We start from the raw sequence: 121,896 nt of genomic DNA, 5'->3' as shown, positions 1-121,896 counted from the left end.
TTGCACAGGCACAGTCACTGAATTTGAGCTGTGGGGTGTTTTTACATTAATTATCTGTCGCCTACACTATGTTAGCATTCTTAAATGTTTATAGAATCAAAAATGGAAAGCTGTGTGTGTGTGGGCTGATGAGTGAGGCCTACTGATATGGCCATGCTCAGAGGGAGGAAGGTGCAGGATCAGAGAGAAAGGAAGAGAGAGAGAGAGGGGGTAGCTCGAGCCTTCTCTCCTCCATACCCACCCCTCCCATCCAGGCCCTCCTATGTGCTCCGGGCATTGACGTCACATTTGCTCCTTTCGGTTGCCATAGCAACTTATTTCCCTAAACCCCTTGTTTTTTTTCTTCTCCCTCCTCTTCTCTGGTAGGTCCACAATGGTTGTACAGCCAGCATCTTACAACACAATGGTTGCAATACGGTGAACGGGGAGTGATTCAGCATTACAATCTCGATTTCTAGGGTATTCTTCATCCATCGCTGGGTTTTTCTTTCTTTCTAGTTATCTCCATCTTCACGTTTATTATTCTGTGCGTGTAAAAGTCGTTAAATGTCTCCCGTCGGAATGTTTTGAACAGAACTGTCACCGGACTAGGATCGTCGTCAGCTGGCACGGAATGGTAGGTGTGCGCGGTGTGGTGCGGGAGCGATGCGGTGGAAGTGATATTAATGCAGCGGGAACGGCTGAAGGGTGGGGTGGTGAATATTGATCTGCTACGAAGGTTAACCAATGCTTTCCGCTTTGGAACGCGACAGCGACAATAACAAACTTTTTAATTTGACTCTGTTGTCCTGTGTAGCTATATTATACATCGGTGGGTAGTAGTGTGATGGAAGTGTTAAAAATGCGTTGATTTGATAGGATATCGTTTTGATGCAGGACAACATGTTGTTTTCCGCTAGTGCATATATGCTTGATATGGTTTCTTTATGTATCAGCAGTTGATAATATAATGGCAACAATGTTGCAACATCAATGAATATGGCCATACATGGGAATGAATGGTAGTCTATTATTTAGAGTTTATAAGGCTATTTCAGCTATATTTTCTACGTGGTTTGATCATATTCAATATTATTTTGACAACCTTGTTGGATAATACACCGTGCCTGATTGAAGTCACTTCACCTGTCCTAGTAATGTGTTGCAATTAATTACAGTACACAGATAGAATGCGTCATATCCAACTGTCATGCATGTACACGACAGAGGAACACTAGGTGCAAATAATTCTACTTATTGACATTGCTTCTTTAGATCTGATTAAGACCTACAATGAAGTTGAATTAGATGTTATCAACTTGAACGGTAGACCATTCACCCAGTGCTTTATACATGTCCGTGTATTCCAACCCATTCTCTCTGATGTCATTTGCACCTTGTGCAATAGCCTATGTGTGGACAATGGACTCCCATCTCCTATAGAATGCCTTTGCATCAAACCATCTCAATTATAAAGTGCACATTTACTAATTTGTGATGAAGAGTAAATTGATTCATCTAGAAAGATCATGAATGAATGGACTGCCTGACATATTATTGCACAGTGATGATGAGATGTGTCGAGGCAGTGCCTTACTGTATATGATAAGATTGGAGACTGTGGAAAAACAAAAAATTCCTCTATTTGGGGGAAGAGCTGTAGTCATCCTGATGCAGCAAAGACATTGAATACAATACATTATTGATACAAGACAACTGTAGTAGGTCACTAATGGAATGGTGCAATATGCTCACTCAGTGACAAAAATGAGAACACCTTTAAAAAAAAAAAAATGTATTTAAACAATGTGTTGTTTTTGTAAATTTGACACCTCAAGAGGCCTGAGAGATGGCTCGTACAGACTGAAAATTTGATAAGTCGTTTGGAAACATAATCAGAAAAGACATGGGATTGAAACAATGACTTCAAGGCGAATATAATCTAGTTTGGGGAATAGCATAGCTTCCTGTACTGGGATCAATGTCTGGACCGCATCCTTCAGTCATGTTCTGGAAATATAAGAGGATGCTGAGATGTAAAGGAAGCCTCAGGATTACCAGTACAGACAGCAGCCCGAAGAATATGAAACTTGAAGGAGATCATAGAATATCAGGAATAAAAGTGAGAACCAGAACCAAATAATCGATAGCTCTCCCACCAGTGTTACATATCTGAATGATATACACATTTATCAAAGCATCGCCATTCACCTAATCATCTATTATTCATTATTCCTGTCCTACAGTTTGTAGGTGCCTGTCTGTCTGTCTCTCTGTCTGTCTCTCCCTCTCTCTCTCTCTGTCTATCTGTCTGTCTCTCTGTTTGTGTTTCTGTCTCTGCCTGTTTCTCTCTGTCTCTCTCTCGCTGTCTGTCTGTCTGTCTGTCACTGTCTCTCTCTGTCTCTCTGCCTGTCTCTCTGCCTGTCTCTCTGTCTGTCTGTCTGTCTGTCTGTCTGTCTGTCTGTCTGTCTGTCTGTCTGTCTGTCTGTCTGTCTGTCTGTCTGTCTCTCTTCCCCGCCATATGATGGATGATGCCATTTGTCCTTCATTATGGCGACTAGGTACATCATGATATCCCTGGTAATGAGCATCTTGGGAGTAGTGGCATAGTGAAGCCTTCAGGCAGGAAGCCCAATGCCTAAACTATGTATGGCTGGCCTGGCAGGCTGGCATCGTAGTGAAGCCTGAGGCAGGAAGCCCAATGTCTAAACCAAGTATGGCTGGCCTGGCAGGCTGGCATCCTCCACTGAGTTCCAGTGAGTTAGATCGCATCATCAGAGATAATACTATTCACGGTCACCTCACTGAGGAATTAGAGATGGAGGGCAAACTCTTCAGCCAACGATGGTCCCATTCCAACAGAGAGAGAGAGAGGTTTCCTGCTAAACGTTATGTCTGAATCGATTCTGATTAGACATGTCTTTGCATTGATCGTCAATACTTGAATATCATGTCACATCATAGAGGAAGGAATTGTATATCAAGGTTACAGGGAGTAATGAAAAAAAATAAAAATTGCTGCGACAATTCAGCTAGTCAAATGTACCAGCATCAAATAAACAAGGCTGAACTGGAGAGGGATTTCACAGTTTGTGACATTTTTTCATTATGAAATAGGCCAGGTTGACACCCTGCTAGGTAACATCCAAGCTGTTGTTACTAGACAGGATGCCATCTTAGCTCTCAACACTATACTGGAGAGGGACTTTTCAGTGATGTGTTTTCTTTATGAAATAGGCCAGGTTGACACCCTGCTAGGTAACATCACAAGCTGTTGTTAGACAGGATGCCATCCCTTCCATCCCAGCTCTGCAGCTAGCTCCCTGGGTCTGGTCTGAATACTGCAGCTAGCTCCCTGGATCTGGTCTGAATACTACAGCTAGCTCTCTGGACCTGGCCTGAATACTACAGCTAGCTCCCTGGATCTGGTCTGAATACTGCAGCTAGCTCCCTGGATCTGGTATGAATACTGCAGCTAGCTCCCTGGATCTGGTCTGAATACTGCAGCTAGCTCCCTGGATCTGGTCTGAATACTGCAGCTAGCTCCCTGGATCTGGTCTGAATACTGCAGCTAGCTCCCTGGACCTGGTCTGAATACTGCAGCTAGCTCCCTGGGTCTGGTCTGAATACTGCAGCTAGCTCCCTGGATCTGGTCTGAATACTGCAGCTAGCTCTCTGGATCTGGTCTGAATACTGCAGCTAGCTCTCTGGATCTGGTCTGAATACTGCAGCTAGCTCTCTGGATCTGGTCTGAATACTGCAGCTAGCTCTCTGGATCTGGTCTGAATACTGCAGCTAGCTCTCTGGATCTGGTCTGAATACTGCAGCTAGCTCCCTGGATCTGGTCTGAATACTGCAGCTAGCTCTCTGGATCTGGTCTGAATACTGCAGCTAGCTCTCTGGATCTGGTCTGAATACTACAGCTAGCTCCCTGGGTCTGGTCTGAATACTACAGCTAGCTCCCTGGGTCTGGTCTGAATACTACAGCTAGCTCCCTGGGTCTGGTCTGAATACTACAGCTAGCTCCCTGGGTCTGGTCTGAATACTACAGCTAGCTCTCTGGATCTGGTCTGAATACTACAGCTAGCTCCCTGGGTCTGGTCTGAATACTACAGCTAGCTCTCTGGATCTGGTCTGAATACTGCAGCTAGCTCTCTGGATCTGGTCTGAATACTGCAGCTAGCTCCCTGGATCTGGTCTGAATACTGCAGCTAGCTCTCTGGATCTGGTCTGAATACTACAGCTAGCTCTCTGGATCTGGTCTGAATACTGCAGCTAGCTCCCTGGATCTGGTCTGAATACTACAGCTAGCTCTCTGGATCTGGTCTGAATACTACAGCTAGCTCTCTGGATCTGGTCTGAATACTGCAGCTAGCTCCCTGGATCTGGTCTGAATACTACAGCTAGCTCTCTGGGTCTGGTCTGAATACTACAGCTAGCTCCCTGGACCTGGTCTGAATACTGCAGCTTTCATAACACTGGCTCCTGATGTGGATGATGTCATACCACTTTATCCTGATGTTGGTAATGTCACACCATTGGCTGCTGATGTGGGTAATGTCATACCACTGGATCCTGATGTGGGTGAGGTAAAGTATTTGTGCCCTGGCTGGCACACTACTTTCATCTGTGTTATTGTGGCTATTTAATTTTAAAAAGTAACCTTTATTTAACTAGGCAAGTCAGTTAAGAACAAATCATTTTTTACAATGGCGGCCTACCCTGGCCAAACCCAGACGATGCTGGGCCAATTGTGCGCCGCCCTATGGGACTCCCAATCACGGCCGGATGTGATGCAGCCTGGATTCGAACCAGGGACTGCAGTGACGCCTCTTGCACTGAGATGCAGTGCCTTAGACCGCTGCGCCACTCGGGAGTCTATGAGATCTAAGTTTTCTCTTCTGCCGGCTGCGTCATCACCACGAAAGTTTGAGTTCAACTCCTAAACCTTGGTAATAACATTGTAATTACAGAAACAACATTGCTGTTACATAATCATTTGGTAATAGCTCTGTAATTGCATAGCAATAGAGTTCAGCGACAACCATGTCCTCGCCACAATACACTAAGGATAGCCACGGTATGTCGACAACCCTAGCAGTACGCCCTAGCCAGTAGACAGCTACAGTTAGTCGGTTACATAAATGAATTTGATGGAAATACTGCATGGGGTTTTTCAGTTGTCTCTATGCACCCTCCCTCCCAGCTGACTAAGGCTAAGCCAGTCAGCCATACGGTAGTAGTCTGCGTGCCAAATTACGCCATATTTCCTATATAGTGCACTACTTTTGACAAGGGCCTATAGTGCACTATGTAGGGAATAGAATGCCATTTGGGATGCAGAAGTAGTCTCTGCCCAGTCACTCCCATGATAAGCAGCAACATACAGTAGTATCTGTAATGGGAGCAAACTACTTCAGGGGTCAAACAGCAAAACGAATCCAAGGGTCAAACAGCAAAACTAATCTAAGGGTCAAACAGCAAGGCAGGGGCCATCAAAGGATTTAGCAGACAGCATTAATCCAGTCTGAAAGCTACAAAGACCTGATCTTAATGTGCACCACCACACGCATAATATAATGACATTATAGCAAGTTGCACATAAGAACAGAATGATCAGCGGTGAAAAGATAGTGTTATTGCTCAGGCTTTTTGATCACAGACTGTGTACAGAACTGTGTAGGGAGGGATCTGCTTGTTCAGTGAAGGGCTCAACATCCACAGTTAGGCCTCGGCGTCCAGCTTGATTATGTTTCAGGCTGATTAAGAACGTGCTAAAGGAGGGAAGAGAAAGAGAGGTTGGGAGAAAGAGAGAGACGGCGGTAGAGAGAGGAGGGAGAGAGAGCTGGAAGACAGAGAGAGAGAAGTGCGTGTGTCTGAATAAAATAACAGTTATTCAAGCTTGTGTTTTTGCAATGTTTACCTCTTCAAGGCCTTTGAATTGTGTCGTGCTTTTGTTTCAAACAATGGAGGATATTTGGCGAGCAGGGACAGCTGAAATGTACAGTAGAGTTCAGAACAGTAGCAGTAATATAATAGATCTCAACTGACTGTTTCCTGTGTTTCAATTAGGGTTTCATATTATCCTTGAGACTGCACCAATTTTCCTTCCCAAGAAAATTGCAAGAAATGACCAGGCCTCCTGGTATTCCCATTCAAACCAGAAGTGGTTTTTAAAATATTATAATACCAGCTAATAGTGCTGAGCGATTAGTACGTTTTGCGTCCGGTTCAGTTTCGGTTTAGATTATTACAAAATAATCACATTTTTTCCTTCTTTTTTTCGGTTTCAATTCTTTTTAAAACATTAAATGCACTATGCATTATGGGGTTGAATGCTGTAACAACACAGAATAAGACCCATGATGGTAGTGACTGACCATTACTGCTCAGCACTTATTAACCATCATTTATATACTTTACTTTAATACAATATTTCAGTTGTTGTGTATATTACATGTGTTTTATTTAATTACTTTATTATTTCAGAGAGATACCTTTCGGGAAGCAACAGCTGCTTTCTATATCCCCTCACGATCGCGCTCCTTAACACCCGCCTGCTTAACCCGGAAACCAGCTGCACCAATGTGTCGGAGGAAACACCGTTCAACTGACGACCGAAGTCAGCCTCCAGGCGCCCGGCCAGCCACAAGGGGTCACTAGAGCTCAGCCTGCAGGTTGTAACAAGGTGCCCGGCCCGCCATAGCGCGATGAGCCAAGTAAAGCCCCCTCAGCCAAACCCTCCCCTAACCCGACCGATGCTGGGCCAATTGTGCGCCGCCCTATGGGACTATCCTGATCACGTACAGTTTTGACACAGCCTGGGATCGAACCCAAGTCTGAAGTGACCTCTCAAGCACTGCGATGCAGTGCCTTAGACCGCTGTGCCACTCGAGAGGCCCAGAATAACATGTTAAACACAAACTTAGGCTATAGGCTACTTAAAACAACCTGGTAGGCCTATCCTGTAGCAAATGAACAAACAAAATAATTTGCATAGACCTGGTAGGCTGATCTGTTTAACTTAGATTTTTTTCTGCTGAAGTGGGCTCTCAAAAAGCACAGTGCGTCAATGCTTCCCAGACTCAGGCGGTTTCTGATCTTCGTCATACATTGGCCACAGACTGAGAAGGATCTATCGGCCTTCACGGAGGTGGCCTGGATTTTGGCGAGCGCCTCAAACAGGTGCTGCAGGTATTTTTACCTCTTTGTTTGTGGCTTCCTTAGACAGGATTTTGAGCAGGTTTGTTTTGCGTTCGGCTTTGTTGGCATTCATTTTAGTAAAGCTTTGCCACACAGACAACATTTTTGGAATTAATAAAAGCAGGTACAGTTGAAGTCGGAAGTTTACATACACCTTAGCCAAATACATTTAAACTCAGTTTTTCACAATTCCTGACATTTAATCCTATTAAGAATTCCCTGTCTTAGGTCAGTTAGGATAACAACTTCATTTTAAGAATGTAAAATGTCAGAATAATAGTGGAGAGAATGATTTATTTAAGCTTTTATTTATTTCATCACATTCCCAGTGGGTCAGAAATGTACATAAACTAATTTAGTATTTGGTAGCATTGCCTTTAAATTGTTTAACTTGGGTCAAACGTTTCGGATAGCCTTCCACAAGCTTCCCACAATAAGTTGGGTGAATTTTGGCCCATTCCTCCTGACAGAGCTGGTGTACCTGAGTCAGGTTTGTAGGCCTCCTTGCTTGCACACGCTTTTTCAGTTCTGCCCAAAAATGTTCTATAGGATTGAGGTCAGGGCTTTGTGATGGCCACTCCAATACCTTGACTTTGTTGTCCTTATGCCATTTTGACACATCTTTGGAAGTATTCTTGGGGTCATTGTTCATTTGGAAGACCCATTTGCGACCAAGCTTTAACTTCCTGACTGATGTCTTGAGATGTTGCTTCAATATATCCACATACTTTTCCTCCCTCATGATGCCATCTATTTTGTGAAGTGCACCAGTCCCTCCTGCAGCAAAGCACCCCCACAACATGATGCTGCCACCCCCATGCTTCACGGTTGGGATGGTGTTCTTCGGCTTGCAAGTCTCCCCCTTTTTCCTCTTAACATAACGATGGTCATTATGGCCAAACAATTCTATTTTTGTTTCATCAGACCAGAGGACATTTCTCCAAAAACTACGATCTTTGTCCCCATGTGCAGTTGCAAACCGTAGTCTGGCTTTTTTATGGCGGTTTTGGATCAGTCGCTTCTTCCTTGTTGAGCCGCCTTTCAGGTTATGTTGATATAGGACTTGTTTTACTGTGGATATATATACTTTTGTACCTGTTTCCTCCAGCATCTTCACAAGGTCCTTTGCTGTTGTTGATTTGCACTTTTCGCACCAAAGTACGTTAATCTCTAGGAAACAGAATGCGTCTCCTTCCTGAGCGGTATGACGGCTGCGTGGTCTCATAGTGTTTATACTTGCGTACTATTGTTTGTACAGATGAACGTGGTACCTTCAGGCGTTTGGAAATTGCTCCCAAGGATGAACCAGACTTGTGGAGTTCTACAATTTATTTTCTGAGGTCTTGGCTGATTTCTTTTGATTTTCCCATGATGTCAAGTAAAGAGGCACTGAGTTTGAAGGTAGGCCTTAAAATACATCGTCAGGTACACCTCCAATTGACTCAAATTATGTCAATTAGCCTATCAGAAGCTTCTAAAGCCATGACATTTTCTGGAATTTTCCAAGCTGTTTAAAGGCACAGTCAACTTAGTGTATGTAAACTTCAGACCCACCTGAATTGTGATCATTGAATTCTAGGTTAAATAATCTGTCTGTAAACAATTGTTGGAAAAATGTATTGTGTCATGCACAAAGTAGATGTCTTAACCGACTTGCCAAAACTGTAGTTTGTTAACAAGAAATTTGTGGAGTGGTTGAAAAATGAGTTTTAATAACTCCAACCTAAATGTATGTAAACTTCTGACTTCAACTGTACATATTGTGGCAAGGTGACGGTTGTGTACCTTTTTCTCTTTGTTTAGTCGGGAATGAAGTCTCTTATGCGGCTCCCCTTTCTGAAACATGGAGGGAATGAGAGCCCTTCTTTTCCATAACGTACACTATGCTCACAGGCAGTGTGTTTTTCTGGCCGGGCCTGCAAACCTCCCCAGAGTCCAGATGGAGGGAGAGGAGGCTGCGTTACACAGGGATGGAGAGAAGGAGGGATGGAGGGATGGAGAGAAGGAGGGATAGAGGGATGGGTGAATGCAGCAGGAGGAGCTGCTGAATGAAGCTGTCGCAATGGAACACAGAGGGAGGGGTGGGGAAAGGAGAGAGGAGAGGAAAGGAGTGAGGACTCAGAGGGAGGAGAGGAAAGAGGGATGAGGGAGGGTGGAAATGAGGAATCAAAGGCTCTCTGCTGCAGTATTGTAGATGGAGAGAGAGCGAAAGAGACAGAAAGGAAGAGAGCGAGGGAGCAAGGATGAAGGGAGAAAATCACTGACATATTCATGTGATGTGTGTAAGCTGCCTTAAAGGCTGTCTCCTGTGAGAAGTAGGAGAATATCAGGAGAATAACAGGAGAATATCAGGAGAATAACAGGAGAATATCAGGAGAATATCAGGAGAATATCAGGAGAATAACAGGAGAGTAACAGGAGAGTAACAGGAGAATATCAGGAGAATATCAGGAGAATATCACGAGAGTATCAGGAGAATAACAGGAGAATATCAGGAGAATAACAGGAGAATATCAGGAGAGTATCAGGAGAATATCAGGAGAGTATCAGGAGAATCTGTGAGAGGAGGGGAACAACATGTTATGTTACAGCTTATGCTGATTGTTTTGATTGTTGTGTACCAGGTTGTCATTTGTGGGGAAACAGACCGGTACATTAGGGCAATAGATTTACAATTACACTACAATAGTATCAACAGCGACTAAGAGGTGAATTACACTACAATAATATCAACATCGTCTAAGACCTGAATTACACTACAATAGTATCAACAGCGACTAAGACCTGAATTACATTATACAATATAAAAGAGAAGTTAGTAAAACATAATCAACAACAACAACAGCAACACATTCACATTCAGAAGTAGACTACTGCACCCGCTTTCTGCTCAATTAGAACAGGGAGACCAAGAGGAAGAATCTAAGCAGAGCTGGTCAGATCAGGTTTCGGGATGTTCAGGACAGGACACTTTAATGGGATATCCAGGACAGGACACTTTAATGGGATGTCCAGGACAGGACACTTTAATGGGATATCCAGGAAAAGAACAAGAAAGAAAATGGAACACTCAGTATCTCATCTGATCTGATCTCATCGGATCTGATCTCATCCGATCTCATCGGATCTGATCTCATCCGATCTCATCGGATCTGAGAATGTATTTTCAGGACATACAAACAGGCTTAGGTTTCGGCGTAGGATATCCTTCATAGGAGCCTTGGGTAGGAAACGTTTGTTTCTACTTATTTTCGGCAAAGGTGCTCATTATAAAATCCCTTTGTGGCCATAGGCGAGCTGCGGGGGTGTGTGCGAGCGTGACTCCCAAGATCAAATATGAAGCATATTAGTCACTCATAGAGGCAGTTGATGTAGACATTTCTACTGGTCGAAGGAGGATCTGTTAAGAGTACCAAATGGCACCCTATTCACTTTATAGTGCACTACTTTTGATCAGGGCCCTAGTTGAAAGTAGTGCACTATGTAGGGAATAGGGTGCCATTTGAGACTCAGCCATTGAGTCAGAGCCTGTGGAGGCATGATTATGAATTCACTGTTCTCTTTATGACTGTGAACCCTGATTGTTGCTCACGGGCAACACCACAGTCATTTAGCTCATATGTCTTCTCACGTATCTGGGATGTGCTACGGTCACTGCTTCTGTAAGTCTTATCACTCACACTCCTATCCTCCTTTGACGGTTGGATTTCATGGCAAGGATAAGATGGGGTGGACATAGAAATATCTCGAGTTGATTCAGGCCTTATAAAGAAGCCCTACAGTCATAGCTGTTTTGCCCAGTGCCCAGCCACTGTGAGAATGGACAGATAAATATCTCGAGTTGATTCAGGTCAATGAAAGAGCACAACTTAAGCCACTGTGAGTTGTGTCCAGAGGGGTTGTGTAACAAAGCGTTCGCGTTCCAAGTCGCTCCCCACCTGGTCCCGGTCTTTACTTCCTCTACCAGGACCTGCTCTGAATGTCAACCTCCTGAGCCACAACACTCTTACCTCTTAGTCCTCTATACCTTGTGTGTGTGTGTGTGTGTGTGTGTGTGTGTGTGTGTGTGTGTGTGTGTGTGTGTGTGTGTGTGTGTGTGTGTGTGTGTGTGTGTGTGTGTGTGTGTGTGTGTGTGTGTGTGTGTGTGTGTGTGTGTGTGTGAGAGAGAGAGAGTGCAGGCCTGCATTTATGCGTACGTCTGTGTGTGTGTGTCACTAGGAAATCGACTCGTATCCTCAGGGTAAAGGTTTGTAAAGGTATTTCAGGTCACCAGGTTCTCAGGGTAAAGGTTTGTAAAGGTATTTTAGGTCACCAGGTCCTCAGGGAAAAGGTTTGTAAAGGTATTTCAGGTCACCAGGTTCTCAGGGTAAAGGGTTGTAAAGGTATTTCAGGTCACCAGGTCCTCAGGGTAAAGGTTTGTAAAGGTATTTCAGGTCACCAGGTCCTCAGGGTAAAGGTTTGTAAAGGTATTTTAGGTCACCAGGTGCTCAGGGTAAAGGTTTGTAAAGGTATTTCAGGTCCTCAGGGTAAAGGTTTGTAAAGGTATTTCAGGTCACCAGGTCCTCAGGGTAAAGGTTTGTAAAGGTATTTCAGGTCACCAGGTCCTCAGGGTAAAGGTTTGTAAAGGTATTTTAGGTCACCAGGTGCTCAGGGTAAAGGTTTGTAAAGGTATTTCAGGTCCTCAGGTCCTCAGGGTAAAGGTTTGTAAAGGTATTTCAGGTCACCAGGTCCTCAGGGTAAAGGTTTGTAAAGGTATTTCAGGTCACCAGGTCCTCAGGGTAAAGGTTTGTAAAGGTATTTCAGGTCACCAGGTCCTCAGGGTTTAAGATAGGGTTTCTACTCATCTCATTTGTGCTGTCTCTCTGTGTAGAATAGATCAACCTAGAATTTGTAACAGTTTAGCTTCATAGTATTCTAAGGGCTGCGTGATCTGATGAGAGAATTAAAGATTACATAATGTGTGTGTGTGTGTGTGTGTGTGTGTGTGTGTGTGTGTGTGTGTGTGTGTGTGTGTGTGTGTGTGTGTGTGTGTGTGTGTGTGTGTGTGTGTGTGTGTGTGTGTGTGTGTGTGTGTGTGTGTGTGCATGTGTGTGGGTATGTGTGTGGGTATGTGTGAGTGGGTGAACCAAACGGTCACCTTGAACCCCCATCCACTGCTGTTCGGTTGGGAGGATTGGGAGGTTGTTGTGTAATGTAATGGTGTTTGTTAGATTGGAGGATTGGGACGTTGTGTAATGTAATTGTGTTTGTTAGATTGGAGGATTGGGATGTTGTTGTGTAATGTAATTGTGTTTGTTAGATTGGGGGATTGGGATGTTGTTGTGTAATGTAATTGTGTTTGTTAGATTGGGGGATTGGGATGTTGTTGTGTAATGTAATGGTGTTTGTTAGATTGAAGGATTGGGATGTTGTTGTGTAATGTAATGGTGTTTGTTACATGCATTACAGAGTAGCAATATGATCACATTAGATTAAGAGGAGGCTTTTTAATCATAGAATAAAACTGGTGGAAATGAAGGGTATTATATGTGCAGGTAACTGAGAAAATACACAGGTGTGGTTCCTGAGTTAATTCCTGAGACGTGGAAGATAAATAACTATTTTAGAGACAAGAGGATGTTCTAGAGAGATGTTGATGGTAAATAACTATTCTAGAGAGATGTTGATGGTAAATAACTATTCTAGAGAGATGTTGATGATAAATAACTATTTTAGAGAGATGTTGATGATAAATAACTATTCTAGAGAGATGTTGATGATAAATAACTATTTTAGAGAGATGTTGATGATAAATAACTATTTTAGAGAGATGTTGATGGTAAATAACTATTCTAGAGAGATGTTGATGATAAATAACTATTCTAGAGAGATGTTGATGGTAAATAACTATTTTAGAGAGATGTTGATGATAAATAACTATTTTAGAGAGATGTTGATGATAAATAACTATTTTAGAGAGATGTTGATGGTAAATAACTATTCTAGAGAGATGTTGATGATAAATAACTATTCTAGAGAGATGTTGATGGTAAATAACTATTTTAGAGAGATGTTGATGGTAAATAACTATTTTAGAGAGATGTTGATGATAAATAACTATTTTAGAGAGATGTTGATGGTAAATAACTATTTTAGAGAGATGTTGATGGTAAATAACTATTCTAGAGAGATGTTGATGATAAATAACTATTCTAGAGAGATGTTGATGGTAAATAACTATTTTAGAGAGATGTTGATGATAAATAACTATTTTAGAGAGATGTTGATGGTAAATAACTATTCTAGAGAGATGTTGATGGTAAATAACTATTTTAGAGAGATGTTGATGGTAAATAACTATTCTAGAGAGATGTTGATGGTAAATAACTATTCTAGAGAGATGTTGATGGTAAATAACTATTTTAGAGAGATGTTGATGGTAAATAACTATTCTAGAGAGATGTTGATGGTAAATAACTATTCTAGAGAGATGTTGATGATAAATAACTACTCTAGAGAGTTGTTGATGATAAATAACTATTCTAGAGAGATGTTGATGATAAATAACTATTTTAGAGAGATGTTGATGGTAAATAACTACTCTAGAGAGATTGTGTCTTCTGTCCGTTGTTTGTTTTTGATCATGTTATAGGGAGTTTCCCGTCATCCTTCAAGTGTAGTATCATTTTGGATATGGCTAGGTTCTATATGTAAAATATTATGTGTATAGAATAGGTTATATTATAGAAAAACTGTGCAGAATAGTCACTTTTAGATATATCTTATGTAGCAGATGTAACCGATGTGAAATGGCTAGCTAGTTAGCGGGGTGCGCGCTAATAACGTTTCAATCGGTAACGTCACTCGCTCTGAGACCTTGAAGTAGTTGTTCCCCTTGCTCTGCAAGGGCCGCGGCTTTTGTGGAGCGATGGGTAATGATGCTTCGTGGGAGGCAGTTGTTGACGTGTGCAGAGGGTCCCTGATTCGAGCCCAGGTTGGGGCGAGGAGAGGGACAGAAGCTATACTGTTACACTGGCAATACGGACAAATTTGCACATCTCATTGCACATTTTCCAGTAATTTTCCATTAGTAACTAACTGTTTTTTTGTATTATTCATGTAAAATTCAATTTGTAAAATATGAATGTGTTTTAAGGGTACATAAAGTCTGCCAAAATTCACTGAGTTTTATAAAGCTCTCTGAGTTACATCATTAGAAACAGCCTGGGAAGTGGGAACCTCTTCACATGAGCATGATTTAGGTGGTGTTGCTTCGTAATGGAGTATCCTTTTGTACTTTCTCTCTCTCCCAACCCTAAACTGCATCTCCCTCTTCATTAAACTTACCGTTCAGCTAGTTTCAGAGTAACATCTTCTTCTTCATGTGAAGAAGCATTGGTGAAACTCTTGATTAAACACAAGGTGAGTTGGCAGTGGGTAGCAGGACGATGAATGGGCGTTTTAAAGTCTGACCACCCGGTGCTGAGAAAGTATGCTACTAGCACAATCTCCTGAATTTATTCTACCTCTGTCAGGTGATTGTGAAGCGGACAAACAAGCCAAGTGGGTTTCTAAAGCAGTGTAATGAGCATTTGGGTTTGTCCGCGTCCCAAACGTCACCCTGTTCCCTATTCAGCCCTTAGGCCCTGATCAAAAGTAGAACACTACATTGGGAATGGGGTGCCGTTTGGGACGCGGTCTTAGACTCTAGACATGCTGAATTAGCTGCTGGAGAGGAGGAGATGAGGAGGAGGACAGGAGAGGAGGAGGAAGAGAGGAGGAGAGGAGAAGAGAGGAGGAGAGGAGGAGGACATGAGAGGAGAAGGAAGGGAGGAGGAGAGGAGAAGGAAGAAAGGAGGAGAGGAGAAGAGAGGAGAGGAGGAGGAGGAAGAGGAGAGGAGGAGGAGAGGAGAGAAATTAAATGGTAATGTAAATTGAATGGTAATGTCAATTGAATGGTAATGTCAATTGAATGGTAATGTCAATTGAATGGTAATGTATTTGAATGGTAAGGTAACATGAATGGTAACAGCAGTTAGCCTAAATGTGTTTTTACAAATTAACTCTTTAGTATTAGGTCAAGAGAAGAAAGTCTGCTTAGTTTAGCTTCACTTGAAGTTAATGTGTGTTGAGAGCCAGGAAGATTAGAGTCTGCTCTGCCCCTCTGCTTAACACAGGCTACAGGCTCTGCCCCTCTGCTTAACACAGGCTACAGGCTCTGCCCCTCTGCTTAACACAGGCTACAGGCTCTGCCCCTCTGCTTAACACAGGCTACAGGCTCTGCCCCTCTGCTTAACACAGGCTACAGGCTCTCCTCTGCTTAACACAGGCTACAGGCTCTCCCCTCTGCTTAACACAGGCTACAGGATCTCCCCTCTGCTTAACACAGGCTACAGGCTCTGCCCTCTGCTTAACATAGGCTACATGCTCTCCCCTCTGCTTAACACAGGCTACAGGCTCTCCTCCTCTGCTTAACACAGGCTACAGGCTCTCCCCTCTGCATAACACAGGCTACAGGCTCTCCCCTCTGCTTAACACAGGCTACAGGCTCTGCCCTCTGCTTAACATAGGCTACAGGCTCTGCCTTCTCCTTAACATAGGCTACAGTGCCACGACTAGCAGCAGCTGGTCACATGGGTTTTATTTGAGTTAGGGTCATGGGTCATGGGGGGGGGGGATAAAGCATCTGTGGACATGCTGTCATACAGGGTCACAGTGTCACGAGGTGGTCTGAGCCCTTTGTCTCAGACCTGGTGCACTGTGAGTGAGCACTGCAGCCCTACACTGCAGCCCTACCCATTGACCAGACAGAGCCCCTGCCTGCCCCTGGCCTGCCAGACGAGAGTGTTAAGATCAGCACTGGACAGCTACTTGGCATGACTGAGAGCTTTATGCTGAGGTGAATGGATGAAAAACTAGGCTACTGTATGTGTAAATGCAATAACTACTATAGAATATATACAGACCTGGGGAGAGTCTTAGCTAGTTTGTGTGTGTGTGTGTGTGTGTGTGTGTGTGTGTGTGTGTGTGTGTGTGTGTGTGTGTGTGTGTGTGTGTGTGTGTGTGTGTGTGTGTGTGTGTGTGTGTGTGTGTGTGTGTGTGTGTGTGTGTGCGTGTGTGCGTGTGTGTGTACGTTCTGCAGTGCATTGCAGTGTATTAAGTGTATTAATATAGCAGCTGTCAGTAGCTGTCAGGGCTAGAAAACATGACTGATCCCTTAGAGGGGACCAATCGGAGCGCTGTCATTGGGCCTGATGGCTCCCTACTCCCAGCGCCCTGACACACGGACCACAATGCTTTGCTTTGCGAGAACGAGGGGGGGGGTGAGAAGACATATATTATGAACATACAGAATGAAAGAGGCAACCTTGATTAAATGTACAGTACCAGTCAAAAGTTTAGACACACCTACTCATTCAAGGGTTTCTCTTAATTTTTTTAAAACTAATTTCTACATTGTAGAATAATAGTGAAGATATCAAAGCTATGAAATAACAGATATGGATTCATGTAGTAACCCAAAAAAGTGTAAAACATCAAAATATATTTTATATTTGAGATTCTTCAAAGTGGCATCCCTTTGCCTTGATGACAGCTTTTCATTCTCTTGGCATTCTCTCAACCAGCTTCAAGAACTTTGAAAGTTTCTTCAAGTGCAGTCGCAAAAACCATCAAGTGCTAAGATGAAACTGGCTCTCATGAGGACCACCCCAGGAAAGGAAGACCCAGAGTTACCTCTGCTGCAGAAGATAAGTTCATTAGAGTTACCAGCCTCAGAAATTGCAGCACAAAGTTCAAGTAACAGACACATCTCAACATCAACTGTTCAGAGGAGACTGCGTGAATCAGGCCTTCATGGTTGGATTGCTGCAAAGAAACCACTACTAAAGAACACCAACAATAAGAAGAGACTTGCCAAGAAAAATGAGCAATGGACATTAGACCGGTGGAAATCTGTCCTTTAGTCTGGTGAGTCCAAATTTGAAATGTTTGGTTCTGTCGTGTCCTTGAGAGTAGGTGAACGGATGATCTCCACATGTGTGGTTCCCACCGTGAAGCATGGAGGAGGAGGTGTGATGGTGTTTTGCTGGTTTTATGTGATTTATCAGTGACTGTCAGTGATTTATTTAGAATTCAAGACACACTTAACCAGCATGGCTACCACAGCATTCTACAGCGATACGCCATCCCATCTGGTTTGCGCTTAGTGGGATTATCATTTGTTTTTCAACAGGACAATGAGAGCTATTTGACCAAAAAGGTGAGTGATGGAGTGCTGCATCAGATGACCTGGCCTCCACAATCACCGACCTCAACCCAATTGAGATGGTTTGAGATGAATTGGGCCACAGAGTGAAAGAAAAGCAGCCAATAAGTGCTTAGCATATGTGGGAACTCCTTCAAGACGGTTGCAAAAGCATTCCAGGTGAAGCTGGTTGAGAGAATGCCAAGCGTGTGCAAAGCTGTCATCAAGGCAAAGCGTGGTTACTTTAAAAATAATATATATTTTGATTTGTTTAACACTTTTTTGGTTACTGCATGATTCCATATGTGTTATTTCATAGTTTTGATGTCTTCACTATTATTCTACAATGTAGAAAACAGTAAAAATAAAGAAAAACCCTTGAATGAGAGGTGTGTCCAAACTTTTGACTGGTACTGTATGTCTGTAATTGACACAATTACCCCTCTCTCTTTCTCTTTCTCTCTCTCTTTCTCTCTCCCTCTCTCTCTCTAATCTGTCTCTCTAATCTCTGTCTCTATCTAATCTCTCTCTTTTTATCTCTATCTCTCTCTCTAATCTCTGTCTCTCTAATCTCTCTCGAATCTCTGTCTCTCTAATCTCTCTCTCTAATCTCTGTCTCTCTTTATCTCTTTCTCTCTCTGTAATCTCTATAATCTCTCTCTATAATCTCTTTCTCTCTTTATCTAATCTCTGTCTCTCTTTATCGCTCTCTCTAATCTCTGTCTCTCTAATCTCTCTCTCTCTTTCATGGATGGTGGTGGTATTCCCCAGTCATTTACAGTCACATTTGTCCTGTATGGTGGAAGATGAATGGTTTTCCTCCATTGTATCTCTATCATAGTAAAACATATGCACAGTTGTGAGGACAGACATTATGAACATTTTGAGTACTAAATTAAAAGTGTTACATGTGTGACGACCCCCTCTATCCTCCGTCTTCGGCTAGTACTCTCCTGATCACATCTTCATCACACACTGAGGTGAGGTGTGTAATACTCATTATGACAGGTAGAAAGTCGTCTTTGATTAAAAACGGAAACCTCAAGAGAGAGAGAGTTATTATTCAAATTACCATTCCTTCATTTCATGCCATATTTTCCGATGTTTTTTGGAGGAGGAGGAGAAGGGGGAACGTCATGTCCAGAAGGCTTTGGATGATAAATGAGAGTTGGATGATAAATGAGAGTTGTTTGAGTTCCTCTAGCTAGGTGATATAGGAGAGCTCCTCTAGCTAGGTGATATAGGAGAGCTCCTCTAGCTAGGTGATATAGGAGAGCTCCTCTAGCTAGGTGATATAGGAGAGCTCCTCTAGCTAGGTGATGTAGGAGAGTTCCTCTAGCTAGGTGATATAGGATAGCTCCTCTAGCTAGGTGATGTAGGAGAGTTCCTCTAGCTAGGTGATGTAGGAGAGTTCCTCTAGCTAGGTGATATAGGAGAGCTCCTCTAGCTAGGTGATATAGGAGAGCTCCTCTAGCTAGGTGATATAGGAGAGCTCCTCTAGCTAGGTGATATAGGAGAGTTCCTCTAGCTAGGTGATATAGGAGAGCTCCTCTAGCTAGGTGATATAGGAGAGTTCCTCTAGCTAGGTGATATAGGATAGCTCCTCTAGCTAGGTGATATAGGAGAGCTCCTCTAGCTAGGTGATGTAGGAGAGTTCCTCTAGCTAGGTGATATAGGAGAGTTCCTCTAGCTAGGTGATATAGGATAGCTCCTCTAGCTAGGTGATATAGGAGAGCTCCTCTAGCTAGGTGATGTAGGAGAGTTCCTCTAGCTAGGTGATATAGGAGAGTTCCTCTAGCTAGGTGATATAGGAGAGTTCCTCTAGCTAGGTGATATAGGAGAGCTCCTCTAGATATTTTTCATGGAGGAGTCAGGGAACATCTTTATCTCCAACTCCAGATAACTCATTGAAATCTGATTGGTATAAGTTGTTATTTTTTGCTAAAGCAACTCTTCTTCGTATAAAAAATCATATTGATGCTGGAATGAATGAATGAATGGATGGATGAATGAATGGATGGATGGATGGATGGATGGATGAAGGATGGATGGATGAATAGATAGAATGATAGATAGATGGATAGATGAATGGATGGATGGATAGATAGATGGATGGATGGATAGATGGATGGATAGAGCACATTCACATTTCTAGAAGTGTTTATTCCCTCACATCAAAGCATCCCCAAGATCCCCAAGATAATATTTGAGCTTCCTTCTCTTACGTCTGAGTAATATCAGGATCGTCATGATCAAAGAATGTTTAAATAACACTGAAGTAATATTATTCTGTCGTCATTAAACATCGATAAAGACTTTGGATTCCTCATCTCGTCATGCCCTTAATATAATACTGCCGAGCCGCAGCCTCACCTATTATAGTCGACTATTCCAAGAAAAGGTCCCCGATTGGAGAAAATCAGTTAAATGTCTTTATCTACTATAATCATTATCTCTAATGTGATAGCAAATTGCTGCTAAGTAATCGGACCATTGCCACTCTCACAGAGTGGTGTTGTAATCTCAGGCTACTGTACCTCACTGTTGCTATGCCAATGTGTTAGTACCTCACTGTTGCTATGCCAATGTGTTAGTACCTCACTGTTGCTATGCCAATGTGTTAGTACCTCACTGTTGCTGTGCCAATGTGTTAGTACCTCACTGTTGCTATACCAATGTGTTAGTACCTCACTGTTGCTATGCCAATGTGTTAGTACCTCACTGTTGCTATGCCAATGTGTTAGTACCTCACTGTTGCTATGCCAATGTGTTAGTACCTCACTGTTGCTATGCCAATGTGTTAGTACCTCACTGTTGCTATGCCAATGTGTTAGTACCTCACTGTTGCTATGCCAATGTGTTAGGTCGTTTAGTGGACCTCCAGATTCTTCAGTCCTCTTTTCTTTTTGTCTTTCTTTCTAGCCAGAATACTAACCAATACTGACCACTACCTGACAATGTCTCTATTCATTTGTAGCGTACACACAGGTGCTTTATGTCAGTGTCAGTATAATGTGACCTGCTGCAGAGACTATTAGTGATGGACATTGGAACGTAGCCAGTATATGGCCTTACATTAAGTGGAATGCTAGTGTCTAATGTGAATATATGAACAGAGACCTAGTAACCAGAAGAGGAGGGTGTCCGTCCTTTATTAGCAGAGACCTAGTAACCAGAAGAGGAGGGTGTCCGTCCTTTATTAACAGAAGCCTAGTAACCAGAAGAGGAGGGTGTCCGTTCTTTATTAACAGAGACCGAGTAACCAGAAGAGGAGGGTGTCCGTCCTTTATTAACAGAAGTCTAGTAACCAGAAGAGGAGGGTGTCCGTCCTTTATTAACAGAGACCTAGTAACCAGAAGAGGAGGGTGTCCATCCTTTATTAACAGAAACCTAGTAACCAGAAGAGGAGGGTGTCCGTCCTTTATTAACAGAGACCTAGTAACCAGAAGAGGAGGGTGTCCGTCCTTTATTAACAGAGACCTAGTAACCAGAAGAGGAGGGTGTCCGTCCTTTATTAACAGAGACCTAGTAACCAGAAGAGGAGGGTGTCCGTCCTTTATTAACAGAGACCTAGTAACCAGAAGAGGAGGGTGTCCGTCCTTTATTAACAGAAGCCTAGTAACCAGAAGAAGAGGGTGTCCCTCCTTTATTAACAGAGACCGAGTAACCAGAAGAGGAGGGTGTCCATCCTTTATTAACAGAGACCGAGTAACCAGAAGAGGAGGGTGTCCATCCTTTATTAACAGAGACCGAGTAACCAGAAGAGGAGGGTGTCCGTCCTTTATTAACAGAAACCTAGTAACCAGAAGAGGAGGGTGTCCGTCCTTTATTAACAGAGACCTAGTAACCAGAAGAGGAGGGTGTCCGTCCTTTATTAACAGAGACCTAGTAACCAGAAGAAGAGGGTGTCCGTCCTTTATTAACAGAGACCTAGTAACCAGAAGAAGAGGGTGTCCGTCCTTTATTAACAGAGACCTAGTAACCAGAAGAGGAGGGTGTCCGTCCTTTATTAACAGAAGCCTAGTAACCAGAAGAAGAGGGTGTCCCTCCTTTATTAACAGAGACCGAGTAACCAGAAGAGGAGGGTGTCCATCCTTTATTAACAGAGACCGAGTAACCAGAAGAGGAGGGTGTCCATCCTTTATTAACAGAGACCGAGTAACCAGAAGAGGAGGGTGTCCGTCCTTTATTAACAGAAACCTAGTAACCAGAAGAGGAGGGTGTCCGTCCTTTATTAACAGAGACCTAGTAACCAGAAGAGGAGGGTGTCCGTCCTTTATTAACAGAGACCTAGTAACCAGAAGAAGAGGGTGTCCGTCCTTTATTAACAGAGACCTAGTAACCAGAAGAAGAGGGTGTCCGTCCTTTATTAACAGAGACCTAGTAACCAGAAGAGGAGGGTGTCCATCCTTTATTAACAGAGACCTAGTAACCAGAAGAGGAGGGTGTCCGTCCTTTATTAACAGAGACCGAGTAACCAGAAGAGGAGGGTGTCCGTCCTTTATTAACAGAGACCGAGTAACCAGAAGAGGAGGGTGTCCGTCCTTTATTAACAGAGACCTAGTAACCAGAAGAGGAGGGTGTCCATCCTTTATTAACAGAAGCCTAGTAACCAGAAGAAGAGGGTGTCCGTCCTTTATTAACAGAGACCAAGTAACCAGAAGAGGAGGGTGTCCATCTTTTATTAAGGACGATTTGTCTCCAGGGGCATCGACGACACCTCTGTCAATATAGGACTGAGCCACAGTCAAGGCTCAAGATTCTGTACGCCACACCACTATTACAGAAACATTCATTCTGGATCCTGTCTCTGCTTCAGAGCGAGACTGTGGTGTGTTATGACCTGGGTTCAAATACTATCTAAAATCTTTCAAATGTTTTTAGTGTTTACTTAAGTCTACCTGGAGTGGCACATGGGAGGGGTTTGTGAATATTCTATATGTTCCATTGCGCCAGGCAAGCTTAGTCAAGCCCAGATTAAGTACAGTATCTGAAATGTTTTCAAATAGTATTTGAACCCAGGTCTGAGTGTGTTATCATCTTTGCTGAGGCGGCAGGCGAACAGCTTGTCATCCATCTTACTCAGTGATATCTGTCCCCTCCATCTACCCTTCTCTTCAGTCTTCCCTTGCTCGTCTTCTCCGCAGCCACAGTTCCTGCTTTTGTGTCTATTCTACCTCTTTGTGTATGTTCTGTTTACACCATACATTCACTACTTCACATATCATGTTGGCTATCAATACCTTGTATCTCTGACTGCAGATACATTTAGCAATGCTTTGTCATAACCTATGATGCCACAGTTTTATCCAGTTCAGTGAGTGCTCTAGCCGTGTCCAGGGAGGCCCAGTGGCCTAGCTACCGTTTCCAGGAAGGCCCAGTGGCTTAGCTACCGTTTCCAGGAAGGCCCAGTGGCCTAGCTACCATTTCCAGGAAGGCCCAGTGGCCTAGCTACCGTTTCCAGGAAGGCCCAGTGGCCTAGCTACCATTTCCAGGAAGGCCCAGTAACCTAGCTACCGTTTCCAGGAAGGCCCAGTAACCTAGCTACCGTTTCCAGGAAGGCCCAGTGGCCTAGCTACCGTTTCCAGGAAGGCCCAGTGGCCTAGCTACCGTTTCCAGGAAGGCCCAGTGACCTAGCTCCCATTTCCAGGAAGGCCCAGTGGCCTAACTACCGTTTCCAGGAAGTCCCAGTGGCCTAGCTACCGTTTCCAGGAAGGCCCAGTGGCCTAGCTACCGTTTCCAGGAAGGCCCAGTGGCCTAGCTACCGTTTCCAGGAAGGCCCAGTGACCTAGCTCCCATTTCCAGGAAGGCCCAGTGGCCTAACTACCGTTTCCAGGAAGTCCCAGTGGCCTAGCTACCGTTTCCAGGAAGGCCCAGTGGCCTAGCTACCGTTTCCAGGAAGGCCCAGTGGCCTAGCTACCGTTTCCAGGAAGGCCCAGTGGCCTAGCTACCGTTTCCAGGAAGGCCCAGTGGCCTAGCTACCGTTTCCAGGAAGGCCCAGTGGCCTAGCTACCGTTTCCAGGAAGGCCCAGTGGCCTAGCTACCGTTTCCAGGATGGCCCAGTGGCCTAGCTACCGTTTCCAGGAAGGCCCAGTGGCCTAGCTACCGTTTCCAGGAAGGCCCAGTGGCCTAGCTACCATTTCCAGGAAGGCCCAGTGGCTTAGCTACCGTTTCCAGGAAGGCCCAGTGGCCTAGCTACCGTTTCCAGGAAGGCCCAGTGGCCTAGCTACCGTTTCCAGGAAGGCCCAGTGGCCTAGCTACCGTTTCCAGGAAGGCCCAGTAACCTAGCTACCGTTTCCAGGAAGGCCCAGTGGCCTAGCTACCGTTTCCAGGAAGGCCCAGTAACCTAGCTACCGTTTCCAGGAAGGCCCAGTGGCCTAGCTACCGTTTCCAGGAAGGCCCAGTAACCTAGCTACCGTTTCCAGGCAGGCCCAGTGGCCTAGCTACCGTTTCCAGGAAGGCCCAGTGGCTTAGCTACCGTTTCCAGGAAGGCCCAGTGGCCTAGCTACCGTTTCCAGGAAGGCCCAGTGGCCTAGCTACCGTTTCCAGGAAGGCCCAGTAACCTAGCTACCGTTTCCAGGGAGGCCCAGTGGCTTAGCTACCGTTTCCAGGAAGGCCCAGTGGCCTAGCTACCGTTTCCAGGAAGGCCCAGTGGCCTAGCTACCGTTTCCAGGAAGGCCCAGTAACCTAGCTACCGTTTCCAGGAAGGCCCAGTGGCCTGTATGAAATCTGAGAAATGGATAAGTATTGTTTACAGTGCCATAGTCTGTACACTATGTCGGTGGCCACTGTAGTTAGTGTAACAGGAACACATATTTTTCATTGCTTCAGGCTACCTTTATTCAAGGTATATACAGTAGATAGGTTCAAGTATCCTGTCTGAATAACTGTCAATGATGAGAAATAGCACATTCGCAAGGTGGGACTCTCGATGAGAAATTCTCAATCGGTTTAGCTTTTATCAGAACTGTGGGTGATAAGAGCCCCCCCCTATCTCTCTCTCTCTCTCTCTGTCTCTGTCTCTCTGTCTCTCTCTCTCTCTCTCTCTCTCTCTCTCTCTCTCTCTCTCTCTGTCTCTGTCTCTGTCTCTGTCTCTCTCTCTGTCTCTGTCTCTCTGTCTCTCTGTCGCTCTCTCTCTCTCTCTATGTCTCTGTCTCTGTCTCTGTCTCTGTCTCTGTCTCTGTCTCTGTCTCTCTGTCTCTGTCTCTCTGTCGCTCTCTGTCTCTCTCTATGTCTCTGTCTCTCTCTCTCTCTCTCTCTCTGTTGCTCTCTCTCTCTCTGTCTCTGTCTCTCTGTCTCTCTGTCTCTCTGTTTCTGTCTCTCTGTCTCTCTCTCTCTGTTGCTCTCTCTCTCTGTTGCTCTCTCTATCTCTCTCTCTCTCTCTGTTGCTCTCTCTCTCTCTCTGTCTCTCTCTCTCTCTCTCGCTCTCTCTCTGTCTCTGTCGCGCTCTGTCTCTGTCTCTCTGTCGCGCTCTGTCTCTGTCTCTCTGTCGCGCTCTGTCTCGCTCTCTCTCTCTTTCGCTGCCTCTGTCTCTGTCTCTCTCAATCTCAGTATTTGTTTTGTGTCTGTCTATGTGATTCTGGTACCAGTGAATGTCTCCCTAGACTACCCTGTACAGCATTAGTGTGAACATGATTCAGACAGAGGTGGTTGTTTGAGCTGTTTGAATTATTCCAGTTACAGTTTTTCCTCAATTGTTTACACGCTAAAACTTGCCCATGAGGCACAATGACCCAAACCTGTAACTCATTTAGTAGAACTATACACCCTTGGACCAACACTGCCCATCTCCTTCATTTCCTCAACACCTTACTTGACAATATTTTTCAGTCAGAGCAGAGAGGACCAGATGATACCGAGCAGCAAATGTATGTTCTAATTTGGGACAACGTGTGTTTCCATTGAAGCTGTTCAGGTCCACAACTGGTTCCGTGACCATCCCAGCTTTACAATCCTCTATCTCCCACCATATTCCTCATTTCTCAACCTCCATTGAGGAGCTGTTTTTCAGCATGGTGGTGGAAGGTGTATGATCGCAAACCCCATGAACATATGGCCGTTCCCCAGGCAATGGAGGAGGCTGTCGTGACATTCCCGTCCTGTCAGGGGTGAATGCGTCATGCCAGAAGATATTTCCCCAGCTGTCTGGTCAAGGAGAATATCGCCTGTGATGTTGATTCAAATCTGTGGCCGGAACAAAACAACAGATATGACTGATTTTTGTTTATTCGCAAATGGAGTATTTGTTTCTTGACTGTATTTTCACAGTTTCTTTATCTATTCTGTACAATTGATGTAACATGTAGTACAAATACGCCTATTTTTCTTCCTTTGCATATGCAAAATATATTTACTGTATGTTTGCGTTTTTACTGTGTGTGTGCTTACAGTATGCTGTTTGACATGTATTGAGTCATGTTGAAATATAAAACGAACATTTTTGCATTTGTGTTCATGCTCCTTTCTTGTTTGAGTGTAACAACACCATCTTAGTCTTTACACTGAAATAGGTTCTGAGTGTTTTGAATATGTCACATTAGTGTGTTCTCGGTTGTCACTAAGTTAGATTCATTTGATGTGTGTCTCATGTGTGTTTCATTTTGAGCAGGGAGTACATGATTTTGACTGCTGTGTTTCATTTTGAGCAGGGAGTACATGATTTTGACTGCTGTGTTTCATTTTGAGCAGGGAGTACATGATTTTGACTGCTGTGTTTCATTTTGAGCAGGGAGTACATGATTTTGACTGCTGTGTTTCATTTTGCAAGATGTCTGGGGTTTGGGGAAATTGGCTAACTGTTTTGTGTTTAGAGTTTTGAATACCTTCAAATCAAATTGTATTGGTCACACACACGTGTTTAGCAGATGTTATTACGGGTGTAGCGAAATTCTTGTGTTTCTAGCTCCAACTGTAATATCTAACAAGTAATATCTAACTATTTCATTCACAACAATACACACAAATCTAAGTAAAGCAATGGAATTAAGAAGATATAAATATTTGGTCGAGCAATGTCCGAGTGGCATAGACTAAGATACTGTAGAATAGTATAGAATACAGTGTATACAGTATATACTAATGAGATGAGTTTCAGCAAACGTGTGTAACAATTGGGGAAAACTCTAATAATCCAGTGGGGAAAACACTAGCTATCGTAAGTGACTGTCATTGTGACTGTCATTGTGATTGTCATTGTGATTGTCATTGTGATTGTCATTGTGATTGTCATTGTGACTGTCATTGTGACTGTCATTGTGATTGTCATTGTGATTGTCATTGTGACTGCCATTGTGATTGTCATTGTGACTACACTTGTGATTGTCATTGTGACTGCCATTGTGACTGTCATTGTGACTGTCGTTGTGACTGCCATTGTGACTGTCATTGTGACTGTCATTGCGACTACCATTGTGACTGTCATTGTGACAGTCATTGCGACTAACATTGTGACTGTCATTGTGACTGTCATTGCGACTGTCGTTGTGACGGCCATTGTGACTGTCATTGTGACTGTCATTGCGACTGTCGTTGTGACTGTCATTGTGACAGTCGTTGTGACTACCATTGTGACAGTCATTGCCATCAGAGTTTTAATTTCCTATGTCTACAGATGGCTGTGATTTAGCATCTGGAGATCTACCTGCGCTGCGGTGTATCAATGTCAATGTTGACCTAGATTAAAGCAAATACTGTTCGGTGATAATAGGATGCCAGGTTAAATACACTGTTTGGACATTTTAATTCCTCTCATTCAGGCAATGTACAATTTATAACCCACTGCACGTTGTGAAATGGCTTGTGTGCTCTGTGTCACATCTACAACAACAATAGTAAAGTCCTCCTCCTCACACCTGAACACAGATATCCAGTGTCCAAAGCACAGGAATTCAGAGCATTGTATTGTATTCTATTGTATTATGTTGTGTTGTATTGTATTGTATTATATTGTGTTGTGTTGTATTGTATTATATTGTGTTGTATTGTGGTGTAGTGTATTATATTGTATTGTATTGTGTTGTAGTGTATTATATTGTATTGTATTATATTGTGTTGTATTGTGTTGTGTTGTATTGTATTATATTGTGTTGTATTGTATTATATTGTGTTGTAATGTATTATATTGTGTTGTATTGTATTATATTGTGTTGTAATGTATTATATTGTGTTGGTGTATTATATTGTGTTGTATTGTGTTGTAATGTATTATATTGTGTTGGTGTATTATATTGTGTTGTATTGTGTTGTAATGTATTATATTGTGTTGTATTGTATTATATTGTGTTGTAATGTATTATATTGTGTTGGTGTATTATATTGTGTTGTATTGTATTATATTGTGTGTATTGTATTATATTGTATTATATTGTGTTGTATTGTGTTGTGTTGTATTGTGTTGGTGTATTATATTGTGTTGTAGTGTATTATATTGTGTTGTAGTGTATTATATAGTATTGTATTGTATTATATTGTGTTGTATTGTGTTGTATTCTATTATATTGTGTTGTATTGTATTATACTGTGGTGTGTTATATTGTGTTGTAGTGTATTATATAGTATTGTGTTGTATTGTGTTGTGAAGCACTTCATGGAACAATACTTGCCCAGGAAAACTGTCTCATTACTTGTGATTCATAGACATAGAATGACTCTCTTTGCGTAATCTATTCATTCATAAATGTCCTCCCATTTCCATGGTGTGACACCTGCTGAAAGAACCTGGCGTTCAGGAGCTGACCCAGACACACTGTATAAGAGAGACAGAGTCATGGGAGAGTCATCCCTTTCTCATCCCTTAATTCTTACCTCGCCTCCCTTCTCCTATCCCTCCCACTCCCCCCTCTCTCTTCCCCTCCCACTATCCCAAATCCCCCTCTCTCTTCCCCTCCCCCTCCGACTCCCCCCTCTACGGCAATGCGTGCATCTCAGATGGCATCCTGTTCCCTATATAGTGGTCGAAAGTAGTGCACTTTAAAGGGAATAGGGTTTCATATAGGACGCAGCCTATGTCAAGGCTCCATTCCAGATTCCTGAGATGGCTGCCCTTCAAAACACATCCTAGTGACAGAGACAATGAGGCTGTCAGGGAGAGGGGGAGTGGGGAGGGGAGAAGGACGGTAGAGGGGGAGTGAGAGGGTGGAGGAAGTGATAGTAGAAAGGGAAGAGAGAGGGGAGGTCGGGATAGTGGGAGGGGAAGAGAGAGGTGGAGTTAGGTTGTATAGGATTTGATGGCAGTGGTTATTGCTGTAAGTAATGTGATTATGCAGCCAATTGTGGACTACTGAGAATGACAACCCTCACTATTGAGAATGACAACCCTCACTACAGAGAATGACAACCCTCACTATTGAGAATGACAACCCTCACTAATGAGAAAGACAACCCTCACTAATGAGAAAGACAACCCTCACTAATGAGAATGACAACCCTCAGTACAAAGAATGACAACCCTCACTAATGAGAATGACAACCCTCACTACTGAGAATGACAACCCTACAACCCTCACTACTGAGAATGACAACCCTCACTAATGAGAATGACAACCCTCAGTACAGAGAATGACAACCCTCACTACTGAGAATGACAACCCTACAACCCTCACTACTGAGAATGACAACCCTACAACCCTCACTATTGAGAATGACAACCCTCACTACTGAGAATGACAACCCTCACTACTGAGAATGACAACCCTCACTAATGAGAATGACAACCCTCACTACTGAGAATGACAACCCTCACTACTGAGAATGACAACCCTCACTACTGAGAATGACAACCCTACAACCCTCACTACTGAGAATGACAACCCTCACTAATGAGAATGACAACCCTCACTACTGAGAATGACAACCCTCACTACTGAGAATGACAACCCTCACTACTGAGAATGACAACCCTACAACCCTCACTACTGAGAATGACAACCCTCACCATTGAGAATGACAACCCTACAACCCTCACTATTGAGAATGACAACCCTCACTATTGAGAATGACAACCCTACAACCCTCACTACTGAGAATGACAACCCTCACTATTGAGAATGACAACCCTACAACCCTCACTACTGAGAATGACAACCCTCACTATTGAGAATGACACCCCTACAACCCTCACTAATGAGAATGACAACACTCACTATTGAGGGTTGTCATTAAGCCACTAAGTAATATTCGAGCATCTTCCATTTTGGTAATTGGTTGGTTCTGTCTGAATGTTTCATAATGTCTGAAATATAAAGCACTTTTTCTGGAATAGTTAAGTCTTGCGCTGTCTCTCTGTGTTCCAAATGGTACCCTTTTCCCTATCTGGTGCACTACTTTTGACTAGGGCCCATAGGACTCTGGTCAAAAGTAGTGCACTACTGTATGTAGTGAATAGGGTGCCATTTGGGACTTCGTTCTTGGTTTCCCCACAGGGGGTGAGGTGGGGGAGACAAATATGCCTACAGCATATACCAGGAAGTAATCAACATATTAGCATATTGTCTGACTCCTGAACGACACCAGCTAGCTATTCTTAGAAGGCTTTTTCTTCCGAAGAGGAACCCTTTGTATTAAATGAAATACATTTGAATCCCACTGCACTCCACTGTGGATCAAAAAACTATACCCATCAAACTATATTTCATCAGGCCCTCAAACTGTATTTCATCAGGCCCTCAAACTGTATTTCATCAGGCCTTCAAACTGTATTTCATCAGGCCCTCAAACTGTATTTCATCAGGCCCTCAAACTGTATTTCATCAGGCCCTCAAACTGTATTTCATCAGGCCCTCAAACTGTATTTCATCAGGCCTTCAAACTGTATTTCATCAGGCCCTCAAACTGTATTTCATCAGGCCCTCAAACTGTATTTCATCAGGCCTTCAAACTGTATTTCATCAGGCCTTCAAACTGTATTTCATCAGGCCCTCAAACTGTATTTCATCAGGCCTTCAAACTGTATTTCATCAGGCCTTCAAACTGTATTTCATCAGGCCTTCAAACTGTATTTCATCAGGCCTTCAAACTGTATTTCATCAGGCCCTCAAACTGTATTTCATCAGGCCTTCAAACTGTATTTCATCAGGCCCTCAAACTGTATTTCATCAGGCCCTCAAACTGTATTTCATCAGGCCTTCAAACTGTATTTCATCAGGCCCTCAAACTGTATTTCATCAGGCCCTCAAACTGTATTTCATCAGGCCTTCAAACTGTATTTCATCAGGCCTTCAAACTGTATTTCATCAGGCCTTCAAACTGTATTTCATCAGGCCTTCAAACTGTATTTCATCAGGCCCTCAAACTGTATTTCATCAGGCCTTCAAACTGTATTTCATCAGGCCCTCAAACTGTATTTCATCAGGCCCTCAAACTGTATTTCATCAGGCCTTCAAACTGTATTTCATCAGGCCCTCAAACTGTATTTCATCAGGCCCTCAAACTGTATTTCATCAGGCCTTCAAACTGTATTTCATCAGGCCTTCAAACTGTATTTCATCAGGCCCTCAAACTGTATTTCATCAGGCCTTCAAACTGTATTTCATCAGGCCTTCAAACTGTATTTCATCAGGCCTTCAAACTGTATTTCATCAGGCCTTCAAACTGTATTTCATCAGGCCTTCAAACTGTATTTCATCAGGCCCTCAAACTGTATTTCATCAGGCCTTCAAACTGTATTTCATCAGGCCCTCAAACTGTATTTCATCAGGCCCTCAAACTGTATTTCATCAGGCCCTCAAACTGTATTTCATCAGGCCTTCAAACTGTATTTCATCAGTCCATCTCAGATCGTTTTCTGACGGCTCATGTCTCCTGTACAGTAGTCATGATCCATTATGCTAGATCAAGGTATAGGAGTAATCCAGACATTTCTTTATTTTTTTTTGTCTTGCTGCCAGACATGAAAATGTACCCTTGAGAACCCTAGAACTGCTGGGGCCAAGTCTTTCTGTCTGAATATTTTTATACTGTGCATTGTCTTTATTTCTGAAAAGAGTTCCTACAATATGTTTCAGTACTCGTCATCTGAGCCGCAGCTCATCTCATATGTATTCAGATCTTAAGTTATTTATTTACCACAGTGTGAAATATTGAACCTGCCTGTTTATGAGTGTAGTACTGCTGCACTTTATTTTCATTGCTATATGGCCCGTTGGTGGAGGTGGTGTAGTAGTGGGTTGGGAACAGGGACAGGTCTGGAGCTGCTTGGCTTTCTTGGGGGTCTGATGGTCTGTTAAATGGTTCATTGTGGTGATCAATCAATGAATGTTCACAAACCTCAGGGACTGAGCTGTAAGCTACGTCAGTCAGTCAATATAGTCAACAGTCAGTCGATAGGTTGTTGAGGTCATCTTGGGTGTAGCTGTAGTCTTTACTTTTTGGAAGGCTCAGTATCTACCGGACACCCTAGACCCACTCCAATTTGCTTACCGACCCAATAGGTCCACAGACGACGCAATCGCAACCACACTGCACACTGCCCTAACCCATCTGGACAAGAGGAATACCCATGTGAGAATGCTGTTCATCGATTACAGCTCAGCATTTAACACCATAGTACCCTCCAAACTCGTCATCAAGCTCGAGACCCTGGGTCTCGACCCCGCCCTGTGCAACTGGGTCCTGGACTTCCTGACGGGCCGCCCCCAGGTGGTGAGGGTAGGTAACAACATCTCCACCCCGCTGATCCTCAACACTGGGGCCCCACAAGGGTGCGTTCTGAGCCCTCTCCTGTACTCCCTGTTCACCCACGACTGCGTGGCCATGCACGCCTCCAACTCAATCATCAAGTTTGCGGATGACACTACAGTGGTAGGCTTGATCACCAACAACGACGAGACGGCCTACAGGGAGGAGGTGAGGGCCCTCGGAGTGTGGTGTCAGGAAAATAACCTCATACTCAACGTCAACAAAACAAAGGAGATGATTGTGGACTTCAGGAAACAGCAGAGGGAGCACCCCCCTATCCACATCGACGGGTCAGTAGTGGAGAAGGTGGAAAGTTTTAAGTTCCTCGGTGTACACATCACGGACAAACTGAACTGGTCCACCCACACAGACAGCGTGGTGAAGAAGGCGCAGCAGCGCCTCTTCAACCTTAGGAGGCTGAAGAAATTCGGCTTGTCACCAAAAGCACTCACAAACTTCTACAGATGCACAATCGAGAGCATCCTGTCGGGCTGTATCACCGCCTGGTACGGCAACTGCTCCGCCCACAACCGTAAGGCTCTCCAGAGGGTAGTGAGGTCTGCAGAACGCATCACCAGGGGCAAACTACCTGCCCTCCAGGACACCTACACCACCCGATGTCACAGGAAGGCCACAAAGATCATCAAGGACAACAACCACCCAAGCCACTGCCTGTTCACCCCGCTATCATCCAGAAGGCGAGGTCAGTACAGGTGCATCAAAGCAGGGACCGAGAGACTGAAAAACAGCTTCTATCTCAAGGCCATCAGACTGTTAAACAGCCACCACTAACATTTAGCGGCCGCTGCCAACATACTGACTCAACTCCAGCCACTTTAAAAATGGGAATTGATGGAAATTATGTAAAAATGTACCACTAGCCACTTTAAGCAATGCCACTTAATACAATGTTTACATACCCTACATTACCCATCTCATATGTATATATACTGTACTCTATATCATCTACTGCATCTTGCCATCTTTATGCAATACATGTACCACTAGCCACTTTAAACTATGCCACTTTATGTTTACATACCCTACAGTACTCATCTCATATGTATATACCGTACTCTATACCATCTACTGCATCTGCCATGCCGTTCTGTACCACCACTCATCCATATATCTTTATGTACATATTCTTTATCCCTTTACACTTGTGTGTGTGTGTAAGGTAGTAGTGTGGAATTGTTAGGTTAGATTACTGTTGGTTATTACTGCATTGTCGGAACTAGAAGCACAAGCATTTCGCTACACTCGCATTAACATCTGCTAACCATGTGTATGTGACTAATAAAATTTGATTTGATTTGATTTGATTTGATTTGATTTGTATCTACAATACGACCCAGACAAGCTCCACCACATTCCCATAGAAACCTTAGGTAGCAACCACTCTCTGATCTCTGATCTCTAGCCTCTAAACTCTAACCTCTAGCCTATCTATAGTAGATGGCTGTACAGCTAAAAACAGATCTGTGACCAGCTGTCTAAATATTCAGACTCTAGAAAGTCCCTCCTCTCCCTTGCAACCTCTGTTCCAGGTTCTTGCTGTAAGAATGTGTTCTCAGACAACCTACCCAGTAGTGAATAAAATAGTGAATAAAGAAATAAACCTCTAATCTCTAAACTCTAATTTCTGATCTCTAGCCTCTAATCTCTAGCCTCTAATCTCTAGCCTCTAATCTCTAGCCTCTAATCTCTAGACTCTAATCTCTAGCCTCTCCCCTCTCTCTGTTTGTGTCTTGCAGGTATTTATGAGGAGGGATTTCTTCTATTACTGCAGTGAACCTGTCCTGGATGTGAAAATAGCCTTTTGTCAGGTGTGTGTTCCTTACAGGTAAAATAAGGTACAGTATTCATACACTTCCATTTCCTCTTCATTAGCTCTGTCTGTTCTGTGTCTAAGATGAAGACCGTTCTGGTAGCCTGTCCCTGGCCTATACTTTATGTGTTGTAGCTTGTACGGCTTGGGCTCAATTCCATTTAAATTTAATCAATTCAGGAAGTAAACTGCCATTCCAATTCCAAATGTCTTCTTAAATTGACTAAATTTAAATGGAAATGACCCCAACCCTGAGTTGGGTACAGCATTTACAGAATGGAACAAGGCTTCCTCAATGATGCTAGTGAATATGAACGACAGAAACAAAAATGCACATGATTGAAACTGATTACCGGATTAACTATGTATACTTGTGATTCTAACCTGTGGCTTCATAACGTAAATTGCTTCCAGCAGTGTGAAATACTAATCATACTGACCCTTTGGTAAACATAATACACTTCACAGTTCTTTAGTTTTTTTTGGCCTAATTGTTTACTGCATCACTCCCTGATCAAGAAAATATAATGGAAATATAAATTAGATCATCTATAATTAGAGCTAAGATGCTCCAGTCTATTATAGGGAAGGATGGATGGCAGGATGGAAGGAAGGATGGATGGATAGATGATGGAAGGAAGGATGGATGGATAGATGATTGAAGTAAGGATGGATAGTTGGATGGATGGATGGATGGATGGATGGATGGATGGATGGATGATGGAAGGAAAAATGGATAGTTGGATGGCAGGATGGAAGGAAGGATGGATGGAAGGAAAGAAGGATTGATGGAGGGAAGGAAGGAAGGAAGGACGAATGGATAGTTGGATGACAGGATGGAAGGAAGGATGGATGGAAGGAAGGAAGGAAGGAAGGAAGGAAGGAAGGAAGGAAGGAAGGGAAGGATGGATGGATGGATGGATGGATAGTTGGAAGGAAGGAAGGATGAAGGAAGGAAGGATGAAGGAAGGAAGGATGAAGGAAGGAAGGAAGGAAGGAAGGAAGGAAGGAAGGAAGGAAGGAAGGAAGGAAGGAAGGAAGGAAGGAAGGAAGGAAGGAAGGAAGGAAGGAAGGAAGGAAGGAAGGATGGATGGATGGATGGATGGATGGATGGATGGATGGATGGATGGTTGGAAGGAAGGAAGGAAGGATGAAGGATGGAAGGATGAAGGAAGGATGGAAGGAAGGAAGGATCAAATCAAATCAAATGTATTTATATAGCCCTTCTTACATCAGCTGATATCTCAAAGTGCTGTACAGAAACCCAGCCTAAAACCCCAAACAGCAAGCAATGCAGGTGTAGAAGCACAGTGGCTAGGAAAAACTCCCATGAAAGGCCAGAACCTAGGAAAAAACCTAGAGAGGAACCAGGCTATGAGGGGTGGCCAGTCCTCTTCTGGCTGTGCCGGGTGGAGATCATAACAGAACATGGCCAAGATGTTCAAATGTTCATAGATGACCAGCAGGGTCAAATAATAATAATCACAGTGGTTGTCGAGGGTGCAACAGGTCAGCACCTCAGGAGTAAATGTCAGTTGGTTTTTCATAGCCGATCATTAAGAGTATCTCTACCGCTCCTGCTGTCTTTAGAGAGTTGAAAACAGCAGGTCTGGGACAGGTAGCACGTCCGGTGAACAGGTCAGGGTTCCATAGCCGCAGTCAGAACAGTTGAAACTGGAGCAGCAGCATGGCCAGGTGGACTGGGGACAGCAAGGAGTCATCAGGCCAGGTAGTCCTGAGGCATGGTCCTCCAAGAGAAAGAAAGAAAGAAAGAAAATAAAGAAAGAAAGAAAGAAAGAGAAAAATAGAGAGAGAATTAGAGAGAGCATACTTAAATTCACACAGGACACCGGATAAGACAGGAGAAGTACTCCAGATATAACAGACTGATCCCAGCCCCCCGACACATAAACTACTGCAGCATAAATACCGGAGGCTGAGACAGGAGGGGTCGGGAGACACTGTGGCCCCGTCCGACAGGGCCAAACAGGCAGGATATAACCCCAGGATATAACCATAAGGATGGATGGAAGGATGGATGGAAGGGTGGATGGATGGATGGAAGGGTGGATGGATGGATGGATGGATGGATGGATGGATGGAAGGAAGGAAGGAAGGAAGGAAGGAAGGAAGGAAGGAAGGAAGGAAGGAAGGAAGGAAGGAAGGAAGGAAGGATGGATGGATGGATGGATGGATGGATGGATGGAAGGAAGGAAGGAAGGAAGGAAGGAAGGAAGGAAGGAAGGAAGGAAGGAAGGAAGGAAGGAAGGAAGGAAGGAAGGAAGGAAGGATGGATGGATGGATGGATGGATGGATGGATGGAAGGAAGGAAGCATGGATGGATGGATGGATGGATAAATCTTTGGGATGTACAGAGCCTTCATAAAGTATTCATTCCCCTTAACCTATGTTGTTACGTTACAGCCTGAATTCAAAATGCATTCAATTTATTTTATTTTCTCACCCATCTACACACAATACCCCATAATGACAAAGTGAAAACATGTTTTTAGAAATATTTGCAAATGTATTGAAAATGAAATACAGAAATTCCACATTGACATAAGTGTTCACACCCCTCCGTCAGTGCATGTTAAAATCACCTTTGGCATCAATTACAACTGTGAGTCTTTCTGAGTAAGTCTCTTAGAGCTTTGCACACCCACATTGTACAATATTTGCTAATTATTAAAACAAAAAATTCAAGCTCTGTCAAGTTGGTTGTTGATCATTGACAGCCATTTTTCAAGTCTAGCCATAGATTTTCAAGCCGATTTAAGTCGAAACTGTAACTACGCCACTCAGGAACATTCAATGTCATCTTGGTAAGCGACTCCAGTGTAGATTTGGCCTTGTGTTTTAGGTTATTATCCTGCTGAAAGGTGAATTCATCTCCCAGTGACTGGTAGAAAGCAGACTGGACCATGTCTTCCTCTAGGGTATTGCCTGTGCTTTGCTCCATTCCGTTTATTTTTTATCTAGAAAAACTCCCCAGTCCATAACAAATACAAGCTTACCCATAACATGATGCAGCCACCAGTATGCTTGAAAATATGAAGAGTGGTACTCAGAAATGTGTTGCATTTGCCCCAAAAATAACACTTTGTATTCAGGACAAAATGTGAATTGCTTTGCCAAATGTTTTGCAGTTTTACTTTAGTGCCTTGTTGCTCTGTCAATTAGGTTAGTATTGTGGAGTAACTAAAATGTTGTTGATCCATCCTCAGTTTTCTCCTTTCACAACCATTAAACTCTGGAACTGTTTTAAAGACACAATTGGCCTTATGGTGAAATCCCTGAATGGTTTCCTTCCTCTCCGGCTACTGAGTTAGAAAGGACACCTGTATATTTGTAGTGACGGGGGGTATTGATACACCATCCAAAGTGTAATTAATAACTTCACCATGCTCAAAGGGATATTTAATGTCTGCTTTTTTATTTTACCCTTCTAACAATAGGTGTCCTTCTTTGCGAGGCATTGGAAACCTCCCTGGTCTTTCTGGTTGATTCTGTGCTTGAAATTCACTGCTCGACTGAAGGACCTTACAATTATTTGTATGTATTGGGTATAGAGATGAGGTAGTCAATTAAGATCATGTTAAACACTATTATTGCACACAGAGAGAGTCCATGCAACTTATGATGTGACTTGTTAAGCAAATATTTACTCCGGAACATATTTAGGCTTGCCATAACAAAGAGGTTGAATACTTATTCACTCAAGACATTTCCACTTTTAATTTGATTAATTCCAAAACATTTCTAAAAACATAATTCCACTTTGACATTAAGGGGTATTGTGTGGAGGCCAGTGACACACCATCTTAATGTAATCCATTTTAAATTCAGGCTGTAACACAGAAAATGTGGAAAAAGTCAAGAGGTGTGAATACTTTCTGAAGGCGCTGTTATCTGTCTTTAATAAAAGCTGTCTAGAACCACCCCACTAAATTCAATAAACGATTGCAATTACTGCAAATCTTTGTTAATTATGATCTGTTTAATTGTCAGTCGGCTGTTGAAAAGCATACCTCTTGATAGAACTGGACAGTCTAGAGCAGGGCTCTTCAACCTCTCCAGGAACAGGCTCTGGTCTGGACTGACTGCAGATAGCAGGGCTCTTCAACCTCTCCAGGAACAGGTTCTGGTCTGGACTTACTACAGATAGCAGGGCTCTTCAACCTCTCCAGGAACAGGCTCTGGTCTGGACTTACTACAGATAGCAGGGCTCTTCAACCTCTCCAGGAACAGGCTCTGGTCTGGACTTACTACAGATAGCAGGGCTCTTCAACCTCTCCAGGAACAGGCTCTGGTCTGGACTGACTGCAGATAGCAGGGCTCTTCAACCTCTCCAGGAACAGGCTCTGGTCTGGACTTACTACAGATAGCAGGGCTCTTCAACCTCTCCAGGAACAGGCTCTGGTCTGGACTGACTGCAGATAGCAGGGCTCTTCAACCTCTCCAGGAACAGTTTCTGGTCTGGACTGACTGCAGATAGCAGGGCTCTTCAACCTCTCCAGGAACAGGCTCTGGTCTGGACTGACTGCAGATAGCAGGGCTCTTCAACCTCTCCAGGAGGAACAGGCTCTGGTCTGGACTGACTGCAGATCTCTCCAGGAGGAACAGACTCTGGTCTGGACTTACTGCAGATCTCTCCAGGAGGAACAGGCTCTGGTCTGGACTTACTGCAGATCTCTACAGGAGGAACAGGCTCTGGTCTGGACTGACTGCACATCTCTCCAGGAGGAACAGGCTCTGGTCTGGACTTACTACAGATCTCTCCAGGAGGAACAGGCTCTGGTCTGGACTTACTGCAGATCTCTACAGGAGAAACAGGCTGTGGTCTGGACTGACTGTAGATCTCTACAGGAGGAACAGGCTCTGGTCTGGACTGACTGCAGATCTCTACAGGAGGAACAGGCTCTGGTCTGGACTTACTGCAGATCTCTACAGGAGGAACAGGCTCTGGTCTGGACTGACTGTAGATCTCTACAGGAGGAACAGGCTCTGGTCTGGACTGACTGCAGATCTCTACAGGAGGAACAGGCTCTGGTCTGGACTAACTGCAGATCTCTCCAGGAGGAACAGGCTCTGGTCTGTACTTACTGCAGATCTCTACAGGAGGAACAGGCTCTGGTCTGGACTGACTGCACATCTCTCCAGGAGGAACAGGCTCTGGTCTGGACTTACTACAGATCTCTCCAGGAGGAACAGGCTCTGGTCTGGACTTACTGCAGATCTCCCCAGGAGGAACAGGCTCTGGTCTGGACTTACTGCAGATCTCTACAGGAGGAATAGTCTCTGGTCTGGACTGACTGCAGATCTCCCCAGGAGGAACGGGCTCTGGTCTGGACTTACTGCAGATCTCCCCAGAAGGAACAGGCTCTGGTCTGGACTGACTCCAGATCTCCCCAGGAGGAACAGGCTCTGGTCTGGACTGACTGCAGATCTCTCCAGGAGGAACAGGCTCTGGTCTGGACTGACTGCAGATCTCCCCAGGAGGAACAGTCTCTGGTCTGGACTGACTGCAGATCTTCTTGCTATCGTCTTACTCTCTTCAGACAATGCATCCAAATGGCAGCCTTTATCCTATATAGTGTTCTACTTCTGTTCATAGGTCTCTGTTCAAAAGTAGTGCACTATATAGGGAATAGGGTTCCATAGGTCTCTGTTCAAAAGTAGTGCACTATATAGGGAATAGGGTTCCATAGGTCTCTGTTCAAAAGTAGTGCACTATATAGTGATTAGGGTGCTATTTGGGATGCATGTATAATTTGCATAGAAATAGAATGAATGCACTATATCTCTGTGGTGCTGTACTATACTAGTCTCTTATTCAACATGGAATATATTTGGCTTATGTATGCATGTTTGGACAGTCAGTTACTAGACTGGGCTGTACATGTACATGGAGTAATGTGTGTGTCCTGTGTGGGTCAGTTGGTAAGACTGTGTGGCACTGGCAATTTTTATTTAACCTTTTTTTAACTAGGTAAATGACGGCCTAGGAACAGTGGGTTAACTGCCTTGTTCAGGGGCAGAACAACAGATTTTTACCTTGTCAGCTCGGGGATTTGTTGTAGCAACCTTTTGGTTACTGGCCCAACGCTCTAACCACGAGGCTACCTGCTGGTTACTGGCCCAACGCTCTAACCACTAGGCTACCTGCTGGTTACTGGCCCAACGCTCTAACCACTAAGCTACCTGCTGGTTACTGGCCCAACGCTCTAACCACTAGGCTACCTGCTGGTTACTGGCCCAACGCTCTAACCACTAGGCTACCTGCTGGTTACTGGCCCAACGCTCTAACCACTAGGCTACCTGCTGGTTACTGGCCCAACGCTCTAACCACGAGGCTACCTGCTGGTTACTGGCCCAACGCTCTAACCACTAGGCTACCTGCTGGTTACTGGCCCAACGCTCTAACCACTAGGCTACCTGCTCTAACCACTAGGCTACCTGCTCTAACCACTAGGCTACCTGCTCTAACCACTAGGCTACCTGCTCTAACCACGAGGCTACCTGCTCTAACCACTAGGCTACCTGCTCTAACCACGAGGCTACCTGCTCTAACCACTAGGCTACCTGCTCTAACCACTAGGCTACCTGCTCTAACCACGAGGCTACCTGCTCTAACCACTAGGTTACCTGCTCTAACCACTAGGCTACCTGCTCTAACCACGAGGCTACCTGCTCTAACCACGAGGCTACCTGCTCTAACCACGAGGCTACCTGCTGCCCCTTGGCAATGCCAAGGTTGTGGGTTCAATTCTCTCAGGGATCACATGGAGGTTTAATCCAGGCCTACACGGTAGTGTGATAGTCTACTTACCAAATGGCACCCCACTCCCTATATTATACACTACATGCCGTAGGTAATAGGGGGCAATTTGAGACACTACCATGTTGCATCCCTGTCCTGCCCGGTTTATGTCTCCCTGTTAGTTCTGGATAGCCGATACGTCCCCACTCTCATGCAAACCCTTTGTCCACAGAATACCGAACAGGCATGTTTTGTTTCTATAGTTTTCTGTAAACTGTCGTTTAAGGAAACTCAAGAGTGAAGGAAGTGGAATGAATAAGAATATCTTATTATGAAGTTTGGAAATTAGACATGCCAATAACAGCGGACACAGAATATGTGATGTATGCTTTAATGTTGCAGGTATATTGTACTGTAGTCAACATGCATTGTTAATGGGATTAGTTCTAAATATGATTTTGAATGAATAAAATGAATAAAATAACTTTAGCAATGCAATGTTTTAGAGCCAGTCCCAGAGGTGAAAGTGACATCACTGACCTTTTTGTTTTGTCTGTCTACTGCAGGGTTTTGGTAAACAATTGGATGTGTCATATATCGGCAAACACTACAACATGTCTAAAAGCAAAGTGGACAACCAGTTCTACAGCGTGGAAGTAGGAGATTCCACCTTCACAGTTCTCAAACGCTACCAGAATCTAAAACCCATCGGTTCTGGAGCTCAGGGAATTGTCTGGTGAGTACTGGAACACTGCTTTTTACACTCGTTATATTGTTGTGAAGGAAAATAAATGAACTGTTGAATGTAGTATTATTATTGGGTTTCAGTAGGATGACAGTGTGCAGATATGGATTGTTTATAGTGAAATGAATGAAATGTTAAAGAGAGTATTCCACTGCATAACATCATATTTGGTTTCTGTATAATGTACTGGCAGATATTGACTGGTTTGATTGACTTGTGTGGTCTTAGCATAAAAAAGACAAATAAACAAAATATTTCACTGGGCGGTATCAGTGATTGACACTTTGTGGAAATCCTGGCAGTTTTTAAGAATACCAAATTGGGTGCTTAGTCTAGAAAGAACCTGAGCTGTCTGATACATTCTGAAGCTCAGTAGGAACCAGGAAATCATTAACATTCACCTCACGGCAGCTCTGTCAGCAGCTCAGGAATGAAAAGACTGTGCTCTACCCTTGGAAAAAGGGAGATCAATGGAGATTTCCATTCCAACACTTTGTCAACGTCATTCTGCCTTGGTCCGTCTGTCTTTCCCCTGGAATCAGGCAAGAGCACCCCCCCCCCCCCCTGGATGTAACCTCCTGTTCTCTCCCGTGGCCTCCTTCCCATAGCGATTGTGTACACTTCCAAAAGGGAAATGGGTGAGTTGTAGGAATGCTGTAACCGTAGAAATAAAACTAATAGAACGGTTGGAAATAGAACTACTAGACCGGGCATCCCCCTTTTTTTTTAATGTCAATCCTGCTCTAGTAATTCTGTTTCTTTGGATGGTAAACAGGAAATTCTAATTCATCTGGTTCATTCACAGAGTAACACGATTTGGTGTTTCAAGTTGTGTTCCACGGCAACAGTATTAACACCACAAAAAGATAAATCCTCCTGAGAGAAAATAAAGGTTGTCATAGGGCTCTGGTCAAAAGTAGTGCACTATATAGGGAATAGGGTGCCATGGTCATACACCTCTGGTCAAAAGTAGTGCACTATATAGGGTACCATTTGGGAAGCAGGCATAGGCTACAATAATACAGGCTTTTAAAACCTTTTCTCAATATAGGGGGTGCTGTTTCCACTTTGGAAAATATCGTCTCCAAATTAAACTGCCTCATACTCAATTCTTGCTCGTACAATATGCATATTATCTCTAGTTTCTAAAACCGTTTGAATTATGTCTGTGGGTGAACCAGAACTCTTTCTGCAGCGAAATCCATGACAGGAACTGCGAAGGTCTGAAAACGAGGCTCTGTTCTCAGATCAGTTTAAAGCTCTGTATGTATCCTATGGGTCGACATGAACTGCACCTGCCTTCCCCTGGATGTCAGTAACCAATGAGAATTGGAATGGAGTTTCTACGTAGATCTCAGACTTTATAAAAGGCCAAGGAACGAAGGGAGCTCTCTTTTCGACGTTCGTCATTGCGCAAAGCAAGACCTCAGGATGGCATTTTGAAACGCTCAGTTATCGACCTTAGATATATCCGTCTGTAATTTAATTCGATATAGGTGTTAGAAACATCATAACGAAGTTATTTTAAACCGAGTTATATCAGTTTATGCGAGTATATTGCTATTTTCGGAATTTCCTTAGTATTGCGTTTTGAGGATTTGGTCATGTTGTGGCCACATAGCTATTGTTAGCTGCTAATTCCGAAGTTGAAGACGTTTTACAACCAAGCAACGATTCTTTTGGACAAAGGACCACTTGCCCAAGATTCTGATGGAAGCTCGTCCAAAAGTAAGAGCTATTTATGATGTTATTCCGTATTTATGTGGAAAAATGTAAACGGATTTGTCCGCCATTATTGCGGCACTAGTCTGGCTGTAACGCACACTGTATGTCTAGTAACGTTAATTTAAAAAATCTAACTCAGCGGTTGCATTAATAACTAATGCATCTTTCATTTGCTGTCCAACCTGTATTTTTTAGTCAAGTTTACGATTATTTATTGATTAGATTAGGTGCCTTTCCAAGATGGCGCCGGCCAGAATGCATGACCTGTTGCCACTGATCACATTGTATAACCACGATTTGTGCTGCTAAATATGCACATTTTCGAACAAAACCTATATGCATTGTGTAATATGATGTTACAGGACTGTCATCTGATGAAGTTTATCAAGGTTAGTCCAATTATATATATTTTGCTGTATTGTTACGATCGCTAACCTGTGCTGCTGGTAAATTGCTTTTGTTTCTGGCTATTGTGCTAAGCTAATATAATGCTATATTGTGTTTTCGCTGTAAAACACTTACAAAAATCTGACATATTGGCTGGATTCACAAGATGTTGGGCTTTCATTTGCTGTACGCTGTGTATTTTTCAGAAATGTTTTAAGATGAGTAATTAGGTATTTGACGTTGGTCTCTGTAATTATTCTGGCAGCTTCGGCACTATTTCAGATTGCAGCTGCAATGTAGAACTGTGATTTATACCTGAAATATGCACATTTTTCTAAAAAAAACATATGCTATACAATAAATATGTTATCAGACTGTCATCTTATGAAGTTGTTTCTTGGTTAGTGGCTATATATATCTTTATTTGGTCGAAATTGTGATAGCTACCCATGCAGGAAAAAAATGGTGGAGAAAAAAAAGTTGTGTCTTTTGCTATCGTGGTTAGCTAATAGATTTACATATTGTGTCTTCCCTGTAAAACATTTTAAAAATCAGAAATGATGGCTGGATTCACAAGATGTGTATCTTTCATCTGGTGTCTTGGACTTGTGATTTAATGATATTTAGATGCTAGTATTTACTTGTGACGCTATGCTAGGCTATGCTAGTCAGCTTTTTTACTGTGGGGGGTGCTCCCGGATCCGGGATGCGTAGCAAGTAGAAGTTAAATAAATACTGTTGAATATAGGGTATACTGTTGTTGTCCTGCCTCCAGTCAGACTGCAAATAACAGAGAGAAAGACGTATCATGAAATCAACATCATTATGCATTCTGTTATATAAATCAGATTCAGGAGATGTTCCCCTGTACACTGAGACAATGTTCTCGCTGTGAGAGAGAGACCTGGGCTTGTATTCAAAGAGCGTCTCAGAGTTGGGATAGTAATCTAGCATCAGCTCCCCCTTGTCAATGTAATTGTATTCATTGTGCTCTAAAAGGAATCCTAACTGATCCTAAATCAGTACCTCTGAGATGCTTTGTGAATACGAGCCCTGGTCTTGTATTCAAAGATCTAGTATCAGCTCCCCCTTGTCAATGTAATTGTATTTCTTCTGATCTAAAAGGCAAACTGATCCTAGATCAGCAGACAGAGACACCATGGTCAGAGAGCTTTCAGACAGAGACACCATGGTCAGAGAGCTTTCAGACAGAGACACCGTGGTCAGAGAGCTTTCAGACAGAGACACCATGGTCAGAGAGCTTTCAGACAGAGACACCATGGTCAGAGAGCTTTCAGACAGAGACACCATGGTCAGAGAGCTTTCAGACAGAGACACCATGGTCAGAGACTCCATGGTCAGAGAGCTTTCAGACAGAGACATCATGGTCAGAGAGCTTTCAGACAGAGATACCATGGTCAGATAGCTTTCAGACAGAGACACCGTGGTCAGAGAGCTTTCAGACAGAGACACCATGGTCAGATAGCTTTCAGACAGAGACACCGTGGTCAGAGAGCTTTCAGACAGAGACACCGTGGTCAGAGAGCTTTCAGACAGAGACACCATGGTCAGATAGCTTTCAGACAGAGACACCGTGGTCAGATAGCTTTCAGACAGAGACACCGTGGTCAGAGAGCTTTCAGACAGAGACACCATGGTCAGATAGCTTTCAGACAGAGACACCATGGTCAGAGAGCTTTCAGACAGAGACACCATGGTCAGATAGCTTTCAGACAGAGACACCGTGGTCAGAGACACCATGGTCAGAGAGCTTTCAGACAGAGACACCATGGTCAGATAGCTTTCAGACAGAGACACCGTGGTCAGAGACACCATGGTCAGATAGCTTTCAGACAGAGACACCATGGTCAGAGAGCTTTCAGACAAAGACACCATGGTCAGAGACTCCATGGTCAGAGAGCTTTCAGACAGAGACACCATGGTCAGAGAGCTTTCAGACAGAGACACCATGGTCAGAGAGCTTTCAGACAGAGACACCATGGTCAGAGAGCTTTCAGACAGAGACACCATGGTCAGAGAGCTTTCAGACAGAGACACCATGGTCAGATAGCTTTCAGACAGAGACAACATGGTCAGAGAGCTTTCAGACAGAGACACCGTGGTCAGAGAGCTTTCAGACAGAGACACCGTGGTCAGAGAGCTTTCAGACAGAGACACCGTGGTCAGATAGCTTTCAGACAGAGACTCCATGGTCAGAGAGCTTTCAGACAGAGACACCATGGTCAGAGAGCTTTCAGACAGAGACACTGTGGTCAGAGAGCTTTCAGACAGAGACACCGTGGTCAGAGAGCTTTCAGACAGAGACACCGTGGTCAGAGAGCTTTCAGACAGAGACACCGTGGTCAGAGAGCTTTCAGACAGAGACACCGTGGTCAGAGAGCTTTCAGACAGAGACACCATGGTCAGAGAGCTTTCAGACAGAGACTCCATGGTCAGATAGCTTTCAGACAGAGACTCCATGGTCAGAGAGCTTTCAGACAGAGACACCATGGTCAGAGAGCTTTCAGACAGAGACTCCATGGTCAGAGAGCTTTCAGACAGAGACACCATGGTCAGAGAGCTTTCAGACAGAGACACCATGGTCAGAGAGCTTTCAGACAGAGACACCGTGGTCAGAGAGCTTTCAGACAGAGACACCGTGGTCAGAGAGCTTTCAGACAGAGACACCATGGTCAGAGAGCTTTCAGACAGAGACACCATGGTCAGAGAGCTTTCAGACAGAGACACCATGGTCAGAGAGCTTTCAGACAGAGACACCATGGTCAGAGAGCTTTCAGACAGAGACTCCATGGTCAGAGAGCTTTCAGACAGAGACACCATGGTCAGAGAGCTTTCAGACAGAGACTCCATGGTCAGAGAGCTTTCAGACAGAGACTCCATGGTCAGAGAGCTTTCAGACAGAGACACCATGGTCAGAGAGCTTTCAGACAGAGACTCCATGGTCAGAGAGCTTTCAGACAGAGACTCCATGGTCAGAGAGCTTTCAGACAGAGACACCATGGTCAGAGACACCGTGGTCAGAGAGCTTTCAGACAGAGACACCACCTTAGGATGCATCAGCAGGTTGGGCTAGTGGTGATGACATCACACAGCCCTCATAGTGATGGTTTTCTAAGGTCCCTATTGGCTCCAAGCTTTCCATTAACATTCTACTGCTGTTTCTATGGCTACACCGCCCACCTTCTGTCTTCATAGAAAGACACAGTGCATTCGGAAAGTATTCAGACCCTTTGACTTTTTCCACGTTTTGTTACGTTACAGCCTTATTCTAAAATGTATACAAAAAATGTTTTTGCCTCATCAATCTACACAATACCCCATAATGACAAAGCATAAACAGGTTTTTATAAATTTGTGCACATTTATTAAAAATAAAAAAACAGAAATACCTTATTTACATACAGTACCAGTTAAAAGTTTGGACGCACCTACTCATTCAAGGCTTTTTCTTATTTAAAAAAAACTATTTTCTACATTGTAGAATAATAGTGAAGACATCACAACTATGAAGTAACACATGGAATCATGTAGTAACCCCAAAAAATACCTCCCCAGTTCAAACGCTAGTCTTTATATTGTAGACTCTTTTCTTTACAACACAAGGTTTGTAGATATTGTTTTGAATGTCAATATAGAAATGATGAAGGAAAGCTCTCTCGGCCGACTACAATGTATTCCAAGATATTGATTATTCTGAGATGTGCTGTAGCTGAATATTCTTGTTAGTCTGTCGGTTCCCCTGTCTGTTCATCTGTCGGTTCCTCTGTCGGTTCCCCTGTCGGTTCCCATGTCGGTTCCCCTGTCGGTTCCCATGTCGGTTCCCATGTCGGTTCCCCTGTCGGTTCATCTGTCGGTTCCCATGTCGGTTCCCCTGTCGGGTTCATCTGTCGGTTCCCCTGTCGGTTCATCTGTCGGTTCCCCTGTCGGTTCATCTGTCGGTTCCCATGTCGGTTCCCCTGTCGGTTCCCATGTCGGTTCCCATGTCGGTTCCCCTGTCGGTTCATCTGTCGGTTCCCATGTCGGTTCCCCTGTCGGTTCCCCTGTCGGTTCCCCTGTCGGTTCCCCTGTCGGTTCCCATGTCGGTTCCCATGTCGGTTCATCTGTCGGTTCCCATGTCGGTTCCCATGTCGGTTCCCCTGTCGGTTCCCCTGTCGGTTCACCTGTCGGTTCCCCTGTCGGTTCCCCTGTCGGTTCATCTGTCGGTTCCCCTGTCGGTTCCCCTGTCGGTTCCTTTGTCGGTTCCCCTGTCGGTTCCCATGTCGGTTCCCATGTCGGTTCCCATGTCGGTTCCCTTGTCGGTTCACCGACAGATGAACCGACAGGGGAACCGACAGATGAACCCGACAGATGAACCCGACAGGGGAACCGACATGGGAACCGACAGATGAACCGACAGGGGAACCGACATGGGAACCGACATGGGAACCGACAGGGGAACCGACATGGGAACCGACAGGGGAACCGACAGAGGAACCGACAGATGAACAGACAGGGGAACCGACAGACTAACAGGAATATTAGGCCGTTACATTACTATTCAGACACCAGGCCCCCAGACGTACAAATCCTCTACAATGTTAGTGTCCGTCATACGAACTCAAAGAGGAACCGACAGGGGAACCGACAAGGGAACCGACAGGGGAACCGACAGGGGAACCGACCGAGGAACCGACCGAGGAACCGACAGATGAACCGACAGAGGAACCGACAGGGGAACCGACCGGGGAACCGACAGGGGAACCGACCGAGGAACCGACAGGGGAACCGACCGAGGAACCGACAGGGGAACCGACTGGGGAACCGACAGAAGAACCGACAGAGGAACCGACAAGGGAACCGACAAGGGAACCGACATGGGAACCGACCGGGGAACCGACCGGGGAACCGACAGGGGAACCGACAGGGGAACCGACATGGGAACCGACAGGGGAACCGACAGGGGAACCGACAGAGGAACCGACAGTGGAACCGACAGGGGAACCGACTGGGGAACCGACAGGGGAACCGACAGAGGAACCGACAAAGGAACCGACAAGGGACCGACATGGGAACCGACAGATGAACCGACAGGGGAACCGACAAAGGAACCGACAGAGGAACCGACAGGGGAACTGACAGGGGAACCGACATGGGAACCGACAGATGAACCGACAGGGGAACCGACATGGTAACCGACAGATGAACCGACATGGGAACCGACATGGGAACCGACATGGGAACCGACAGGGGAACCGACAGGGGGCATTTCATGGAGGATTGTAGGTAAATTCCTTGTAATCCTGAATGAGTTTTTAACAGATGTTGTTAAAGCACTATTGTATTTTTCAAGTGCCCAGATGACAGATTATGAGATGTTTTCATGAACATCATGAAACATAATCATGTGAATCATTGTGTTGTTTTAGCATAGCATTGTGTTGTTTTAGCATAGCATTGTGTTGTTTTAGCATAGCATTGTGTTGTTTTAGCATAGCATTGTGTTGTTTTAGCATAGCATTGTGTTGTTTTAGCATAGCATTGTGTTGTTTTAGCATAGCATTGTGTTGTTTTAGCATAGCATTGTGTTGTTTTAGCATAGCATTGTGTTGTTTTAGCATAGCATTGTGTTGTTTTAGCATAGCATTGTGTTGTTTTAGCATAGCATTGTGTTGTTTTAGCATAGCATTGTGTTCTATTAGCTAAGGATTGTGTTGTATTAGCTAAGCATTGTGTGGTATTAATCAAATCAAATGTATTTATATAGCCCTTCTTACATCAGCTGATATCTCAAAGTGCTGTACAGAAACCCAGCCTAAAACCCCAAACAGCAAGCAATGCAGGTGTAGAAGCACGGTGGCTAGGAAAAACTCCCTAGAAAGGCCAAAACCTAGGAAGAAACCAGGCTAGGAGGGGTGGACAGTCCTCTTCCCTCTTCTGGCTGTGCCGGGTGGAGATTATAACAGAACATGGCCAAGATGTTCAAATGTTCATAAATTACCAGCATGGTCAAATAATAATAATCACAGTAGTTGACGAGGGTGCAGCAAGTCAGCACCTCAGGAGTAAATGTCAGTTGGCTTTTCATAGCCGATCATTAAGAGTATCTCTACCGCTCCTGCGGTCTCTAGAGAGTTGAAAACAGCAGGTCTGGGACAGGTAGCACGTCCGGTGAACAGGTCAGGGTTCCATAGCCACAGGCAGAACAGTTGAAACTGGAGCAGCAGCACGGCCAGGTGGACTGGGGACAGCAAGGAGTCATCATGCCAGGTAGTCCTGAGGCTTGGTCCGAGGGCTCAGGTCCTCCGAGAGAGAGAAAGAAAGAGAGAAAGAGAGAATTAGAGAGAGCATACTTAAATTCACACAGGACACCGGATAAGACAGGAGAAGTACTCCAGATATAACAAACTGACCCTAGCCCCCCGACACATAAACTACTGCAGCATAAATACTGGAGGCTGAGACAGGAGGGGTCAGGAGACACTGTGGCCCCATCCGATGATACCCCCGGACAGAGCCAAACAGGAAGGATATAACCCCACCCACTTTGCCAAAGCACAGCCCCCACACCACTAGAGGGATATCTTCAACCACCAACTTACCATCCTGAGACAAGGCCGAGTATAGCCCACAAAGATCTCCGCCACGGCACAAACCAAGGGGGGGCGCCAACCCAGACAGGAAGATCACGTCAGTGACTCAACCCACTCAAGTATCGCACCCCTCCTAGGGACGGCATGAAAGAGCACCAGTAAGCCAGTGACTCAGCCCCTGTAATAGGGTCAGAGGCAGAGAATCCCAGTGGAGAGAGGGGAACCGGCCAGGCAGAGACAGCAAGGGCGTTTTATTGCTCCAGAGCCTTTCCGTTCACCTTCACACTCCTGGGCCAGACTACACTCAATCATATGACCTACTGAAGAGATGAGTCTTCAGTAAAGACTTAAAAGTTGAGACCGAGTCTGCGTCTCTCACATGGGTAGGCAGACCAATCCACAAAAATGGAGATCTATAGGACGACCCCTATAGATGAGAGTGAGAAAGCCCTGCCTCTGTAACGATTGTCGTCGGGAGAAGGAGAGGAGGACCAAAGTGCAGCGTGGTACGTATCCATAATACTTTTAATCAAGAATGAATACACGAACAAAAACAACAAAACGACCAACGAACAGTTCTGACAGGTGCAACAAACACTAACCAGAAAATAACCACCCACACCCAAAAGTGGGAAAACAGGCTACCTAAGTATGGCTCTCAATCAGAGACAACGATAGACAGCTGCCTCTGATTGAGAACCATACCAGGCCAAACACATAGAAATAGAAAACCTAGACCTACAACATAGAATACCCACCCACATCACACCCTGACCAAACTAAAAATAGAAACATACAAAGCAATCTATGGTCAGGGCGTGACAGCCTCCAGCTGTTTGCTTAGAAATTCTAGGGACAATTAGGAGGCCTGCGTCTTGTGACCGTAGCGTACGTGTAGGTATGTACGGCAGGACCAAATCGGAAAGATAGGTAGGAGCAAGCCCATGTAATGCTTTGTAGGTTAGCAGTAAAACCTTGAAATCAGCCCTTGCCTTAACAGGAAGCCAGTGTAGGGAGGCTAGCACTGGAGAAATATGATCAATTTTTTTGGTTCTAGTCAGGATTCTAGCATCCGTATTTAGCTCTAACTGAAGTTTATTTAGTGCTTTATCTGGGTAGCCGGAAAGTAGAGCATTGCAGTAGTCTAACCTAGAAGTAACAAAAGCATGGATCAATTTTTCTGCATCATTTTTGTACAGAAAGTTATTAGCATAGCATTGCATTGCTATTAGCATAGCATTGTGTCATATTAGATAACCATTGTGTTGTGTCAGCTAAGCATTGTGTGGCATTAGCATAGCATTGTGTCATATTAGATAACCATTGTGTTGTATTAGCTAAGGATTGTGTGGTATTAGCATAGCATTGTATCATATTAGATAATCATTATGTTGTATTAGCTAAGGATTGTGTGGTATTAGCATAGCATTGTATCATATTAGATAATCATTATGTTGTATTAGCTAAGGATTGTGTGGTATTAGCATAGCATTGTATCATATTAGATAATCATTATGTTTTATTAGCTAAGCATTGTTTTCATTTTACGGTCAGACAGCATAGCATCTGTCCCAGTAGCCTTTCCAATCCTGTATTTCAGGAGGCTGCCTGCTGCTGTTGCATTGTTAATGAGCACAAACATGTTTTCCTGAGCTGAGCCAGAGACAGGAGAGAGAGACAGGAGAGAGAGACAGGAGAGAGAGAGAGAGAGAGAGAGAGAAGGGTGGGGATATAGGGATAGAGAGGGGGCGGTATAGGGAGGGGAGAGGGAGAAGGAGAGAGGGAGAAGGAGATGGAGAAAAAGAGAGAGAGGGGGTATAGAGAGAGAGAGAGAGAGAGAGAGAGAGAGAGAGAGAGAGAGAGAGAGAGAGAGAGAGAGAGAGAGAGGGAGAGCGAGAGGGGGGGGTATCGGGAGAGAGAGAGAGGGAGAGGGCGAGAGGGGCTAGAGAGAGAGAGATGGGTGTATAGGGATAGAGAGGGGGGTTTAGGGAGGAGAGAGAGGGAGAAGGAGAGAGAGAGAGAGAGAGAGAGGGAGGGGGTTATAGGGAGAGAGAGAGACAGAGAGAGAGGGAGAGTTATAGAGAGAGAGAGAGAGAGAGAGAGAGAGAGAGAGAGGGAGTATCGTGAGAGAGAGTAGAGAGGGAGAGAGGGGGTAGAGAGAGAGAGAGAGAGGGGGGTATAGGGATAGAGAGGAGGGTTTAGGGAGGAGAGAGAGAGGGAGAAGGAGAGAGGGTGAGGGAGAAGGAGAGAGAGAGGGGGGATAGAGAGAGAGAGAGAGAGAGAGAGAGAGAGAGAGAGAGAGAGAGAGAGAGAGAGAGGGGGGGGGGGGTTATAGGGAGAGTGAGAAAGAAAGAGAGAGGGGGGGTTATAGGGAGAGGGAGAGAGAGAGACAGAGAGGGGGGGTTATAGAGAGAGGGAGAGAGGGGGTATCGAGAAAGGGAGAGAGAGAGAGAGAGAGAGAGAGAGAGAGAGAGAGAGAAATGTATGGTGGTTCTTTCTTTAAAAGTTACATCTTATGCCGTGACCGTTAGTGGTAGATGGTGTCATTCTGTCATTGCACAACACTATCACAAAGGGGGAGTTAGAACGCTGATCTATCTCTATCGGTAGTCTAAACTATGGCAATTAATTCAGTCTGAGAGTCTCTCTTCTCTGGCACTAGAGTCCTGCATCAGGCAACAATACAAAAACATGTCAGTGGTCCTGGAGTTAAGAGAGAACTTGGGTAAATACAAAGGGGGAATTTCACTTGACATTTTCAAAAAATAGGCACGGTGGGCTTTTGGTTTCTCTCCCTCTAAAAACAGGAATAAATAATTGTAAATAACAAACTGTCTTTATTTACAAATTAGTAAGAATGTCTCACCCCATGTTCAAGAATGGCCTTTTTCCCTTTATTCAGATTACAACCGCTCACTTTCGGGTTATTTGAAAAAAATGATCTACAGAAAATCATTATTTTTTAAACAAGCCATAGAAAGTTGGTTGCAATTTCAGTTTACTCAACCAGAAAAGACAGAAGTAAGGAACTTATCTGTCGGCCCTACGTTAAAGACCAAAATTGGTTAAAGAAAATTGTGATAAATAAAAATATATACCAGTTTCATTTAAAGACAAAAAAATTGACAACTGTGCCATATAGATTGCAAAATAGTTGGGAAGAGATTTTCGATGTACCGATTCCATAGCACATGCTTTATGAATTGACACACATTTTTCTGTTTATTATAACCTACTGCAGGCCTAAAACCTATGGGTTTAACCTTCTGAATTAATGATTATATTGAAGATAGAAGCCACCTCTTCATGAGTTCCAAGAGCCGATCTGTTATCCAACGATTATTATTATTATTACTATTACTGAATTACAGAGCATGGGGACTGGTCTTGATAAATCAATCAGATTTTTATTTACAGTTCTCCCGACCGGTCCCGTTGTACAGCGCCATATTTTCCTAACTGAAACTCTTAATTAAATCGCTTTAGCCGTGATTGTAAAATGGATCACCCGATGCATTGGTCCAGAGCCAGGTGGTATTGGCGGAGAGTCACGTCATTGGCTGAGAGTCAGACGGCATTGGCGGAGAGTCAGGCGAAGAATGAGGCGTTGAAGAGGGGGCGAGGAATGAGGCGTTGAAGAGGGGGCGAGGAATGAGACGTTGAAGAGGGGGCGAGGAATGAGATGCAGTCACATTCCATGCCAGGCTCAACCTGTGAGCTCTGGAACTCCACCTTCTGTTTGTGGACTCTGAAAACAACATGTCCTTGATGAAAATATGGCACATGGTTTATGAATTGACACCCAATTTTCCGTTCCTCCTGAAAGCGCTAATATTAAAAACAGTCAAATGCATTCTCTCCGTCGCCCACACGCACTTTAAACATTTGGATAATAAAGCATTTAAAGGCTGACATTGGTTGATTTTAATACTTCTGACAGCCAAAATTCTAACTCCACCCATAACTTTTGGACTTTTAAACATTCCCAGGAGGCATGGATTATTATAACCTACTGCAGGCCTAACACCTATGGGTGCAAACAATGTTTCTGTGATGGGCTCTTAGCCTGACAATAGACTCTTCCACCTTTACAAAAGGATAGTCTAATAGCTCGGGCTAGGTGTGAAAAAAATCCCCCCAATTTGCAATGTATTAAGTACTCTAAAGTTTTACATTTCTAACTACAAACATCATGCAACCGCATAATGTCGGATAAAGCATATACTGATCAGTATTTCTTCCTCAACATCTTTATGCTTTCATGAATAAAAGAATGATAAAAAATACTCTTCAAAATGCAGATGTTTAATTTCAACTATCAGCAGGACAATAGACTCTGTTTTGACCAAGTTAATCTGCTCATGTTATGTGTGTTAGATTATTTGTGACATTGTGGCATTTTAAGCATATCGAAGATAGAAGCCACTTCTTAATGAGTTCCGAGAGCCGATCTGTTATCCAACAATTAGTTTAATTGCCCGGCTGCTGTAGGTGTGAAAATCCCCCCAACTTGCAATGTATTCGATGCTATGGTACTAAAGTAGTTTTACACAGTATCTATTCATCAACATCTTTCTGCTTTCGTTCATAAAATAACAATAAAAAAGACTTTAAAAATGCAGATGTTTATTTCAAGTACTGTACAGTACATCTCAGCTACATTTTATTTGCACCTACCCCCAGCTCCATGACCACGGGTAAAACCTTGCTGAGATGATCAATGTATTTGTCCGTTTCTCAAGCCAAAATGTCTTGATGGCCTTCACCTGTTCATCTTTGCTTGTAGGCTTGGCAGAGTTACGGATTCATTTTTCAGAATAAAGTAGGCTAATGAAGGCAACAAATTGTTGCCTAACGGAACACCCAAAGTCATTAAATTGTTATAATATGATTTTAAGCAATAGCCTACCCGCGTGTGGTCAACTATTTCAGCACCATTTCGCGCTGCTCTGAGACAAGCATGGGGACTGGTCTTGATTTTTTATTTTCACTGAATCTCCGTTTGGGTATTGGTTAGCCTACAATTAGGGTGTGGAAATGTTAAGATTATTTTCCTCTTCACCGGTCACGTTGTACAGCGCCATATTTTCCTAACGGAAACCCTGAGGGTTTTGTTTTTCTTGGATAGAAACACCATAATATTAATCAAATTAATTAAGCTAAATTTCTTAAAATCAATCCCACATACTATGTTCTTACAAAAAAAGGGTTTAAAATTCTCGAGTACAGCCACTATTAAAAACTGTCAAGTGCTTCTCAAAGATGCCCTCTGGTGGTCAAACTAGCACTAACTAGCATTAATGGCAACAATGGCTGACACTTAAATAACGTGCCATAGAATTCTGCGGCAACCCACAAGGTGTGCTGCAGTACGACACAACTTTTAAAGGAAGAACCACTGTAAGGAGAGACACAGACAGGGAGGATAATAGACAGGCAGGATAATAGACAGGGAGGATAATAGACAGGGAGGATAATAGACAGGGAGGATAATAGACAGGGAGGATAGCAGTGCAGTCTTCTTGCCCCTGGACAGATGCTTTTAAAACCAGAGCTCTGATTTGATATCAGATCCTCTCTGTCCACACATAGATGCTCCGTCACTCTCTCTAACTCCTCTTTGCTTGTCATCACCTAGACAATAGCTGTCTGTGAATGATGACTAGGAAGTAATGGATGATATAACACTCATAGGATTAAATATCGAACGCAATGTATTATTGTATATCTATGAGAATAGCCCGTCTTTTGTATGACGTATCAGTGATATAACCTGACTGTTGACACCAGATGAGAGTTCACACTGTGACTGTGAATCATTCATCATTCATCATTCATCATTCATCATTCATCATTCATCATTCAATTGATCATCATTCAATTGATCATCATTCAATTGATCATCATTCAATTGTTTACTATATGTGCAGGCTACACGCGACCTCTCAACGCAGTTATGGTAGACAATGTCCAACCTCAATCTCACATCCAAATCTCCACTAACATGTGACACTGGCAGAGGCTGAAATCTGACCAGTAGCTCACCATGCGCCCGCTTTGTTAGAGTAACATCCTGAAATCTGACCAGTAGCTCACCATGCGCCCGCTTTGTTAGAGTAACATCCTGAAATCTGACCAGTAGCTCACCATGCGCCCGCTTTGTTAGAGTAACATCCTGAAATCTGACCAGTAGCTCACCATGCGCCCGCTTTGTTAGAGTAACATCCTGAAATCTGACCAGTAGCTCACCATGCGCCCGCTTTGTTAGAGTAACATCCTGAAACAATGTTGTTCATCTCTATTTCTTTGAGCGCTTTTGTGAACACGGTGTATCAGCCATTTTGTGAACACAGTGTATCAGCCATTTTGTGAACACAGTGTATCAGCCATTTTGTGAACACAGTGTATCAGCCATTTTGTGAACACAGTGTATCAGCCATTTTGTGAACACAGTGTATCAGCCATTTTGTGATTAGCAGCAGTGATTAGCAGCAGTTTGTATTTGAGCCAGGATCTTTAGAGTCACAGCGAGCACTGCAATGCAGTGCCTTAGACCGCTGTGCCTCTTGGGAGGCCCTCTTGCTGTAGATTACCTGTTTTCTCACTGTAGATGACCTGTTTTCTTACTGTAGATGACCTGTTTTCTTACTGTAGATGACCTGTTTTCTCACTGTAGATGACCTGTTTTCTCACTGTAGATTACCTGTTTTCTCACTGTAGATTACCTGTTTTCTTACTGTAGATTACCTGTTTTCTTACTGTAGATGACCTGTTTTCTTACTGTAGATGACCTGTTTTCTCACTGTAGATTACCTGTTTTCTCACTGTAGATGACCTGTTTTCTCACTGTAGATTACCTGTTTTCTTGCTGTAAATGACCTGTTTTCTCACTGTAGATGACCTGTTTTCTTACTGTAGATGACCTGTTTTCTCACTGTAGATTACCTGTTTTCTTACTGTAGATTACCTGTTTTCTCACTGTAGATGACCTGTTTTCTCACTGTAGATTACCTGTTTTCTTGCTGTAAATGACCTGTTTTCTCACTGTAGATGACCTGTTTTCTTACTGTAGATGACCTGTTTTCTCACTGTAGATTACCTGTTTTCTTACTGTAGATTACCTGTTTTCTCACTGTAGATGACCTGTTTTCTCACTGTAGATTACCTGTTTTCTTACTGTAGATGACCTGTTTTCTTACTGTAAATGACCTGTTTTCTCACTGTAGATTACCTGTTTTCTTGCTGTAAATGACCTGTTTTCTTACTGTAGATGACCTGTTTTCTTACTGTAGATGACCTGTTTTCTTACTGTAGATGACCTGTTTTCTTACTGTAGATGACCTGTTTTCTTACTGTAGATGACCTGTTTTCTTACTGTAGATGACCTGTTTTCTCACTGTAGATTACCTGTTTTCTCACTGTAGATTACCTGTTTTCTCACTGTAGATGACCTGTTTTCTCACTGTAGATTACCTGTTTTCTTGCTGTAAATGACCTGTTTTCTCACTGTAGATGACCTGTTTTCTTACTGTAGATGACCTGTTTTCTCACTGTAGATTACCTGTTTTCTTACTGTAGATTACCTGTTTTCTCACTGTAGATGACCTGTTTTCTCACTGTAGATGACCTGTTTTCTTACTGTAGATGACCTGTTTTCTTACTGTAAATGACCTGTTTTCTCACTGTAGATTACCAGTTTTTTACCTGTTTTCTCACTGTAGATGACCTGTTTTCTTACTGTAGATGACCTGTTTTCTCACTGTAGATGACCTGTTTTCTCACTGTAGATTACCTGTTTTCTCACTGTAGATTACCTGTTTTCTCACTGTAGATTACCTGTTTTCTTACTGTAGATGACCTGTTTTCTTACTGTAGATGACCTGTTTTCTCACTGTAGATTACCTGTTTTCTCACTGTAGATTACCTGTTTTCTCACTGTAGATTACCTGTTTTCTCACTGTAAATGACCTGTTTTCTTACTGTAGATGACTTGTTTTCTTACTGTAGATGACCTGTTTTCTCACTGTAGATTACCTGTTTTCTCACTGTAAATGACCTGTTTTCTTACTGTAGATGACTTGTTTTCTTACTGTAGATGACCTGTTTTCTCACTGGAGATTACCTGTTTTCTCACATACAAATAGAACAAATAGCTACTGTAGAACAAACAAAGCCCCTTGGAGCATGGCAATTTGACTGGTACAATGACATAGTTCTAATTCTCTGTTTTCTGCTGTGCCCTCTGCAGTGCCGGGTACGATGCGGTCCTCGACAGGAACGTGGCCATCAAGAAGCTCAGCAGACCCTTTCAGAACCAGACCCATGCCAAGAGGGCATACAGGGAACTGGTGCTCATGAAATGTGTCAATCACAAAAACGTGAGTTACAATGTTATGTCTCGTTTAAGCAAATGACAAGATGTGTGTGTGTGTGTGCGCGTGCGTGCGTGCTTGATTGTGTCTGTGTGTGTGTGTGTGGTTGTATTATTCAAATCAAATCAAAGTTTATTTGTTACATGCGCCGAATACAACAGGTGTAGTAGACCTTACAGTGAAATGCTTACTTACAGGCTCTAACCAATAGTGCAAAAAAAGTATTAGGTGAACAATGGCTAAGTAAAGAAATAAAACAACAGTAAAAAGACAGTGAAAAATAACAGTAGCGAGGCTATTTACAGTAGCGAGGCTATAACAGTAGCGAGGCTATATACAGTAGCGAGGCTATTTACAGTAGCGAGGCTATTTACAGTAGCGAGGCTATATACAGTAGAGAGGCTATTTACAGTAGCGAGGCTATAACAGTAGCGAGGCTATATACAGTAGCGAGGCTATATACAGTAGCGAGGCTATTAAGGTAGCGAGGCTATATACAGGCACCGGTTACTCAGGCTTATTGAGGTAGTATGTACATGTAGATATGGTTAAAGTGACTATGCATATATGATGAACAGAGAGTAGCAGTACCGTAAACGAGGGGTTGGCGGGACACAATGCAGATAGCCCGGTTAGCCAATGTGCGGGGGCACTGGTTGGTCGGGCCTATTGAGGTAGTATGTACATGAATGTATAGTTAAAGTGACTATGCATATATGATAAACAGAGAGTAGCAGCAGCGTAAAAGAGGGGTTGGGGGGGGAAGGGGGGGGCACACAATGCAAATAGTCCAGGTAGCCATTTGATTACCTGTTCAGGAGTCTTATGGCTTGGGGGTAAAAACTGTTGAGAAGCCTTTTTGTCCTAGACTTGGCACTCCGGTACCGCTTGCCATGCGGTAGTAGAGAGAACAGTCTATGACTGGGGTGGCTGGGGTCTTTGACAATTTTTTAGGGCCTTCCTCTGACACCGCCTAGTGTAGAGGTCCTGGATGGCAGGCAGCTTAGCCCCAATGATGTACTGGGGCCGTACGCACTACCCTTTGTAGTGCCCTGTTGCGGTGGGAGGCCGAGCAATTTCCATACCAGGAAGTGATGCAACCAGTCAGGATTTTTGCCTTTGTTTTTTATTTTGCCTTTGTCCATAGAAATGCCCTTTTTACTTTAACCTCCCAGTCACTGCAGTGTGGTGCTGCATCATTATGGAGCTATTAAAAAAAATATGTAATGTAAATAGCTGTTAATGTTGTAGCTTACTTACTGTACATAGACTGGAACATTAACCTGAGACTGAATGTTGCCCCAGTTTGTCCCTCTCTTTCAGATCATCAGTTTATTAAATGTTTTGTTTCTATCCATCTCTTTCAGATCATCAGTTTATTAAATGTTTTCACACCACAGAAATCATTAGAAGACTTCCAGGATGTGTAAGTACCAATAAACTTTCAGAGGAAAAATGAACAATTGTGAGATCACTCAGAGAGCATGCAGGGAAAACCGTATTTTCATTTAATCGGACTTTTAATGTGACGTATTAGTCTGATTTAACAACAAAATTGAACACATCAACAACTGCCTCCCAAGAAACATCGTTACCTATCGCATCACAAAAGCTTGGAGATCAGAGGAAGGGAAACAACTACTTCAAGGTCTCCGAGCGAGTGACGTCACCGTTTGAAACGCTACAAGCGCGCACCGCTAACTAGCTAGCCATTTCACACTGGTTACATCAGGACATTGAGATGAGATGAATAGATGGTAACGAACACGATGACGGCCATGAATCAACGGAGTGGCTGCGGTTCTGGATTCTCCGGAAACCGGATTTTTCGTGTCTAAATATACGGTTGTTTGTGCTCGTGTGTCAGATTTTTTTTTTATGTAGCTGCTGCCCCCTCCTTGATCAGCGATGAACGCCATTGTCTGGTGTAGCCTACAAAACTTCCTGTTGTACACAGAAGAACTGATCAACATGTTCGTACAAACTCCCAATGCAAAACTCAATGAGGAGTTACACGCTAGTATCTCGGCAGCATATCAGACGCAAGCAAGACACAGACACGCAACGTAGCCTAATTAGCGATTTAATGGTGTTTTTTTAATTATCATTGCAAACATTGGCTAAGCAGGAGGCAGACAGTCAAAGTAGTAGTGTTATTTTTTCAGCAACTCTGGCTAGGATATGGCAGCAACTATAAAGATTAGCCGTCATCATCACAAAAAAAATATGATTGTTTTTTTGCTCCAATGCAACGTGTAGGGACTGCATTCTGCTTGTGCCACTGCAATATCCATTACGACAAGACAGAGAAGGTACTGGCCTTCATAATGGCCTTGAATGTTTTTTATTTCAGCTGTTCAGAAATATGAGGCTGAGACACAGGCTACATCATCATGGTTCAGAAGGGTCTCCCGAGTGGCGCAGCGGTCTAAGGCACCGCATTGCAGTGCTAGAGGCATCACGACAGATCCTGGTTCGTTCCCAGGCTGTGTCACAACTGGCCTCGATCGGGACCACCCATAGGGTGGGGCACAATTGGCCCAGTGTCGTCTGAGTTAGGGGAGGGTTTGGCCGGGGGGGGAAGTAGGCCATCATTGTAAAGAAGAATTTGTTCTTAACTGACTTGTCTAGTTAAATAAAGGGTCAATTAAATAAGAGGCTGAGTAAAGACACGCGTGTGCAGGAAAGGGATTCAGATGCTTATCTTTGAGAAAAAGGTTTCCAGAAGGGAACTCTGTATTCGCAGCCCCGGCCTTAATACAAAGACTATGTAGAATCCCATTGATGCTCTGGCACTGCACAGTGGTGTCCATTGTGTTGAGAAGAGATGAGACGGAGGACAGAGAGGAGTAGAAGAGAAAGGAGTGAGAGGCAGAATGATAGATTAAACTAGAGCCTCTTGTGTTTAAAGGATCTCACTTCAGGTCATGTAGGCCTATTTCTTCTTCTTCATTCTGGATATTATTTCACTACTTTCCCGCCATATTCAGATGCCGACTCAGGGTGATTACTACTAGTTGTGAAAACATGTCTATCTGTTTTGGAGCTCTAACTTTTAGATCTGTCTGGCCCGAAGTAGATCCATCACCACGGTACCCCACGTCTCTTCTTACTAACAGTGTCACTCTGTCAGGTACCTGTGTATGGAGCTGATGGATGCCAACCTGTGCCAGGTGATCCAGATGGAGCTGGACCATGAGAGAATGTCTTACCTGCTCTACCAGATGCTGTGTGGAATCAAACACCTGCACTCCGCTGGCATCATTCACAGGGTGAGATGGCGTGTGTGTGTGTGTGTGTGTGTGTGTGTGTGTGTGTGTGTGTGTGTGTGTGTGTGTGTGTGTGTGTGTGTGTGTGTGTGTGTGTGTGTGTGTGTGTGTGTGTGTGTGTGTGTGTGTGTGTGTGTGTGTGTGTGTGCGTGTGTGTGTGTGGCATCAAACACGTGCACTCCGCGGGCATCATTCACAGAGTGAGATGGCCTCTCTCTGTGTGTGTGTGTGTCTGTGTATGTGTGTGGCATCAAACACCTGCACTCCGCGGGCATCATTCACAGGGTGAGATGACCTCAGTTGTAGAAATATAATAAATAGAATGTAATTCTATGACTCCCAAATGGTGCAGGGGTCTAAGGCTAACTGTGGCACTAGAGATCTTGGTTAGAGTCCAGGCTCTGTCGCAGCCGGCAGCGACCTGTAGACCCATGGCGCACAATTGGCCCAGGGTCGTCTGGGTTAGGGGAGGGTTTGGCTCAGCGTCGTCCGGGTTAGGAGAGGGTTTGGCAGGGTGAGATTTCCTTGTCCCATTGTGCTCTAGCTACTCCTGTGGCGGGCCGGGCACATGCCCGCTGACGCGGTCGCCAGGTGTACGTTGTTTCCTCCGACACATTAGTGTGGCTGGCTTCCGGGTTAAGCGAGCAGTGTGTCAAGAAGCAGTGTGGCTTGGCTGGGTTGTGTTTCAGAGGACGGATGGCTCTCAACCTTCGCCTCTCCCGAGTCCATAGGGGAGTTGCAGCGATGGGACAAGACTGTAACTACCAATTGGATATCACAAAATTGTGGAGAAAAATGAATGTAATTCTATTTCTATGTCCTTTTTCACATATGAAACAGGACTTTAATCATGCTGAACATTACACTGCTTATAGCCCAGTGGGCAAAGCTGATGGAAATGACATCATTGCAACTGCCTCTGCCTGCTGGGATATGCCATCTGTGGACATTTAAACATACTCTAGTAGCTAGCACCACCTATTAAAGTTTTACCTCAGTAACCCTCATGTCTTGTTGTTGCTTTCCCCAAAGGACCTGAAACCTAGCAATATAGTGGTGAAATCTGATTGTACGCTGAAAATCCTGGACTTTGGCTTGGCTAGGACTGCAGGCACCAGCTTCATGATGACCCCGTACGTGGTGACGCGGTACTACAGAGCCCCAGAGGTCATCCTGGGCATGGGGTACAAAGAGAACGGTAAGACAGGTTCTAGAAGGGGTTCTGGTGTTCTGACACTGTAACATGCTACTGCTGGGATGTGTTCTAATACTTTAAGATGTGTTCTAATACTTTAAGATGTGTTCTAATACTTTAAGATGTGTTCTAATAGTTTAAAATGTGTTCTAATACTTTAAGATGTGTTCTAATACTTTAAGATGTGTTCTAATACTTTAAGATGTGTTCTAATACTTTAAGATGTGTTCTAATACTTTAAGATGTGTTCTAATAGTTTAAGATGTGTTCTAATACTTTAAGATGTGTTCTAATACTTTAAGATGTGTTCTAATAGTTTAAAATGTGTTCTAATACTTTAAGATGTGTTCTAATACTTTAAGATGTGTTCTAATACTTTAAGATGTGTTCTAATAGTTTAAGATGTGTTCTAATAGTTTAAGATGTGTTCTAATACTTTAACTAACCCACGGACTCCTCAGGTGTGGTAGTGTAACGTCTTCTTTATGACCCTAAGTTAGAATAAGTCTACAGTCAGTGGTCTGTAGACAGCAGGGGCCTCTGACAGCCTCTCCACATCATAGAGTAAATACGTGCTTAAATAAACCACAAGCAGTGGTGAGTGGGTAACCTTGGCTCTACGCTCATGAATACACTACTAGACGGAGGCCTGTAGGGTGAGAGGCCGGGAGGTGAGGCCATGTATTTCCTGCCACCAGCCAAGCCCCAGGAGACTGGCTTCTTCTCTCTCTCTCTTCATTAATGGAATAGTAATTTGTCTGCGTGCTACGTCTCTGACTAATTATAGTCTGAATAACCAACCGCCTCTTTCCCACGCTCTCTGTCAACAACATCTCTTCCTCAATTCCTCTTTCCTTGATTTCTCACATATTTGATGTATCCTATCCTTGCCACCTTCTCAAAACGCATTGGAGGAGAACTTGAGGGTTCCGAGGGGAGTGACCGAGGGGAGGGTTCCGAGGGGAGGGACCTAGGGGAGGGTTCCGAGGGGAGGGTTCCGAGGGGAGGGACCTAGGGGAGGGTTCCGAGGGGAGGGTTCCGAGGGGAGGGACCTAGGGGAGGGTTCCGAGGGGAGGGTTCCGAGGGGAGGATACCGAGGGGAGGGTTCCGAGGGGAGGGACCGAGGGGAGGGTTCCGAGGGGAGGGACCGAGGGGAGGGTTCCGAGGGGAGGGACCTAGGGGAGGGTTCCGACCGAGGGGAGGGTTCCGAGGGGAGGATACCGAGGGGAGGGTTCAGAGGGGAGGGACCGAGGGGAGGGTTCCGAGGGGAGGATACCGAGGGGAGGGTTCCGAGGGGAGGGACCTAGGGGAGGGTTCCGAGGGGAGGATACCGAGGGGAGGGTTCCGAGGGGAGGGACCTAGGGGAGGGTTCAGAGGGGAGGGACCTAGGGGAGGGTTCCGAGGGGAGGGACCTAGGGGAGGGTTCCCGAGGGGAGGGATCTAGGGGAGGGTTCCGAGGGGAGGGACCTAGGGGAGGGTTCTGAGAGGGCGACCTAAGGGAGGATTCCGAGGGGAGGGACCTAGGGGATGGTGTGAGGGGAGGGAGCTAGGCGAGGGTTTCCCGAGGGGAGGGACCTAGGGGAGGGTTCCGAGGGGAGGGACCTAGGGGAGGATTCCGAGGGGAGGGACCTAGGGGATGGTCCGAGGGGAGGGACCTAGGGGAGGATTCCGAGGGGAGGGACCTAGGGGATGGTCCGAGGGGAGGGACCTAGGGGAGGATTCCGAGGGGAGGGTTCCGAGGGGAGGGACCTAGGGGAGGGTTCCGAGGGGAGGGACTTAGGGACCTTCACGTCTAATACGTTTTGATAAAGAGGCGAGGAGAAAGGATGCGGGGAAAGAGGAACTGAGAAAGAGCCTACGGTTTTCTTTTCTAATGCTAACCTCTGACTTATCTCTCACTCTCTGTCTCTGTACCTGCAGTGGATATATGGTCGGTGGGGTGCATTATGGGAGAAATGGTGCGTCACAAAATTCTGTTCCCTGGCCGGGACTGTATCCTTACTTACTAAGATAATATACGTAATGTCAGTTGATCTTGATCAAAGAATAAGGTCAGCATTCAATCCAATCTGCTATAGCGCAGGGCACTATGCTGCTGACAATACATATTTTAAAGGCTATTTCCCCCAACATTCGCAGCGATCGCTTTCGTGGTAAACGCTGCGCAAGCGTAAATTACCCATAATAGTCTGTTACTGTGCTTTAATATGCCATTCTTTGAATCCCGGTCTAAGATTTGTGCCTGTAAAATGTGGATGAACAGGTATTTAATAAGTGATTTGTATCACAATAAAGGAAGTAGAGTACATACATCAAATCCTACCATCGGCCCAATTCTTTATACATGTATTTTTAGATGATTCTTCTCAGACTCTCTGAAGGTGAATCGATACCTGTCCTGTCCCCATCTGTTAGGTACTGACCTGTTCTCCTCTGTTAGGTACTGTCCTGTCCTCCTCTGTTAGGTACTGACCTGTTCTCCTCTGTTAGGTACTGTCCTGTCCCCATCTGTTAGGTACTGACCTGTTCTCCTCTGTTAGGTACTGGCCTGTCCTCCTCTGTTAGGTACTGGCCTGTTCTCCTCTGTTAGGTACTGTCCTGTCCTCCTCTGTTAGGTACTGACCTGTTCTCCTCTGTTAGGTACTGTCCTGTCATCCTCTGTTAGGTACTGGCCTGTTCTCCTCTGTTAGGTACTGTCCTGTCCTCCTCTGTTAGGTACTGACCTGTTCTCCTCTGTTAGGTACTGTCCTGTCCTCCTCTGTTAGGTACTGACCTGTTCTCCTCTGTTAGGTACTGACCTGTTCTCCTCTGTTAGGTACTGACCTGTTCTCCTCTGTTAGGTACTGACCTGTTCTCCTCTGTTAGGTACTGACCTGTTCTCCTCTGTTAGGTACTGACCTGTTCTCCTCTGTTAGGTACTGACCTGTTCTCCTCTGTTAGGTACTGACCTGTTCTCCTCTGTACCTTCTGTTAGGTACTGACCTGTTCTCCTCTGTTAGGTACTGACGTGTCCTCCTCTGTTAGGTACTGACCTGTCCTCCTCTGTTAGGTACTGGCCTGTCCTCCTCGTTAGGTACTGACCTGTTCTCCTCTGTTAGGTACTGACCTGTTCTCCTCTGTTAGGTACTGACCTGTTCTCCTCTGTTAGGTACTGACCTGTTCTCCTCTGTTAGGTACTGACCTGTTCTCCTCTGTTAGGTACTGACCTGTTCTCCTCTGTACCTTCTGTTAGGTACTGACCTGTTCTCCTCTGTTAGGTACTGACGTGTCCTCCTCTGTTAGGTACTGACCTGTCCTCCTCTGTTAGGTACTGGCCTGTCCTCCTCGTTAGGTACTGACCTGTTCTCCTCTGTTAGGTACTGTCCTGTCCCCATCTGTTAGGTACTGGCCTGTTAGGTACTGGCCTGTCCTCCTCGTTAGGTACTGACCTGTCCTCCTCTGTTAGGTACTGACCTGTCCTCCTCTGTTAGGTACTGGCCTGTCCTCCTCTGTTAGGTACTGGCCTGTTCTCCTCTGTTGGGTACTGGCCTGTCCTCCTCTGTTAGGTACTGGCCTGTCCCCATCTGTTAGGTTCTGGCCTGTCCTCCTCTGTTAGGTACTGGCCTGTTCTCCTCTGTTAGGTACTGGCCTGTTCTCCTCTGTTAGGTTCTGGCCTGTCCTCGTTAGGTACTGGCCTGTCCTCCTCTGTTAGGTACTGGCCTGTCCTCGTTAGGTACTGGCCTGTTCTCCTCTGTTAGGTTCTGGCCTGTCCTCCTCTGTTAGGTACTTGGCTGTTCTCCTCTGTTAGGTACTGACCTGTCCTCCTCTGTTAGGTACTGACCTGTCCTCCTCTGTTAGGTACTGACCTGTCCTCCTCTGTTAGGTACTGGGCTGTTCTCTCTGAAGGTGAATTGATACCTGGCCTGTCCTCCTCTGTTAGGTACTGGGCTGTTGTAGGTCTAGTGACTCTAACTAACTTGGCTGACTTCATAATAACTCTAATATTTCCATACTTTTATTATTAATTCACCATCTAATACATGAATTAACCTCTCTGAAAAGTTCTGTGTGTAATATTAACAAATTGCTTAATGTACGTTCTTACCAAGAAAGAAATGATCCATCCTGTTTTCAACCTCTTTATTCTGGTACCTCTTTATTCTGGTAGCTCTTTATTCTGGTACCTCTTTATTCTGGTACCTCTTTCGCAGAATGAGACATTCCTCACTCAGAATATTTATGCTTTTCTTAATTGATATATTTCTGGTGGCGAGTGTGTCTGCCTGGTGCGTGTTGTTTTACACTGTGAGAATCCAGAATATATTCTAAAGGCACTGTGGTCATTACTTTAAGGTAGTCAATGCCAATCAAAATGCCAGCAGAGTGAAATCTGTAAATTGGTTTTACAGTGGATTTTTACCAAGCTAGCACATATGAAAAGTTTCATTCCAAAATGATATATATTCATTTTCAGAAATGTTGGTAAATTAGCTTTTATTGTTTAAAGAACTTATGAAAGAGATTGCTGTGTTTTTTTCACTACCTAATCATGGCATGGGGTTGTTCAATGACAGATAAGTATTTGTTTGATGTCTGTCACTTTTAATTTCAGAGAGACAAATAATCATGTTTTGTTTCGAAACTCTACAGTATATCCACCTCACTCTCAGATAAATAAATAGTACTGCTAGGTTTTACACAGTCAAATGTGACAAAAAACTACATTTTTAATAAAGAACTGTATAAAATGATGCATTTGTGACATCAATATAAAAAACAATAATTAAAATGTATCAGTACGATTTGACATTTTAGTCATTTTGCAGATGCTTTTATCCAGAGCGACGTACAGTTAGTCCATTCATCTTAAGATCACTAGGTGAGACCACCACATATCACAGTCACAGGATAGTCCGGAGTTGATATTCACTTAATAATAAGGAATACCCTCGACCACGGCCACAAATTGGGCAAAACAAACATTCTTTCCTATTGACCCCCATTGTAAAAGAGCCCACTTCGTTGTCGATTTGTTTTTTGTTATAGAGAAATAACAAAACATGCCGAAAAGCTGCTGTGTTTTTCAATGTACATGTAACCAGGTCAAAGATCCCGACCTACGGTTCTCAATTGACCCACACAGGGAAATAGAGCCTGTGAGAAGAGCCCTGTGGATCAGGATATTCAACATGGGAGATTGGGACACATGGGGACCCAGTGTCCTAGTAGACAACACGTAGATATGTGTGTAGAAAACATTTAATCACAGGTAAGACATTTAACATGTTTAGTACAGTCTGTTTATAACTCACTACTTGTAGCTGTATAGTCCGTTTGTTTGTGTTGTTGGTCTTGGCTAGCTTAATGTTCTGGTTGGTAGCTAGCTAGCACTCACTCACATGGAGCAAAAACTTGACCTTTGTCAATCACAATTTTCTTGTTGTCTGCCTGTTTTAGTCAATTACATAACTACACGTAACAAAAGTACGACAGGTCTAAAGATGACTTTACAACATTGCCTGCTCCCTAGCGTTCTCACTACTTAGAAACACTTAATTGTAGGGCTTACCTCATGCCCATTTTCATAACCGTTGACCGTTACAAAGGTACAACTTTTGGTGTGAGCCAATGGGGTAACCTAGGTAACCACAGGTTGTTTTCCCCACAGGCAGCCAGGTCCTCGACGTTCTATCTAATACCGACTGGGACTATACGAACATTCAGGTCCTCGACGTTCTATCTAATACCGACTGGGACTATACGAACATTCAGGTCCTCGACGTTCTATCTAATACCGACTGGGACTATACGAACATTCAGGTCCTCGACGTTCTCTCTAATACCGACTGGGACTATACGAACATTCAGATCCTCGACGTTCTATCTAATACCGACTGGGACTATACGAACATTCAGGTCCTCGACGTTCTATCTAATACCGACTGGGACTATACGAACATTCAGGTCCTCGACGTTCTATCTAATACCGACTGGGACTATACGAACATTCAGGTCCTCGACGTTCTGTCTAATACCGACTGGGACTATACGAACATTCCATTCCAGCTAAACAATGGAAATATAGCACTTCGCAACAAAAAAAAACCATTTTAACACACATCTATAATCTATTCATTAAAAATCTGAGAAAAGTAATATTTTACACACACATGAATCTAACCATAAGCATTCATTTCTGATGAAAAAACACAAATGTGAAAAATTACTGGATATAGCATTTTGGAACGAAGCTATTCATATCCACTAGAGAGTGGCTTTACCCTGCTTTAGAAAAGCCCTGTTAGAACAGGTACAGTGGGGAGAACAAGTATTTGATACACTGCCGATTTTGCAGGTTTTCCTACTTACAAAGCATGTAGAGGTCTGTAATTTTTATCATAGGTACACTTCAACTGTGAGAGACGGAATCTAAAACAAAAATCCAGAAAATCACATTGTATGATTTTTAAGTAATTAATTTGCATTTTATTGCATGACATAAGTATTTGATCACCTACCAACCAGTAAGAATTCCGGCTCTCACAGACCTGTTAGTTTTTCTTTAAGAAGCCCTCCTGTTCTCCACTCATTACCTGTATTAACTGCACCTGTTTGAACTCGTTACCTGTATAAAAGACACCTGTCCACACGCTCAATCAAACAGACTCCAACCTCTCCACAATGGCCAAGACCAGAGAGCTGTGTAAGGACATCAGGGATAAAATTGTAGACCTGCACAAGGCTGGGATGGGCTACAGGACAATAGGCAAGCAGCTTGGTGAGAAGGCAACAACTGTTGGCGCAATTATTAGAAAATGGAAGAAGTTCAGATGACGGTCAATCACCCTCGGTCTGGGGCTCCATGCAAGATATCACCTCGTGGGGCATCAATGATCATGAGGAAGGTGAGGGATCAGCCCAGAACTACACGGCAGGACCTGGTCAATGACCTGAAGAGAGCTGGGACCACAGTCTCAAAGAAAACCATTAGTAACACACTACGCCGTCATGGATTAAAATCCTGCAGCGCACGCAAGGTCCCCCTGCTCAAGCCAGCGCATGTCCAGGCCCGTCTGAAGTTTGCCAATGACCATCTGGATGATCCAGAGGAGGAATGGGAGAAGGTCATGTGGTCTGATGAGACAAAAATATAACTTTTTGGTCTAAACTCCACTCGCTGTGTTTGGAGGAAGAAGAAGGATGAGTACAACCCCAAGAACCCATCCCAAACGTGAAGCATGGAGGTGGAAACATCATTCTTTGGGGCTGCTTTTCTGCAAAGGGGACAGGACGACTGCACCGTATTGAGGGGAGGATGGATGGGGCCATGTATCGCGAGATCTTGGCCAACAACCTCCTTCCCTCAGTAAGAGCATTGAAGATGGGTCGTGGCTGGGTCTTCCAGCATGACAACGACCCGAAACACACAGCCAGGGCAACTAAGGAGTGGCTCCGTAAGAAGCATCTCAAGTTCCTGGAGTGGTCTAGCCAGTCTCCAGACCTGAATCCAATAGAAAATCTTTGGAGGGAGCTGAAATTCCGTATTGCCCAGCGACAGCCCCGAAACCTGAAGGATCTGGAGAAGGTCTGTATGGAGGAGTGGGCCAAAATCCCTGCTGCAGTGTGTGCAAACCTGGTCAAGAACTAGAGGAAACGTATGATCTCTGTAATTGCAAACAAAGGTTTCTGTACCAAATATTAAGTTCTGCTTTTCTGATGTATCAAATACTTATGTCATGCAATAAAATGCAAATTAATTACTTAAAAATCATACAATGTGATTTTCTGGATTTTTGTTTTAGATTCCGTCTCTCACAGTTGAAGTGTACCTATGATAAAAATTACAGACCTCTACATGCTTTGTAAGTAGGAAAACCTGCAAAATCGGCAGTGTATCAAATACTTGTTCTCCCCACTGTATGTGTCATGTTGTATGTCTGGGCGCAGTGTGTGGTTGATGGAGTTAGTATCACAGGAGGTTGGTGGCACCTTAATTGGGGAGGACGGACTCGTGGTAATGGCTGAAGCAGAATCGGTGGAATGGTATCAAATACATCAAACACATGGTTTGATGCCATTCCATTTGCTCCCTTCCAGCCATTATTACGAGCCGTCCTCCCCTCAGCAGCCTCCACTGGGTTTGTATGTCATGTGTCATACATGCTGAGTGACTGGTATGGGACTGTGTCTGGCTGCAGTGGACATGTGGTCTGTGGGCTGCATCTTTGGAGAGGTGATAAGAGGGACAGTGCTGTTCCCAGGCACCGACCGTATCCTTGCCTCACTTCTGGAACTGTCATCAACACTATACTGCACACTGCTAGAAGAAATGGCGCTGTGAAGAACCAAATAGGGTTCAATGGCTAGCGACATACAGTATATGCCCTATAGAACCTTTAGATAAAAGGGACAGTTCTGTTGTTAGGCACCGACCGTATCCTTGCCTCCTTCTATACACTATAACTAGTATTAACACAATAGCCTCCTTTTTCCTGATTGTGTCCACATCCTGATTGTGTCCACATTTGTAGACGGGTGTAGATGATCAAAAGGCACATTGGGATCTGATTGTGATCAGATCTTCCTGACCACCTCTGGTGATAGTCAGGCACGCATTATGTCTGGATTTCTCACAAGTGTAGACGGATCTGGTCAGTAAAAGCATATAAAATCATCATTATTCTGCCTTTTAAAATCATTGACTGCTGGCGCCATTGACTTTTGACATCAATATGTGTTTTAAAAGAAATCAATAATATTTTAGAAGAATATCTGTCAAATAATTTGCATACAGGGAGGGACAGGGACATTTGGTCACAATGCAGACACAGTGGAGGGATAATAAACGCATTTTAATACCACGTGTAGACATATATCTGAAAATCTGGGCACAATCAGAATGTGGTTCAGATCAGGACCAAGGATGCATGTTAGCGCCAGGTATAAACGGGGCCAATGATACAACAAGCTCCATAGATCTGCTACTAGCGCACCACAGCTAACTAGCTAGCGATTTCACACCTACGTCATTCTGGCTTTGTTCCAGTCTTTACAGGCTACAACATACAGTATCAGGGCTGTCATTGAGACGAGCAGTTTGAACACCATCATAAAAGCGGAAAATGTTGAAAATAGTGTAAATTCAAGATGATGGGGATACTGATAATATTTAAGGGGGATTGTCAGTATAAAAAAGTAAATGCTTTCTTTTAAAACACAAATTAAGATATGTAGCTATATGGAAAGGTTTTAGAATACATTTCAGCAAATTCTTTTAATCAAATTAGACGAGCTAAACATCCGTGTAGAATAATTTTAGGGAATGAATGAAAAGGTCCCCAAGCTTCTCATCTCACAGCATGGTGTAGATGTGAATCCCAAAGTGTGATGTAGACAAAGAGGGAATGAAGCCGACGTTCCAGCAGGATGAGCTCATGTGCTTCTGGATGTCCTGGCTGGCTGGCAGGCATCCTCTACCACCCCCCTCTGAGAACGTTGGGAGATGGAGAGAACAAAGACTCAGCCATCTCCACCATCACCCCCCCGCCTTCCTCAGCTTGGCCACCTCCTATTCACCTACATACAAATATACACACACACACACACACACACACACACACACACACACACACACACACACACACACACACACACACACACACACACACACACACACACACACACACACACCATCCTTACCCCTCTGTTCCTATCCTAAAATAGTGCTGATCATTCAAATCAATTCAAGTTTATTTGCCATTTTGTAATAAATTAAATGGAAATCTTACCAGAACTCTCATAATAATAAAATAAAACAGCAATCTTAACACAAAATCACACCAACCAGCCTCTGGAACATTCTACAGTACCCCTTCTTCTGCCTTCATATTGATAAAATATATTTTATACAGTCCAGAGAGAACTTTGGGATGTTCCAATCTGCTATCTGCTACTTTTAAAACCCACCTTAAGCGCACATGTACAGGCATCTTATCTTAACCCAGGACTGGGGAACAGTTTATTAAATGATAGGAAGCCAAGGAGAAAAGCATTGACTCTGTTCTATACCACTGTGTCCCAAATGGCATCTTACTGTATTCCTTATAGTGCACTACTTTTGACCAGGGCCCAAAGTGGGAAGTAGTGCACTATATAGGGAAAAGGGTTCCATTTTGGAATGCACTCTGGAATGCACACTGCTTCACTGAGAGATTAAGGGCTCGATTCAATCTGTTTCGCTGAAGTTCAGCATTACAGCGTGATTGAAATTTCAAAGGCAATTTTCCCGCATTAGCGGAGACTGCATTCACGATAAACGCTACATACGTTGGCTAAATTACCTTTACATTTATATCGCTCAATTGGTAACGCTTCAGCCAAACAGATTGAATAGAGCCCTAGGTAGCTCTTTAATTAAGGATATGGGAGAATGGGGAGTGCTGATGCAATAATAACAAAAGCTTTAGTATTAATAGGGTCTTTCTTATAGCAGATTAAAGGAGTGGAATTACCATTGTAGATGAGATGAGGAGAGGGGAGGAATGAACTCCTCACCCCGGCCCAGATCACTCTGACCAATAGAACACTCAGACAGAACTCTCTATGCATCGTCCTGACACATGCATGTCTTGCGTCAGTATAGAAGAGGTACTGTAGTACTAGTTTTAATAATCCACAAAGTGCCAGAAAATATCTATTTTATGACCCCTTTTATTTGTTTATTTGTCAGGGACCATGCACAACAAGTATTGCTGCAGATTTAGCTACAGTACTTGACTCCATTCTATCGGTAGTCCCTAGTACAGGGTTTCCCAAACCAGGTCCCGGGGACCCCAGGGGGGGCACGTTATGGGTTTTTGCTCTAGCACTACACAGCTGATTCAAATAATCAAAGCTTAATGATGAGTTGATTATTTGAATCGGCTGTGTAGTCCTATAGCAAAGGGTCCTCAGGACTGAGTTTGGAAAACGCTGCCCTAGTACCAAGTTAACACTGTTTTGTGTTAATCCATAGATAGGTGTACAAGGCCTTGTTTGTTGGTGAACCAACTTAATGTCCATACGGGCCACTGACTGCACAATATCGTACAATGTTGATCAACATTTGTTTGGACTGTCAGACTAGGAAGAGATCTGTTTGTTTACCGTGATTGAACTGATTAAATGGTCAATCTGCAATTCAAGCAATAACAAAGCAGCCACCATGGCACTGTTATGGTAAACAGCTGAGGGATGGGGCTGGAGAAATGTAATCACCCTCAAATTCATAGACAGAGCTATGGATGCACAACTGACGATCCATGATATCAACATGATAGCTTGTACCATGTTTTGAGGCTACATTATACAGTGTTTGATTACAAACGAAGGAGTTAAACAAGATTCTATTCTGGGTTCTAGTAGTAGCAGCAGCAGCAGTAGTAGTAGTAGGAGTAGTAGCAGCAGCAGCAGTAGTATTAGTACTACTAGTAGTAACAGTAGTAGTAGGAGCAGTAGTAGCAGCAGCAGCAGTAGTAGTAGTAGGAGTAGTAGTAGCAGCAGCAGCAGCAGTAGTAGTAGTAGTAGCAGCAGTAGTAGTAGTAGTAGTAGCAGCAGTAGTAGTAGTAGTAGTAGCAGTAGTAGTAGGAGCAGTAGTAGTAGTAGTAGTAGTAGTAGCAGTAGTAGTAGTAGCAGTAGTAGTAGTAGTAGCAGCAGCAGCAGGAGTAATAGTAGCAGCAGCGGTAGTAGTAGTAGTAGTAGTAGTAGTACTAGTAGTAGCAGTAGTAGCAGTGGCAGCAGCAGCAGCAGCAGTAGTTGGAGTAGTAGCAGCAGCAGCAGTAGTATTAGTACTACTAGTAGTAACAGTAGTAGTAGGAGCAGTAGTAGCAGCAGCAGCAGTAGTAGTAGTAGGAGTAGTAGTAGTAGTAGCAGCAGTAGTAGTAGTAGCAGCAGTAGTAGTAGTAGTAGCAGCAGTAGTAGTAGGAGCAGTAGTAGTAGTAGTAGTAGTAGTAGCAGTAGTAGTAGTAGCAGTAGTAGTAGTAGTAGCAGCAGCAGCAGGAGTAATAGTAGCAGCAGCGGTAGTAGTAGTAGTAGTAGTAGTAGTAGTAGCAGCAGTAGTAGTAGTACTAGTAGTAGCAGTAGTAGCAGTGGCAGCAGCAGCAGCAGCAGTAGTAGGAGTACTAGCAGCAGCAGCAGTAGTATTAGTACTACTAGTAGTAACAGTAGTAGTAGGAGCAGTAGTAGCAGCAGTAATTGCAGTAGTAGTAGTAGTAGTAGTAGTAGTAGCAGCAGTAGTAATAGTAGTAGTAGCAGCAGCAGTAGTAGTAGTAGTAGGAGTAATAGTAGCAGCAGCGGTAGTAGTAGTAGTAGTAGTAGTAGCAGCAGCAGTAGTAGTAGTACTAGTAGTAGTAGTAGTAGCAGTAGTAGCAGTGGCAGCAGCAGCAGTAGTAGGAGTACTAGTAGCAGCAGCAGTAGTATTAGTACTACTAGTAGTAGTAGTAGAAGTGGCAGCAGCAGCAGTAGTAGTAGTAGGAACAGTAGTCGCAGTAGTAGTAGTAGCAGTAGTAGTAGGAGCAGTAGGAGTAGCAGCAGCAGTAGTAGTACTAGTAGTACTAGTAGCAGTAGTAGCAGTGACAGCAGCAGTAGTAGTACTACTAGTAGTAGTAGCATCAGCAGGAGTAGTAGTATTTGTAGTAGTAGTAGTAGTAGCAATATGATAAGTAGTAGTACCAGTAGTAGTAGTTGCAGCAGTAGTAATAGAAGTAGTAGTAGTAGTAGTATCAGTAGTTGCAGTAGGAGTAGTAGTAGCAGTAGTAGTAGGAGTGGTAGTAGCAGCAGTAGGATAAGTAGTAGTAGTAGCAGTAGTAGTAATAGCAGTAGTAGTAGCAGTAGGTGTAGTAGCAGTAGTAGTAGCAGTAGTAGTAGCAGTAGTAATATCGGTAGTAGTAGTAGTAGCAGTAGTAGTAGTAGTAGCATCAGTGGTAGTAGTATCAGTAGTAGTAGTAGCAGTAGTAGGAGTAGTAATAGCAGTAGGAGTAGTAGTCGCAGCAGTAGTAGTAGTAGTGGTGGTAGCAGCAGTAGTAGTAGTGGTAGCAACAGCAGCAGTAGTAGTAGTAGTAGGAGTAGTAGTATTAGGAGTAGTAATAGCAGTAGGAGTAGTAGTAGCAGTAGTAGTAGGAGTGGTAGTAGCAGAGGCAGTAGCAGTAGCAGTAGAAGTAGTAGTAGTAGCAGCAGTAGTAGTAGTAGTGGTGGTAGCAGTAGTAGTAGTAGCAGTAGTAGCAGTAGGATAAGTAGTAGTAGGAGTAGTAGTAGTAGCAGTAGTAGTAGAAGTAGTAGCAGTATAAGTAGTTGTAGGAACATTAGTAGTAGTAGTAGCAGTAGAAGTAGTAGCAGTAGAAGTAGTAGCAGTAGAAGTAGTAGTAGCAGTAGTAGTAGTAGCAGCAGTAGTAGTAGTAGTGGTGGTAGCAGCAGTAGTAGTAGTGGTAGCAACAGCAGCAGTAGTAGTAGTAGTAGGAGTAGTAGTAGCAGCAGCAGTAGTAGTAGAACTATTAGTAGTAGTAGCAGTGGCAGCAGCAGCAGTAATAGCAGTAGGAGTAGGAGTAGGAGTAGCAGTAGGATAAGTAGTAGTAGCAGTAGTAGTAGTAGTAGCAGTAGTAGTAGCAGTAGAAGTAGTAGCAGTAGTAGTAATGGTAGTAGTAGCAGTAGCAGCAGCAGCAGTAATAGCAGTAGGAGTGGTAGTAGTAGCAGTAGTAGCAGCAGTAGTAGTACTATTAGTAGTAGTAGCAGTAGTAGTAGTACTATTAGTAGTAGTAGCAGTAGGAATAGTAGTAGTAGTAGTAGCAGTAGTAGCAGTAGGATAAGTAGTAGTAGCAGTAGTAGTAGAAGTAGTAGCAGTAGAAGTAGTAGTAGGAACATTAGTAGTAGTAGTAGCAGTAGAAGTAGTAGTAGTCCACTTGTCATTCCAATCTCCTTTGCATTAGCGTATCCTCTTCTGTAGCCTGTCAACTATGTGTCTGTCTATCCCTGTTCTCTCCTCTCTGCACAGACCATACAAACGCTTCACACCGCGTGGCCGCTGCTACTCTAACCTGGTGGTCCCAGCGCGCACGACCCACGTGGAGTTCCAGGTCTCAGGCAGCCTCTGGAACTGCCGATCTGCGGCCAACAAGGCAGAGTTCATCTCAGCCTATGCTTCCCTCCAGTCCCTCGACTTCTTGGCACTGACGGAAACATGGATTACCACTGATAACACTGCTACTCCTACTGCTCTCTCCTCGTCTGCCCACGTGTTCTCGCACACCCCGAGAGCTTCTGGTCAGCGGGGTGGTGGCACTGGGATCCTCATCTCTCCCAAGTGGACATTCTCTCTTTCTCCCCTGACCCATCTGTCTATCGCCTCCTTTGAATTCCATGCTGTCACAGTTACCAGCCCTTTCAAGCTTAACATCCTTATCATTTATCGCCCTCCAGGTTCCCTTGGAGAGTTCATCAATGAGCTTGACGCCCTGATAAGTTCCTTTCCTGAGGATGGCTCACCTCTCACAGTTCTGGGTGACTTTAACCTCCCCACGTCTACCTTTGACTCATTCCTCTCTGCCTCCTTCTTTCCACTCCTCTCCTCTTTTGACCTCACCCTCTCACCTTCCCCCCCTACTCACAAGGCAGGCAATACGCTTGACCTCATCTTTACTAGATGCTGTTCTTCCACTAATCTCATTGCAACTCCCCTCCAAGTCTCCGACCACTACCTTGTATCCTTTTCCCTCTCGCTCTCATCCAACACTTCCTACACTGCCCCTACTCGGATGGTATCGCGCCGTCCCAACCTTCGCTCTCTCTCCCCCGCTACTCTCTCCGCTTCCATCCTATCATCTCTTCCCTCTGCTCAAACCTTCTCCAACCTATCTCCTGATTCTGCCTCCTCAACCCTCCTCTCCTCCCTTTCTGCATCCTTTGACTCTCTATGTCCCCTATCCTCCAAGCCGGCTCGGTCCTCCCCTCCTGCTCCGTGGCTCGACGACTCATTGCGAGCTCACAGAACAGGGCTCCGGGCAGCCGAGCGGAAATGGAGGAAAACTCGCCTCCCTGCGGACCTGGCATCCTTTCACTCCCTCCTCTCTACATTCTCCTCTTCTGTCTCTGCTGCTAAAGCCAATTTCTACCACTCTAAATTCCAAGCATCTGCCTCTAACCCTAGGAAGCTCTTTGCCACCTTCTCCTCCCTCCTGAATCCTCCTCCCCCTCCTCCCCCCTCCTCCCTCTCTGCTGATGACTTCGTCAACCATTTTGAAAAGAAGGTCGACGACATCCGATCCTCGTTTGCTAAGTCAAACGACACCGCTGGTTCTGCTCACACTGCCCTACCCTGTGCTTTGTCCTCTTTCTCCCCTCTCTCTCCAGATGAAATCTCGCGTCTTGTGACGGCCGGCCGCCCAACAACCTGCCCGCTTGACCCTATCCCCTCCTCTCTTCTCCAGACCATTTCCGGAGACCTTCTCCCTTACCTCACCTCGCTCATCAACTCATCCTTGACCGCTGGCTACGTCCCTTCCGTCTTCAAGAGAGCGAGAGTTGCACCCCTTCTGAAAAAACCTACACTCGATCCCTCCGATGTCAACAACTACAGACCAGTATCCCTTCTTTCTTTTCTCTCCAAAACTCTTGAACGTGCCGTCCTTGGCCAGCTCTCCTGCTATCTCTCTCAGAATGACCTTCTTGATCCAAATCAGTCAGGTTTCAAGACTAGTCATTCAACTGAGACTGCTCTTCTCTGTGTCACGGAGGCGCTCCGCACTGCTAAAGCTAACTCTCTCTCCTCTGCTCTCATCCTTCTAGACCTATCGGCTGCCTTTGATACTGTGAACCATCAGATCCTCCTCTCCACCCTCTCCGAGCTGGGCATCTCCGGCGCGGCCCACGCTTGGATTGCGTCCTACCTGACAGGTCGCTCCTACCAGGTGGCGTGGCGAGAATCTGTCTCCGCACCACGTGCTCTCACCACTGGTGTCCCCCAGGGCTCTGTTCTAGGCCCTCTCCTATTCTCGCTATACACCAAGTCACTTGGCTCTGTCATATCCTCACATGGTCTCTCCTATCATTGCTATGCAGACGACACACAATTAATCTTCTCCTTTCCCCCCTCTGATAACCAGGTGGTGAATCGCATCTCTGCATGTCTGGCAGACATATCAGTGTGGATGACGGATCACCACCTCAAGCTGAACCTCGGCAAGACGGAGCTGCTCTTCCTCCCGGGGAAGGACTGCCCGTTCCATGATCTCGCCATCACGGTTGACAACTCCATTGTGTCCTCCTCCCAGAGTGCTAAGAACCTTGGCGTGATCCTGGACAACACCCTGTCGTTCTCAACTAACATCAAGGCGGTGACCCGTTCCTGTAGGTTCATGCTCTACAACATTCGCAGAGTACGACCCTGCCTCACGCAGGAAGCGGCGCAGGTCCTAATCCAGGCACTTGTCATCTCCCGTCTGGATTACTGCAACTCGCTGTTGGCTGGGCTCCCTGCCTGTGCCATTAAACCCCTACAACTCATCCAGAACGCCGCAGCCCGTCTGGTGTTCAACTTTCCCAAGTTCGCTCACGTCACCCCGCTCCTCCGCTCTCTCCACTGGCTTCCAGTTGAAGCTCGCATCCGCTACAAGACCATGGTGCTTGCCTACGGAGCTGTGAGGGGAACGGCACCTCCGTACCTTCAGGCTCTGATCAGGCCCTACACCCAAACAAGGGCACTGCGTTCATCCACCTCTGGCCTGCTCGCCTCCCTACCTCTGAGGAAGTACAGTTCCCGCTCAGCCCAGTCAAAACTGTTCGCTGCTCTGGCACCCCAATGGTGGAACAAACTCCCTCACGACGCCAGGTCAGCAGAGTCAATCACCACCTTCCGGAGACACCTGAAACCCCACCTCTTTAAGGAATACCTAGGATAGGATAAAGTAATCCTTCTAACCCCCCCCTTAAAAGAGTTAGATGCACTATTGTAAAGTGGTTGTTCCACTGGATATCATAAGGTGAATGCACCAATTTGTAAGTCGCTCTGGATAAGAGCGTCTGCTAAATGACTTAAATGTAAATGTAAATGTAGTAGTAGCATTAGAAGTAGTATTAGTAGCAGTGGTAGTAGTAGTAGTAGTAGTAGTAGTAGTAGCAGTAGCAGTAGGATATGTAGTAGTAGTAGCAGTAGTAGTAGTGACAGTAGTAGTAGCATTAGTAGTAGTAGCAGTAGAAGTAGTAGCAGTAGAAGTAGTAGTAGTAGTAGTAGTAGCAGCAGCAGTAGTAGTAGTAGTAGCAGTAGCAGTAGGATAAGTAGCAGTAGCAGTAGTAGTAGCAGTAGTAGTAGTAGCAGTAGTAGTAGCATTAGTAGTAGCAGTAGCAGTAGAAGTAGTAGCAGTAGAAGTAGTAGAAGTAGTAGCAGTAGAAGTAGTAGTAGCAGCAGTAGTAGCAGTAGAAGTAGTAGCAGTAGGATACGTAGTAGTAGCAGTAGTAGTAGTAGCATTAGTAGTAGCAGTAGAAGTAGTAGCAGTAGAAGTAGTAGTAGTAGCATTAGTAGTAGTAGTAGCAGTAGAATTAGTAGTAGTAGCAGTAGAAATTGTCGTAGTAGTAGTGGTATTGGCTGTATAAGTAGTCGTAGTAGCAGTATTAGCAGTATCGGTAGTAGTAGCAGTAGACGTAGTAGTAGTAGAAGTAGTAGTAGTAGCAGTAGTAGTAGTAGTAGCAGTAGCAGTAGTTGTAGTATCAGTAGTATCAGTAGTAATAGTGGCAGTAGTAGTAGTAGCAGTAGCAGTAGTTGTAGTAGCATCAGTGGTAGTACAATCAGTAGTTGTAGCAGTAGTAGTAGTAGGAGTAGCAGTAGTAGTAGTATCAGTAGTATTAGGAGTAGGAGTAGTAGTAGTAGTAGTAGTAGTAGTAGTAGTAGTAGTAGTAGTAGTATCAGTAGTAGTAGTAGTAGTAGTAGTAGTATCAGTCGTAGTAGGAGTAGTATCAGTAGCATTAGGAGTAGTAGTAGTAGCAGTAGTGTCAGTAGTAGTAGAAGGAGGAGGAGTATTAGCGTTAGTAGGAGTAGTGGTAGTAGTAGTATCAGTAGTAGTTGTAGTAGCAGTGGTAGTAGTATCAGTAGTAGTAGTAGTATCAGTAGTAGTAGTATCAGTAGTAGTAGTAGTTTCAGTAGTAGTAGTAGCAGTAGTAGCAGTAGTAGTAGTTGTAGTATTATCAGTAGTAGTAGTAGTAGTAGTTTCAGTAGTAACAGTAGTAGTAGTAGTAGGAGTAGTATCTGTCGTAGTAGTATCAGTAGTAGTAGTAGTAGTAGCATCAGCAGTATCAGTAGTAGTAGTTGTATCAGCATTAGGAGTAGTAGTAGTAGTATCAGTAGTAGTCGTAGTAGTATCAGTAGTAGTAGTAGCAGTGGTAGTTGTAGTAGTAGTATCAGTAGTAGACGTATCTTTAGCAGTAGCAGTAGTAGTAGGATTAGTAGTAATAGCAGTTGTAGTAGTAGCAGCAGTAGTAGTAATAGTAGTAGTAGTAGTAGTGTCAGTAGTAGTAGTGTCAGTAGTAGTAGTAGTAGTAGTAGTAGTAGTTGTAGTAGTAGTAGCATCAGTAGTAGTAGTAGTAGTAGCAGTAGGAGTAGTAGTAGTAGCAGTAGTAGTAGTAGTAGTAGCAGTTTTAGTAGTAGTAGTAGTAGCAGTAGTAGTAGTGTCAGTAGTAGTGGTGTCAGTAGTGTCAGTAGTAGTAGTAGCAGTAGTAGTAGTAGTAGTAGTAGCAGTTGTAGGAGTAGCAGTAGTAGTAGTATCAGTAGTAGTAGTGTCAGTAGTAGTAGTAGTAATACTAGTAGTATCAGTAGTAGTGGTGTCAGTAGTGTCAGTAGTAGTAGTAGCAGCAATAGTAGTAGAAGTGTCAGTAGTAGTAGTGTCAGTAGTGTCAGTAGTAGTAGTAGAAACAGTAGTAGTAGTAGTAGCAGTAGTAGTAGTGTCAGTAGTGTCAGTAGTAGTAGCAGCAGCAGCAGTAGTAGTAGTAGTAGTAGTAGTGCCAGTAGTGTCAGTAGTAGTAGTAGTAGTAGCAGTAGTAGTAGTAGTGTCAGTAGTGTCAGTAGTAGTAGTAGTAGTAGTAGTAGTAGTAGCAGCAGTAGTAGTAGTAGTAGTGGTGTCAGTAGTGTCAGTAGTAGCAGGGTCAGTAGTGTCAGTAGTATCGGCAGTAGTGGCAGTAGTATCGGCAGTAGTGGTGTCAGTAGTATCGGCAGTAGTGGTGGCAGTAGTATCGGCAGTAGTGGTGTCAGTAGTATCGGCAGTAGTGGTGTCAGTAGTATCGGCAGTAGTGGTGGCAGTAGTGGCAGTAGTAGTGGTGTAAGTGGTGTCAGTAGTAGTAGTAGTACCAGTAGTAGTAGTAGTAGTATCAGTAGTAGTAGTAGCAGCAGTAGTAGTAGTAGTAGCAGTAGTAGTAGTAGTGTCAGTAGTAGTAGTAGTAGTAGCAGTAGTAGTAGTAGTAGCAGTAGTAGTAGCAGTAGTAGTAGTAGTAGTATCAGTAGTAGTAGTAGTGTCAGTGGTTTCAATTGGATCAGTAGCAGTAGTAGTAGTTTCAGTAGTAGTAGTAGTATTAGTAGTAGTAGTAGTATCAGTAGTAGTATCAGTAGTAGTAGTAGTAGTAGGAGCAGTAGGAGCAGTAGGAGTAGTAGTAGTAGTAGTATCAGTAGTAGTAGTAGTGTCAGTGGTGTCAATTGGATCAGTAGCAGTAGTAGTTTCAGTAGTAGTAGTAGTAGTAGTAGTAGTAGTAGTAGTAGTAGCAGCAGTAGCAGTAGTAGTAGTAGTAGTAGTAGTAGTAGTAGCAGCAGTAGTAGTAGTAGTAGTAGTAGTAGTAGTAGTAGTAGTAGTAGTAGTAGTAGTTGTAGCAGCAGCAGTAGTAGTAGTAGTAGTAGTAGTAGTAGTAGTAGTAGTAGTAGTAGTAGTAGTAGTAGTAGTAGTAGTAGTAGTAGTAGTAGTAGTAGCAGCAGTAGTAGTAGTAGTAGTAGTAGTAGTAGTAGTAGTAGTAGTAGTAGTAGTTGCAGCAGTAGTAGTAGTAGTAGTAGTAGTAGTAGTAGTAGTAGTAGTAGTAGTAGTAGTAGTAGTAGTAGTAGTAGCAGCAGCAGTAGTAGTAGTAGTAGTAGTAGTAGTAGTAGTAGTAGTAGTAGTAGTAGTAGTAGTAGTAGTAGTAGTAGTAGTAGTAGTAGCAGCAGCAGCAGTAGCAGTAGTAGCAGTAGTAGTAGTAGCAGTAGTAGTAGTAGCAGCAGTAGTAGCAGTAGCAGCAGTAGTAGTAGTAGCAGCAACAGTAGCAGTTTAAAGCCTATGTACAGTGTAACAGTTTGGGGACATAGTCAGGCCAGGGTGCTTTGCTGTCCAGGTTTGTTGTGTTTCTTCCTTAACCCCTCCTTCTCAGATATTGACCAATGGAATAAGGTGATTGAGCAGCTGGGCACGCCTGCTCCAGAGTTTATGAAGAAGCTGCAGCCCACCGTCCGTAACTATGTAGAGAACAGGCCCAAATACGCAGGCCTCACCTTCCCCAAGCTCTTCCCCGACTGCCTCTTCCCCGCAGACTCAGAGCACAACAAACTCAAAGGTGAGTCAATGAAGTGGCGGTTCTATTCTATTCAATTCTATTCGGTTCTGTTCTGTTCTATTTTGTTCTTTTCAAGAAGGCATTGTGCAGCATGTGTGTGGAGACTAGAGATTGTTTGTGTCTGTGAGTGTTGTACAGTGTGTCAATGTGTCTGTGTGTGTTGTACACAGAGTCAATGTGTCTGTGTGATAAAGGCATATATATTTTATGTGTTTGTAATCTCATCAAACTGAACTGGCTTTTGGCTCACGAGGGGCAGAATAAGTGAAGTGATATACTGTAACTGAAATTGACTAGGGTGACAGTCACTCCCTTCAGTGAAATTCATTTAGAGGAAGAGGGTTTATAAGACGTCATCCACTACCTTTCCATCTACATTTCCAGAGAAATCATATTCATCATATCATGGTATTCCCAGGAAGTATTTCTACAGGAGGCTTCCAGAGAAAATAGTTTACAAAATCCCAGGAGGATAACAGGCTATATTGGAAGAAGACAGATTTCTCCTAAATATAATGACATCTGCCTGGTACCGCGGCTACATCAAAGCCATGCAGTATGTCTGGGAAGGAAATTCACATGAATGACTCAGGAGCCCTCCTGCTGCCTCCTGTCTCCTGCCTCTTGCCTGCCTCCTCCTGCCTCCTGTCTCCTGCCGTCTCCCGCCTGCCACCTCCTGCCTGCCGCCTCCTGTCTCCTGCCTTCTGTCTCCTGCCGCCTCCTGCCTGCCGCCCTCTGCCTCCTGTCTCCTGCCGCCTCCTGTCTCCTGCCACCTTCTGCCTCCTGTCTCTTGTCTCCTGCTACCTCCTGCCTGCTGTCTCTTGTCTCCTGCTACCTCCTGCCTGCTGTCTCCTGTCTCCTGCCTCTTGCTGCTACCTGCCTCCTACCTCCTGTCTCCTGTCTCCTGCTGGCTCATGTGTCCTGTCTGTTGCCTCCTGTCTCTTGTCTCCTGTCTCCCGCCTCCTGCGGCCTGCCTGCTACCTCCCAGCTCCTGCCTGCTGACTGCCTGATCCCTGCAGAAAACAGACTGAAGGAGAAGAGAGGGGCTGCTAGAGGAATACACCCACTGAGTTAGAGCTGTGTTATAGCGGCTGTGTCAGATATACTAGAGGAATACACCCACTGAGTTAGAGAGGACATAATGGTTACAGTCACAGCCAGAGACGGAAGGAAAGGTGTAGTGTTAAAGTGACTGTGTTAGAGAGGGAGTGTGTTAGAGAGGGAGTGTGTTAGAGAGAAACTGCATTAGATTGATTCACTACTGAGCTGAGCTGAGCCAAACCGACCAGAGATGTACTGGGCTAGCCTGGCTAATGCATCCACCATAGTTACTGGAACTGTACTGGAAAGAACAATGTCAAAATAAAATATTTCAGCTGGAACAGTATATGCTTGGGGTCGGCACGATAGTGTGATAAAAGGGTATGAGAGCACTGTTTACGTAGCTGTACTGGAGGCTAGGTAGGAGCCTGGGAAATCCTGTTAGGACTAAAGCTAGTGGAGCCGGGGTCTTTGGTTACAGTGCATGCTGAGAGAGCTGCTATGCTAGAGATAAGGAGTGACTCAGAGGAGGGAGCGTCTGAGCCGCCATTTTGGAGATTGCTATGGCTTGCCTATAGCTACTGGCATGGTGATGCAGCACAGTGTGGGGATGGTTATGAGGGGAGGTACAGTGCAGCTCGTCTGACTGCTGCTAATGGACTATTTATAGTGAGTCAGACTGTCAGGGCCACACGAGGGGTGGAGGGAGGGATGAAGGGATGGGGGGAAGGATGAAGGGAAGGGGGAAGGATGAAGGAATGGGGTGAGGGATGGATGGAGGGAGGGGGTGAAGGATGAAGGGATGGTGGGAGGGATGGATAGAGGGGCTGTGGGAGGGATGGTGGGTGGGATGGAGGGAGGGAAGGGCTGTGGGACGGATGGAGGGAGGGATGAAGGGGCTGTGGGAGGGATGGTGGGGCTGTGGGAGGGATGGAGGGGCTGTGGGAGGGATGGTGGGAGGGATGGAGGGGCTGTGGGAGGGATGGAGGGGCTGTGGGAGGGATGAAGGGGCTGTGGGAGGGATGGTGGGAGGGATGGGATGGGCTGTGGGATGATGGAGGGATAGATGATGGAAGGGATGGAGGGATGGATGGAAGGATGGTGGAAGGGATGGGTGGTTGTGGGAGGGATGGAGGGGCTGTGGGAGGGATGGAGGGGCTGTGGGAGGGATGAAGGGGCTGTGGGAGGGATGGTGGGATGGATAGAAGGATGGTGGGAGGGATGGAGGGATGGATAGAAGGATGGTGGGAGGGATGGAGGGGCTGTGGGAGGGATGGAGGGATTGGGGTGTTGTGGGAGGGATGGTGGGAGGGATTGGGGGGATTGGGGTGTTGTGGGAGGGATGGTGGGAGGGATTGGGGGGCTGTGGGAGGGATGGAGGGATTGGGGTGTTGTGGGAGGGATGGTGGGAGGGATTGGGGGGCTGTGGGAGGGATGGTGGGAGGGATAGAAGGATGGTGGGAGGGATGGAGGGATGGATAGAAGGATGGTGGGAGGGATGGAGGGATGGATAGAAGGATGGTGGGGGGATGGAGGGATGGATAGAAGGATGGTGGGAGTGATGGAGGGATGGATAGAAGGATGGTGGGAGGGATGGAGGGATGGATAGAAGGATGGTGGGAGGGATGGAGGGATGGATAGAAGGATGGTGGGAGGGATGGAGGGATGGTGGGAGGGATGGAGGGATGGAGGGGTTGTGGGAGGGATGGTGGGTTAAGAGTTTGGTATTGCAGAACTGAACAGTTCATATTAGTACAAGAGCAGGAAGCACAGATGGATTCATCATGATCATGTTTTTTTATTTTGTGAATTTGCATCTAAAGAAATATTAAATTTGTAATTTAAGGCTAATACAAATAGTTGTAAGAGTATTGTAATTCATAACCTTGAGAAACAAGTAGGTTACTAGCAAAGCTCTCTTCTCTCTTCTGACATGAGATTGAATGTCTGAGTGTTGAACCATAATATTCCCTGAGTGTTAAGCCTTGACTGTGGTGCTATGGAAACAGAAGAGGGAAAATCTTAAAGGAACAGTAAACTATTGTCTCACATGGAGACAATATGAGACAAAGTAGTGCACTACAGATGGGAGAGAGTGCCGTTTTGGATGCACTTAATGTTTGATAGACAGTGTTTTATTGCTGATTGAGTTTCTCCCTTCTCCTATTCTATCCATTTACTCTGACCCCACTCTCTCTGTCTCCTCTCTCCTTCCTTGACTCTGACCCCACTCTCTCTGTCTCCTCTCTCCTTCTTTGACTCTGACCCCACTCTCTCTGTCTCCTCTCTCCTTCCTTGACTCTGACCCCACTCTCTCTGTCTCCTCTCTCCTTCCTTGACTCTGACCCCACTCTCTCTGTCTCCTCTCTCCTTCCTTGACTCTGACCCCACTCTCTCTGTCTCCTCTCTCCTTCCTTGACTCTGACCCCACTCTCTCTGTCTACTCTCTCCTTCCTTGACTCTGACCCCACTCTCTCTGTCTCCTCTCTCCTTCCTTGACTCTGACCCCACTCTCTCTGTCTCCTCTCTCCTTCCTTGACTCTGACCCCACTCTCTCTGTCTCCTCTCTCCTTCCTTGACTCTGACCCCACTCTCTCTGTTTCCTCTCTCCTTCCTTGACTCTGACCCCACTCTCTCTGTCTCCTCTCTCCTTCCTTGACTCTGACCCCACTCTCTCTGTTTCCTCTCTCCTTCCTTGACTCTGACCCCACTCTCTCTGTCTCCTCTCTCCTTCCTTGACTCTGACCCCACTCTCTCTGTCTCCTCTCTCCTTCCTTGACTCTGACCCCACTCTCTCTGTCTCCTCTCTCCTTCCTTGACTCTGACCCCACTCTCTCTGTTTCCTCTCTCCTTCCTTGACTCTGACCCCACTCTCTCTGTCTCCTCTCTCCTTCCTTGACTCTGACCCCACTCTCTCTGTCTCCTCTCTCCTTCCTTGACTCTGATGCTTCTCTCTCTCTCTGCTTCTCTCTGTCTCCACAGCCAGCCAGGCCAGAGACCTGTTGTGTAAGATGTTGATTATTGATCCAGCCAAGCGGATACAAGTGGACGAAGCCTTACAGCACCCCTACATCAACGTTTGGTACGACCCAGCCGAGGTGGAGGCGGTGAGTAGGAGGAGTCTGTAGCCAGAACTCTCTGGCAGCCTTATCAGTTAGTTAGTAGCCCTAGGTCAATCCTATAGCTTGGTACTTGTTTAGTTTGGGCTGTTTTCATCTGCCTTGTGTTTGTATTAGTGGTGTGTAGATATATTATTTTTCATGTTAAATTCCCCTCTCATATGGTTACTATAGGAACCATCCAGAGAAACATTTCTGTTGTTGTCGTTGTTGTTTAGTTTGCATCCCCTGCTTGCTCTTCATGGTTTGACCTTTTATGGCTATCCCTTTACCCACCGCATTTTATCTGGCATTAGGTAGTCATGGAAACATGTACGCATGTTACTGACTGTCGTGGTACTGTAAAGACATCTCAGTGGGCTCAACTGGTTGTTTTACCTATAGAAATATAATATATACTATGGTTTCTTTTTCTACGGTTTTACCTACTGGAATGTGCTTGATTTCCTCAAATAGAGCACAGATACAAAACACAGTCTCACTGCTCACTGCTTTGGGAGAATACAGTATAGTTCATTCTCATCCAGGAGCTGTGTGATAAGGATAGTTAATACCGGATAGTTAATACTGGATCATAAAGCAGGCGTTTCTTCAGGTGCGCTGGTTATGTACTGAAGTATAGTCATTCCCTTTCAAAGACCTTCGTCACTGTGGGATAATAGTGAGTTTGTGAAAAAAGCCATGTGCAGCCTGTCTCTTACTTGATGAAGACTTTAGATGCATTTCACACCAAGTAGGCCTATCTGCCTATCTGCATAATGCAATACAGTGTGACATGGTCTTCTCTGAACCCAGTGAAGCAGACAGAACTGGGGTGCTGAATGAAAAGGGAACCTCTCTGTTTAGCCTGGAACCCAAACTGATACAATCTCTTCCCAATAGTGAAACGTAGTATATTAGTAAATTAGTTTGGATTTCAGCAGACGACTTTATGTGAAAGAGGTATACAAATATAGAGTATCAATGACTCTCATCAAGATCAATTAAGTAGATTTTAATCAAGTTTATTTTATTTTGTTATTTGCAATAAATCGCACACCTTCATTATAATATCTATGTTTGACAGTTGGAATATGCATTTTAAAGTATATTATTGTATGATATTGTGTCATATGTACATTTCATTTGTAGCATGTCTCATTCTTCTGTGAAAACATACATTTTACTTCATCAAAGCAAAAATGACCAAAAACTGTTTGTAAAACTTACTGTTTTATGATGGGATATTCTATATTGTTGTATTGGATGTGATATATAGATTATATTGGCCATCAATGGCATTACATTCTCCCTGAAACCAATGTACTGTTTTCTCCCCTCTTTATTGTTCATTTCATGCTGATGAAGGCCAGGGATCTCGTCCAAATATCAATGGTAAATAAAAAATGACTTACATCAAGAGAAATATATCTCCTATACATCATATATACAGCATTGCAAACACGATATGACCAGATATGACCACATATGGCTTTACGAAACTGTATTTGGGGGTAGGTAGTCAAAACCCCATCTTCAGAACTTTTTCACTGACCAAAATTGAGAAATGTGTCATATATACTCTTAGAAATATAGGTGTAACCTAGAACCATAAAGTGGTTCTTCGGCTGTACCTGTAGGAGAATAACACGTTTGGTTCTAGTAGTGTACAGAATGGAGAGCATTACAAACATGATATGACCAAAATTGCACTATCCTAAGGAACCGTCATACCTCAGACAAAAAAAATATATAATGTTGTCAATCAACAATGACAAGCCACCTGGGTCTGACAACTTGGATGGAAAATTACTGAGGATGATAGTGGACGATATTGCCCCTCCTATTTGCTATATCTTCAATCTAAGCCTACAGAAAAGCGTGTGCCCTGGAGGGAAGCCAAAGTCATTCCACTACACAAGAATAACAAAGCACCCTTTACTGGCTCAAAACAGCCGACCGATCAGCCTGTTACCAACCCTTAGTAAACTTTTTGAAAAAATGGTGTTTGCAAGATACACTGCTATTTCACAGTAAACAAATTCACAACATACTTTAGCATGCTTTTAGGGAAGGGCACTCAACATGTACGGCACTTACACAAATGACTGATGATTGGCTGAGAGAAATTGATAATAAGAAGATTGTGAAAGCTGTTTTGTTAGACTTCAGTGCAGCTTCTGACATTATCGATCGTAATCTGCTGCTGGAAAAACAAATGTGTTATGACTTTACATCCCCTGCTATATTGTGGATCGAGAGTTACCTGTCTAACAGAACACAGAGGGTGTTCTTTAATGGAAGCCTCTCCAACATAATCCAGGTAGAGTCAGCCATTCCCCAGGGTAGCTGGCTAGGCCCCTTACTTCTTTTCAATCTTTACTAATCACACTGCCACTGGCTTTGAGTAAAGCCAGCGTGTCTATGTATGCTGATAACTCAACACTATACATGTCGGCTACCACAGCGACTGAAATGACTGCAACACTCAACAAAGAGCTGCAGTTAGTTTCAGAATGGGTGGCAATAAATAAACTAGTCCTCAATATTTCAAAAACGAAAAGCATTATATTTGCAACAAATCATTCACTAAACCCTAAACCTCAACTAAATCTTGTAATGTATAATGTGGGAATTCAGCAAGTTGAGGAGACTAAACTGCTTGGAGTAACCCTGGATTGTAAACTGTCGTGGTCAAAACAAATTTATGTAGTGGTAGCTAAAATGGGTAGAAGTCTGTCTGTAATAAAGTTCTGCTCTGCTTTCTTGACATTGCTATCAACAGAACAAGTTCTACAGGCCCTCGTTTTGTCACACATGGACTACTGCCCTGGTATATGGTCAAGTGCCACAAAGAGGGACATAGGCAAATTCCAGTTGGCCCAGAACAGAGCAGCACGGCTTGCCCTTAAATTTACACAGAGAACTAACATCAATGACATGCATGTCCATCTCTCCTGGCTCAAAGTAGTGGAGCGATTGATTGCGTCAGTACTTGTCTTTGTGGAAGGTATTTACATGTTGAAAGCACCAAGCTGTCTGTTTAAATGACTAGCACACAGCTTGGACACCCACGCATACCCAACAAGACATGCCACCCAGAGGTCTCTTCACAGTCCCCAAGTCCAGAACAGAATATGGGAGGCGCACAGTACTACATAGAGCCATGGAACTTTATGGAACTTTATTCCACATCAAGTAACTCATGCAAGCAGTAAAATCCGATTAAAATATAAACAGATAAAACTACACCTTATGGAATGGATTGTGGGGAGACAGACACAAACACGTATACGCACACACATGCTAACACACCCTCTACACCCTCTACACACATGTACATTAATATTGTTATATTGCTGTATTATGGATTTTGTATTGGAGATATGTTGTGGTAGATAGTGTGTAGTAATGTGTGATGTACTGTTTTATTTTGTATGTAATTTCCTTAGTCCTGTATGGACCCCAGGAAGTGTAGCAGCAGCTAATGGTGATCCGTAATAAACAGAAACATACAGAATACTAACTCAATGCAGAGACGATGTGGCAGGATGTCTGTGTGCTGTAAATGTCTGTGTGGCTTTCTCCTCACTAACAGGAAGCAATATACCGTCTGGCTGCATCTACAGTGGGGAGAACAAGTATTTGATACACTGCCGATTTTGCAGGTTTTCCTACTTACAAAGCATGTAGAGGTCTGTAATTTTTATCACAGGTACACTTCAACTGTGAGAGACGGAATCTAAAACAAAAATCCAGAAAATCACATTGTATGATTTTTAAGTAATTAATTTGCATTTTATTGCATGACATAAGTATTTGATCACCTACCAACCAGTAAGATTTCCGGCTCTCACAGACCTGTTAGTTTTTCTTTAAGACGCCCTCCTGTTCTCCACTCATTACCTGTATTAACTGCACCTGTTTGAACTCGATACCTATATAAAAGACACCTGTCCACACACTCAATCAAACAGACTCCAACCTCTCCACAATGGCCAAGACCAGAGAGCTGTGTAAGGACATCAGGGATAAAATTGTAGACCTGCACAAGGCTAGGATGGACTACAGGACAATAGGCAAGCAGCTTGGTGAGAAGGCAACAACTGTTGGCGCAATTATTAGAAAATGGAAGAAGTTCAAGATGACGGTCAATCACCCTTGGTCTGGGGCTCCATGCAAGATCTCACCTCGTGGGGCATCAATGATCATGAGGAAGGTGAGGGATCAGCCCAGAACTACACGGCAGGACCTGGTCAATGACCTGAAGAGAGCTGGGACCACAGTCTCAAAGAAAACCATTAGTAACACACTACGCCGTCATGGATTAAAATCCTGCAGCGCACGCAAGGTCCCTCTGCTCAAGCCAGCGCATGTCCAGGACCGTCTGAAGTTTGCCAATGACCATCTGGATGATCCAGAGGAGGAATGGGAGAAGGTCATGTGGTCTGATGAGACAAAAATATAGCTTTTTGGTCTAAACTCCACTCGCCGTGTTTGGAGGAAGAAGAAGGATGAGTACAACCCCAAGAACACCATCTCAACCGTGAAGCATGGAGGTGGAAACATCATTCTTTGGGGATGCTTTTCTGCAAAGGGGACAGGACGACTGCACCGTATTGAGGGGAGGATGGATGGGGCCATTTATCGCGAGATCTTGGCCAACAACCTCCTTCCCTCAGTAAGAGCATTGAAGATGGGTCGTGGCTGGGTCTTCCAGCATGACAACGACCCGAAACACACAGCCAGGGCAACTAAGGAGTGGCTCCGTAAGAAGCATCTCAAGGTCCTGGAGTGGCCTAGCCAGTCTCCAGACCTGAACCCAATATAAAATCTTTGGAGTTAGCTGAAAGTCCGTATTGCCCAGCGACAGCCCCCAAACCTGAAGGATCTGGAGAAGGTCTGTATGGAGGAGTGGGCCAAAATCCCTGCTGCAGTGTGTGCAAACCTGGTCAAGAACTACAGGAAATGTATGATCTCTGTAATTGCAAACAAAGGTTTCTGTACCAAATATTAAGTTCTGCTTTTCTGATGTATCAAATACTTATTTCATGCAATAAAATGCAAATTAATTACTTAAAAATCATACAATGTGATTTTCTGGATATTTGTTTTAGATTCTGTCTCTCACAGTTGACGTGTACCTATGATAAAAATTACAGACCTCTACATGCTTTGTAAGTAGGAAAACCTGCAAAATCGGCAGTGTATCAAATACTTGTTCTCCCCACTGTATGAATACGGGAGCCATTTTTCACTGTAGAAGTAGTCGTTAATGTGTTGATGAAATTTCAAGAAAACCATGCTGTAGCCTACTGTACTCTGTCATATCTAGACAGAACGTCTATGCTATCTTATTGCAATCTTAAAATGTATGAAAAAACCTATAGATTTGATAAATGGGTTCGTAATACCACCTAAATATCCTCTGTGTTGTAGACATATGATAACATCTGGACAGTAGTCCTGTACAGTACACATGCAGCATGTATAGTACCTCGAGATTCGGCTGAACTTTTTCTCAGGCTCACCCTTTCACTTTGATTGATTGATACTCTGCTGAACAACTACCTACCAGTCTCGTGACAAATACTGAGTCCTTGGAAGCAGCCTGTAATGTTGTAGTCCAGTAGTGTACGTATGCATTGACCCGGACAGGACAGGAAGACCACGTCAGTGACTCAACCCACTCAAGTGACGCACCCCTCCTAGGGATGGCATTGAAGAGCACCCGTAATAGGGTCAGAGGCAGAGAATCCCAGTGGAGAGAGGGGAACCGGCCAGGCAGAAACAGCAAGGGCAGTTCGTTGCTACAGAGCCTTTCCGTTCACCTTCACACTCCTGGGTCAGACTACACTCAATCATAGGACCTACTGAAGAGATGAGTCTTCAATAAAGACTTAAAGGTTGAGACTGAGTCTGCGTCTCTCACATGGATAGGCAAACCATTCCATAAAAATGGAGCTCTATAGGAGAAAGCCCTGCCTCCAGATGTTTGCTTAGAAATTCTAGGGACAATAAGGAGGCCTGCGTCTTGTGACCGTAGCGTACGTGTCGGTATGTACGGCAGGACCAAATCGGAAAGATAGGTAGGAGCAAGCCCATGTAATGCTTTGTAGCAGTAAAACCTTGAAATCAGCCCTTGCCTTAACAGGAAGCCAGTGTAGAGAGACTAGCACTGGTGTAATATGATAAAAATGTTTGGTTCTAGTCAAGATTCTATCAGCCGTGTTTACCATTAACTGAAGTTTATTTATTGCTTTATCCAGGTAGCCGGAAAGTAGAGCATTGCAGTAGTCTAACCTAGAAGTGACAAAAGCATGGATGAATTTTTCTGCATCATTTTTGCCCAGAAAATTTCGGAATTTTGCAATGTAACGTAGATGGAAAAAAGCTGTCCTTGAAACAGTCTTGATATGTTCGTCAACAGAGAGATCAGGGTCCAGAGTACCACTGAGGTCCTTCACAGTTTTATTTGAGACGACTTTACAACCATCAAGATTAATTGTCAGATTCAACAGAAGATCTCTTTGTTTCTTGGGACCTAGAACTAGCATCTCTGTTTTGTCCGAGTTTAAACATAGAAAGTTTGCCGCCATCCACTTCCTTATGTCTGAAACACAGGCTTCCAGGTAGGGCAATTTTGGGGCTTCACCATGTTTCATCGAAATGTACAGCTGTGTGTCGCATAGCAGTGTCAGTTAACATTATGTTTCCAAATGACATCACCAAGAGGTAAAATATATAGTGAAAACATTAGTGGTCATAAAACGGAGCCTTGAGGAACACCAAAATTTACAGTTGATTTGTCAGAGGACAAACCATCCACAGAGACAAACGGATATCTTTCCGACAGATAAGATCTAAACCAGGCCAGAACTTGTCCATGTAGACCAATTTGGGTTTCCAATCTCTCCAAAAGAATGTGGTGATCGATGGTATCAAAAGCAGCACAAAGGTCTAGGAGCATGAGGACAGATGCAGAGCCTCGGTCTGACGCCATTAAAAGGTCATTTACAACCTTCACAAGTGCAGTCTCAGTGCTATGATGGGGTCTAAAACCAGACTGAAACGTTTTGTATACATTGTTTGTCTTCAGGAAGGCAGTGAGTTTCTGCGCAACAGCTTTTTTAAAATAAATTGAGACGAATGGGAGATTTGATATAGGCCGATAGTTTTTTATATTTTCTGGGTCAAGGTTTGGCTTTTTCAAGAGAGGCTTTATTACTGCCAATTTTAGTGAGTTTGGTACACATCCGGTGGATAGAGTGTTAGGATTGTGTATTGGAGGCGAAGTCAGGTGCAAGAGAGCAGAGTGTAGTGAACAGGCACACCTTTTATTCCGGTCCAAAATGACAGCACAAAGTAACATAAAATGTGCCCAAACATGGAACATAGACAGAAAGTAATGCGCGTAACAATATCCACAATATCAAAATACACGTAACACAAACAATCTTACACAAAGACATAATGGGGAACAGAGGAATAAATACATATGGATACATGAAAAATGGAGCGGCGATGGCTAGAAAGCCGGTGACGTCGACCGCCGAACGCCGCCCGAACAAGGAGAGGAGCCGACTCTGGAGGAAGTCGTGACATAGAGAGCCGTTTATTATGTTCAACATAGGAGGGCCAAGCACAGGAAGCAGCTCTTTCAGCACAGGAAGCAGCTCTTTCAGTAGTTTAGTTGGAATAGGTATGCAGCTTGACGTTTTAGAGGCGATGATTATTTTCATCAATGTGTCAAGAGACATAGGATTAAAAAACTTTAGTGTCTCCCTTGATCCTAGGTCCTGGCAGAGTTGTGCAGACTCAAGACAACTGAGCTTTGTAGGAAGACGCAGATTTTAAAGAGGAGTCCGTAATTTTCTAATGATCATGATCTTTTCCTCAAAGAAGTTAATGAATTTACAAGTGAAAGTCATCCTCTCTTGGGGAATGCTGCTTTTTAGTTAGCTTTGCGACAGTATCAAAAATACATTTTGGATTGTTCTTATTTTCCTCAATTAAGTTGGAAAAATAGGATGATTGAGCAGCAGTGAGGGCTCTTCGATACTGTACTGTCTTTCCAAGCTAATCGGAAGACTTCCAGTTTGGTGTGGCCCCATTTACGTTCCAATTTTCTGGAAGCTTGCTTCAGGGCTCGGGTATTTTCTGTATACCAGGGAGCTAGTTTGTTATGACAAATGTTTTTTGGTTTTTAGGGGTGCGACTGCATCTAGGGTATTGTGCAAGGTTAAATTGAGTTCCTCAGTTAGGTGGTTAACTGATTTTTGTACTCGTCCTTGGGTAGGTGGAGGGAGTCTGGAAGGGCATCTAGGAATCTTTGGGTTGTCCGAGAATTTATAGCACGGCTTTTGATGATCCTTGGTTGGGGTCTGAGGAGATTATTTGTTGCTATTGCAAACGTAATAAAATGGTGGTCCGATAGTCCAGGATTATGAGGAAAAACATTAAGATCCACAACATTTATTCCACGGGACAAAATTAGGTCCAGAGTATGACTGTGGCAGTGAGTAGGTCCGGAGACATGTTGGACAAAACCCACTGAGTCGATGATGGCTCCGAAAGCCCTTTGGAGTGGGTCTGTGGACTTTTCCATGTGAATATTAAAATCACCAAAAATGTGAATATTATTTGCCATGACTACAAGGTCCGATAGGAATTCAGGGAACTCAGTGAGCAACGCTGTATATGGCCCAGGAGGCCTGTAAACAGTAGCTATAAAAAGTGATTGAGTAGGCTGCATAAATTTCATGACTAGAATCTCCTGTCCTATGCTATACTTATGGCCTATACTTATGGCCTATACTCCTGTCCTATACTATACTCCTGTCCTATACTCCTGTCCTATACTATACTCCTGTCCTATACTATACTCCTGTCCTATAATCCTGTCCTATACTATACTCCTGTCCTATACTCCTGTCCTATACTATACTCCTGTCCTATACTCCTGTCCTATACTATAATCCTGTCCTATGCTATATTCTCCTGTTCTATGCAATACTCCTGTTCTATACTATACTCCTGTCCTATACTATACTCCTGTCCTATGCTATATTCTCCTGTTCTATGCTATACTCCGATTCTATACTATACTCCTGTCCTATGCTATACTCCTGTCCTATACTATACTCCTGTCCTATACTCCTGTCCTATACTATACTCATGTCCTATACTATACTCCTGTCCTATACTATACTCCTGTCCTATACTATACTCCTATTCTATACTATACTCCTGTCCTATTCTATACTCCTGTCCTATACTATTCTCCTGTCCTTTGCTATACTCCTATTCTATACTATACTCCTGTCCTATACTATACTCCTGTCCTATACTATACTCCTGTCCTATACTATTCTCCTGTCCTATGCTATACTCCTGTCCTATACTATACTCCTGTCCTATACTATACTCCTGTCCTATACTATTCTCCTGTCCTATGCTATACTCCTGTCCTATACTATACTCCTGTCCTATGCTATACTCCTGTCCTATACCCCAGACAAACACACCTGATTCAACTTGTCAACTAATCATCAGGCCCTCAATGAGTTGAATGCGGTGTTGTTTGTCTGGGGCTACAACAACAATGTGTACTGTTGGGGGTCCTAGAGGGATGGAGTTGAGACCACTGGTATAGAGGGTATATCAATGGTCTGTACTCTAGCTGCTGATTCGCTGAACTCATATTTAAGGTCTCACGTGTGGCGCAGCGGTCTAAAGGCACTGCATGTCAGTGCTAGAGGCGTCACTACAGACCCTGGTTTGACCCCGGGCTGTATCACAACCGGCCCTGATTGTGATTCCCATAGGGATTGGCCGGCACAATTGGCCCAGCGTCGTCCGGGTTAGGGGAGGGTTTGGCCGGGGTAGGCCATCATTGTAAATAAGAATTTGTTCTTAACTGACTTGCCTAGTTAAATAAAGGTTAAAATATAAATAGAAATATGTCTGTGTGACTGTGTGTACCACTACATATTTTGGAGTGTGAGTGACCCCTAAGATGAGTATGTTTAGAGCTTGTGCCATTTAATGTATAGTGGAAACTTCAAAGTGTTTTTAAGATATTATTTTCATGTTACTGGCAGTGCTTAGGGGTCACTCATCTCTTAGCCGTAGCTAAAACCGGCTTCAGCAGACACAATCAATCATCCTTGTATTTCTCCCTCCAGCCGCCTCCTGCTATCTACGACAAGCAGCTGGATGAGAGAGAACACTCCATCGATGAATGGAAAGGTAAACATATCACATCTTTAGAGTATATACAGTTGAAGTCGGAAGTTTACATACACTTAGGTTGGAGTCATTAAAACTCGTTTTTTAACCACTCCACAAATGTCTTGTTAACAAACTATAGTTTTGGCAAATCGGTTAGGACATCTACTTTGTGCATGACACAAGTAATTTTTCCAACAATTGTTTACATACAGATTATTTCACTTATAATTCACTGTATCACAATTTCAGTTGGTCAGAAGTTTACATACACTAAGTTGACTGTGCCTTTAAACAGCTTGGAAAATTCCAGAAAATGATGTCACGGCTTTAGAAGCTTCTAATAGGCTAATTGACATCATTTGAGTCAATTGGAGGTGTACCTGGGGATGTATTTCAAGGCCTACCTTCAAACTCAGTGCCTCTTTGCTTGACATCATGGGAAAATCAAACGAAATCAGCCAAGACCTCAGAAAAATATTGTAGACCTCCACAAGTCTGGTTCATCCTTGGGAGCAATTTCCAAACGCCTGAAGGTACCACGTTCATCTGTACAAAGAATAGTACGCAAGTATGAACACCATGGGACCATGCAGCTGTCATACCGCTCAGGAAGGAGATGCAATCTGTCTCCTAGAGATGAACGTACTTTGGTGCGAAAAGTGCAAATCAATCCCAGAACAACAGCAAAGGACCTTGTGAAGATGCTGGAAGAAACAGGTACAAAAGTATCTATATCCACAGTAAAACGAGTCCTATATCGACATAACCTGAAAGGCCGCTCAGCAAGGAAGAAGCCACTGCTCTTAAATCACCATAAAAAAGCCAGACTACGGTTTGCAACTGCACATGGGGACAAAGATCGTACTTTTTGGTGAAATGTCCTCTGGTCTGAAACAAAAATAGAACTGTTTGGCCATAATGACCATCATTGTGTTTGAGGGGAAAAAGGGGGAGCCTTGCAAGCCGAAGAACACCATCCCAACCATGAAGCACAGGGGTGGCAGCATCATGTTGTGGGGGTACTTTGCTGCAGGAGGGACTGGTGCACTTCACAAAATAGATGGCATCATGAGGAAGTAAAATTATGTGGATATATTGAAGCAACGTCTCAAAACATCAGTCATTTGTGACCAAGTTAAAGCTTGGTCGCAAATGAGTCTTCCAAATCGACAATGACCCCAAGCATACTTCCAAAGTTGTGGCAAAATGGCTTAAGGACAACAAAGTCAAGGTATTGGAGTGGCCATCACAATGCCCTGACCTTAAATCCTATATAAAATGTGTGGGCAGAACTGAAAAAGTGTGTGCGAGCAAGGAGGCCTACAAACCTGACTCAGTTACACCAGCTCTGTCAGGAGGAATGGGCTAAAATTTCCCCAACTTATTGTGGGAAGCTTGTGGAAGGCTACCCGAAACATTTGACCCAAGTTAAACAATTTAAAGGCAATGCCACCAAATACTAATTGAGTGTATGTAAACTTCTGACCCACTGGGAATGTGATGAAAGAAATAAAAGCTGAAATAAATCATTCTCTCTACTATTATTCTGACATTTCACATTCTTAAAATAAAGTGGTGATCCTAACTGACCTAAGACAGGGAATTTGTACTACAGTAGGATTAATTGTCAGGAATTGTGAAAAACTGAGTTTAAATGTATTTGGCTAAGGTGTATGTAAACTTCCGACTTCAACTGTAAATATGTTGTAATTATATTGCTAAGGAGGCCTCTATATGAGAAGTTAATTGGCTGCATTTAGGCAGCCCAATTCTAATATTTTTTCCACTAATTGGTCTTTTGACCAATCACATCAGATCTTTTTACATCAGCTTTTTTTTCAGAGCTGATCTGATTGGTCAAAAGACAAATTAGTGAAAATAATATCAGAATTGGGCTGCCTGTGTAAACGCGGGGTCTGAAGCTGTCCAACAATACAGTCTACTCATTCATTTTCTATTTGAGTTAGTATTATAACTTTTCCAGTTTATTTGTTGCCATGGTAATTAGACTCATAGAATGGACTAGTAGAGCAGAGGAGAATAGATTTCTCTACTGCTATTTGAAAGATTTTTTTCTCCACAACTTTTCCTCCCTCGCTCTCTCGCTCTCTCGCTCGCTCTCTCTCTATCTCTCTCTCTCGATCTCACTTTCCAGAACTAATCTACAAAGAGGTGATGAACTTTGAGGAGAGGACGAAGAACGGGGTGGTGAAGGGACAGCCCTCTACCTCAGGTACTCTCAGTGCATAACCTAAGTTCCTCTGTAAGTTGAATTATAAATATAATCACTCACTGGACATTTCTTTGTAACAGAGAAATTCATCCGTACGTTGACCGCCATTCACGTTTTTGTCTCTCATCTTGTTTTTCCCGAGACATGTAGTGTATGATTTGTACATGAGTAATTATATCTGTATGTAAAAGTATCGATTTAAACTGTAGATTTGGTATTTTTTGACCAACCCTATGTGTTTTGTGTATGTACATTGATAAATCTGTATTTGAATGGTGTTAATGTACGCAATTAGGCATTTGAAAAGTAATATCTGTATGGAGTAAGTGATTCATGTGCATTGATTAAAAAGGTTGCTGTCCACCTACTCTATGGAAAAGGTAATATAGGCTATATATATATATACACACACTGAGTGTCCAAAATATTACTAACAACTTTCTGTTATTGGGTGTCACCCCCCAAACAAACCTTTTCTCTCAGAACAGCCTCAATTCATCAGGGCATGGACTCTACAAGGTGTCCAAAGTGTTCCACAGGGATGTTGGCCCATGTTGACGCCAACGCTTACAACAGTTTCCAACAGTGTCAAGTTAGCTGGATGTCCTTTGGGTGGTGGACCATTCTTGATACGCATAGAAAACTGTTGAGTGTGGGAAAACCCAGCAGCTTTGCAGTTCTTGACACAAACCGGTGCGTCTGGCACCTACTACCATACCCCGTTCAAAGGGACTTAAATATTTTGTCTTGCCTATTCACCCTCTGAATGGCACACATACAATCCATGCCTCCTCCCCTTCATCTACACTGATTGAAGTGGATTTAACAGGTGACATCAATAAGGGATTATAGTTTGCACCTGGTCAGTCTGTCATGGAAAGAGCAGGTGTTCCTAATGTTTTGTACACTCAGTGTTTATTAATTAGAGTGTACTTTCACATCTGTACTGTAACATATCATGAATTAAAGCTGGGGTCTTTGGTCCTTGCTCTTCCAGAGAAACACTAGAATTCCTCTCGTTCTGAGCTGGCCTTCTAAGATGTCCTATTGATTAATATGTTCAGCCCTATAAATTTGTTCTGTAAAAAGTGTAGTGTCAATTCCATTGAATGGCCACTTGAGGGCGGTGTGGAGTCATGATGGCACAGAATTGGTAACATTATGGCGTCAGTCCAGTCTAGTGCTGCTGAGAGGAAAACAACTTGCCTCGGTCGTTCTCCTCAGCTGTTTTTTGGCAGAGAGCGTTTTTATACTGTACAAAGTCTCACTATGAAAGTTGTATTTGGGGATTGCTCAGTGTCTACAGACTTCCTTGTTAGGGCTCTGTTAAGGGGACAGTGGCCTGGAAGTGGTTTAATCCGCAGTGCGATAATGTCACTGTCTCCCTCCCCCTCCGTCTGTCTCTCTGTCCCACTCTTTCCCTCCCTCCCTCCCTCCCTCCCTCCCTCCCTCCCTCCCTCCCTCCCTCCCTCCCTCCCTCCCTCTACCTCGCTCTCCTTCCCTCTGGCCATCCCTCTCTCTCCCTGCAATTAAGCAGATGGGTAGCCCTAGTGCTGAGGCGAGCAGAGAACAGACGCAGTGCTGAAGAGTCCCAGACGGCAGTATTTCACAGCATTAGCAGTACCAGGCTCTGGTGCACTGCCATTCAGCAGTACTTGGCTCAGGGCTTTCATAGATCACATAGCCAGCCAGGAGGCAGAACCAACTTTAGGGTTTAGTGAAAGACCACCTGTCATTCTACACAGACCCAGGTAGAGTCAGGAGAAATAGAAGACCGCTTGGCTGGCACAGTGAACAATCTACTATACTGGTTGTGGATGGATGCAAATATAATGTGTTTTACGTGTTGGTTACTGTTCTTTGGCAGCATTTCTATATGGGAGGATATATGTAGATTAAAGCATTTAGGTAATCTTAGATTATTTCAGAATTTCCCCCGTCCCAAAAATATGTTTTTTTTTATAGATATCCAGCATTGCTTAGAATTTTTACAAAGATGATGTGTCATGTTTGACACAGGATTCTCAAACCTTAGAATAGTTTTACATGTTTATTTTTCCCATGAAGAATAACCAGTTAGCTTACATTGATGTAGAAGCCACTGTGTGAGCACCGGATGCCTTCTCCTACTGCTCCGTCTCTGAGTAAACCTGCCACTGTGTGAGCACCGGATGCCTTCTCCTACTGCTCCGTCTCTGAGTAAACCTGCCACTGTGTGAGCACCGGATGCCTTCTCCTACTGCTCCGTCTCTGAGTAAACCTGCCACTGTGTGAGCACCGGATGCCTTCTCCTACTGCTCCGTCTCTGAGTAAACCTGCCACTGTGTGAGCACCGGATGCCTTCTCCTACTGCTCCGTCTCTGAGTAAACCTGCCGCTGTGTGAGCACCGGATGCCTTCTCCTACTGCTCCGTCTCTGAGTAAACCTGCCACTGTGTGAGCACCGGATGCCTTCTCCTACTGCTCCGTCTCTGAGTAAACCTGCCGCTGTGTGAGCACCGGATACCTTCTCCTACTGCTCTGTCTCTGAGTAAACCTGCCACTGTGTGAGCACTGGATACCTTCTCCTACTGCTCCGTCTCTGAGTAAACCTGACACTGTGTGAGCACCGGATACCTTCTCCTACTGCTCCGTCTCTGAGTAAACCTGACACTGTGTGAGCACCGGATACCTTCTCCTACTGCTCCGTCTCAGAGTAAACCTGCCGCTGTGTGGGCACCGGATACCTTCTCCTACTGCTCCGTCTCTGAGTAAACCTGAGACTGTGTGAGCACCGGATACCTTCTCCTACTGCTCCGTCTCAGAGTAAACCTGCCGCTGTGTGGGCACCGGATACCTTCTCCTACTGCTCCGTCTCAGAGTAAACCTGCCGCTGTGTGGGCACCGGATACCTTCTCCTACTGCTCTGTCTCTGAGTAAACCTGCCACTGTGTGAGCACCGGATACCTTCTCCTACTGCTCCGTCTCTGAGTAAACCTGACACTGTGTGAGCACCGGATACCTTCTCCTACTGCTCTGTCTCTGAGTAAACCTGCCACTGTGTGAGCACCGGATACCTTCTCCTACTGCTCCGTCTCAGAGTAAACCTGCCGCTGTGTGGGCACCGGATACCTTCTCCTACTGCTCCGTCTCTGAGTAAACCTGACACTGTGTGAGCACCGGATACCTTCTCCTACTGCTCTGTCTCTGAGTAAACCTGCCACTGTGTGAGCACCGGATACCTTCTCCTACTGCTCCGTCTCAGAGTAAACCTGCCGCTGTGTGGGCACCGGATACCTTCTCCTACTGCTCCGTCTCTGAGTAAACCTGCCACTGTGTGAGCACCGGATACCTTCTCCTACTGCTCCGTCTCAGAGTAAACCTGCCGCTGTGTGAGCACCGGATACCTTCTCCTACTGCTCCGTCTCAGAGTAAACCTGCCGCTGTGTGAGCACCGGATACCTTCTCCTACTGCTCCGTCTCTGAGTAAACCTGCCACTGTGGGGTTGGATACAATCGATGTTTGAGCCATAAATTGTGATTTAGCCTTCTCGTTTTATTGGTGGTCAGCTGAAATGTCTCCCACTGTCTTTTTTTAACCCCCCCCCCCCCCCCTGATAAACAGGAGATTTATGGTCCGCCTGCACAGTGGATGTCTTGGATAGTGTCACAGTGGATGTCTTGGTATGCTCTGGATCGTTTCCTCTCGAGTAGATGTAAAGTGTACGTGTAAAGGACATGCGTTATGTGACACTACAGACTTAGTGACTGTGGATTGTGAGGCAGTGATGCACATGGCAGAATGTATGTGGACACCTGCTCGACGAACATCTCACTCTATAATCATGGCCATTAATGTGGAGTTGGTCCCCCCTTTGCTGCTATAACAGCCTCCAATCTTCTGGAAGGCTTTCCACTAGATGTTGGAACATTGCTGCGGGGAATTGCTTCCATTCAGCCACAAGAGCATTAGTGAGGTCGGGCACTGACGCAAGCAGTAAACTTTGATGTAAAAAAGCAGAATAAAAAAACATCTTATGGAACAGCGGGGACTGTGAAGCAACACAAACATTGGCACAGACACATGCACACACACACACACACACACACACACACACACACACACACACACACACACACACACACACACACACACACACACACACACACACACACACACACACACACACACACACACACACACACACACACAATAACATACCCACTATACATACACATGGATTTAGTACTGTAGATATGTGGTAGTGGTGGAGTAGGGGCCTGAGGGCAAACAGTGTGTTGTGAAAACTGTGAATGTATTGTAATGTTTTAAAATTGTATAAACTGCCTTAATTTTGCTGGAACCCAGGAAGAGTAGCTTCTGCTTTGGCAGGAACTAATGGGGATCCATGATAACTACAAATACAAATACTGATGTTGGCTGATTAGGCCTGGCTTGCAGTCGGCATTCCAATTAATTCCAAAGGTGTTCGATGGGGTTGAGGTCAGAGATCTGTTCAAGTTCTTCCACATCAATCTTGACAAACAATTTCTGTATGGATCTCTTTTTGTGCACAGCGGCGTTGTCATGCTGAAACAGGAAAGGCACAGGTCATCTAGAATGTCATTGTAGCGTTAAGATTTCCCTTCACTGGAACTAAGGAACCTAGCCCGAACCATGAAAAACAGCCCCACGCCATTATTCCTCCTCCACCAAACTTTACAGTTGGCACTATGCATTCGAGCAGGTAGCGTTCGCCTGGCATCCGCCAAACCCAGATTCGTCCGACGGACTGCCAGCACTCGGCGATCCAGTTCTGTGAGCTTGTGTGGCCTACCACTTCGCGGCTGAGCCGTTGTTGGTCCTAGACGTTTGCACTTCACAATAACAGCACTTACAGTTGACCGAGGCAGCTCTAGCAGGGCAGAAATTTGACTTGTTGACTGTCTTGTTGGAAAGGTGGCATCCTATGACGGTGTCACGTTGAAAGTCACTGAGCTCTTCAGTAAGGCCATTCTACTGCCAACAATGGCCATTCACCTGTCAGCAATGGGTGTGGCTGAAATAGCCGAATCCACTAATTTGAAGTGATGTCTACATACTTTTGGCCATGTAGTGTATAAATCTAGATAAAACCAGTAGACTGAAATAGGGGCCGGTACTGTTTTATATTTAGGTACAGGAGCTCCACAGTAGTGTTTATATTTAGGTGCAGGAGCTCCACAGTACTGTTTATATTTAGGTACAGGAGCTCCACAGTAGTGTTTATATTTAGGTGCAGGAGCTCCACAATAGTGTTTATATTTAGGTGCAGGAGCTCCACAATAGTGTTTATATTTAGGTGCAGGAGCGCCACAGTACTGTTTATATTTAGGTACAGGAGCTCCACAGTAGTGTTTATATTTAGGTGCAGGAGCTCCACAGTAGTGTTTATATTTAGGTGCAGGAGCTCCACAATAGTGTTTATATTTAGGTGCAGGAGCTCCACAATAGTGTTTATATTCAGGTACAGGAGCTCCACAGTAGTGTTTATATTTAGGTACAGGAGCTCCACAGTAGTGTTTATATTTAGGTGCAGGAGCTCCACAGTAGTGTTTATATTTAGGTGCAGGAGCTCCACAATAGTGTTTATATTTAGGTGCAGGAGCTCCACAGTAGTGTTTATATTTAGGTGCAGGAGCTCCACAATAGTGTTTATATTTAGGTGCAGGAGCTCCACAGTACTGTTTATATTTAGGTACAAGAGCTCCACAATAGTTTTGAGATAATATTCTATAAGAGGAACAGGAGCTCAAGCAGTAGAACGTTTGAGGTGCCGGTCCTTGGCTCCGATGAGCTTCTGCCCAAGTCAACACTGGATAAAACTATTCTCTATGGGAGCTATTTGATAATAACAGAACACCTTTTGTATTCCTACCTGCTTAAATAATGTTCTCTTCAGTTTTCTATTCTACTCTTTAACTAGATGTTCCCTCATCTATTTGTTTCCTGCAAATGCTTTTAGTCTACCATATCCGGCTCTGGTATAGGCTAGAATCCATCTTGGAAAACAGAACCAACTCAATCAGATTTATTTGAATCTAAAAAGCCAAAGAAAGACAGAAAACGGAAGAGAAAAATGATAGATGGAGACATTTGCTATGAAATGAAATAATCCTGTCTAATCCTCTGAAGGAAAGATGAAGGACGACATCTTGACTTCTGCATATTATAATAAGAAGCCAGAGAGTCCTTTCAATTGGACCAGTTTAGAACTGATTATCATCCTCTGCCCTTTTTATTAAACGTTTAATCTCTTTTACTTTGACATGCTGCTACTGAACACACAGAATATGAATAGGTCATTTAGGGACCTTTAAATAGAATCTTAGTATTAGTGTCTCTGAGGAGAGAGAGGACAGTGGACCCCAGCCTTAACTTGTTCTGTTACTGTCTCTGAGGAGAGAGAGGACAGTGGACCCCAGCCTTAACTTGTTCTGTTACTGTCTCTGAGGAGAGAGAGGACAGTGGACCCCAGCCTTAACTTGTTCTGTTACTGTCTCTGAGGAGAGAGAGGACAGTGGACCCCAGCCTTAACTTGTTCTGTTACTGTCTCTGAGGAGAGAGAGGACAGTGGACCCCAGCCTTAACTTGTTCTGTTACTGTCTCTGAGGAGAGAGAGGACAGTGGACCCCAGCCTTAACTTGTTCTGTTATTGTCTCTGAGGAGAGAGAGGACAGTGGACCCCAGCCTTAACTTGTTCTGTTACTGTCTCTGAGGAGAGAGAGGACAGTGGACCCCAGCCTTAACTTGTTCTGTTATTGTCTCTGAGGAGAGAGAGGACAGTGGACCCCAGCCTTAACTTGTTCTGTTACTGTCTCTGAGGAGAGAGAGGACAGTGGACCCCAGCCTTAACTTGTTCTGTTACTGTCTCTGAGGAGAGAGAGGACAGTGGACCCCAGCCTTAACTTGTTCTGTTATTGTCTCTGAGGAGAGAGAGGACAGTGGACCCCAGCCTTAACTTGTTCTGTTACTGTCTCTGAGGAGAGAGAGGACAGTGGACCCCAGCCTTAACTTGTTCTGTTACTGTCTCTGAGGAGAGAGAGGACAGTGGACCCCAGCCTTAACTTGTTCTGTTATTGTCTCTGAGGAGAGAGAGGACAGTGGACCCCAGCCTTAACTTGTACTGTTATTGTCTCTGAGGAGAGAGAGGACAGTGGACCCCAGCCTTAACTTGTTCTGTTACTGTCTCTGAGGAGAGAGAGGACAGTGGACCCCAGCCTTAACTTGTTCTGTTATTGTCTCTGAGGAGAGAGAGGACAGTGGACCCCAGCCTTAACTTGTTCTGTTACTGTCTCTGAGGAGAGAGAGGACAGTGGACCCCAGCCTTAACTTGTTCTGTTACTGTCTCTGAGGAGAGAGAGGACAGTGGACCCCAGCCTTAACTTGTTCTGTTACTGTCTCTGAGGAGAGAGAGGACAGTGGACCCCAGCCTTAACTTGTTCTGTTATTGTCTCTGAGGAGAGAGAGGACAGTGGACCCCAGCCTTAACTTGTTCTGTTACTGTCTCTGAGGAGAGAGAGGACAGTGGACCCCAGCCTTAACTTGTTCTGTTACTGTCTCTGAGGAGAGAGAGGACAGTGGACCCCAGCCTTAACTTGTTCTGTTATTGTCTCTGAGGAGAGAGAGGACAGTGGACCCCAGCCTTAACTTGTTCTGTTACTGTCTCTGAGGAGAGAGAGGACAGTGGACCCCAGCCTTAACTTGTTCTGTTACTGTCTCTGAGGAGAGAGAGGACAGTGGACCCCAGCCTTAACTTGTTCTGTTATTGTCTCTGAGGAGAGAGAGGACAGTGGACCCCAGCCTTAACTTGTTCTGTTACTGTCTCTGAGGAGAGAGAGGACAGTGGACCCCAGCCTTAACTTGTTCTGTTACTGTCTCTGAGGAGAGAGAGGACAGTGGACCCCAGCCTTAACTTGTTCTGTTACTGTCTCTGAGGAGAGAGCGGACAGCCTTAAACGTGCCTCTCTCATGTCTGGTGTGTCACTGTGATTTGTATATACATACGGTTCCTTGTGTGCTATTGGGTTGTGTTGTGACTGATTGTGTATGACACAGTAAGGGTTGTATGTGTCACAGTAATGGTTGTAGCTGACTGTGACTGTGTCTATGTATTAGTGTCTGCGGGGCTGTTAGTTCATTGTAATCCCGGCTGCCTGTTTATTCCCTCAGCACAGGTGCAGCCGTGAACAGCAGTGGTGAGAGCCTCCCTTCCCCCTCCGTCAACGATATCTCCTCCATGTCCACTGACCAGACCCTGGCCTCAGACACCGACAGCAGCCTGGAGACCTCTGCAGGACCCCTGGGTTGTTGCAGGTGACTAGCAGCCTGCCTGCGCAACCCTATGTTCTTCAGAAGGTGAAACACAATGTCCAAACAACCCAACCAACCTACCTACCAACCACTACCAATCGAAAACCTAAAAAAGAACAAAACTGATTAAAAGAGAAAAAAATTATGATATGAATGGGATGATTAAGGAAACATAAAGTATTTACTATAAGAATCACGATTATAAAATTTAAGCCTGCATTTTCATTCAAAAAGAAATCACAAAAGTATAACGAAAAAACTAAAATAAACTAAAGTGAAATATATTTATTAACTTCTAGTTGCTTTACTTATATCTCCCCCCTTATATGGCATCATAAAAAAAAAAACACAAAAAGCTTAGACAGGCATCTTTCTGTAAAGTGTCATTAAAACTGGCTGTTCATTCCCACAATACCTTGCAAGCGTCTGTGCTTCAGTCACTGTGGCAAGGTGTGCTTTTTTTTATCATTACTGCACAGTACTATATAAACCTCCCTTCACTTTCCCCATCACCTTATGTGACGGTACTGGTATGTTTTGATAACGTCTAGGCTTGATCCTGGGGTTGTCTCCTGTATGGGTGTGACGGTACTGGTGTGTTTTGATAACGTCTAGGCTTGATCCTGGGGTTGTCTCCTGTATGGGTGTGACAGATAGGTGTGTTTTGAATACTGTTATTTCTGCAGGGGTTAGTGCTAGTGTTCCACACAGCACAGCGCCCCCTGTCTTCTGTAAATATATAATTCTGTACAGCAGCGAGCTAGGCACACAGACAGACAGACAGACAGAGTGGGACTGATGGCCAGTACTGGAAGTTCTTCTATAGCGCACCTTGCCACATGACATCACCGCCTTGACTTTTGTCCCCTTAACCTTTGCCCCTTGACCTTTCACCTTAGTTTAACCCCTTGCCTGTTAGACCTGCTGCATGATTACAAAAGCTAACTCTAATTATATGATAAATGACTATAGATACTTTTGTTTATATAACATAAGTAATTGAACTTTTCAACCGGAGTGGTGCTGAAACCCAGGGATGGGGGAGCTCTAGTTAATGATGGATAGCTATATATATATATATTAACATACATACTGTGAGTGATTGGCTGCAGGAGAAGCCATTGGGACGTACAGTACTATCACTGTCATCGCTGAGTAGGATTGGGGTCAATTCCATTTCAATTCAGTCAATTCAGAAAGTCAACTGAAATTCCAATTCTAATTCCATATTTTCATCATTGAAACACGTTCAGGAAGATTGGAATTTGGAACTGAATTTTTCAATTGACTTCCTGAATTGACTGAATTGAAATGGGACTGACCCCAAACTTGTCGCTGAGCTGGAACCTTAAGTTCTCATTTCTTTTTTGTGTTTTTGTTGAAATGAAATGATAAAATCCCTTCTGACTGCACCCCTGCACCACACCCACAGCCTGTCATTCCAAATGTCACCTACCCACCAACCAGGGTGGTCACTCACTCTGTTTCTGTGTCACTACTGTGGAGTAAAGAAGAGGAGAGAAGGAGACTTATATGTGTGTGTTACTATCTGAAGAACGCTTTGGGGGGGGGGGGGGGGGAGATCAAGAGGTTACCTCATAGAATAGTTTAGTTCCTCAATCGCATCTGTCATTTACATTTAAATGACTACTACTTACTGTAATGACTACTACTTACTTACTGTAATGACTACTTACTTACTGTAATGACTACTGCTTACTGTAAAGACTACTACTTACTTACTGTAATGACTACTACTTACTGTAATAACTACTACTTACTGTAATGACTACTACTTACTTACTGTAATGACTACTACCTACTATAATGACTACTACTTACTGTAATGACTACAACTTACTTACTGTAATGACTACTACTTACTGTAATGCCTACTACTTACTGTAATGACTACTACTACTTACTGTAATGCCTACTACTTACTGTAATGCCTACTACTTACTGTAATGACTACTACTTACTGTAATGACTACTACTTACTGTAATGCCATATTTTGTCAAAAGGGAATCAGCTGATATACCGACTACCTATAAAACCAGTAATGTTAAAAAGAAGGATTTTAACTGGAAGTTTATTTATTATTGATTATTTATTATTTCATAGACTGAACCTGAATAATGGGAAGTGCCTTGTTTGGAATGATGCCGTTTCCTCATCGTAGATATGCAGTAATAACAACAACGCAGCATTGAAATGAAGTTGGTGTCCGGTTGGGTTGAAACATTTCTGGTAACTTTCCCAGACGTCCCAGGTTTTCCAGAAATCCTGGTTGGATAATTCCCTCCCTTTTCATTCCCTCCTGATCCCAGGAATCCTCCCATTTATAATCTTCAACTTCATGAAAACCTGTGAAGTTTGGGAAAGTTTACCATAGATGTTGAAACCTTAGTGTCTGGCCTGTCCTGTTCAATCTGTTTCCGCATGGTGTCACTGACTGCACCTACCTGCACATAGTCACCACTACTGACCGATACCCATGTCCTCTCTATAGGAAGTACACTACAACCATCACCATGGTATCGTTGCATCTTTGACTAACTAAATCATGTAGAAATTGGAACCTACTTTTTAAACACACTGGGACTGTTGTTAAAATGCAGTTAAAGACTCATCATCTACATGTTGTTCTGACCTATATAGTTACCTAGCAACTGAGCAGAATACCTTCTAAGTTCTTCTGACCTATATAGTTACCTAGCAACTGAGCAGAATACCTTCTAAGTTGTTTTGTTTTGTATCTGTAAATGTCTTATTTGATCAGTCCTTACATTTCAATAAAGGGATGAAATAATCGTTTTTTTGGTTTGTATATTTAAAGCATGAAACCCATATTTGTTACATATGCTACTATACCCTCTGGTGAAGGACAGTTGTGGAAATATTGAGCAATGTTTCATGCTTTTTCAACTTTATTGAATGAAAACTCGACAGCAAGTAGGAGGGTTTTCAGTGGTTGAATTACATTTATTCAAAGCGCGAGAGGGAGCCGCACCAGCAAAGATCATTATGCACCTGGGAAAAGAAAGGGAAAGGGGGATACCTAATCAGTTGTCCAAGCAAATGTATTCAACTCAAATATGTCACCCGCATTTAACCCACTGCAGAAGGTAAGTCTGAATACCAACTACTGAGAAGTGCTTCAATGAAAACAAGTAAAAAAAGGAATAGATTTCTTAAGTCTGAATCAGGACCTATGTGAATGAATACTAAACAAATATATAAATGCAACATGTAACAATTTCAACAATTTTACAGAGTTACAGTTCATGTAAGGAAATCTGTCAATTTAAATAAATTAATTAGGCCCTAATCTATGGATTTCACATGACTGGGCAGGGGCACAGCCATGGGTGGGCCTGGGAGGGCATAGGCCCACCCACTGGGGAGCCAGGCTCAGACAATCAGAATGAGTTTTTCCCCACAAAAGGGTTTTATTACAGACAGAAATACTCCTCAGTTTCATCAGCTGTTCGGATGGCTGGTCTCTCCTGCAGGTGAAGAAGCCGGATGTGAAGGTCCTGGGCTGGCGTGGTTACACGTGGTCTGCAGTTGTGAGGCCGTTTAGATGTACTGCCAAATTCTCTAAAATAACGGAGGCGGCTTATGGTAAAAATGAACATTCAATTCTCCGTCAACAGCTCTGGTGGACATTCCTGCAGTCAGCATGCCAATTGCACGCTCCCTAAAAACTTGCATTGTGACAAAACTGCACATTTTAGAGTGCCTTTTATTGTCCCCAACACAAGGTGCATCTGTGTAATGATCATGCTGTTTAATCATCTTCTTGATATGCCACACCTGTCAGGTGGATGGATTATCATATATTTTTTTATACTCATATCCTGAAAAGTTTCCCCACCCAAAGATAAGGACGACTTAAGGTCTATAACATGTCCCTCTGTGATAGTACAATATATGACTTTACTACTTCATAAGGATCGCTGTGTTTTCCGTCTAAATAGAGTTCCCAAAGAAGAACACAAACATTCAAGCGTACAAAGACTAAAAACGTCAACAAACGGACACGATACGGAAAATGCTTTTTATTTTTAACTCTGACAGCTTTTGAAGTAGTATTCTTCTTTGTATAAAAAAAAATAAAAAAAAAATAATAATATTTAACCTTTATTTAACTAGGCAAGTCAGTTAAGAACAAATTCTTATTTACAATGACGGCCTAGGAACAGTGGGTTAACAACCTTGTTCGGGGGCAGAACAACAGATCAATAATATATTCCACTTCCTTCTTCTCTTCCATAATCTGCACCTCAGTAAATCTGGAATTCACAGTTGTGGTTAATACTGTTGTCAGCCAGGCTGTGATGTCCTGCTGAAAGGTGGAGGGGGAGATAGGAGGAGATATCCCAGCTATCTCCTCTTGCTCTGTTGTTCAGGCAGTTTTTCGTCTGCACATTCCAGATGTCTGGGTTGTGTACCAAATGCCACCCCATTCTCTATATACACTTTTTACCAGTGCATTATGGGTAGTGAACTACTGGTAGTGCACTATGGGTATTGCAAAAGTAGTGAACTATATAGGGAAGTGCACTATACAGGGATACTTCCATTTGAGACGAAACCCTCGTATAAGATTGATGACAGGCGCTCCTTAAGGGACGCCTATATGGGGTCCTTCAGTTCTTTTCATAAACAGATGCACAGATTATCCATAATATTAACCAGACACTCTAGTGTGTGCTCTAACAATGAAAATAAATGTCTTCAAAAATGGAAGGCAGGTGAGAGGAGGCAAGATCAGGTGGGACCATTCTAGCCAATGAGAGGGCAGTGACCAACAGGCACAACGGTTTCCACTAGTTACCACAGCCACAAAGTCAAATTTGGCTCTATCGTAAAATTTCATGAGCACAAAAATTGGCATTTTGGTCTTAATTTAAGGTTAGGGTTAGGCATATGGTTAGCAGTGTGGTTAGGTTTAAAATCACATTTTAAGAAGATAAATTGTAGAAATAGGCAGGGTTTATGGCTTTGTGTTTGTGGTAACTAGTGACAACCAGGCACAACTCCAATATAAAGTGTTTTTTCTCAAAGTTGCAAGGATGTCACGTGTCCTACACTAGAAACAACCTAAAGATTACGAAAATTCCATTAGATCAAATAAACCACATGTAGCAAATAAACCATTTCATTTATTTTTTTTGCTCACCAAATTTGACACTAATTGAAAACTCCTTGCTTGGAGAGAGAAATAAAAGTATGGCTCCCAGCACTCCACCCTGGACTTGAACAGCCTTTGTGACCAAGTCCACCTATACAAGGCAGCGGTGCCCACCTTCGCCCGGGACCCTAAAGGACATCGCTCTCAAACGCAGGCACAACACTTCACACAGGAGCAACAGATCCCCCCCCCCCCCACACATAGAGGACCCACGCCGAGAGGACCTACATCCAGACCACAACACCACCAGCCGCACACCCACCCCAACCAATCAACACCCCCTCAAGTCAACCATGCCCACACCCCATTTAGGCCCCCTCAGATCAGAACTATGGCCCTCCTGCCCACCCCATGCACATGCACCCCATGTTGAGGCACTCACCCCTACAGAGAGCAGGTAGTCCCATCCACCAGACTACCAGGTGTGAAACAGGGAAGGGACTCAGGGGGCATGATAATTTGGTATGGAACAGACCTAACTCACTCCATTAAATTAATCAAAACAGTAACATTTTACAATTGGCTAGAAATTCAAAATAAAATTATCTTAACTTAAAATGTCCTCCTGTGTGCTACAGTATCCCCCCCCCCCCCCCCCCCCACTAGAATCCCCATACTTTAAAGAAGATAGCTTCTCCATCCCGGAGGGGGAAATCAATCATTTCCAGGCCCAGGGACATGTACTAGTCTGTGGCGACCTATATGCCAGAACCGGACAAGATCCTGACACCCTCAGCACACAGGGGGACAAACACCTGCCTGGAGGTGACAGCATTCCCTCCCCCATATGCCCCCCTAGGCACAACTATGACAACATAACCAACAAAAACAGGCCACAACTCCTGCAGCTCTGTCGCACGCTGGATATGTACATAGTCAATGGTAGGCTTCGAGGGCACTCCTATGGTAGGTACACCTATAGCTCATCTCTTGGCAGTAGTACTGTAGACTACTTTATCACTGACCTCAACCCAGAGTCTCTCAGAGCGTTCACAGTCAGCCCACTGATACACCTATCAGATCACAGCAAAATCACAGTCTACTTGAACAGAGCAATACTCAATCATGAGGCATCCAAGCGAAAGTAACTGAGTAATATTAAGAAATGCTATAGATAGAAGGAATGTAGTGTGGAAACCTACCTAAAAACAATTAGGCAACAACAAATTCAATCCCTTTTAGACAACTTCCTTGACAAAACGTTCCACTGTAATAGTGAAGGTGTAAACTTGGCAGTAGAAAATCTTAACAGTATATTTGACCTCTCAGCTTCCCTATCAAATCTAAAAATGTCAAACAGAAAACCGAAGAATATGAACAATGACAAATGGTTTGATGAAAAATGCAAAAACCTAAGAAAGAAATTGAGAAACCTGTCCAGCCAAAAACATAGAGACCCAGAAGACCTGAGCCTTCGCCTTCACTATGGTGAATCACTAAAACAATACAGAAATATACTACGGAAAAAGAAGGAACAGCACGTCAGAAATCAGCTCAATGTAAATTGAAGAATCCATAGACTCTAACCACTTCTGGTAAAATTGGAAAACACTAAACAAACAACAACACGAAGATCTATCCAAAATGGAGATGTATGGGTAAACCACTTCTCCAATCTTTTTGGCTCTATAACAAAGAACAAACAGCAAAAACATATACATGATCAAGCACAAATATTAGAATCAACTATTAAAGACTACCAGAACCCACTGGATTCTCCAATTACTGTGAATGAACTACAGGACAAAATAAAAACCCTCCAACCCAAAAAGGCCTGTGGTGTTGATGGTATCCTCATTGAAATGATCAAATATACAGACAACAAATTCCAATTGGCTATACTAAAACTCTTTAACATCATCCTTAGCTCTGGCATCTTCCCCAATATGTGGAACCAAGGACTGATCACCCCAATCCACAAAAGTGGAGACAAATTTGACCCCAATAACAACCGTGGAATATGCGTCAACAGCAACCGTGGGAAAATCCTCTGCATTATCATTAACAGCAGACTCGTACATTTCCTCAGTGAAAAAAATGTACTGAGCAAATGTCAAATTGGCTTTTTACCAAATTATCGTACGACAGACCACGTATTCACCCTGCACACCGTAATTGACAAACAAACAAACCAAAACAAAGTCAAAGTCTTCTCATGCTTTGTTGATTTCAAAAAAGCCTTCGACTCATTTTGGCATGAGGGTCTGCTATACAAATTGATGGAAAGTGGTGTTGGGGGAAAAACACGACATTATAAAATCCATGTACACAAACAACAAGTGTGCGGTTAAAATAGGCAAAAAATACACACATTTCTTCCCACGGGTGAAACAGGGATGCAGCTTAAGCCCCACCCTCTTCAACATATATATCAATGAATTGGCGAGGGCACTAGAACAGTCTGCAGCACCCGGCCTCACCCTACTAGAATCCGAAGTCAAATGTCTACTGTTTGCTGATGATCTGGTGCTTCTGTCACCAACCAAGGAGGGCCTACAGCAGCACCTAGATATTCTGCACAGATTCTGCCAGACCTGGGCTCTGACAGTAAATCTCAGTAAGACAAAAATAATGATGTTCCAAAAAAGGTCCAGTCGCCAGGACCACAAATACAAATTCCATCTAGACACCGTTGCCCTAGAGCACACAAACAACGATGCATATCTCGGCCTAAACATCAGCGCCACAGGTAACTCCCACAAAGCTGTGAATAATCTGAGAGACAAGGCAAGAATGGCATTCTATGCCATCAAAAGGAACATAAAATTCGACATACCAATTAGGATCTGGCTAAATATACTTGAATCAGTTATAGGACCCAATGCCCTTTATGGTTGTGAGGTCTGGGGTCCGCTCACCAATCAATAATTCACAAAATGGGACAAACACCAAATTGAGACTCTGCATGCAGAATTCTGCAAAAATATCCTCTGTGTACAACGTGAAACACCAAATAATGCATGCAGAGAGATACCCGCTAATTATCAAAATCCAAAAAAGAGCCGTTAAATACTACAACCACCTAAAAGGAAGCGATTCCCAAACCTTCCATAACAAAGCCATCACCTACAGAGAGATGAACCTGGAGAAGAGTCCCCTAAGCAAGCTGGTCCTGGGGCTCTGTTCACAAACACAAATAGACCCCACAGAGCCCCAGGACAGTACCCAACAAAATCACACATTGGAAAGTGACACATTGGAAAGAATTAACAGAAAAACAGAGTAAACTAGAATGATATTTTGCCATAAACAGAGTACACAGTGGCAGCATACCTGACCACTGTGACTGACCCAAACTTAAGGAAAGCTTTGACTATGTACAGACTCAGTGAGCATAGCCTTGATATTGAGAAAGGCTGCCGTAGGGAGACCTGGCTCTCAAGAGAAGACAGGCTATGTGCACACTGCCCACAAAATGAGGTGGAAACTGAGCTGCACTTCCTAACCTCCTGCCAAATGTATGACCATATTAGAAACACATATTTCCCTCAGACTACACAGATCCACAAAGAATTCGAAAACAAACCCAATTTTGATAAACTCCCATATCTACTGGGTGAAATACCACAGCGTGACATCACAGCAGCAAGATTTGTGACCTGTTCTCACAAGAAAAGGGCAACCAGTGAAGAACAAACACCATTGTAAATACAACCCATATTTATGTTTATTTATTTTCCCTTTTGTACTTTAACAATTTGCACATTGTTACAACACTGTATATATACATAATATGACATTTGAAATGTCTTTATTCTTTTGGAACTTCTGTGAGTGTAATTTTTACTGTTAATTTATATTGTTTATTTCAATTTTGTATATTATCTACTTCTCTTGCTTTGACAATGTGAACATATGTTTCCCATGTCAATAAAGCCCCTTGAATTGAAAAAAACGAAAAAAGCGCCACCTGGTGGAGAAGACAGATTTCGGGCCCAGTTATCTCTCTTTGGTTCAATTTTTCAATTCAATTTTATTTTATATAGCCCTTCGTACATCAGCTAATATCTCGAAGTGCTGTACAGACACCCAGCCTAAAACCCCAAACAGCTAGTAATGCAGGTGTAGAAGCACGGTGGCTAGGAAAAACTCCCTAGAAAGGCCAAAACCTAGGAAGAAACCTAGCGAGGAACCAGGCTATGAGGGGTGGCCAGTCCTCTTCTGGCTGTGCCGGGTGGAGATTATAACAGAACTATGCCAAGATGTTCAAAAATGTTCATAAGTGACAAGCATGGTCAAATAATAATCATGAATAATTTTCAGTTGGCTTTTCATAGCCGATCATCAAGAGTTGAAAAACAACAGGTCTGGGACAGGTGGCGGTTCCATAACCGCAGGCAGAACAGCTGAAACTGGAATAGCAGCAAGGCCAGGCGGACTGGGGACAGCAAGGAGTCACCACGGGCGGCAGTCCCGACGCATGGTCCTAGGGCCCAGGTCCTCCGAGAGAAAGAAAGAGAGAAGGAGAAAATTAGAGAGAGCCAAGATTTTCAAAATGTTCATAAATGACAAGCATGGTCAAATAATAATCAGGAATAAATCTCAGTTGGCTTTTCATAGCCGATCATTAAGAGTTGAAAACAGCAGGTCTGGGACAGGTAGGGGTTCCATAACCGCAGGCAGAACAGTTGAAACTGGAATAGCAGCAAGGCCAGGCGGACTGGGGACAGCAAGGAGTCACCACGGCCGGTAGTCCCGACGTATGGTCCTAGGGCTCAGGTCCTCCGAGAGAAAGAAAGAGAGAAGGAGAAAATTAGAGAGCGCCAAGATTTTCAAAATGTTCATAAATGACAAGCATGGTCAAATAATAATCAGGAATAAATCTCAGTTGGCTTTTCATAGCCGATCATTAAGAGTTGAAAACAGCAGGTCTGGGACAGGTAGGGGTTCCGTAACCGCAGGCAGAACAGTTGAAACTGGAATAGCAGCAAGGCCAGGCGGACTGGGGACAGCAAGGTGTCATCATGCCCGGTAGTCCTGACATATGGTCCTAGGGCTCAGGTTCTCAGAGAGAAAGAGAGAACGAAAGAATTAGAGAGAGCATACTTAAATTCACACAGGACACTGGATAAGACAGGAGAAGTACTCCAGGTAACCAACTGACCCTAGCCCCCCGACACATAAACTACTGCAGCATAAATACTGGAGGCTGAGACAGGAGCGGTCAGGAGACACTGTGGCCCCATCCGAAGAAACCCCCGGACAGGGCCAAACAGGAAGGATATAACCCCACCCACTTTGCCAAAGCACAGCCCCCGCACCACTAGAGGGAAATCCTCAACCACCAACATTACAATCCGGAGACAAGGCCGGTTCACCTCTTCCTCTCTGACAGACAACAGCAGGCAGGCAGCACCAGGTCCTTGTAACTGAGTGCTGTATGACAGAGACACAAGTATCCACTACATTCCCCACAGGTCCCATACACAGCTGTGTAGCGTAGCAATGTAAATAGTTTATTTTTATTTTTAAAGCTGCTTCAGAAAAAAGTAAATTTTCCAAAGTCCCCACAATGTTCGAGCCACACCCCATTGGTTCTCAGTAATGCTAGTATATTTACACACACAACACACTCTTACAACAGGCCGGTATCCATCTATATGGTGCAGGGTCCAGGTCCACTCCACAGGGTCCAGGCCCACCATGAGGTCTCTACTCCACAGGGTCCAGGCCCACCATGAGGTCTCTACTCCACAGGGTCCAGATCCACCATGAGGTCTCTACTCCACACGGTCCAAGCCCACCATGAGGTCTCTACTCCACAGGGTCCAAGCCCACCATGAGGTCTCTACTCCACAGGGTCCAGGCCCACCATGAGGTCTCTACTCCACAGGGTCCAGGTCCACCATGAGGTCTCTACTCCACAGGGTCCAGGCCCACCATGAGGTCTCTACTCCACAGGGTCCAGGCCCACCATGAGGTCTCTACTCCACAGGGTCCAGGCCCACCATGAGGTCTCTACTCCACAGGGTTCAGGTCTCTACTCCACAGGGTCCAGGTCTCTACTCCACAGGGTCCAGGTCTCTACTCCACAGGGTCCAGGTCTCTACTCCACAAGGTCCAGGTCTCTACTCCACAGGGTCCAGGTCTCTACTCCACAGGGTCCAGGTCTCTACTCCACAGGGTCCAGGTCTCTACTCCACAGGGTCCAGGTCTCTACTCCACAGGGTCCAGGTCTCTACTCCACAGGGTTCAGGTCTCTACTCCACAGGGTCCAGGTCTCTCCTCCACAAGGTCCAGGTCTCTACTCCACAAGGTCCAGGTCTCTACTCCACAGGGTCCAGGTCTCTACTCCACAGGGTCCAGGTCTCTACTCCACAAGGTCCAGGTCTCTACTCCACAGGGTCCAGGTCTCTACTCCACAGGGTCCAGGTCTCTACTCCACAGGGTCCAGGTCTCTACTCCACAGGGTCCAGGTCTCTACTCCACAGGGCCCAGGTCTCTACTCCATAGGGTCCAGGTCTCTACTCCACAGGGTCCAGGTCTCTACTCCACAAGGTCCAGGTCTCTACTCCACAGTAGAGTAGAGACCAGTAGAATCTATGCCACTATAAACAGTTATAGTCTCTGTTATATGTGTGGCCATATTATACAGTCTACCCACGCCCCAGGAGTGCTTGAGAAACCAGCACGGAGAAACTCTATTTCTGCAAGGTTCTTGACATTGTGATACTCCCCAAGAACTACTGTAGGTAGAGCAACCTCTGATCTACAGAGCCCATTAATACCCACAATCAGCACAGCTACAATGTTTATTTTTCAGTCTTGGACCTAACATCCTGAAACAAGTGATGTGTCTTATTACCAATGTGTGTACAGTTTCCGTTGAGGATAAATATCAACTATAGATGAACATTCAATGCTGAAACCATTACTAACCAGACTTGTATTTAGGTTTTAATAGAATCTACAAAATATGATTCATTTTCAAGCCAGACCATTCCTATCGGGAAAATGTCTTAAAGCTACAGTACAGACAAAACAAAGCAAAGTGTCTATATTAACATGTACACGTTCCGTCTCTTCTTCTTTGGGATGAATGAAATGGCTCCGTGGCAACAACAAAAAAGCCACAAGTTATATTAACTTGATTTGAGACACAAGAAACTAAATCTGCGTACATAAAGTAATTCAGTACCACCATGTTGAAAATAAAACAAAAAGCATTGATATCAAATGGAAATGTCACTCATGGATACGTAGTTATGTTGTTTAAATATACCAGACAAACATACAAATATTTTTGTAACATTTTCTTTTTTTTACACATACATAACTCTTCTTCAGCATAGTTTTTTCTCTATATACACAAGCAGATACATGATAACATGGTCCTCTATCTACACAGCCAGATACATGATAACATGGAACAGGGTTGATTATATACTTGATTGGATCTTGAAGGAAAATGGGGAAGAAGAATGGTTTTATGGGTAGTGTAGTCTTTCAGTAGTCCATGTATAGGCTGGGTATAGTCTGTGTCAGGCAGATAACCAGCCGCCTGACGTCTTCAGTAATATTGCCACAGTCAGTCAGCATGGTTGAGGTCCAGCGCCATGCACCCTGTCCCACTACACACTGTATCCATATGTCTCTGGCTTTCAGACGGTATTGTCCCTCTCAATGTTTTGTCCTTAGTACAGGGTTACCCAAACTCAGTCCTGGGGACCACACGTGCACCTTTTGGTTTTTGCCATCAAAGGTTGATTACTCGTTGATTATTTCAATCAGCTGTGTAGTACTAGGGCAAAAAACAAAATCTGTGCCACATGGGTCCAAAGGACCAAGTTTGGGAAACCCCGCCTTAGTACATACTCCCATCGCCTCTCACTAGAATAAAATGGCACAGTCCACTTTGCACCTCCACGCCCTCTCTCACTAGATTAAAATGGCACAGTCCACTTTGCACCTCCACGCCCTCTCTCACTAGATTAAAATGGCACAGTCCACTTTGCACCTCCACGCCCTCTCTCACTAGATTAAAATGGCACAGTCCACCCTGCACTGCCACACACCCTCTCACTAGATTAAAATGGCACAGTCCACTCTGCACTGCCACACCCCCTCGCACTAGATTAAAATGGCACATTCCACCGTGTACTGTGACACCCCCTCGCACTAGATTCAGGTGGTGCAGTCTGTCAAAGTGTCTCCTTAGTACATTCTCCCACTTTCTCTCACCCCCCGGGTGGTACACACCCCTCACTAGATCCAGACGGTAATGTCCCTTTCAATATGTCTCC

The 121,896-nt window shown here is 44.2% G+C and overlaps 2 protein-coding genes across 15 annotated transcripts in view; one reads left to right on the top strand and one right to left on the bottom strand.

Moving 5' to 3' along the window:
• The first annotated feature begins 220 nt into the window (after positions 1-220).
• Positions 221-108,860, top strand: mapk10 (mitogen-activated protein kinase 10). Of its 10 annotated transcripts, none has more exons than XM_071341651.1 (14): positions 221-616; positions 33,838-33,926; positions 41,241-41,410; positions 58,370-58,499; positions 59,861-59,919; positions 61,627-61,765; positions 62,795-62,960; positions 64,878-64,949; positions 83,334-83,516; positions 87,540-87,664; positions 89,024-89,050; positions 97,843-97,906; positions 100,044-100,121; positions 108,317-108,860. In XM_071341651.1, the coding sequence occupies exons 3-14, from the start codon at positions 41,289-41,291 to the stop codon at positions 108,457-108,459; spliced, it is 1,308 nt and encodes a 435-aa protein (XP_071197752.1). In that variant the 5' UTR covers positions 221-616; positions 33,838-33,926; positions 41,241-41,288; the 3' UTR covers positions 108,460-108,860. The 10 variants fall into 10 exon arrangements, with proteins under 10 accessions (XP_071197752.1, XP_071197743.1, XP_071197709.1 ...); XM_071341642.1 differs by having other exon boundaries at positions 335-616; positions 33,838-33,936; XM_071341608.1 differs by lacking the exon at positions 64,878-64,949 and adding an exon at positions 71,135-71,206 and having other exon boundaries at positions 343-616; positions 33,838-33,909.
• Positions 108,861-120,537: 11,677 nt separating this feature from the next.
• arhgap24 (Rho GTPase activating protein 24) overlaps positions 120,538-121,896 on the bottom strand; it is a 253,967-nt gene continuing 252,608 nt past the window's right edge. For all 5 annotated transcript variants that reach the window (XM_071341555.1, XM_071341563.1, XM_071341572.1 and 2 more), the window contains one exon: positions 120,538-121,896. This exon is cut by the window's right edge and continues 316 nt beyond it. The gene's annotated coding sequence lies outside the window, so the exon portion shown is untranslated.

This window comes from Salvelinus alpinus, chromosome 1 (assembly GCF_045679555.1).
Source record: "Salvelinus alpinus chromosome 1, SLU_Salpinus.1, whole genome shotgun sequence".
In the NCBI taxonomy this organism is placed as follows: domain Eukaryota; kingdom Metazoa; phylum Chordata; class Actinopteri; order Salmoniformes; family Salmonidae; genus Salvelinus; species Salvelinus alpinus.
Note: the sequence above shows the minus strand (reverse complement) of the source record. Positions and strands in the feature narration are given on the sequence as shown.

Bases quoted from the DNA above. Each gene is read 5' to 3' on its own strand.
- mapk10 (XM_071341608.1), top strand. The intron at 61,766-62,794 runs GTGAGATGGCGT...CTTTCCCCAAAG, and splicing joins CCGCTGGCATCATTCACAGG to GACCTGAAACCTAGCAATAT. The intron at 83,517-87,539 runs GTGAGTCAATGA...CTGTCTCCACAG, and splicing joins AGAGCACAACAAACTCAAAG to CCAGCCAGGCCAGAGACCTG.